General features: G+C 42.9%; 3 protein-coding genes across 3 annotated transcripts in view; 1 reads left to right on the plus strand and 2 right to left on the minus strand.

The window, feature by feature from the left end:
• Positions 1-3,794, minus strand: part of LOC134402959 (lipase member M-like) — a 16,202-nt gene extending 12,408 nt beyond the window's left edge. The window contains exons 1-3 of the mRNA XM_063132924.1: positions 3,614-3,794; positions 1,511-1,628; positions 44-242 (exon numbers count right to left, since the gene is read on the minus strand). Of these exons, the coding sequence (XP_062988994.1) occupies positions 44-242; positions 1,511-1,628; positions 3,614-3,715 (419 nt within the window). The 5' untranslated portion in view covers positions 3,716-3,794. The remainder of the gene's footprint in view (positions 1-43; positions 243-1,510; positions 1,629-3,613) is intronic.
• Positions 3,795-24,182: 20,388 nt separating this feature from the next.
• On the plus strand, positions 24,183-41,967 carry LOC134402257 (lysosomal acid lipase/cholesteryl ester hydrolase-like). Its single transcript, XM_063131624.1, has 10 exons — positions 24,183-24,309; positions 26,145-26,253; positions 29,689-29,803; positions 30,985-31,183; positions 33,065-33,174; positions 35,656-35,792; positions 36,847-36,993; positions 38,955-39,026; positions 40,696-40,761; positions 41,734-41,967. The coding sequence occupies exons 2-10, from the start codon at positions 26,149-26,151 to the stop codon at positions 41,965-41,967; spliced, it is 1,185 nt and encodes a 394-aa protein (XP_062987694.1). The 5' UTR covers positions 24,183-24,309; positions 26,145-26,148.
• Positions 41,968-44,525: 2,558 nt separating this feature from the next.
• On the minus strand, positions 44,526-117,227 carry LOC134403175 (putative lysosomal acid lipase/cholesteryl ester hydrolase). The gene is made up of 15 exons (XM_063133283.1): positions 117,150-117,227; positions 116,590-116,707; positions 90,718-90,916; positions 88,124-88,233; positions 85,653-85,789; positions 82,578-82,724; positions 80,565-80,636; positions 78,936-79,001; positions 77,847-78,071; positions 76,960-77,102; positions 53,109-53,157; positions 51,449-51,595; positions 49,436-49,507; positions 47,308-47,373; positions 44,526-44,895 (listed from the first exon to the last, which is right to left on the minus strand). Exons 1-15 carry the CDS (start codon positions 117,225-117,227, stop codon positions 44,662-44,664), a joined length of 1,863 nt encoding a protein of 620 aa, XP_062989353.1. The 3' UTR covers positions 44,526-44,661.
• Between the last annotated feature and the right edge of the window lie 4,669 nt (positions 117,228-121,896).

Here is a 121,896-nt window from a genome sequence, read left to right on the forward strand (position 1 = left end):
CCCATCTATCCAAGGTACAGGACAAGCTAACCCTTGAATTCACCTGAAATCCCAAAATTCTTCTTGGTCAATTGAAAGGGTCTGGTGTCTTCTTGACCAGGAGGTCCCTCTGTTGTTTATCATCCAGACATCATAGCCTGCATCTGCTAGAACAAATCCCAGGCTATTGTTGGGAAGATTTGCAATCCAGCACCTACCCTCAAAGACCAAACCTGGTACCAGTAACACCACTGGTCTAGCTCCTGGAAAAGAAACAAAATGAACATTATATATTTTTGGGTTTTTTTTGTCATTTTGCCTCTTGACCTTTCACCCCACCGGTTGGAGCATCAAAAAATCCTACTCTGGTGTTGGTAATCCCTAAGTTGGATGCAAGCCTACTTCTACATTTATAGGAGAACTTCATTTTCTCCCTTAAGTCAAGAATGATTGCTTGTTGCAAAGTGATTTTTCAGATCTACTACTTCTCTTTGTACTACTTCACAACATCAAGAAACCAGTGGAGGCTGGTGGCTCTAATGTCAGTGAGGCGATGAATCTGCTCCAGGTTTCAGTCAGAACCAGTCAGAGCCCTGAAGCACTTTGGATAGCTCCTTTAGAGAACTCTGACTGGTTCTGACTGAAATCCAGAGTGGATTCACTAGCCACCAGCATCCACTGCAAGAAACACACTCTGAAATATATTGCCAATGCATATACAATTAAGATTAGGTTTTTCTATGCTCAGGTGATCCCAGCATACCCACACATTGTGCAGTGGTGCAAGAATTAATAATATGCATGTAACTCTAAACTCAGCTATCTTATTTTTCTTGACTTCTCTCTTAATTGTCTAGGAAGAAGGAGCAGAAAATATGGCCACTTCTGGAGAAAAATGTAGCCTTTCTCTAGTTACCTGGCCTCCCCCAGACATTTTCCTTCACCTGCTCATCCCATCTAGTTCTCATTCTCTGTCATAAACATACATCTTCCCTGCACTACCTGCTGGCCAGGAAGAGTATAAGAGCATGCCAGCAGGCCTCTTTACCTTGTCTTAGAAATTAGGGGAGAGATAATACTATCCTCAAAGACAGGAACAGCCCAAGACATTTTACCGCCTGAGGCACAACAGCAAATTATGCCCTCTCCCCTCTTCCCCTGACTCAAGACACGGCCAATAATACCAAAAGCCAGTCCCACCATTTTGGCAGTTGAAGCTAGTCGACAAATGCTTACTATGGTATAATAAATTTGTTTGTCTTCAAAATGTCACTAGTCACTTTGTGGTAGGGCTGTGCATGGTCCCCCTGATTTGCCTCGGAGGCCAGTTCAGAGCCCCCAAAACAGCCCCGATTTGAATCGGCGTGCTTTGAGGGTTGCCTGTCTCGCCTCAGTACCGAAACGAGATTCGGGGGCCCCGAGGTAACTTGGCCTTGCAAGTCCCTGGGTACCGGCTGCGCAGCCGGCACCCAGAAAAGCCAGCTCTACTCAAAGAGTTAAACAAAACACCAGCATTACATCACAAAAATACCTGATTTCTCAGGACTGTGCATTCCATAAGGAATTCTGTTTGCCTGAAGGTAATAGCCATCAGCTGTAAGAATCTCGTATTCTTCATATGGGTATCCCCAATGTTGAATGATTTCATTCTGCAAGAAACAATAATGCATTTGGCCCAAATAAAAATAAGTGGATCAAAAATATTGTTAAGTAAACATTATTAGTCCTAAGCTCCCATAATGTAATAGACAATGCATTTAAATGTTTTTAGCACTCTCTAATATGGCCTTTCTTTCAAAAGCTCTCTTGCATTTCAAGAGCTGGTGTGCTTTGTGTCAAGAAATACGAACTAGGCGTGTTGTGGAAATGGCCAAAGCTTTTGGCGCTACAGATTTAGGGCAATGTGACACTAAATATACAACCCACTGCACATACTCTGACTCAATCTGAATCCAAACCACAGGTGATTAAGTCAACTGAAAGCATTTCAAAAATTTAAGGGTAAGATATATTGTGAAACACAGTGATGTTTGTTTGCTTGTTTTTTAAAAATACATTTTTAAAAATAAAATAAAATTCCAAGACAAAATCAACCGAAAGAATGAAAAATAAAATAAAAGAAGTAAATATAAATAAAAAGAAATACACTGAATTTAAATCAACTTATTGTGAGAGGGTGGTATATTTAACTTCTATTCATATCTTTCGCTTTGCTTTACAGATGAAAATATATGTGGAGTCCTTGGGCTGTTTAGAGGTTTTCTTTATAGTTCTTCTCTATATCAAACTTAAATTTAGTCTCTTTTCCAAAATATGAGGAAAGGCCATCATCCCTCCCCAGACAGTGGCCCCGTTCAGAAGACACCTTAAACCACAGCTTTAACCATGGTGGTTAAACTAGGATGCCAGGTCTTGTTCAGAAGATACCTTAAACCATGGTTTAAAAGCCTTATTCACCATAGTTAAAACCATGGTGGTGTCTTCTGAACATGGCCTGGTATTCTAGCTTAACCACCATGGTTAAAGCCATGGCTTAAGGTGACTTCTGAATGGGGCCTGTATGGCTTCTTTTCTCCTGATGCATGTGGAGAAGAGGGTTGCCCGTGCTCAATGCTGAGCAGCAGACTGTCACTACCATCCAATGCTTGAATGCCATGCTCCAAACCTCCCTCCTGACCTTTTCCATTTTTGCTAACTCATAGCGAGGAGCAAGGCTTGGGCATTCAGTAGTGCTCCTTCACTGTTCAGTTCAAATCCTTGAACTAAAATCAAATCAAATCCCTGGGAGTTAGTATGAAAAGTTTACCAATGTCTGTCCAGATAGAATACATGCTGCTTAAACTCCTACCACAAATCAGGCCCTTTCTACACCATACAGGTGTAGAGGGATGGAGAGGGGGCGATCCCAGACTTATCTCCTTCCAGGATCGTCCCACATGTCCAAATGGCCAGCACAACATCTGGAATGGGAGGAGAGACGTCACGCGAGTCAAGGTAGACATCTTTTTAAAAAGCTACAGGAGCTGGAGTGCGCTCCTGCACTCTAGCAAAAGGTAAGTGAAAAAAACACCACTCCCGCTCCCCCATCCCCCCCATTCCTCCCGGCCCGGCTCCTTCACTCTACTGATCTCCGCTACTTGCAGGGAAGAGGGAAGAAGCTGGGATAGGCGCCCACACACCTCCCACAGTCTCAGGATGATCCTGAGACTGCGGGAAAAATCAGGTTTCCCCAGGGATTATTTCTCCCTGGGAAAACCCATGCTCATCCCCCCCTCTGCCCCTGGGAGTCTCTGTACATCATTTGGACACACAGCTCGGCTGTGACCAGTCCGGATTTTCAGCCTCAGTCTCCTCTAGGCCTTGTTTAACAAGTTGTGGCCTTGCAGCTTTTGCCAAATTAAAACACTGAAAAGTAGAGATGCCCTGTTACTCTGCTGTCCTTGACCATGTATCAAATAGTATAGTGTAGAATATATTGGGGGGAAATACTTGAAGCAGACACACATCTCTCTCACTCTGTTTCCCTCCCTCCGTCCCTTCCATGTCTGCTGAAATCCTTTTGAAATCATGGATCATGGCGGATCCCTCCCCAGCATAATCACCTTTTCCAAATGCATCTGAATGAACAACTTACGATAGTCATGAATCCTTGAGGATTCAAATGTCTCTTGCTTGTGAATTCTTCTGAATGTGTAGTCTGCTGGATTAAGCATGCCACTGCCATAAAAAGCCACATCGTAGACCTTGTAAAAGAAAGCCAGTCATTTCAAACAGTAAGTTTGACCTCTGAAAATGTCAGTCTTTGGTATGGGAGAAAAATATGGAACAGAGAGTAGTATTTGCAGAGAATATATATAGGTAATAAAGGCAGTAACAAAATAATATCAAAAAGTATTAGAAAATAGCAGTTCATGCTCTTGCTTATGGTGCTGCTATTAATTAGGATGCCAGGTTCAGACATTAGGACAGCTAATTTACCTGTCAGAGATGAATGAATAATATAATTTTCCCCAAAGTGTAGGGATATGGATTTCCCAGGTGAAGATTTCCATTTATGCAGCTCTTATACACTGTAATCTTAAGGATCCTATAGAACTGTCCAGTCTCTGTTCTGATACTTGCCTATGTTTTCTTCCACTGGGTGTAGTTTTTTCACTAAAATTCCACCGCTGGGAGGAAGTTAATGAAAGAAGGGAAAACCTCCATTGACTACTTGGGGGGTGGGAGGAATCTTGCAAGAGGAAGATTGAAACCCTTCCTCCATGATGGTCCTGAATCAAATGCATGCTTACACAAAGGTAAAAAAACCCCAAAACTTATGGATAATTAAATTATGAGCAGTTCGCTGTATTATTATTATTGTTATTATTTACATTTGTATACCGCCCCATAGCCAGGCTCTCTAGGTGGTTTACATAGGATAAAAACACTTAAAAACAATACACTAAAAATTTTAAACACAAAAGCATACAATTTAAACCCACAAAAGCATGGCCCAGAGATTGAGTGAGTGTTCTGACTCTATACTGTTAGCTTCACCCTACCCGGTGCCTGTTTACACTTCCCTGTGCCTGTTTGCATTCTCTTTCCCTCCTTATTGTTTACTACAACTTTATTAGATTGTAAGCCTATGCGGCAGGGTCTTGCTATTTACTGTGTGGTCTGTGCAGCACCATGTACATCGATGGTGCTATATAAATAAATAATAATAAAAAAATAACACCAGCTACTTACTGTATGGGCTAAATAAGGGCTCCCTCAGGTTTCCTGGGCCTTGGAGAGCTTGTTACCCACCTCTGTGTCTTCAGGTCCTGCCCCAGATTAAGGTAGGTGGCTGCACTCCAGAATCTCTGCCTGAAGGGCTCACCACCACTGGTGCACTAATTGAACTCACTACCTTCAGAGGCTGGGTGAGTTCTTCAGGGAGAGCTACTCTGCAGTTCATAGCAACATCCTTCCCACTTTTCCTTCTTCCAACTGCCAACTCCTCCCCCACCCATTAAATAAATTGTTCACAACTTTTCATTCAAATTAGTTGAGTTCTGATCCTGTGTTGGCATTTCCTGTCCTACTGCAGCCTCAAGTATTGAGGTCCCAAGCCGTTTAGGGCGTCATTACCAACAGAATCAAATGCATGCTTACACAAAGGTTAAAAAGAAACCCAAAACTTATGGATAATTAAATTATGAGCAGTTCGCATTATTATTATTATTATTATTATTATTATTATTATTATTATTATTATTATTATTTACATTTGCATACCACCCCATAGCCGAGGCTTTCTGGGTGGTTTACATAGGATAAAAACACTTAAAAACAATACACTAAAAATTTTAAACACAAAAGCATACAATTTAAACCCACAAAAACATGGCCCAGAGATTGAGTGAGTGTTTGGAGGGTAGGAAGATATTTATTCCCTTTAAAGTTAAATGAAAGGTATGACCTGTACAAGTAACCATCACAGTAACTAGGATCATTTATGTTGATTAGTCTTCCTTACTACTTTATTTAACTTTACTCATGTCAATTTCAGCTGTGTCAGATTTCCAGTGGAGCCAGCCAGAAGCATTGATAGCTTCTGTGTGGTTCTAGTGTGGTGAGGATGTGCCTGGGAAACCCGGACACAGGGAGGGGACGTCACTATTTCAGTGGCTTGGGGCAGAAGGAGATCTGGCAGGAGGAGGGGGCTGGGACATCAAAGTAAAATGGGGCACAGATGTCCTTACACTGTTTTCCTTCTACCCCCCCCCCCAAGCTCTCATGTACCTGGTAGCTCATCCACTGAGCCCTCCTCTCTCATGGTGCTGTTATTTAACGCCAGGTCAGTCTGCAATAAGACTGCACTTGTTCTCAGCCTTCATGGATGAGAAGTCTGACTTGGCATGTGTTACTGAGGTTCCATGCATTACAGCGACTCCCCCACACACCCTCCAATTTATGTTGGTGCTACACCCAGGTGGGCAGAGCTGAGTCAGATTAACTCCACCCAGCTTACCCACCCAAGTCTCAATAACAACCGCTTCCTCTTTCTTCTCTGTTTAAACAAATGAAACAAGTCTTGGGTTAATCTGAATATTTAGGATACTTCTTTAACAAAATTGCAGTTTTATTTAAACTGTATCTTAAACTACAGTCCGTAGTCTTTTGTCTTTCGTATTTCTTTGCTGACAAATTTAAAATGTGTCTTCAGGCTTACCACTGCCAGTTAAGTACTTTTGTATTATTAATTGATACAAACTCTCTCTCACACACACACACACACCAACTACTTACTGTATGGGCTAAATAAGGGCTCCCTCAGGTTTCCTGGGCCTTGGAGAGCTTGTTACCCACCTCTGTGTCTTCAGGTCCTGCCCCAGATTAAGGTAGGTGGCTGCACTCCAGAATCTCTGCCTGAAGGGCTCACCACCACTGGTGCACTAATTGAACTCACTACCTTCAGAGGCTGGGTGAGTTCTTCAGGGAGAGCTACTCTGCAGTTCATAGCAACATCCTTCCCACTTTTCCTTCTTCCAACTGCCAACTCCTCCCCCACCCATTAAATAAATTGTTCACACCTTTTCATTCAAATTAGTCGAGTTCTGGTCCTGTCTTGGCATTTCCTGTCCTACTGCAGCCTCAAGTATTGAGGTCCCAAGCCGTTTAAGGCTTTAAACGTCATTACCAACACCTTGAATTCCAACCAGAAGCATATAGGCAGCCAGTGCAGTTCCTTTATGTGCAGTGTTATGTGGTCTCTGTAAGATGTACCCACCAGCAGCCTAGCTGCTGCATTTTGCACTAGCTGCAACTTCCGAGTCGTCTTCAAGGGCAGCCCCACGTAAAGTGCATTGCAGTAGTCTAATTGGGAAGTTACCAGTGCATGCACTACTGTGGCTAGGTTGTCCCTGTCCAGAAAAGGCCATAGCTGGTGGATGAGCCAGAGCTGACCCCAAGTACTCCATCCCACAGAGTCTATCTGGGCCTCCAGTGACAATGATGGATCTTGGAGTACTCCCAAGCTATGCACCTGCTCCTTCAGAGGGCGTGCCACCTCATCCAGAACAGGTTGCTTACACAATTCCCAGACTCGGGAACCACCAATTCACAAAGCTTCCGTCTTATCAGGATTCAGCTTCAGTTTACTGGCCCTCATCCAGCCCATTGCAGCCTCCAGGCACAGGTCCAGCACCTTCACAGCCCCAGCTGACTCAGACAACAATAGAGCTGAGTATCATCAGCATACTGATGGCACCCAACCCCCAAATCCCATATAACCTCACCCAATGGCTTCATATAGATGTTGAACAGCATGGGGGATAGAATAGAACCCTGTGACACCCCAGAGCTTAATTGCCATGCGGTGGAACAGGAATCCCCAATACCACTCTCTGGGATCAGTCCTGCAAGTGAGAGCGGAACCATTGTAACACAGTGCCTCCTACTCCCATCTGGCAGAGATGATCCAGTAAGATACCATGATCAATGGTATCAAAAGCCGCCGAGAGACCCAGGAAGATCAACAGGGTAGCACTCCCCCTGTCTTTCACCCTGAGTAGGTCATCAGTCAAAGCCACCAAGGCTGTTTCAGTGCCATGCCCTAGCCTGAAACCAGACTGAAATGGGTCCAGATAATCCATTTCTTCCAAGAATGTCTGAAGTTGCCCGACCACCACATGCTCAAGCACCTTGCCCAAAAAGGGGATATTAGCAAAGGAGCGGTAGTTCTCACATACCTCTGGGTCCAGGGAGGGCCTCTTCGGGAGAGGGCGCACTACAGCCTCTTTCAAGACAGCAGGCACCACTCCCTGACAGAGGGTGGCATTTACCACGCCCTGGACCCACCCAGCCAATCCACCTGTGCTAGATTGAATTAGCCAGGATGGGCAAGGGTCAAGCTTACATGTAGTGGGACGGACTGATTCAAGCATCTTGTCCACATCGTCAGGCAGCAACAACTGAAACTGATCCCAAAAGAACATGATTAGACGGGGCACTGTACACCTCCCCAGGCTCTGTGATAATTGTGGCATCAAATTCTGAGCGAGTACGAACAACTTTCTCCTCGAAGTGCCTAGCAAATTTATCACAGCAGGTTACCGAGGGTTCCAGTTTTGGTTTCCCAGAACTCGAGCCTCCTCCCAACAGGCTCTTTACCACCCAGAATAATTCTGCTGGGCGGCATTTTGAGGATAAAATTGAGGAGGCATAGTAAGATATATTTTTTGCCATCCTCACTGCCACATAATAGGCACAACGAAGAGTCTTTGCTGATCGTCGATCGTACTCACTCCGAGGCCTATGCCACCTGCATTCTAGCTGTCGTTCAGCCTGTTTCATTGCCTTCTGTAAACCAAGGTGAATTACGGGCTCCACAGCACTGGAGTGGGCACTCGGGAGCAATTGTATCAATGGGAAATTGTATCAATGGCCTTTCCTATCTCACCATTCCATAGTGAGACCAAGGCCTCGACCGAATCGCCAGCCCTATCAGCTGGAAAATCCCACAGGGCATTCAGGAATCCTTCAGATTCCATAAGTCTCTGGGGGCGGACCATCTTAATGGGTCCCCCATCCCTGCAGGGAAGATCTGCTACTGGCAAACCAAATTTCACAAGAAAATGATCTGTCCATGACAACGGGGGAAATGTTCTGTCCATGACAACCCCCCCCCAAAAAAAAAACAGATCCTCCCCCATCCGACCAAAGTAAAAAACAGATCAAGGGTATGTCCTGCCACATGTGTCATGTTACAGTTAAATGTAGTTCCCATTGTAGTGTGTGGTAAAGATTATTTGATACAGGCACCAAATATGTCTTAAGTTGTCCCATGCCTTTATTGTTAATGATGCTCAACCCCATCCCCAAGGGATCAGCCATATTTTGCCTTGATGGCTTTACCTTGTTTTTTCAGGGCACGGAGCATTTACTGGAAGTCCTCTGACTCACAAAGTGAGGCAATCGACATTGTTCACAACAAACATCTCTCCTATTTGTTCTCTGTGTTCACATTTCTTTGGTATGACCTGTTAATTTTGCCTTGCTTTGGGTGGCAAAACTACATTTCTAAAAGCTGAGGTTATAAATTACTAACATTATGGTGACCATATGCTCCTGTATCTTTAGCAGTTGTATAGAAAAGGGAATTTCAGCCAGTGCCATCTGTATGCATGAAGCACCTGGTGAAATTCCCTCTTCATCACAACATTTAAAGCTGCAGGAGCCCTGCCCTCTTTTGTATCTGGTTACTCTAGAATCCTCCTTTTCATATAGTCACCCTACTTTTGAAAATGCCTTGTCTTTTGTTTTTTGTGTTGCACCCTGTGTCTTCATGCCACGTTTTGAGCTCTGGTAGTGCAGCAGCAGCTTCTTGAACAGGAGAGAGCTCTATTTGAAGATCTGCCAGAGGACTTTCTTCTTTGAGACTTCTATTTAAAGGTGTGAGAAGTTGTCGGGATTTGGTGTGAAGGCCCCTTGGTTTTCCTGGTTGCCCAGTGACAAAAGCCTGCAACAATTAGGGGTAGTTGAACAGGGCAAAAGGGAATCAGGACTTTGAGAGAAAGGGAGGAAGGAAGACAAAGCAAAGGATAAAAGCCAGAAGACTGAAGGCAAAAGGGAGGGAATCATAGGTGTGTGCAGCACATTTCATTAGGTGTGCAGATTATTTTATTATTTTAAAGATGAACACTTATTTAATATTTTATTTATTTATTTATTTATGTATTGCATTTTTATACCGCCCAATAGCCGAAGCTCTCTGGGCGCTTCACAAAAATTAAAATCATATTAAAACAACCAACAGGTTAAAAACACAAATACAAAACACAGTATAAAAAGCACAACCAGGATAAAACCAGGCAGCAAAAATTGATAAAAGATTAAAATTCAATAAACAAAAAACCTACGGTTTATAAAAGAACGTTAAAGATGTACACTTTTCCACCAAGCACCAAAAAGCAGGGAACTTGGGAGTTAAGGCTCACCAGCCTTAATGCCACATCCTCCCTAAGGAGACAGAAAGTACCAGTGAAATTCTCATTCTCCAAAGCAGATAAACCATGAGGACAGGATGGAGAATAAGATATGCAGAGGTGACTGTGGGGTTGTGGAAAACTGATGACGAACAACTTAGAGCCACCTACTTCTTCTTTGTTTAGAGCAGCGCTTCCCCAACCTGGTGCCCTCCAAAGGTGTTGGACTACAACTCCCATCATTGCAAATCAGTATGTCCCATGGTCAGGAATGCTGGGACAGCAGGATGGGGAACGTAGGGCGGCAGCTCCAGGCAAGCCCCCCCTACCCCCCCCCACTTACCTGCTCTGTCATCGCTGGGCCCGGGCTTGAACTGAGTGCCCTGGTGCACCTGGAAGCAAGGCCACACCTGCAGCCTTGCTTCTGGGTGGACCCAGGGGCTCTATTTAAGCCTGGGCCAGGCGATGACAGAGCAGGTAAGAACACCCACAAACACATGGCCCCTTACCTGGACCTGCCGCCACCGCTGCACAAACTGCAGCAGCTCCAGGCAACCCCTCTCCTGCCTGGCTCCTTATCTGGAGCCACTGCTGCACGAACTGCGGGGGCAGCGGCTCCAGGCAAGCACCCCCGCACCCCACCACTTACCTTCTCCGTCGTGGCCTGGCCCGGGCTTGAAACGGGCCCCCGAGTCCACCCAGAAGCAAGGCTCTAGGTACGGACTTGCTTCCGGGTGGACCAGGGCGCTCAATTCAAGCAGCGGCTCCAGGTGATGTGATGAAGAGGAAATTTCACCAGGTACTGCATGCATACAGATGACACCTGCTAAAATTCCCTTTTCTATACAACTGTTAAAGATATAGGAGTCCTACCCTCCTTTGCATATGGTCACCCTAGCCATATGGAAAGGAGGACAGGGCTCCTGCATCTTTAACAGTTGCATAGAAAAGGGAATTTCAGCAGGTGTCATTTGTATGCATGCAGCACCTGGTGAAATTCCATCTTCATCACAACAGTGAAAGCTGCAGGAGCTATACTAGAGTGAACACATTTAAAAGAGGGAAGGGCTCCTGCAGCTTTAACAGTTGCATAGAAAAGGAAATTTCAACAGGTGTCATTTGTATGCATGCAGCGCCTGGTGAAATTCCATCTTCATCACAACAGTGAAAGCTGCAGGAGCTATACTAGAGTGAACACATTTAAAAGAGGGAAGGGCTCCTGCAGCTTTAACAGTTGCATAGAAAAGGGAATTTCAGCAGGTGTCATTTGTATGCATGCAGCACCTGGTGAAATTCCATCTTCATCACAACAGGGAAAGCTGCAGGACCTGTACTAGAGTGAACACATTTAAAAGAGGGCAGGGCTCCTGATGCTTTATCTGTGGTGATGAAGATGGAATTTCACCAGGTGCTGCATGCATACAAATGACACCTGTTGAAATTCCCTTTTCTATGCAACTGTTAAAGATACAGGAGCCCTGTCCTCCTTTCCATATGGCTAGACTGTATCTTTAACAGTACCCCCCCCCCCGGCGTTTGCACCCGCCCACGCTCATTTGCACCCGCCCACCCACCCCCACTCACTTGCACCCGCCCAACCCCCACTCATATGGGAGGAGGTGTTCCTTCAAATAACCTGGCCCCAAACCATTTGGGGCTTTGAATGTCAATACCAGCACTTTGAATTGGGCCCGGACCTGGATTGGCAGCCAATGAAGTTGTAAAAGGACTGGTGTAATGTGATCTCACCAGCCAGTCCCTGTTAGTAAACGGGCTGCCCTGTTTTGTACCAGCTGAAGCTTCCGGACAGTTTTCAAAGGCAGCGCCACGTATAACACATTGCAGTAATCCAAATGAGAGGTTATCAGAGCATGGATAACTGTAGCTAGGCTATCTCTGTTCAGATAAGGGCATAGTTGATATATCAACTTAAGCTGCTCTTTGCAACTGAGTTCACCTGTGCCTCAAGTGACAGTTCTGGATCCAAGAGCACCCCCAAACGACAGACCTGAACCGTTAGGGAGAGTGCAACTCCGTCCAGGACAGGGCAAACATCACCTTCCCGGACAGATGAACCCCCCACTAACAGTACCTCCGTCTTGTCTGGATTGAGTCTCAGTTTGTTAGCCCTCATCCAGTCCACTACTGTGCCCAGGCACTGGTTCAGAACAGCCATTGCCTCACCTGGGTTTGATGAAAAGGAAAAGTAGAGCTGGGTATTATCCACATATTGATGACACCTCAGTCCACATCTCCGGATAACCTCCCCCAGCGGCTTCATGTATATGTTAAACAGCATAGGGGATAAAATAGAGCCCTGTGGAACCCCATGGCTTAGGAGCCATGGCACAGAGCAATAATCCCCCAGCACCACCTTCTGGAATCAGCCATCCAAGTAGGAGTGGAACCTCTGCAACGCAGTACCTCCAACTCCCAGCTCAGACAACCTATCCAGAAGGATACCATGGTCGAGGGTATCAAAAGCTGCTAAGAAGTCCAGGAGAACCAACAGGGTCACACTCCCCCTATCTCTCTCCTGGCAAAGGTCATCCCACAGGGCGACCAAGGCAGTTTCCATTCCAAAACCAGGCCTGAAACCTGATTGAAATGGATCTAGATAATCCGTTTCATTCAAGAGTCCCTGGAGTTGTCCTGCAACCACTCGCTCAAGCACCTTGCCCAGGAAGGGGATGTTCGCCACCGGCCTATAGTTTTTAACATCTTCCCGGTCCAGGTTTAGCTTTTTCAGGAGTGGTCTAATTACCGCCTCTTTTAAAGAGGCCGGCACCACTCCCTCTCTCAAAGAGGCATTTACAACCTCCTGGACCCAGCCGGTGATCCCCTCCTTAATTGATGTTATAAGCCATGAAGGGCAAGGGTCAAGCACACAGGTGGTTGACCAGACTTGGCCAAGCACTTTGTCCACATCCTCAGGCCTCAATAACTGAAACTCATCCAATACAACTGGCCCAGATGGCGCTCTGAACTGCATTAAGTGTGGTGTCCAACACAAAACGAATCTGAGCGACTTTATCTTCAAAGTGCTGTGCAAACTTGTCACAGCGTGCTACCGAGGGTTCAACCATCTCACGCCCTGGCCCAGAGTGTAACAGGCCACGAACCACTCGGAAAAGCTCCGCCGGACGACACTGAGAAGATGCAACGCTGGTGGAAAAGAACTGGCTCTTTGCCACCCTCACCGCCACAGAGTAGGCTCGATAGTGAGCTCTAACCCGTGTTCGATCAGACCCAGCACGAGTTTTCCTCCACCTGTGTTCTAGCCGTCTCCCCTCTTGCTTCATTGCCCTCAGTTCAGGTGTATACCTCATCTCCATTTTATCCTCACAACAATGACCCTGTGTAGTACACTGGACTGGCCCAGAGTAACCCAGTGAGCTTCATGGCCAAATGGGGACTAGAGCCTGGATCTCCCAACTCCCAGTTTGTTGTTTATTCGTTCAGTTGTTTCCGACTCTTCGTGACTTCATGGACCAGCCCACGCCAGAGCTTTCTGTCGGCTGTCGCCACCCCTAGCTCCCCCAAGGTCACGTCTGTCACCTCCAGAATATCATCCATCCATCTTGCCCTTGGTCGGCCCCTCTTCCTTTTGCCTTCCACTTTCCCTAGCATCAGCCTCTACAACACCTGAACTACTAGACCACACGGGCTCTCAGCATAAGATGAGCATAACCACATACTTATAAAAACATCTTAGCCTTCATTGACACGTTGAAGGAATGTTTGTGACACAAAAATATTTCTTTGATATGAGTTTGTATTCCTTAATGTATCCATTGGATTAACAATCTGGGAGTAGTCTTATCAGATGGCCTCATTAATATGTAGCTATTTGCTTTATGGTACTGCCTTTAACAATGCAAAGTGGGAGAGGTTATTATAAATGTAACATCAGCACCTCCTTATTTGGATTCCTTTCTCATCAGTAAGGATATTGATGATCTATCTTCGGATGCCTAGCATTGCTGCTTCTCAACTGGCAGACCTCCAAGTTGTCAGTTGAGACAACTAAAGACCTCAAACCTTTATTACTCACAGCTCAGGAGGTCAAGCTGTGTAACATTAGCCATTAGAATATCATCTGTAATTTCAGAACTCTTCTGGAGGCATTTGATTATAGAATTTCCTAATTGAGCAGCAGGGAGAAGATGATGCAATTATGAAAGATTTACCTGTTCTGCCACTCATCAAAATTTTGGTGTAAGTTTTGGAAGAATATATATCCCATCCTTTTGTCTAATATCCATAAATGAGAGATTATTTGTGAAGAATACTTAATTGGACAGACATTTTTTCAATTTTTGATAAAATATGATCAGCTATTAATGACATTGCCCTTCCAGGAAGGATAACTGTCAAGACAATGCAGGTTTTTGTTAAGAGATTCAATGATACAATTGAATTGACAGTTGGATTTGCTTTACAGTGCAATTTTATACATGTACCACGGAATTCACTGAGACTTACTCCCAATTTAGGGATGGGCAAATTTCAGTTGCAGTTCCTCCCACATTCAAAAAATGTTAATCTCACAAAACTTTTAATTCCTTAAATCATATCAATTACAATGAGGTTTAAGAATCATAGAATAGCAGAGTTGGAAGGGGCCTACAAGGCCATCGAGTCCAACCCCCTGTTCAATGCAGGAATCCACCCTAAAGCATCCCTGACAGATACTTGTCCAGCTGCCTCTTGAATGCCTCTAGTGTGGGAGAGCCCACAACCTCCCTAGGTAACTGATTCCATTGTCGTACTGCTCTAACAGTCAGGAAGTTTTTCCTAATGTCCAGTGGGAATCTGGCTTAATTTAACTTGAGCCCATTATTCCGTGTCCTGCACTCTGGGAGGATCGAGAAGAGATCCTGGCCCTCCTCTGTGTGACAACCTTTTAAGTATTTGAAGAGTGCTATCATGTCTCCCCTCAATCTTCTCTTCTCCAGGCTAAACATGCCCAGTTCTTTCAGTCTCTCTTCATAGGGCTTTGTTTCCAGAAACCTGATCATCCTGGTTGCCCTCCTCTGAACACGCTCCAGCTTGTTCCATCAGTGGTACAAAGAGGGAGGGATTTGGGGGATCCCCTTTTCCCTAGCAGCCCTTCCACTCCAAGAGGGCAGGAGGACCCTTCAGAATAGCATGGGAGGGGGCTGCAGGGGAAAGAGGGATTGGTAAACATCTCATCCCTCCCAGTTCCACTGACTAAAGCCTGTGCTGAGTGGGACAAAGAGTGTTCTACCAGCAGAGCAACACCAATTGAATACAACCCTAAAGAGCAACACCAATTGAATACAACCCCAGAGAGCCAGTGTGGTGTAGTGTCAAAAGTGTTGGACTAGGAGTCGGGAGATCCAGGTTCTAGTCCCCACTTAGCCATGGAAACCCACTTGGTGACTTTGGGCTAGTCACAAACTCTCAGCCCAACCCACCTCACAGGGTTGTTGTTGTGAGGATAAAATGGAGAGGAGGAGGAGGATGTATGCCACCTTGCATTCCTTGGAGGAAAAAAGGTGGGATATAAATAAAATAAATAAAAATATAAATTCAATTTCAGCATTTATGGTAGGAAACACCGAAAGACAGACATCAATTTGTCATGGAATTAATATGCTATTCTTCTCCATTGATTTTGAATCTGTTGTTATACACATTAATTAGTTTGAAATTACACATTCAAATTGACTATTTCATAAACTTTAAAATGGGATGATGATGATGACAATGTTTTACTTCTTATTGGCCCTGGGAAGGTATTTAGGAACAGAAGAGGAAATGTAAAAAATTTCCAGGGCCAAATGTTACACAGACTATTCTGGCCGGGGGCGGGGGATTATTAAATGTAAACCTGATAACTGAAACTCATTTTTGTATTTCTGATCTTTTCATCAACAGACAACACCTCCATTTTATAAAATAGAAGAAATGCTTGTGCCAACAGCTGTGCGGACTGGCGGGAAAGACATTGCCACTAGGGGTAAGCACAGACCCCCCACTCCGCTTCACTTGCAGATCCGCCATTTTCCGGATCGGGCCGCTCCGCCCCGCCCCCGCTCCGCCCACCTCCGCTCCGCTCCGCCCGGAGCTCCGGATCCGGATCCGGAGCTCCGTTTCCCCCCCATAGGCTTGCATTGAAAGCTAAAAAATTATACAACTTTTTTTCTGTTCAAGTTAGAAACCTCATGTTTGGCACCATGACACCTCATGGGGATATACACACGCATGCCAAGTTTCAAAGCAATCCCATCATCCCCTGATTTTTGGCGAATTTTTGAAAATCGGGCACCCCACACACAACATCCCTGCGAGGTGGGCAGGGGAGGAGGGAGGGAAGGCAGGCAGGCATGCAGCTGGCATTTCTGGGGGCATAAGGAAGTGAGCCAAGGATAAGCCAGTAATGCATATAAAATGGAATAAATCAATCAATAAACAAAGGAGGGGTGGAATTAAAAGCAGCAGTGTTGCTCAATAAACAACAAGAAGAACTTTTTTTAAAAGGCTATATCTGTCTTTTACCAGCAATAGGGGGACGTGCCCGGGGGAGGGGGAAGTAGCTGCCAGTTCAAGACACTGACAGCCACAGCTCTGAGAAGAAGTAAAACGCTCACTTCGACTCAGAACAGGCATTGCTCCACCACTGAAAAGTGACCATTCACTTCAACTCATGATAGGCATTGCTCCACCGTTTTACTCTCTTTGGAAGGCTCTAATGGCCTTCCAGTGCAGGAGAGAGTGGGGGCACGTCCACGATGAGATGCCCTAGGGGAGCTCATCCCCTTGCACCACATCGATTCAGTTGTTCCCCAAGGTTAGGGTGGGGAGCAGTGCTGTGTTTCTATCTCTTATTCTTGGCTTAGTATATGATTTCAGGTTGTGTTTGTGCATTTGGTGGGGCTACTGTGTTAAAAAACACGGGGAAAAGCCCGTTCAGATGAAGAAAGAGAAGTTTCCCAGAATCCCAAGTTACCTGTTTTGCCTATGCCCTCCTCCAACTTTGGGATCATCATGACCGGGAGCTGACTCTGCCCCTCAGCCCTTTGAAAAAGGTATTTTTCCCGCCGATTTTTTAAAAACGTCTAGCCCGCGACCCGTACGATGCAGAAAGTTGAGAGTGGTCTCAAAATGACCCCCATCCACGACTCTCTGTGCACAAGAATTTCCAGAATGATAGCTTAAACCCCCCCCCAGTTATCCCCGATTCTTTCCCTCAATGCAATCCTATGGGCGAAAAGCCGAAAACGCAGTTTGAGCCGCGCGGTTGACCCGATTTTCACAAAAATATAGCCCGCGACCCGTACGATGCAGAAAGTTGAGAGTGGTCTCAAAATGACCCCCATCCACGACTCTCTGTGCACAAGAATTTCCAGAATGATAGCTTAAACCCCCCCCCAGTTATCCCTGATTCTTTCCCTCAATGCAATCCTATGGGCGAAAAGCCAAAAACGCAGTTTGAGCCGCGCGGTTGACCCGATTTTCACAAAAATATAGCCCGCGACCCAGACAACGCAGAAAGTTGAGAGTGGTCTCAAAATGACCCCCATTCACGACTCTCTGTGCACAAGAATTTCCAGAATGATAGCTTAACCCCCCCCCCCAGTTATCCCCGATTCTTTCCCTCAATGCAATCCTATGGGCGAAAAGCCGAAAACGCAGTTTGAGCCGCGCGGTTGACCCGATTTTCACAAAAATATAGCCCGCGACCCAGACAACGCAGAAAGTTGAGAGTGGTCTCAAAATGACCCCCATCCACGACTCTCTGTGCACAAGAATTTCCAGAATGATAGCTTCAAAAACAACGTAGTTATGCGCGATTATTTGCCGCAATGCAATCCTATGGCGAAATGTTTTCAAGATGGCGACCGGAGCGCTCCGCCTGAACTCGGAGCTCCGAAAAATGGCCGCTTCTCTTCGCCTTGCTTCTAGGGGGTCCGCGGTCCGCTCCTACTCCGCCTCTGGGTAAGGCGGAGCAGGCCAATCCGCTACTGCTTCTACGCTCCTAATCGGAGCGGAGCACATCCCTAATTGCCACACCCTTAATTGATACGAAATTATTGATGTCTCGAATCACTCACTTAGTTTTCCATAAGCATATTCCTGACTGGCAACATTTTGACCCCCCATGGGGTCTTGATGCTTCAGAATGCCTGTACCCTGATGTGCTTAACCTGATGAACAAATATAAGACTTCATTACAGAAATAGAATTTAGGGTGGGGTGGAGTAGGGGGCTTGGCCTACCTAGTTGTTTTGATGTATTGATCCTCCATATGTATTATTATTATTATTATTATTATTATTATTATTATTATTATTTATATAGCACCATCAGTGTACATGGTGCTGTACAGAGTAAAACAGTAAATAGCAAGACCCTGCCGCATAGGCTTACAATTATGTTATTAGTTGTTATTATGTTTGGGTCTCAGTATGTAACCATTTAATTGTGTTAATTCAGAAAAAGCAGAAATATTTAGAAAGTAAACATTCAGCTTATCTATTTAATTTCATTTTAATCAAAGAATTGTATATGTATGCACTCCCTCTCTCTCTCTCTCTCTCTCTCTCTCTCACACACACACACACACACACACACATACACCGTTAAATAAAGTGTAGTGGGTTTCAGAATCCTCCAAATTGTCATATGTTTATTTCGCTTGCCTCTTCACCAAGATGCTTAACACGGAATCATAGCTCATGGTGAGCCATAATTTGATGTAAGAGTGCCTCATATAATCTGTGGGGGCATGCCAGCTTCTTAAATTAGAATTTCTGCTATTCTAATTGAGAGGGTATTCAGTGCCCAGGGGAATCCCCTCTGATCACAATTAAGAGTAGGGATGTATGAGAACTTCATTTCATTTTATAAATAATCAGAACTTACCAAGTCATCTTGTCTGCCTCCTGAGGAATCTGTATAACGACCAAGTAGCAAAGGTAAGAACAGACCATGGAAAACATGGAGCCAGTGACAGACTTTGTATTTCTGGGCGCAAAGATTACTGCAGACGCTGACTGCAGCCAGGAAATCAGAAGATGTTTACTTCTCCGGAGGAGAGCAATGACAAATCTTGATTAAATAGTTAAGAGAAGAGACACCACGCTGACAACAAAGGTCCACATAGTTAAAGCAATGGTATTCCCCGTAGTAACCTATGGCTGCGAGAGCTGGACCATAAGGAAGGCTGAGCGAAGGAAGATAGATGCTTTTGAACTGTTGTGTTGGAGGAAAATTCTGAGAGTGCCTTGGACTGCAAGAAGATCAAACCAGTCCATACTCCAGGAAATAAAGCCAGACTGCTCACGTGAGGGAATACTAAAGGTAAAACTGAAGTACTTTGGCCACATAATGAGAAGACAGGACACCCTGGAGAAGATGCTGATGCTAGGGAAAGTGGAAGGCAAAAGGAAGAAGGGCCGACCAAGAGCAAGATGGATGGATGATATTCTGGAGGTGACAGACTTGACCTTGGGGGAGCTAGGGGTGGCGACGGCTGACAGAAAGCTCTGGTGTGGGCTGGTCCATGAAGTCACGAAGAGTCGGAAGTGACTGAACGAATAAACAACAACAACCCAATTCACAAATCTGGACATGAGTTTGCAGATTCCTGAATTTGCAATCACTTTAAAAAATGCATCCTTTTTAAAAATGTGCACCTTTTTTTTTTTAAAAAAAAACGTATTTTCTTACCTTTTGAAAAATGCACCCAGAAATATGCAGTTTTCCTAGCGAGGCAGACCAAGCTTCAAAGTAGACTCCAGAGAACTTTTGCAAGTGCAAACAGTGTTGGTTCCCCTGCATCTGCCCTGTACTCCATGTGCTCTGGCAAGTAGAAAGACCCAGCTAGCAGATTGCCTACTGCCAAGAGAAACAAGGCAATCCCTCCATGGAGAGACAACTGCACTGGCAATGGAGACGCTCAGGGATAAAACCAGAGATTAGCATGGTGGGATATCTGCTGATGGTCCTGCAAATCAGGAGGATGCTGGAGAAATCCTCAATGGATTGAAATGAGGTTGGATTCCTAAGAATCCAACCTCTGAGATTGGCAGTGGGCCACAATTTACACTTAACTGAGCACTTTACAATCATATTTTGCATAAATACATTAATTATGGTCATAATTTGCCCAAGTTACGCAAATTGCTTCCTCGTCTTATCATCTTGCCATTTTTAAAGGAAATGTTTTATACAAAATCTGCAAGCCGGGCCAGGGGCCCTGGAGAAATCCATTGTGCCACAAGACAGCCGGAGTTCCCTGCGATGGAAATCACTGGACCAGACCCCAGTGGATTCTTACATCCCTGCCCTTGCTCCCACCATCTCCATCAAAGCCTCCATATAGGGTACTGCTTGCTTAGGGTGACCATATGAAAAGGAGGGCAGGACTCCTATATCTTTAACAGTTGTACTGCAAAGGGAATTTCAACAGGTGTCATTTGCATCCATGCAGCACCTGGTGAATTTCCCTCTTCATTACAAACGTTAAAGAGCCCTGCCCTCTTTTGTATTTGGTTACTCTAGTATAGCTCCTGATGCTTTAACTGTTGTGATAGAGAGGGAATTTCGCCAGGTGCTGCATGCGCACAAGTGACACCTCCTGAAACCCCCTTTCTACACAATTGTTAAAGATCCAGGAGCCCTGTCCTCCTTTTCATATGGTCACCCTAAGGTTACTGGGGTTTGATATTTGGAATCCAGTTAAATTTGTAACACCCCTGCCCTCTTTTCTATCTGGTCATGCTGGGCAGGGCTCCTGCAGCTTTAACTGTTGTGATGAAAAGGGAATTTCATCAGGTGTTGCATGCATACAAATGACACCTGCTGAAATTCCCTTTTCTATACAACTGTTAAAGACACAGGAACCCTGCCCTCCTTTTCATATGGTCACCCCATGCTTGCTACTGCCATCACTGCCAACCAGTCCCACCCCTCTCCCGATATATGTTTACACAGCAGGCAGTCATCTCCATTTCATTGTGGCTGACCACCATTTCAGATTTCCCCAAATACAATGTCTCACATTGACCTTGGGCACTGTATTTGGGGGAATCAAAAATGATACCCACCAGCCATTGGTTGGAGCCAAGTAGTGGGTCATCACAAGCCAGAAAATTGCATAAGGGGTGAGAGGCTGAGGTGAGTGACAGAGAGCTTTGGCTATTGGGCAAAGAGAAATGTAATAAATGAATGACAGGCAGTGGCAGTAAATGTAGTAGCAACACACCAAAGTTCTAACGACCGCAGGAATGGCTGGGATGGCAATAGAGGGGGCAGCAGAAGCAGTTGGCTGGGGACCAGGTTGATTTTGGGCTGGGGACCGTCATCAGGGGACCATCTCAGAGCCCTCTCAGGTCTGGTGCCAGCCCTGGTGACACATCCCCGGTGACACATCCCTTAGACAATTTGGGGGCATGTAGATGACCTCCAGGCCCAGCTCCAAAAACGATGCAAAAGATTAAAAAAAAAAATCTGGTCCCATGTAAAAAAATATATCCAAGGTTATTTCTTTTTCTCCACTACACTTATCTCTCTTTTTCCTTTCCAGTGTTTTAATTTTTTTCCTTCCTTCCTTCCTACCTTCCTTTCTTCCTTCCAGCTATGTTAGTCAGTTTAGAATGGCTAAGGGCTTGTCTACACCAGCCCTATATCCTGGGATCATCCTGGGATCATTCCTGTGCATCCAAATGCCACACAGGGGATCCCGGGAGCAGGCAGGCATGATCCCTCCATTTTCCTGGGATAAACCTGAGGTGTAGAAAGGCCCTAAGAGACTTTGGGTGGTTTAGGTTGTTGGGGGAGATTCTATTAAGAAAGATGCAGTGTAAGGCATGATAATATAATTATCAAATTGCTTTCGTCAGGCATTTTGTCAATGTCATCATCATACCTTGTATACATGATCACAATAATAGTTCCTCAGTTCCATACGCTGCCTTTTGTTACGGTGTGGAGTCTGGATAGTTATACTGTTCTTGTGTACTAAAAATATTATTTTGCTATTATTCCGGTATTGAGCACTGTAAAACAACAAACCACTTAATTCTTTTCCATTACAATCTTGGGTTTGTGGTCCTTGACACCGGTTATGCTGTTCCAAGTCACATTCTCTTTAGTCTCAGGAGATGCAGATTGGATATTCTCACATGAAAATGCAAGTCCCAAAACTTCCATCTCTCTTTGGGCCTGAATGCATCACATACTTAGAGAGCAATCCAGTGGACTCTGGATGAGCATCCCAGGGACCATAGGTTGGCTTGGAAAACCCTTCCCAAAGTTGTGGGAATTGGAGAGCTGGGGCGGTTCTACACTAGTCTTATAACGTTGCTAGTGTCCCTTTCTAATGTGGTTCTCTGTAGCTGTAACATTACTGCAGGGCACATGGTTCAATCCTTTTGTTGCTGGGTTTGCTCCACCCACTGCCTGCCTCATTCCTAGCAGCAGAGCAGGGCAAGTCATAAGCACACACAAACTGCCTCCCTCCCAAAACATCTTAACCCAAGTCCCAGAGAATTGCCTGAATGCACAAGAGCCAGCCACTTTGCTGAAGTTAAGCAGGGATGGTTCTGGTCAGGATTTGGATGGGAGACCTAATTGAAAAGTTTTAGCAGCAGCCGCATTTAAGCCCAGCTGGTCATGAGTTTTGGACTTTGGACCCTTGTTAATTTTCCTGCACGGAGCTACAGCTCCTTTACAAAGAGGGGGGAAATGTTTTTTAAAAAATTATAAAAAATCAACCGATGACCCAATTTGATTCAAATTTTAAGGCAGGATGCATGGGAGTACTTCACAATAAAAGCAGATTCTAAGGTGGAAAACTTCTGAGTCCTTTGCATACAATTGTCAGTGATTGCACAGTATAAGGCTGGTGTGATTTATCTGCTGTAGCAGATAAGATAGCAAACGGGCGAAGGAAGGAGAACAGGAAGTGGGCGGAGCAAACTCAGCAGCTCTGAGAAAGGCACAGGAGAATTACCGGTATAAGGAGGCACATGAATCTGCAGCCACGCTGGAACTAAGAAACAGAAACTGTAAGTACAACTGATTTACAAAGTTGGAGACCCGGGTCACGTGACACTATGCGTCACAGTAACCCATTCAAAACGTTATAATAACACCAGTGTAGATTCCCACCTGGACTCCACCCCTGACCCCGCCTCCTCATACTTGATGGGGAAATACCCATTTGTCTCTCCAAGGCCAGGAAAGAGGGGTGAAAGGGGGCATTCGAGTGGCCAGAGAGGGGAGGAGACTAGAGAGGCCAGGATACAATTTATCCTAAGTCTCCTCCATCCTCCTTCCCTCCCCATCCCAAGCACCTTTGCTAGATGAGCTGAAAAGCCCCTCCACACAAATAAAGGGATTGGAGGACAGGAAGACAAAGATCACCTCAGTTGCTCCTCCCATCCTGCCAGCTTCAGACCAGCAGGGCATAGGAATCTCAGTAGCCTCCGAGTTCAAGGGCTTCCAAGCAGCAAAGGAACAATAGATATTAGTAAGTTGGGCCTTGAGGGATGGGGATTCAAGAGAGCAGCCATTAAGCTCTGGGCAGAGGGTGGGGAGAAACAATGGGTTGTTCCCAGACAAAGGGCATGTTTAGTTGAGGTGATATCCCGGGGATCACCTCAGAAACATTCCTGAGCGTCCACATGATGCACAGAGCATCCTGGGAGCAGGAAGGGACGATCCCTCCCTTGCCCTGGGATATCGCCCCACCCTTTAATTCTGATTTTTCCCACAGTCTCAGGAGTAACTGCGAGGTGCCAGGATCCGGGCATGGAGCTCCTGAGGAGCTCCGTGCCCATCTGGGGTGGCGTGGGGGAGCGGAACTTTTTTTTTTTAAAAAAAATACTTTTTCAGTGGGGCGCTCCTGCACTCTTTTCCGATTTTAAAAAAATCCAAAATGGCGAGTGCGACATCCTCTTTCTCTTGGGACATCATGTGCTGTGTGTAGACAAGAGGGATGATATCGCAATCATAAAATTGCGAGATCATCCCCCTCCACCACCCCCTCATTTAGCCATGCCCTTAGTCATGGGCTAGGTTTGCCCTTGTTAAGAATCTAGTAGGATCTGCAAAACTGTAACTGTTTGCAGATCTCTTGTTAAATTTATGAAGTTTCACCCATCCTTCACCCATTCCGGGGTTTTCAAAGCTTTGAATTTATGCCACTGTCTCCCAGGCAAATTTCAAGGATTTCTAATTCCTGCTCCTCTTTCATCATTTATAATAGCTTCACAATATTCCTGGCATATAATTAAATACTCTACCTCTAAATTCACCCTTTCATTTGCTATTTATTACAGTCTAGACCTTTTACAGCATCAGTTCAAGAACTAAGCTTTACCAAGCAAACCTAGTAGAGGTAAGCAAAAGTCTTTTATTTAATGGATCTCTTTGAATTCATGATGGTGATGTACCCTTTATGTTGTAATAGTATTTTAAGAATTTGTATTTTAAATTTTTCTCTTACCAAAGACAGTGCTGCTTATTAATAGCATAAGATGCAATCCAGTGAAAGTTAGCTTTGCTTAATACCAACGAATTAAGAAATTTTAACATTGTTTATATGTAAGTGCTTAAATCCTGTTGACCTTTGTAGGATTAATGCACTACGTGGTGCGAGATTGAGGGTGCAATCCTATGAGATTTACAGGGCAATGTGCCCCATGGAAGTCAATGGGACATATATCTGAGTAAATTGGCATAGGTGTGCATTATAAAGCACATTTTATCACTTTTCATAAATTACTGAAAACATTCTTGCAGCATCCAATTTCCACCACAAAAGCCATTATCAGAATTTGAGGGAATCACCCTTGCAATTTTTGTTTTTTATGGCTGTCTTGTTTGCAAAATTGTAGGATCCCCAAGCAATAATTTTGAAATAGCTGAAACAGAGTATCTGGATATGCATTGTAAACAGCAAGTGCTATCATTGGATTTAATTCGACCAGACCTTTGATCAGGCCCATCAACATCTTTAAAAATTGTGGGCTCTATTTTGTATGTAATTCAGCATTTATCAATGCTCTTGTATTTGTGCCTTCTAAAGTTTTTGAAGGCATTTTTTTTTGTTGTTCATAGATTTCAGACTCTTGTGTTCTAATAATTGGTGCAACAATATCACAAAATACTGGTGGAATGAGAGCATTAAGAACAACGATGAGCAGCGCTTGGTAAGCAATCCTTTGAAAAGTTTATAGGAGAAAGTGGATTTTTTAAAAAAAGAAGACAAATTAGTTTTGTATTAAAGCCTTGCATCATGACAAAGATTAATTTGATTTTATCTCCAAACTGCACAGAGCAGCATAAAACTTTGTCTACACTTGACACAGTTCTTATCTGATTGGCGTGTACCATGTACTTTTATATTGTATTTTATATTCTGGTGTTATACTGTTTTATATTCTGGTGTTATACTTTGAATGGTTTTAATTTTTGTGAACTGCCCAGAGAGCTTCAGCTATTGGGCGGTATAGAAATGCAATAAATAAATAAATAAATACTCTGCATGTTTATTTTCAAATATTCTACAAACTTAAAATATAACTAGCTGCTGTAGCTAAATTATTTTCATAACGTGCTCTTTTCTTTTCTTTTTTTTATTTCCTCAATTGGCTGCACAATTCATCTGAGCTCCCGGTTTTGGGATATTAAAAATTGCCACAACAACTAATGATAGATTATTGGCTGGGGAAGCATGCCAAAAAAAGAGAGTTACTGCATGGATAATGTACAGATTTTCCTGATATCATGTTACATACATTCTTCTTCTTCTTCTTCTTCTTCTTCTTCTTCTTCTTCTTCTTCTTCTTCTTCTCCTCCTCCTCCTCCTCCTCCTCCTCCTCGCTGCTGCTGCTGCTGCTGTATTTTCTGCTATATATTCCTATGGACATTTGATGACATTATGGTAAACTAGTGACACACAGTATTTTGCCACAATTGTGGCACGACATGTTTAATTCTAAAACTGGAATTAAGTTTTTAAATTTCAGCATTTGGTTTCAGATTTGATTACCAATTCTGAGAATGGAATTTGCCTGTTGCGAACAAAATAAATGAAAAATGTACATCAGCTATCAAATACTGCCAAATGCTGATTGGCACTGCTGCCAGATCCTGCTGCAAAGTCTTTCTATGCCAAGTCTGGATGAACATATTATCTATCTTTGAAAGAACTGGCATTGTTTTACACAGGGCTATGATGTGGCTGCTTTGGGCAGCAGCAGGCTTAATCCAACAGGCAGTTGCTTCAGAAGAATCCCTGAGCAGAAGACATCTGAATCCTCAAGAATTTATGACTATTGTAAGTTGCATATTCAGCTGCATAATGAAACACCAGGCTGCATGTCTATACCAGGCTGCATTGTTATGATGAAATAATTATTTTCTTTTTTTAAAAAAAAAATGGCTTCCAAGAGCAAAGGCTTTCCACACTGGAATCTCCGCCCAGGTTATCCCAAACAAACCGGTAATAATTTTGAAAGTATTTGAACTCATGCCTGGAGCAGAGTTAAAAGGGCATGTAAATACTAAAATTAGCTGAGCATGCGTTAGCTGAGCTATTTTACAGGAGGCTGATTAGCTGAGCATGCTTAGCTGAGCTGTTTTACAGGCGGCTGACCGACATGATAAGTTTACTCCTGAAAGCAAACAATTCTGAGAAGCCTTAGATTTGGTGTATATATTCTGTTTCTCATGGTGAGCCATTCCAGCTCTGTGGTTTAGCACACAAATTAGGCAGTTTCCCACTGATGGGCAACTGTTTTTTTCTATCTAACTCTTCATTGTAGTCTGGAGAAAATTAGCAATGATAATTGTGATTTGCATAAATTGTGATTTGCCCAAATTGTGTTATTGCTTTTCATTTGGATCTTGAAGTGTGCACAAGTGTTTTAAAAACATTTTTAAAAGTCTTCAAAGTGTTTCACCTGTGATATTTCAGTAAACGCTTTCAGCAACCCTGACAAATTAATAATATGATAACAAGCATCCTGCTGTTGCAAGCCTGATGCTGAGAATTTACCTAAAGGCATGTTCTGCATGTTTGAGGTGAGAGTTGACCTAGAGGCTCTCAGCTTCATACTCTTAGCCACGAAGATACTGAAACTCTCAAAATTAAGGGCATGCCTGTACCAGCCATTTATCCCAGGATCGTCCTGGGATCATCCCTGTGCATCCAAATGACACACAAGGGATCCCTGGAGCAGGCAGGGATGATCCCTCCATTTTCCTGGGATAGGGCCTAAGTTATGAAAAATATATCAAATTGGACAGTGGTGATTTAAAAAAAAATCTGTTCATTGAAAGTAGGAATGAGCACCCTTTTTCCCGTTGAGGACTTCATTCTCCTAGGAGAGGTTAGGTAGGACGCTACATGCTGATGGTGGGGAGCACTAAACCTACCTGACTCTCTGGCCTAATCTACACCAAGCAGGATAGAGCACTCAGCTATACTACAAATGAGAAGGATCTTGGAATTGTTGTAGATCACAAACTGAATATGAGCCAACAGTATCATGTGACTGCAAAAAAAAAAAAGAAAAGAAAGAAAAAAAAGAAAAAAAAGAAAATGCTATTTTGGGATGCATTAATAGAAGTATAGCTTCCAAATCACATGAGGTACTGGTTCCCCTCTATTCAGCACTGGTTAGGCCTCATCTTAAGTATTGTGTCCAGTTCTGGGCACCACACTTCAAGAAGGATGCAGACAAGGTGGAGCATGTTCAGAGGAGGGCAATGAGGATGATCAGGGATCTGGAAACAAAGGCCTATGAGGAAAGGCTGAAGAACTGGGCATGTTTAGCCTGGAGAAGAAAAGATTGAGGAGAGACATAATAGCACTCTTCAAATACTTGAAATGTTGTCAAACAGGAGGGACAGGATCTCTTCTCAATCATCCCAGAGTGCAGGACACAGAATAATGGGCTCAAGTTACATGAAGCCAGATTCCAGCTGGGCATCAGGAAAAACTTTCTGACTGTTAGAGCAGTACGACAATGGAACCAAATCCCTAGGGAGGTAGTGTGCTCTCCCACACAAGAAGCATTCAAGAGGCAGCTGGACACCAAATTGTTAATATCAAGATTAAACAAGATCAGCACCAATTAACAGCCTTGTTTATCATCACCGACTGTGGGAATTTCCTCACAGAGAAGATCTTTGTTACCACATCTTATCCTCATTGACTTTTTTTAAAAAAAACCAACCTCTGTATCAGGTTCAGTTCCCAGTTGGATCAACTTTCTCCACAACTGGTCTCTATCAATAGTGCTCATAGCTGCTGAGAGATCCATAAAGGCTACGTAAGAATTTCAAGAAGATGCAAGGCACTTTTCAATTAGCTTTGAAAAAATAAAGCACCAATCTATAGTAGAATAACCACTCCTAAAACTAATTGGTTCTTCATTAATTATCTGATTAGCAACTATCCAGTCATCTAATGCCTCTAAAATAAATCTTGCATACAATATATTGACAAGATATGTAACAGACTCATAGGGCTGTAGTTTTGAAGGAGGGTATAATCTCCCTTCTTAAAAATCAGGTAGATGATATTCAGATACTACACCGGAGTATCTGTACATACCCTTACCTATCATCGGCCCTGTTCAGAAGACAACAGGGCTGCAGATATCTGCAGGGACCATATCTTTGTTAGGGGCCTTACCAATTTCCAACCTTAACTTACTCTTAATTTGGGAATACTAAAATGGATCCCATTCATTCATTTATACACATAGAACACTTACTGGAATAGATGAGTCTGTCTCTTTTTATTTCTTTTTTTTCCCCATTTTTTTCCAAGCTTAAGTTATGTTTTGTGCCAAACTGAGGTTGTTGTTTTTTAAAAAAAAAGTACGCATAAAAATATATATACATTTCTGTGCATATTTTCTTAATACATGTCTTTTGTATCCAATTTTCCCTAATATAATACATTTTAACCTCATTTTCACTAATATATGCATTTTGGATACATTTCTTTTTATTGGCGATATCCATTGCAAAATTTGGAGAAGTGCACCTTTCAAACAATAGCCAAGTTGCACTTCACATGTTGCCTTGAAAGTGACCTAAACACTCACTTGTAACATTAATTCGCAATGACCTACCTGCTCTCCCAATTTTCATAACACACATACACACACAATGAACGCTTTGGAAATTGCGGAGCTGGAGTGACTTGTGGTGTCCAAACTCTCCTCTTCCCCAGCTCTGCCAGAAATGGTATTCACTCCTTCAGCCCCAGCAGGGAAACTTTTGGAAATCGTGGATACAGTATAATCCAGCTTTCCAAAGCCATTTTCTTTCCATTTAGGGTGTCTCCTATTTGTCTGGAGAGTAAAGGAAAAGTACAACAGATACATTTCCCCCAAGTTGTCTTCCCTCTGTGCTAGGCTACGGAAAGGGGGAACCTTCCCATCTGGACGGAGCTTGTTCCCATTGGGCGGAGCTTGTTAGAGATATCACAGGCTGCATTGAATATGAGAAACAGCCACGTAGTGTCCGTGGTATCCAGGTACCTCTCCTGTTTTCTGTGTTTCGGTTGTCACATTATGATAATATAGGGGCTAGTGAAATTATCAAACAAACCCTGTTGGTTCCTGGGCACTTTTACTTGATAGAACATTGTGCCAGCTTATTCTGGCCCTTGCCATAGAAATCTTATAGTTTCTCTTCCCTCTAAAAAGACAGTATCTAAATCTGACTTTTGTTGGGTATATCTTTTTCTTTTCAGAATGAAATCATCCACTATTGGGGGTACCCTGGTGAAGAGCATAATATCCTGACAACAGATGGATATTTTCTGAAGGCAAACAGAATTCCTTCTGGAATACACTGTCCTAAGACAGGTATTTTTGTAATACAGCAATTTTACAACTTTATATTTATAGAATCTCACTCCCTTAAGGGAGGAAAAAAGCAGTACCCATGACCCCAATTGCCCAACATCTGAAATGGTTTTTCCTCCATCTTCCCCTTATAAATATCCATTGCACATTTGGGAGGGGAAGGAGGAGTTCTCCATGTGTACAGATGTACAGAACTTCTCACAAACAGCTGTTCAATATTTGTTAAGGGAGGCAGCTCGTGGCCATGGGAACCCCACATGGTCACATGACACCTTTCTACAGTCACTGACCACGTGGAAGAGGTTATGTGCATTCCCTAAAAGTGTACTAGTGTTCCTGTTTTCCCTTTTGGCATTTTAGTGTGCAAAAATTACAATACTTCCTCAGATTGGGGTGACTCCGGGGGAATCCGCACGTCGTTCTCAGGGTGCTTCCATCCGCCCCCAGTGCACCCCGAAAACGATCGTGTAACTCGCCTGTAAAAGAGCCGAGGAAGAAGCGGCCTTGCCGCCACCACCACCCAACTCCCTCCTCGCCAGCCGGCTCAGAGAGCTCGGCATAAGAAGGCGGGGTGGAGAGCGGAAGAAGCTCTCCACCTAGCCTTCTTCCCCCGAGTTCTCCGCCTTAGCCGGCGAGGAGGGAGTTGGGTGGCGGCGGCGGCAAGGACGCTTCTTCCCCAGCTCTTTTACAGGCGGGTTACACGATCGTTTTCGGGGTGCACTGGGGGCGGATGGAAGCGCCATGTGGCGTTCCCATGGCCACGAGCTGCCTCCCTCAACAAATATTGAACAGCTGTTTGTGAGAAGTTCTGTACATCTGCACACATGGAGAACTCCTCCTTCACTAAAATGCCAAAAGGGAAAACAGGAATCTGCCCTTGGCCTCAGTGCTGATTGGGAGAGTCACCAACTCTCAGCCTAGCTTACCCACAGGTTTATAGTGAATATAACATGGGTAAAGAGCATTGTACTCCATCATTATCTTCTTGGAAGAGAAGTAGGATATAAGTTTCTATACTGACTATTAGCTGAAGCTCTCTGCACAGTTTTATAACTTTGGATGTTGGCTTTTGTCCAGCCAGGTTCATTACAGAGCACTGCAGTGGGCAGTTTTGATGCTCCTCCCCTTGTAGTGGGGAAAGGGCTCATTCTCAGATTATATTTCCGTTGTTTCTTTCCCAGGGCCTAAACCAGTTGTGTTATTGGTACATGGCTTGCTTGCTGAAGGTAGGTGCTGGATTGCAAATCTTCCCAGCAATAGTCTGGGATTTTTTCTAGCAGATGCTGGTTATGATGTCTGGATAATAAATACTAGAGGTAGCACCTGGTCTAGAAGACATCAAAACCTTTCAATTGACGAACAAGAATTCTGGGAATTCAGGTAAGTCCAGAGTGCAGTTTGCCACTAGAATGACTAGGTGGTTAGTCCTGAGTGCCACTTATGAAGTACTGCTATCACCATCTTATCTTATCCAACCTTGCATCAGAAGTACTTCAAGCTTAGACAGGATTTTGAAGGATGGGACAACATGTGGTGGTGATGGTGGTGATGATGATGATGATGATGATGAGAGAATAGAATTCAACTGGGTCTTCCACTGAGAATTTAGAAATAAATTCCATTTACGCTTCTATAGCTTGGGGACTCTATCATTCAATAGTTCAATAATCTTACTACATGGTTCAAGAATTTTAAATCCTTAGACATTTTGACTGCTACTAGTATTCTCTGCTTTCTTTCTATCACCTGGTCATTGGCGATAGAAGAAATTATTAGAAATGTCTAATTAGCAGATAAATGTAAGTGCAGTTGCCAGTTTGCCTCATAAAGAGACTTTGGATTTTCATTACATGAAATCTGGATTTTAGTGCATGAATTGAGGAGATATGTGTGATCCCAAATGTAAATAATAAATCTGATATTATTATTATTATTATTATTATTATTATTATTATTATTATCATCATTTGCATACAACCCCATAGTTGAAACTCTCTGGGCAGTTTACATAATATTAAAACACTTAAAAACAATGTACAAAAATTAAAAACCACTAAAACATATAATATACACATACATTTAAAACCACATTTAAAACCACTATAACAACTTTAAAAAGTATGAGCCTAAAAAAAACAGACCTAGGCTCATTTCATATTGCTAAATGCCTGGGAGAAGAGAAAAGTCTTGACCTGGCACTGAAAAGATAATAATGTCGGTGCCAAGCAGTCCTTGTCAGGAAGATTGCTCCACAGTTACGGGGGGTGGGGCACCACAAAGAAGGCCCTCTCTCTTGTTGCCATCCTCCAAGCTTCCCTCGGAGTAGGCACCCGGAGGAAGACCTCAGTTGGGTTCATGTCAGAAAAGGCGTTCCGTCAGGTATAGTGGTCCGAAGCCATGTAAGGCCTCCTCACAGTGAATTGCAGGACTTCTTGAATTGAGATTGAGATCACACAATTCCACTGTAAATGACAATATGTTGATGTCAATTAAATAAATGGTATTGCATTGATGAGAAAAGCCATGGAATTTACTTTACTTAGCCTAATATGCTCAAGTCCTCTTCAGATGTTATGCCCCATACATGATGAAGGGAGGAATGGGAACAAGCACATTAGCTTCTCCCCTTCTGTAGCTTCACCATGCCCACCCTGCTGCCCTCCACATGTTATGCAAACTTCTGCAGTAGGAAGCCTTCTGCAGGCTCCATGTGCAGTATAAATCACGTGGGGAGGAACCGCAAGGAGAGAAGTCTCTATGCTGCAGAGGTTCACCTTCCCAACACAGAAGACAGTGAAGATGGTTATGGGGGTGCACTAGAGGTAGTAGAGGGCTGAATGGGATCATCCCCAATCTTCCTCCCATGCTATGGCAGTCTTTGGTGGAGGGGGAGATTCCTAAATAGGGCTTTTGGTGCAAGGGTTGCATAGTAACTCATTTAACCTAGCAAAGCATAAACAACTGCATAATTATATGGCCTTTCGTGTCTGGGAATAACATTAACTTCCTACTTTCCTCCAGATTTCTTCAGGGCCCTGAGGTTTAGATAAGGGCTATAAAAGCCCCAGGGTTTATATAAATAATCTTTTACACTAGCCTTCTAAACTGTGGCAAGGGTTTGACCAGTGGTACTATTTGAATCTTCAATATTTTGTGAACTACCCAGAGAACTTCAGCTATTGGGCAGTATAAAAATGCAATAAATAAATTAATATAAATAATTCTGTATAAAAGTGTTGTCTATATGTGTATGTATTTCAGTTTTCATGAAATAGCGATTTATGATATTCCAGCAACAATAAAATTCATTCTGCATAAAACTAAGCAAGAGAGATTATATTACATTGGCCATTCCCAAGGTGGGACTCTAGGTAAGTTAAGAACAAAACAACAGAGCTGATTCAGCTCTGTAACTTTTCTTTCATTGCATGGGACTGATTGGTGATCAGGATGCAGTCTAGGATGGTCACCTGCACATTTCAAAAAAAGGGGGTAAATGTTAGGGATGGGTGAACTCCTGCTCACACTCTGCTCACACTCTGCTCACCAGACTCCCACCATTTGCCCAACCCTGACCAGATGCACAGGGCAACCTGCCAAATGGTTCACATGTGCCCAGCAATTGCTCACAGTCTTCCACTTTCCTGCAAGCCACCATTTTGTGTAAATTCACAGGTAAGCTAGTTGTGGAACTCATGATTTTGTGCAAAATGGTGGCTGTAAATAGTACAATTTGCGCAAAATTGCAGGTGTAAGTAAGTCTAATTAGACCATTTATGCCTGTAATTTTGCACAAATTATACTATTTATGGCTACCATTGTGCACAAAATCGTGATTTCCGTAAATAGCTTACCCATGATTTTGTGCAAGAAAAAGTGTGAAACCATGAACTTGCCTGACTTGGTACATGCCAAGTCAGGTAAGCTTAGGGATCCATGAGCTGACACCTGGGGGTGGGGGAGCTGGCGAAAACCCACTGATCTGCACCCCCCAAACCAGATTCCTCAAACATCCCTAGGGTGTTGATATCATCAAAAATAAAACTACAACACATCTCACCATAATTGGAAAAATTGTGACTAGGTAACTTGTTTGCCTGCTTCTCAGTCTCCTGTCCAGGTTCCAACTGTTTAGGCCCCTGCTGCTATCCCTTCTGATGGTTCTTTACTGTGAAACTGGATTGGACTGGATAGCCATTCCAATACAGGACACCTTCAAATATTTTATTTATTTATTTATTTATTTATTTATTACATTTCTCTACCGCCCAATAGCCGAAGCTCTCTGGGCGGTTCGCAAAAACTGTCCTCTATATATTACGGTGACAACCAAAGAGCCAATTATACAGTAGAAAGAGCTCAGTGCTTTCTCCAAAGCTCCCCACTCCCTTCTGGGAGATTTCTCGTTCCAGCTCTTTGAAGTCTTCTAAGAATAATATTTTGAAATGCAAACGTGGAATGCAAAGTGTCCTCTAAGGATGTATGAGAAATTTATTTCAGTTCATTTCAGACCAGAATTTATCCAGTTTATTTGAATGTAGACTCGAATGCCTTCTGAATGCATTCTAAAATCCACGTCCATACATCTCCAAGCTTGTGATATGATGTGCAGATAAAAGAAAATTACATTTGCTTTTGAAAAGTATGTAGTAAAAGGTGTGCTCCTTTTTAAAAAGAAAATGCACACAATGCACACAAACACACTTTAATCAATGGGAGAAAAGTGTATACAATTGTGTATATAATGTTTGGAGAAATGTACAACAAAAATGTACAAAAGTTGTGCGATCAACAACCAAACATCTCGCAACCTGATACGGGCATGAATCAGGATGAGCTTTGAGTTGGAAATAGAATTCAAGAATCTGGAGTTTTACACATTTTCATATCCCTAGAACCTCACTTCACCCAGGCAGGATCTACACTACTGCTTTAAAACAGTTTAATACAGTAATGACAACTGTTGGGGCCCAGGACACATTCCAGATGCAGTTTTCAAACCGTTTTCAAAGTGTCACATCCTGCTTGGTGTAGATCTGGCCTTTGATGCTTCCTATCAATGCTGGGGCTGGGCTGTGTGCTGGATCTTTCTCTTCTTTATTGCTGCCTCCTCTGCCCTATGTCTGAATGTGGTAGATGCAAGAATGCTCCATCAAAGAGTATTATTTACTTAGATATTTCATACTCTACACTTCTGCTGCCAAGGTGACTGTGAAATTAGGGCTGTGCACCACTTTGGGTCCAAATTAGCATCCGAAGTAGATTGGGGGGTCCCTGCACAGCGCTATTAGAAATATTTAAATATATTTAATGAGACAATACCAATTTAAAAAAGTAAACCCATAAAGTTTTATGGCACTTCTACCAGCTGAGCCACATTAACACATCCCAAAGGCATTTCTAAAAGTCCATGTTTCCACTCCCGAACAAAACGTGGACTGTAATTGGGGCAGGATCTACACTACTGCTTATAACAGTTTATAATGCTTTTGACAACTGTTCAAGCCCAGGACACATTACATATATAGTTTTCAAAATGTTTTTAAAGTGTTGTATCCTGCTTAGTGTAGATTGGGCCCTAGTTAAAGAGAGCTTGACACACAACACTTGAAGACCAAATTCATAGGAACAAGTGCAACGGGGGGGAAAGATTTAGGCTGTAACGCTATACTGGCTTACCTGGGAAGTAAATCAGTATAGTAAGTCAGCTGAGGAGCAAGATGCAGGAGCAGCAATGCTGTGATTGATACTTGTTTTGAGGTATCTGGAAATGCAAGTGAAAGGTCCGTGCGCACTCCTAATATACATAGTTGCCATTCTTTGAAATACTGAGCTTTTTTTGTCTTTTGTAGGCTTTGTTACCTTTTCACTCTTGCCAGAAGTGGCTCAGAAAATCAGTCTCTATCTGTCCTTTGCTCCTGGCTACACATTGGTGAAGAGCAAAGGACTTTTCTATACACTTTTGGCAATTCCTGATGGACTCAGAAGAGTAGGTATTTCTTGTGTGTGTTTTACTTACTTATGACTCTATTATTATTATTATTATTATTATTATTATTATTATTATTAGTGTTTAGTGATGGGCAATACCCCTTTATCCAGTTTGTAACTGATCAGAAAAAAGAATGGATCCCAAAAAGAAAACTTTTTTCAGATTAATTAAGAATTGGTGTGTCTGCATCTTCTACTTTCATATACTTGTAATTATTGTTATGCATTGACATAAACCGACCAGAAAGCCTCAGCTATTGGGCAGTATAAAAAATGATGATGATGATGATGATACACTTGACAATGTCATCAAGCACAAACATGACCTTGCATGCATAGATCATAGTGGACAATAGAGGGCACCAATTTATATAACATCTGTATATGTTAATTTATATGTATAAATGTAAATTTAGAGAGAACTATACCATACATTTCACCCTAATAAGGAAGATCAGGGAATCTGTGTTCCTGCTCAGTCCTCTCTCCAAATGTTAACTGTTGATGGGCAACATCAAGGCCCTTGGGAGCTCTCTCTTTATGGTTCTTTGACTTAAAACTTCTTTCCGTGTCTGGAAGAAAAATCATTCCCTTCCCTCTCATTGCCAGCAATGGGTGGGGAACATTTAGATGCACTCTTGAGCTTGTCTAAATGTTCCCTGGGGAAAGGCATGAACAGTGACTGAGAGATCTTTGGGTCCCCCAGATTCTTAATCTGCTCACTAGTATGAGAGTGAAGCTTAGAAGGAGGCTCTGCCATTAAAAAACAGTAACAATCCTGAGCTTTGTCCATGGCCTCAGAGTTTTTTTCTAAAGAATCCTATGGCCCCTGGGATGTTCTCTAGGGACTGTAGGATTGCTCTCTTAAGGCACAATCCTATGCATCCTATGCATGTTTAAGACAGAAAAGGCCCTACAGTTCCCAACATTCCCCAGCCAGCTGGTACCTGTGAGAAGAGGAGGCTATAGCCTTAACATTGCTTTGTGAGTGGGAGTTAAGGATTGTTATTTCAACATGCTCCTCAACAACCTTTTATTTTTTTTGTTTACAGCTTATCTGGGGCAATAAAGAATACTGCCTTCTTAGTAACAGACTGAAAGCCATCATTGCCAAGGCATGCAGCTACCCAGTAATAGACAGGCTTTGTCTCCAAGGCCTTTTCATTGGTGTAGGATTCAATGAGAAAAATACAAACGTGGTAAGTGCACATTTAGATTTTTTTTGCAAAAAGAGAAAAAGCTGGTATGCATACACACAAACACAAAATAATAATAATAATAATAACAACAACAACAACAACAACAACAATAATAATATCATCAGGTTAAGACTCTTTGTTCATGCTTTGGTCATTTTGCATCTTGACGATCGTAATCTCCTCTTGACTGGTCTTCCTTCATCTCACATTAGTTCCCGGGTTTCTATTCATCATTCTGCTACTAAGGGCTCATCTACACCAAGCGGGATATTCCACTATGAAAGCAGTATGGAAGTGGTATATAAAAGGCAGGAGCCACACTACTGCTTTGTAGCGGTATTGAAGTGCACTGACAACTGTTGGGGCCCGTTGACACATACCATATACTTTCATATTGTTATATCCTGCTTGGTGTAGATGTGTCATGGGTCCAAACAGTTGTCAGTGCACTTCAATACCACTATAAAGCAGTAGTGTGGCACCTACCTTTTATATTCTGCTTTCATACCGCTTTCATAGTGGAATATTCTGCTTGGTGTAGATGAGCCCTAAGACCGTTTCCTTGGCTTGTTGCTTTGACCATGTTACTCCTCTCCTGAAATCCTTTCACTGGCTTCCAGTTGACTTTAGAATTCAATATATTCTTCTTCTGTGACTTTCAAAATCTCTCATCTTTTAGCTCCTTCTTGCATTTCTTCTCTTGTTTCATATTATAGCCCTGTTTGTGCTCTTCGTTCATCGAATGTTAGGTTTCTTACCTGCCCTAGTGTTTTGATTTCCCTGGCTTGGCTCCGTCCATTCTCTCTTGCTGCTCTCAATGCCTGGAATTCTCTTCCAGAGCATTTATGGACCATGAGTTCAATCACAGTTTTTAAAGCTCAGCTAAAAAATGTTTCTTTTCTCCAAAGCTTTTGGAATTTTAGCCTGATTTTACTGATTTATGATGTTGGTTAGTTTTATTACCTCCTGTGCCTATTTGATGCATTCCCTTCCATTTTTTGTTCATTTGGTTGTGAACTTACTAGATTGTATGTCTTTATGGCAGGAAGTTGCCATTTTATTGTTTTATCCTGTACAGTACCATGTGCATGGCTCAGGGATTTCAGGTAATTAATGTTGCATAAATGGTGGTTGTAAAGGGGCCATTTCCACAACATTACATAATGTTGCATTAATGGCTCCTTATAAGCAAAATTAAATTTCCAGAAATCCCGTGCTGCCTTTTTTATGCAAAATGGTGGCTTACTGTGGGCATGGGTGGCTCACAGTGCTCTCAGGTCACACAGCATTCAGTGAGCATTTCCTCAAGCACCTGGGGGCTCAAAGGGCAAAGTCCAGGGGACCGAGTAGGGTTGGAGTCTGCTGGACTCCGAACCCCTGCTCAGACTCTCATGACATCCCTAGCTGGGGCATGCTGGGAGTTGTAGGCATTTTTTCTATCTAAACTTGCAGAGGATTGCACCCTTAGATGAGCATCACAATGTGGAGAGTAAATCCTCAACTGGATATACATCTGCATCCACATATCTATTTCAGAAGCCTGCTTCCACGTTAAAATTGAGGTATGTGTATGGTGGTGCATTGCCATTGCTTTGATTGTCACAACAATCAAGCCAGTGTGGTGTAGTGGTTAGAGTGTTGGACTGGAAGTCAGGAGATCCGGGTTCTAGTCCCCACTCAGCCATGGAAACCCTCTGGGTGACTTTGGACCAATCACAGACTCTCAGCCCAGCCTACCTCACAGGGTTGTTGTTGTTTGGATAAAATGGAGAGGAAGACGATTATGTACTTGGGTTCCTTGGAGGGAAAAAAGGTGGGATATAAATGCAATAGTAATAATAATAATAATAATAATAATAATAATAATAATAATAATAGTGTTCATGTGTGTTCATTATCTCCTTGGGAACTTACAGAAAATCATGTTCTAAATAGACTCCCATTCCCATTGTTTTTTGCAGAGTCGAGCAGATGTGTATATTGGAATCTTTCCTGACTTTTCTTCTGTAAAAGCCGTAAATCATTGGAGCCAGGTAGAGTTTAGTTAATGTATTATCTCTGCAGTGCCAAACTCAGAAATCAAACTTGATATTGTGAATGAATGTTCTTTTTTCCAAGGTATGTATGTATGATTTGGTGACCAGAATTCTAGTTAAGAAGTAGTTTTCAAAATTACTGGCAATTGTTTTTGAAATTATTTCCTAGGTACTTCCATATTCCAACAAAAACATTGGAACAAATTTTATAGAAAGTATTTATAATTTAAATTTGTGTATTTTTATCTTACACACTGCAATTCCTGACCGCGTGAGGCATTTCTGTACCTAACATACATTTATCACTTGTCTTCTCCTCTTATCTTCTATAAAGAGAGTGAATATGTTGAAAGGTTAAGGACTACACTAGTTATTAGAGAGTAGCTGGGCACTGGATTACAATATATGAGGTGCGTGTGCGTTCAACACACTCAGGAATGTCAAGACACATGTTGCAATGGAGCTGCCAACTGTGGGCTGGTGGTGGACATGTGAAAAGGAAGTTTATTTATTTATTTATTTATTTTTATTTATTTAAGTATTTTTATGCCGCCATTCAGCCAAAAAAGGCTCTCATGGCGGCTTACAAAAGTATTTCTTGACAGTCCCTGCCCACAGGCTTACAATCTAAAAGACATGACACAAAAGGAAAGGGGATTGGGAGGGAGGAGGAGGAGGGGGGAAAGGAAAGCAAACTCAGGCACTACAATCTTAGTTGGAAAGTTCAGCAGTTGCAGTTGACAGCAGGAGGGAGGGGGCTCTCAGCTGGAGCTGTCTGTGCTAGGGGTGGGCAAACTCCGCCCTGTTCACAGTGTGCTTCTCACCAGACCCCCACCAGCCACCCAACCCTGTTTGCCATGCCCGGTGAGCTGCTGGATGGTTTGTGGGTGTATAGTGAGTGGTATGCAGCGTCCCACTGCTCCACCAAGCTGCCATTTTGTGCAGAATGGTAGTTTGGCATTTTCCATAAGTCACCATTTCCCATAAATGTACCTTATGGGCGCCATTTACACAAAATGGTGATTTATGGAAAAGGCCAAGCTGCCATTCTGCACAAAATGGCAACTTGGTGGGGCAGTAGGCACCACTGCACTTCCTGACTTGGTGTGTGCTGGGTTGGGCAAGCATGGGAAACTACAGAGTCCAGTATGAAGGACCTAGCTGGTGGGAATCTGCCAAGCTCAAGTCCCCAACTTGATGCTTGTGACATCCCTAATGGGTGTTCACATGGATGTAGAAGTATTGTGTTTATAGTTTTTGAAACTGAGGTATCTATATTTCTACAAATAAACAGTGGTCACATTCAGGTGTCACGTTAAACCATAGTTTAGCATGACAAGAATGAATTGCAACTAGTCTTGGGTTCTGGTTGTCTCCTCTCACTGCTCTCCCAGGTATGCCATGAATTTCAAAGCTTTTACTTCTGTTTTTACTTCAGTCGCTTGTTGAATCTTCCAAACTCACAAACTGTAGTTAATGTTAACTGTGGCTTGTTTGGAATGAGTCAATTTGAAATCATGATTTTTGAAATTAATTTCTAGGAACTCCAATAGTTTAACAAGTTTTCATTAATTTTATAATAATTCAATACTTCAGATTTTTAATTTGCATGTGACTATATTTTAAAATGAAAATTTCACCTGTATATTTCCCCCCTTCCTTTTAGATCACTATTTCACACAAATTTAGATATTATGACTATGGCTCCAAGAACAAATTTATATACAACATGGTAAGGAAAAGGATGGGGGGAGGGATTTGACAAATATTTTGAAACATTAAAAGACTGATTTTGACTTCTACTGTAACATTTAGTAAAAACAATGCTGTTGTATAATGCTGTACTTCTACATTTGCTATTATGTATTTATGGAATCAGCACTAAGCATGTTCCTTTCAGACAAGATCTGAAAGATATATTATCCCATGGTAGAATAATCAGCACATCCACCAAACTCAGGATCTACAAAAAGGTACTTCATATGAGCAAATCTTTAATATAGAAGTTTTTGCTATTTATTACTGGCACAGGGAAGAGATTCAAGTTCTGAAGAGGAAAAGATGGACAAATAATATTTTTTTTCAGGGCCAAATATCACACACAGAACCAGCCCTACCATTAGGCCAAGTGAGGCAATTGCTTTCAGGCAGTAAATGCTGAAAGGCAGCAGTGGCTTTTCCTCCCCCATGTCTTGGGTCACCTAAACTGGTCTGCTCCCCCTGATGTAGTAATGACACTATCTCATTGCCAGTGGTCAACATGCCAGTTCAGTCAGCTTCTGTACATGGTCTGGGGAGGGGGGTACCATCTTATCCCTCACTTCAGGCAGCAAAATATCTTAGGCCAATCCTGTACCTACATCCACAGCCTGTCGGAGGAGACTTGTCAACTTAACAGTCTACTAGCATTCAAGAAAGCTATATAGACTGATTTCTTCCGGCAGGCCTATCCAGTGTAATTTTAAGACATTTTAAGAATGTTTTAGGATGTTTTTAACAATGTATATTATGTTTTAACTCAGTTTTATGTATTTTATCATTTATTGTTGTTCCCCGCCTCGATCAAAATGGAGAGGTGGGTAAGAAATATTATTATTATTATTATTATTATTATTATTATGAAGGTACTGAAAAGAAATATCAGAATAATACAAAAATGCATAAACTTGATCACTGAACCTGTTTTTGATCTTTTTATGAATAGACCACACCTCCATTTTATAGAATAGAAGACATGACTGTGCCAACAGCTGTGTGGAGTGGAGGAAATGACATTATGGAAGATGAAAAAGATATTCAACTCTTGCTTCCTCGAATCTCTTGTTTAGCTTTTTATAAGAATATTCCTGACTGGCAACATTTGGATTTTATATTTGGCCTTGATGCTCCTAAGCGTCTATATCCTGATGTGCTTAATCTGATGAAGAAGTACAAATAAATTCTAATAGAATGGTTACATTGCATATACTCCAAATTTATGTAAAATGGTTTTATCCTGGTTGTGCTTTTTATACTGCATTTTGTATTTGTGTTTTTAACCTGTTGGTTGTTTTATGATGGTTTTAATTTTTGTGAACCGCCCAGAGAGCTTCGGCTATTGGGCGGTATAATAATGTAATAAATAAATAAATAAAACCTAAGAACACGAAGTTCAGCACCCTATTTCTCACAGTGGCCAGTAGGATGCACAACAAGATCACAAGGAGGGCATGTAAGGAACAGCTTTTTCTCACTGATGCTTTTTTGTGTGTTTTTATAAAATATTGTATGAATCTGTAAACTTTGCAGCCATGCATCTTTCAGCATCACATATTTCATATTATATATTCAAACGTATGCATCAATTGTGTCATTACGTGTTTCCAAACCCTTCTACCTCAAATACTGATTTTCCAAGTGCAGTTTAAAACACTGCATATGTGTTAAGTTGGGAGAGCCATCGTGGGGGAATCTGGTCCTTTCTGAGCTTGCACGATTTCCCCGGAGCCCCCTTCTCAGCTGGTATTTGCCAGCTGAGCTGTTGGCTTTTTCTCAAAATCTGGGAACTTTCTCGGGGGGGGGGTGTCCCCTCTTCATTTGCTATTTATGTAAATTGCAGCTATTTATATAATTTGCAAAAATAAGCAAATTATGGCTGGAAATTTTGCAAATAATATAACATAGGGATTTGCAAATCAGCAAAACTCTGAATTCATGGACCTCATTCTCACGCAAGTCTGTAACAGATTGCGAACTGGGTCTTTTTTCTTTCTTTTTCTTTTTCTTTTACATGATTAAAATGTATGCATCAAGTGTATGCATCTATGAAATCTACACATTCTTCTCCCATTGCTATTTGTGTGCATTTTTCAAAAGTCTGCATTTTTTATGTATATTTTTGAAATGCATGCCTGCTGTCAAACACTTTTTGAAGGCCCGCAAATCACATTGCAAGCTCAGGGATGTACAGACTTTGACCACAGATTGTGAGTCCATGTCCCATCTAGAGGGTGCGAACTGATAAATCCTTGCATTGGCTGCCTGTACATTTCTGATCCCAATTCAAGGTGCCAGTTTTAACCTATAAAGCCTTACATGACTTGGTACCACAATAGCTGATGAAACACCTCTCCCGACATGAACCTACCTGTACACTACACTCAACACCTAAGGCCCTCCTCCGTGTGCCTACTCCAAGGGAAACTCAGAGGATGGCAACAAGGGAGAGGGGCTTTTCAGTGGTGCCCCCCCCCAATTATGGAATGATCTCCCCAATGAGGCTCATCTGGTGCCAACATTATTATCTTTTCGGCGCCAGGTCACAATTTTTCTCTTCTCCCAGGCATTTAACAGCATACGTTGTGTGTGTTTTCCACAACTGACCCCAGAATAGTTGTTTTTAAATGGATATTGTCTGTTTTTATGGTTTTTAATTTTGTATAATGTTCACTGTTTTTAATCTTTGTAAACTGCCCAGAGAGCTTCAGCTATAGGGAGGTATATAAATGTAAGAAATAATAATAATTAGAATGAATCTACACTTTTTGTTGTTTTGTCAGATTATGTCCCACAATCATCTGCTGCATTTCACAGCACCACCCAAGTGGCCCTCTTGATTAGGGACTTATTTCAAGTTCCATTGCTAGTAAGGACTACTTCATGAAAGAACCCACTATTTCTGTATTGTACCTTGCAAGGCCTACACAGTTATCAGATGGAACAATTTAAGTTCCCCCGCCCCCCAAGAATAGTCAGCCTAAGCTTAACTCATGAATATGCCACCTTTTAGGTAGGGTCCCAAATTCCTGATTTAAACTGCCCAGACATTCACATGTAAGTTCTCCAACCTGCTGTTTCAAGGGGCAAACCAATGAACCTACCCTTGAAAAGGAGGACTCTAACCCAATGGCTTAAGCAGCAGCCTGGATATCTCATTCTCAAAAGTTGACCACTGATAAGGAAGGCTTTGAAAGTGCTGTTTCAATTAAGAGCTACAGTCCAGTCATCTCTGGAAGAAATTTAGCTGTTGTGAAAGGCTGAGGCTCCATTACCTCCAAATAATTCTACTTATCCAGGAAGGGTCTGTAGCTTTCCATGTGAAGCTACAAGCTTGATTCTTCCCTGCTGATGGATTTATTTTTGAGATGTGCCTCCAATGTGCCACTTCAAGTGGCAAATATCAGCCCTTACCGTCCAGTGGAACTACTCATAAGTCATTCTGTGACTGCTTGATTCATTAAGCCCAGCAGGAGCAAAACATGAGGGCAAAAGGAGGAATGAGGTTTTCCAGCTGCCGAACGCCTTTCCCCTTGTACATGGCTTAGGACTGTACATTGATGGTGCTATATAAATAAATAAATAATAATAATAATAATATAAATCACACGAGTGAACTCAGTAGATGGAAAACATGCTACAGGTAGTTACAAAACCACCCTTGCTTTGTAACTAGTGATGTAATGTATTTCAATGAATTTATGATATAAACAGACAGGACATACTATGAAATGCCGTGCTTATATTAATTTCTGTCTTGCGTCCCACTGCAAATATACAAAGTTTTCAAAGAAAAAAAGGAGGACGAACTGCAAGATCAGCAATTTGAAACAAACCCATATAAGAATTAAAAGAGAATTCTCAATCCCATATAGTTTCACAGTTTTTTCTCCATCAGGCCAAGGACTTTGGCATACATCCGGAGATCAGCGTTAAGGCCCCAAATGTAGTCCCAGTGGTTCCAGTCTGGAAATTCCTTGTAATGAATGAGATTTGTGATTCGAGACCATAACTGCGCAACTTCCTTTGGCTGGCAAATCCAGTCCTGTCCCCTGCTCCACATAGCAATTGGCACAGTGATCTCTTCTATCCTGTAGAAGGGTGGAGTCATCTGTGAAAAAGAATATAACATGTGAAAAAGCTAGAGATATCACTGAAATGTAACCTAAAGCACATTTGGAGATTCTTCCTCATGTAAAGCAACCAAGGAATTTCAAAGAATATCCACTGTGTTTTTATAGAATATTTTACATACAATGGCAAGGGATATAACTCAGAGATGTGTATTTATGTGTGTCGAATTGCCTGTATGCAGCATGGTCAGTTTACTTTGTAGCTGGGACAGCTTCACCTTCTCCCTCTTTTTCTTCCATCTAAACAGCATACTTTTTTTTCAATTCAGAGCAATTCTCTTGCATTGTTATTAGCGATTTGTAGAATTTCTAATGCAGCAATCAAACACCTGCTTTGCATGGGTGTAACTCCTCTACTGTCTAGGACTGCACTATAAATGCGCAATCCGATCCATGGTTAGACAGGGGGGAAATGCTACAACTCCCAACATCCCCAGCCAGCCACACAGGATGTTTTTCTGTCTAACCATGCATAGGGTTGCACCCTAAATTGCTTTTCTATTAAGCAATTCCATGAATCATATTTGCTGCCATTTGTGCAGCGAAAAGACTGCGAAAGGATCTACACTACTGCTTTTAAAATGGTTAATAACAGTAGTGACAACTGTTGGGGCCCAGGACACACTCCAGATACAGTTTTCAAAATGTTTTCAAAGTGTCGTATCCTGTTTGGTGTAGATCTGCATTGCAAACATAGCACTGTGCTGAGAGAGCTCTAGAACCCTTGAACTTATATCACTGTTAGGTTGCTACTGCATCTTATGAGCCTGGCTGAGTTATTTCTTCATCTGAAACAAGTAGATAATTTCCTAAGGATCATGTGACAGTAATAGTACTGTCTGATATGATTGATTGATTGATTGATTGATTTAACAGATTTCTAGCCCACTTTTCAGAGCAAAACCATCATGAGATGGATTACAAAAAATACAAATCGTTAATCAAAGCATAAGAGCAACAGTATTTAATAGACAGATCAAAATGCCCCAGGTTCAATCCCTGGCATCTCCAGGTAGGGCAGGAAAAACTTTTGCCTGAAACGCTAGGTAACCTCTGCCAGTCAGTATTGACAATACTGGGCTAGATGGACTAGTGGTCTGACTCAATATAAGGCACAGCTCTCTAAAATTAACCAAATGCAGAGAGAAATAAATAAGTCTTTATACTCCTCCTAAAGGCAACCAAGAGGAGGCCCTATGTATTTCCTGGGATAGGGCATTCCAAACGTGTGAGGCTACCACAGAAAAGATGTGGGAGGCATCACCACCTAGGTAATTATGCTCACTGCACTGATATTATCCTTAACCAAACTGTCTTTTCTCTTCCTCAGCTCTTAATACGGCTGCATAGACGGAGGGCTCTACAGATGCTGAAGGAAAGACAAAGAGAAAACAAAGACTAGCATAGGGAGAGGTGGCTAGTTTGAGTAAACTCTCAACTAAGTAAGTGAAATGATTTTCTGGGGGAAAGTGCTCTACAATCTGGGGGACAATCCTAACAAAGTCAGCAAAATTACATCTCTGGATTCCAAACACCCAAAGGTGTAAAAAGCACAAGGACTCTCCAAGTTGGGCATGCTTTAATATTTGATGGGTTAGATTGCTTTCTTTAAGATATATCTCTTGCCAAAGTTAATATCGTTCTTCCAAAATATGGGTTGGATTCATAGTTGTGTGGAATGGAACTCTCAGCAGAGGTAATCTTCACTGATTCCCCTCACATTGCAGCCTTCAATGCCCCTAAAAAAAACCTGCTTTGGAGGGGTGTGTGGGTGTGTGTGGGTGTGTGTGGGTGTGTGTCAGAACAATGTGTCAGGTGATGTTGGGGACTGCAGAAGAAACAAGACATTGGTGGAAATTGCTGCTCCACCCCTTCCTCCAGTGGATTTCTCCACCAACAGAAGCAGCCCTTTACTTCACGGAGGGTTAATTCTGGAGCCATTCCTATGACTTGTTATATTCCGTCATCTAATCTTAAAAGACTAAGGAAATACTGTTTTGAAGTATCTTTGACTGGACAAGCATCCTAGAATAGCTGACGAGACTTTAATGAACGCTTCTAAGGTAGAAGTTATTTATTTATTTATTTATTGAAGGCAAGTTTTATGATGCAAGTTTCAGAGGAAAGAAAGTCCCACTGTAAAGAATTGGAGCAATATTTGAAGTCTGCCTTGCACATACATTGTCACCTAAAGACACAAATTGAAGTTAGAACAGTAAAGTACCATGAGATATTTCTAAGCTTTGGTCATTCATGTCTTCCGAGTCAGATAAACTTCAGCTACATTTGCAGAAGGGCTTAAATCACAAACTGGAATCTGGAAACCAGACACTTACTATTCCTTCTCATCCAAAAAAACCAAACAAACCTAAAAATCCAGTGCATCTTACCTGATTGTATTTATCTATGTTCTTTGAGCCGTAATCAAAGTAACTGAATTTCCCTGTTTTAATTGACTGGAAAATGAAACAAAATATAATAGATGTGTGAATATATTTGCCTTCTCTCTCTCTCTCTCTCTCTCTCTCTCTCTCTCTCTCTCTCTCACACACACACACACACACACACACACACACACACACACACACAGAGGGAGAGAGAGAGAGAGAGAGAGAGAGAAAGTATTTGGAAAGGGGAAATGTTTAGAGTATTTCCTAATTATTCTGCATCATTCGAAGAAGATTTTCCTACAAAGAGGAAGCACTGAACAATTGACAAGTATCCAGGTTGTAGAAATGGCACTTCTGGAAGATTCAAGCCAGCCTTCCCCTTCAGATGTTTTGGACCGACTCCCATCAGCTCCAGCCAGTATGACCACTGGTCAGCAGTGCTGGGAGTCTAAAACATCTGGAGATCATTAGGTTAGAGAAGGTTGATGTGAGTACTGCTGACTCCATGCTGGATTCATCTTCTGCTCCTTCATCCTTACAAATGTATAGTGTTGTAACAGAAGTCAGGGTCCATCTGACGTTCCTGCAAGGTAGGCTCCTGGACCAAGTGTCCTAAACTCCCAGGCAACCTGCCTTCCTAGCCCTGTCCGCAACTGGGACGAGCCAGATGTTCTGAGAATAAAGCACAAACACACATTAGGGACCAAAGCAGGTTTATTAACACCACTAAGACTAACATGTAAGGCCTTGGTCAGTAAAAGCTAAGCAGAGGGGAAAGGGACGGTTAGGGGAAGGAGGTGAGGGGAAAGGAGTGAGGAAAGAGATTAAGGGGGAAAGGCTAGCAGTTACCCCAATAAAACCATCAGTCATTCCACCACCCAGCCGCAGCGGCAGCTAACCTTGTCCACAACACCCCAACACATTAAAACATAAGAAAAACCTACCTAACCCCGAGCAGCCCCCTTTGACTGCTCGGACCTGACCTTCCCCTTGACACACGTGTCATCCAGCAAAGGAAGATGGAGACTTCCCGATACTGGACTTTTTATCCCTTTTTCGGCCACCTGGCCCCATGACCCACAGTAACCAAACGATGCCCTTCCCGGGCTTCTGGCGACCCCTCCCAACAGGAGCGAGACCCACATCTTGACAACATTTTTCCCCACAGCTGAAATTATTTGACTTCTAAGCACCCCTGATAACCCCCAGGTGCTACAGTGGGAGTTGGAAGTACCAGGCGAAGACAATCTAATTTATTATTTATTTATTTATTTATTTATTACATTTTTATACCGCCCAATAGCTGAAGCTCTCCGGGCGGTTCACAAAAATTAAAACCACAGTAAAACACCCAACAGTTTAAAACACAATTACGAAATACAGTATAAAAAGCGCAACCAGGATAAAACCACACAGCAAAGTTGATATAGGATTAAAATACAGAGTTAAAACAGTAAAATTTAAATTTAAGTTAAAATTATGTGTTAAAATACTGAGTGAATAAAAAGGCAGGCGCTCCCAGCTCTCTCCCTCCCACCCGAGCCTGGGACAGCGAAACTTGAAGCACAATGAAATACACATTCTGGTAGACACAAAAAGCAACATTAAATCAGAACAGAACTGAAATTCTTTCAGGCCCCTTGTCTTTCACATATAGTACCTAAAGTTTATAGTTTAGTCTACTTAACATACCCCAGCATACATATCAACCACCCCATCTTTTGATTACTATTCCAGAAAAAAAAATATCCCAGTGTATTGTATTTTCATTGTAATAAGAAAGATTTCTCTCCCTTCCCTTTTGTTTAACCTTTGATCCTATGTGTCGTGATTACAACTTAACAATTTATTTGTGAATGCAATATTCTGAATAGGCAGATGGTTGGTGATTAGAAGCCTGATGCTGACTTTTTGGGTGAGCCATTCCCATGGCTGAATTGGGCCATTTTGTACTGGAGACCCAGCACCTACAGCTACAGGTTGATTTTGCCTCCTTCTAATTAAGATTTTAAAAGATTGTCTAGCCCTGACCTAGAGCTTGCTTCCTTTTAATTAAATCAGGGTCATTATACTCCGTCACTGAAGGCAGAAAACATTCAACAGATATATTTCATTTGGCTGACTCTACCTGGCCCCAGTGGATGATATTTTTCACAGAAGTATAATCTGGGAATCGTGCTAGATACACATCAGACCGGCTCTGCAAGAAAAAATAATATTTTAAAGTCATTTTATTCATTTTGAAGGAGAATTTCATGCTGGGGTTGGTGTGAAATATAGTGGTTCAGTGATGTTCATCTCAAAACTATCCATGAGCTGCTATTGTAGTTGCTGAAGTGTGAAATTCACTGCTGAGGAAACACAGACTGGCAATACCTAGTAAGTGGTATACTGTTAATCAGTCAAGAGTTAGTCCTTCTTAAACAGCTACCTGACTCACACATTTGGCATGGCTAGACAAGAGGGGGTGGAGGGGGATGAACTTGCTATATCATGACCATGAGATCGTCTCCCTCGTCTACACGCAGCGGGTGTGTCCCAGGAGGAAGAGGATGTCACACCCACTTTTATTTTTAAACAAACAGAAGCTGGAGCGCTGGTGTGTAAGTGGTTTTAGCCCTGACCCCGCACCCACCCACCCCCATGGGCACGAAGCACTTGCAGAGATCCGTGCCCGGTTCCCAGCTTCTTGCATTTACTCGTGAGAAGTCGGGACTATATCAGGAAGGTAGCTCACATATCCCTCGGTCTTGGGATCATCCCATGGGAAAAACTGTGAAAACTGTATAGGGCCATAACCTGGGCAATGCAAGGATCATCCCTCCCTGCTCCTGGGATCCCCTGTGCATCATGTGGACACACAGGGACGATCCCGGGACGATCCCAGGGCATTTAACAAGGCTAAGTTTGTTTTCTAACGAACCCCAGAACTGTTGTTTTTTAAATGGATACTGATGTTTTTATACTGTTGTTTTTATGTTTCTGATGGTTTTTAAATTTTGTATACTTTTTAGTGTTTACTGTTTTAACCTTTGTGAACTGCCCAGAGAGCTTCGGCTGTGGGGTGGTATATAAATGTAATGAATAAATAAATAAATCGCCCCATCTAGCCATGCCCATTGATTTAGGCCATAGCTAGACCTAAGATTTATCCCTGGATCGTCCAGGGGTCAAACCTGTTCATCTAGGTGACGCACAGGGGATCCAGTACTCAGGCAGGGGCGAACCCTGGATGATCCCAGGATAAACCTTAGGTCTAGCTGTGGTCTCAGATTCCTAGGCTACAGTATTAGCCAGGCCAGCTCCATAGAGTTGTGCATTTTCTGGGACCTCAAATTGACGAGTAGCCCACCACTGAAACGATGTTCCATTCTCCCTTATCAGGGAGCATCCAAGAAGGCCAGAAGCAGCATAAGGTAATTTTGACTTTGCACACTGCACTTCTTCCGGTGCAATAGTATGCAAACTGGGAATTATCAGATGCCGCTTCTGGACCCAATCCAGGGGTTGGGGGACATTAGGGATCACAGCTCCTCCCCAAACCCCTCCCCCTCCACTAATGCCATGCCCCCAAGTTCATTTTGCATTTCTCCATACTGAGAGAGGCACAAAGCTCTATGCCTCTCTCTGCATGGAGAAAGGGGTTCAGCTGCCCCCTGGAAGAATGGCTCATCAAGGCAATGGCTGAACTGAGCCCTACTTAGGATGCCTTTCCCCAGCTCAATTGGGATGGTGAGTGGAGGACAAAAAGAATCTTCCTGGTTATCCCCAATCAGTGATCAAAAATAACAGCAGGGATCCCTCTGTACCTGGAGAGAGAGCAGAGTCTGAGGAGGGGTTTGAGAGGGGAAACCTTTACAGGCCAGATGCTCTGCAAGCTCCATTTGGCCCATGGGCTGGAAGTTCCGCACCATTGTTTAGCATTACAAGGATGAACTTGTGCACACATTTTCCCTTCCCTTTTCACCTGCTGTGTTGCCATAAGGAGATTTTAAAAAATAATTCATAACTTGTTAAATGGCTTTATTGTTTGATGTTGTGGTTATGGACATTTGAAATAATGTAAGCCTATTGGAGCATTGTTCTTAGAAAAGCAGAATGAATTTTAAGTAATTAAGGTTTTCCTAACACACATGAATACCTCGTTTAGATTGTCCTCATTAAATACACTGACAAGCAAAAGAGCTTGTTTGCATAACCAGTCTAGCAGCTCAGAGCTGCACTTCTGAGCCACAAAGGCTCTCAGCTTTGGGCTTAGCAGGCAAAATTCTTTCTTGCCAAATATAACCTGTAAAAATTAAGGGATTCTTTACACTGTGAATCACTGGTGTGCATGTCTTAATTCAGCAGGAGATGTGTTCTTAATTCTTATAGCTTATACATATAGAAATAACATCCATTGTTTACAATGTTTACAGCTTTTGTTGCTCTGGCTTTATTTACTTACTATGTTTATATCAAATCCCTTCCAATAAAATACAATTATAAGTCAGACACTTCATAGCCTTATGGGGAGGATATATATTGAGGAGGCTATTACCCCTATCTTCCCTGGAGAGGGGTTCAAGTATCATGAACTGTACCACTTAATATTATGTTCTCTTTGGCAGATGCTGGCTGCAGCCATTCCATTCTCTCTCGCTTCACATGAAGGTGAGCAGGTCCAGTGAGCTGGTCAGTTGGTCCAAAAGTGAAATATGCTTTGGAATTAAATGCTGCCCAGTTTGTTTCAGCAAATGGTGAATCATATTTGTCCTGAGATACTACTTCTGCATCTGACCAAAAATGATCTTGGTAGAGGATGGGCTTGTCCCCAAGCCAAGAGATGCAGTAGACCCTGAGTTGGTATGAAATTTCTCATACAGAATGGTAGTTACTTGGTCCAAAATATTACAATTTAATGTCTGGAATGGAGCAAGGTACAGTTGACAGGCCAACTGAGAACTGAAGAAACCACTGCTGTCTGGTAATGATGCATACGTTCCTCATATGGAGATTATTTCTATAGGAATGATGGCATACATCCATTAATCAGAGGGTGTGACCTGTTTCTCTGGAATCTTCAATAACCTGTGTGATTTTTTTTAGTTGGAAGTTGGGATGAGGAACAACAAAGGCAAGCTAGATCCCTCTAGTGACAGGTTCAATGTAGGCAGAGAAGGATTTAGGCCAAGGCTACTCAGGAGAGCACCATGAAGCATCTCAATGGTGAAAACTCCAACCAACCTCACAAAATACTCAAGGGAATATAGGAGGAGAGGGGAACTACCCAGGTGGCTGAGATGAAGCAGTCAGGTGCTTCCTCAGCACCTTTTTAAGATAACAGGCAAGGAAAAGCACAGATTAGTTACTTGAAGCCTGAGTGGAGTCACCCATGTCAGCTAGGTTGTGGGAGTTATGGATCTCAGGTCTCATCTTGAATCTTAGATCTTGCACTGCAATGTGCCTGTACCTGCTTCTCTTGGCACCCACCAGGTTCCTTGCCCCTCCTGGTTATGTTATTTCTTAAGGTTTTATTTTTTTAATTAAAAAATGTTTGTTTTTATTCCAGTGCCATCTTCATTAGGTTCAAAAGAATGGTTTTGTGTTTTGGAGATCAGCCTGTCTTGTATTTAGATTCTTGAGAAAATTACTTTTCTTTTAGTCTCAACAGTAAGCTTGGAAAATTAGTGTTTCTGGCCTACCATTTACTATTTTAGTTAGAAACACCAGGAGAAATCCTTTGTATTTGACATCACTGACTTTGTCATAATGTTAAATAGACCACATGAAAATGGAGAAAATACTCATTGCAAACACACCTTAAACAATGTTTCTGGCAAACATGCCAGTGATACAATGGGACTTATGCTGTAGTGCAATGTATGTGTGGGCCCCAAGGTAAAAAAAAGAAAAATATCTTAATTTTTTCAGCCAGTTTGGGGATTGTGGAAAATGCAACAAACCCTGCAAAAACAAGAGATTTTAGCATCCTGGGGGAGGAGTAATTCAATACCTGAAGGCAAAAACTTTAAAATGGATTAAAATTTATGCAAAATACAATGCTACTTAGTATGCAGATTCTCCATCTGTTGGCTGAAACCACTAGTTATCTAGTAGAAAGGAAAGAAGGAAACAGGTAATACAAGAAAAAAAATCAATGAGGATATTAGTTAGTATAGGTAGTAGGGATAGGCATTTAATAACGTAATTCCTAAAATAACAATGTTCCAAAGTTGAAACAGAAATACTGTGTTCCTCAATAGATCCAGTTTAAACTGTGTGGTAGAGTGGTGAGTGTTGTTTTTCCTCCCTCCCCATCCCATCCCATGACTCTGATGTCAACATGAAATGCACCAAACTGCTGACTTACCAGAATATCTGCAACTGACTTCAGTTACTTCATTTTCCTATGTTGTGTCAGTTTCAAACATTCCAAAGAGTTACTGCTCCTAGTGGAGTTCCTATCTGTTAAGTTTCTTTTATAGTTTCTCCATTATAACCATTCCACATTCTGACTAGTTCCACATTCCACATAGTGTATTCTTTCAAAGGGAGGTTCATGGCCAATCTAACTGGTGGGATGCAAAGGGGGTCACTGGAGGCAGAGCTGGGGGTGGGTGGGGTGTCACCAGAGGCAGAACCAAGAACACCTATAGGAGTAAGGATTGTAACCGGAAGTTCTATTATAATGGATGACCTTTATAGGGAGAACTGACGGTCTTTAGAGGAAGAAGTGATTTGAAAAGTTGTCCTTGGGTATTGGTATAGATAACCCCAGGCTTTTTAAAGAGGAAGAATTTAGCCAGGAATGTGTGTTCTAGATAGAGCAATACGGGGGGGGGGGGGGAAGCAATTTTTAGCAGAGGACACTTAAAGGCTCATTTTTTAAAAAAAGCAGTCATGGCCAGGTGAGGCGGGGGGTATAAATGAATTAAACAAGATGAGAACAAAAAATTGTTTTGCATTTTACAAACCAGCACCATGAATTTCTCCAGGCACCCAAAATAGAGAATGGAAAGATTTTTTCATAATGTATCAAAACTTAGAGTTCCATTTCCTGCTAGTTAAAAGTCCTTCCAAGAACAATGTTATTTTGAAACTGGCATATGTTATGGTTATGCAGTTGGAACTGGAATGGTTGGAACAGTTCCACAAATATAAAATTTTGGCACATCTCTAATAGGTAGTATAGAACAGACTACTGTGCGAGTGGGGGCCACTGCTGATTCCGTACCGCAAGCAGCACCCACTCAGCGGGGATTTAGTGCTTCCTTTAGAAACTGGAAACAAGTGGAAACAGCCACCAACCTGTCCTGATCCACAAACGGGCCTTTCCACTCATTTCAGAGCTTCCAAAAGGAAGTACTCAATCCCTGTTGTGCAAATGGTGGGTTCCACTTGCGGAATGGAATCAGCATGGGCTGATTGCTGAGCAGCTTGCTTGGATACTGGCCCCAGTGTAAAACTGGATGTTTTCACAACAAGTCGTTTTGATTCTCTGAGTATCTCCCTGCAGGCAAATCACTGCAGCCGGTGTATATTGTGAAACAATTAATGCAGTTCTTTTGCAAGTATCAGCATTCTGCAAGCAGCATTCTGGAGGATGAAGCCACCATTTGGCTTTTCATAAAGCTGCACTTTATGAGGGATTTTCCCCAACTTTTCCCCCCAAAGTGAGGTCACCACAGCCGGGGGAATTCCAAGGCAGATGGTGACCCCTGTTTGGTCACTAGAAGCTGGGCAGGGGGCAGGCCCTGAGAGCCAAACGCCACCAGAAAGCCTATGCTGCCACCTGCCATCGGGATTACCTGCCACCACCCCATATCAGTGAAACTGTGGGGTTTAGTGGCAATGTGGTGGTAACACTGTGCCATGAAGGCAGGGCCTGGGTATTTTTATACTGTACTAATGCTGATTTTGGATTATAATGCACTGGCAAGCCTTCCTCTGTATTTCTTGGAGATGTGGCAGTAGAAAGTGTACAGATATCGCCAAGAGAAAGCAAAAAAAAACCCCACCCTTCCTCTTCTGCATAAGATAATAATATCAGACTTCATTCTTGACATACCTATAGTGCTTCCCAGAGCATGGCCACCATAATAGATTTTCTCATGCCCAGTTTTCTGTAGAATGAAATTTATCATGGAAGGAAGGTCATAGAAGCCCATTTCATGAAAACTGAAAAGCAGAACACATCATTTAGAATTAAGTGAATTCATAGTATGGTTCATGCGCTGTGGCTTGTTGCCTCTAGAAAGCAATCCACTTCAGCTAACAGAAAAGGACAAGGTCAGGTGGTCTTCAAATACCTAATTTTTTCCCTTTAGGGAAAAAACAGAACATATTTCCCAGGGACACCTCGTTTCAGACTATAACAAAACAGATAAAGGTTATACAATCCTAAAGCATATTCACAAGGAAGCGTATTTACTAGGGGTGTGCACGGACCCCCCGCTCCGCTTCACTTGCAGATCCGCCATTTTTCGGAGCGGGTCGCTCCGCCCCGCCCCCGCTCCGCCCACTTCCGCTCCGCTCCGCTCGGAGCTCCGGATCCGGATCCGGAGCTCCGTTTTTGCCCCCCCATAGGGTTGCATTGAAAGCTAAAAAAGTAAACAACTTTTTTTCCGTTGAAGTTAGAAACCTCACGTTTGGCACCATGACACCTCATGGGCGTATACACACACACGCCAAGTTTCAAGGCAATCCCATCATCCCCTGATTTTTGGCGAATTTTTGAAAATCGGGCACCCCACACACAACATCCCTGCGAGGTGGGCAGGGGAGGAGGGAGGGAAGGCAGGCAGGCATGCAGCTGGCATTTCTGGGGGCATAAGGAAGGGAGCCAAGGATAAGCCAGTAATGCATAGAAAATGGAATAAATCAATCAATAAACAAAGGAGGGGTGGAATTAAAAGCAGCAGTGTTGCTCAATAAACAGCAAGAAGAATTAAAAAAAAAAGGCTATATCTGTCTTTTACCAGCAATAGGGGGACGTGCCCGGGGGAGGGGGAAGTAGCTGCCAGTTCAAGACAGCCACCAACAGCTCTGAGAAGAAGTAAAACGCTCACTTCAACTCATAACAGGCATTGCTCCACCACTGAAAAGTGACCATTCACTTCAACTCATGATAGGCATTGCTCCACCGTTTTACTCTCTTTGGAAGGCTCTATGGCCTTCCAGTGCAGGAGAGAGTGGGGGCACGTCCACGATGAGATGCCCTAGGGGAGCTCATCCCCTTGCACCACATCGATTCAGTTGTTCACCAAGGTTAGGGTGGGGAGCAGTGCTGTGTTTTCTATCTCTTATTCTTGGCTTAGTATATGATTTCAGGTTGTGTTTGTGCATTTGGTGGGGCTACTGTGTTAAAAAACACGGGGAAAAGCCCGTTCAGATGAAGAAAGAGAAGTTTCCCAGAATCCCAAGTTACCTGTTTTGCCTATGCCCTCCTCCAACTTTGGGATCATCATGACCGGGAGCTGACTCTGCCCCTCAGCCCTTTGAAAAAGGTATTTTTCCCGCCGATTTTTAAAAAACTTCTAGCCCGCGACCCGTACGATGCAGAAAGTTGAGAGTGGTCTCAAAATGACCCCCATCCACGACTCTCTGTGCACAAGAATTTTCAGAACGATAGCTTAAAACCCCCCCCAGTTATCCCCGATTCTTTCCCTCAATGCAATCCTATGGGCGAAAAGCCGAAACGGAGCCCCGCGGTTGACCCTATTTTTAAAAAACTTCTAGCCCGCGACCCGTACGATGCAGAAAGTTGAGAGTGGTCTCAAAATGACCCCCATCCACGACTCTCTGTGCACAAGAATTTTCAGAACGATAGCTTAAACCCCCCCCCAGTTATCCCCGATTCTTTCCCTCAATGCAATCCTATGGGCGAAAAGCCGAAACGGAGCCCCGCGGTTGACCCTATTTTTAAAAAACTTCTAGCCCGCGACCCGTACGATGCAGAAAGTTGAGAGTGGTCTCAAAATGACCCCCATCCACGACTCTCTGTGCACAAGAATTTTCAGAACGATAGCTTAAACCCCCCCCCAGTTATCCCCGATTCTTTCCCTCAATGCAATCCTATGGGCGAAAAGCCGAAACGCAGTTTGAGCCCCGCGGTTGACCCGATTTTTAAAAAAATATTGCACGTGAACCACAGCACGCAGAGAGGTGAGAGTGGTCTCAAAATGACCCCCATCCACGACTCTCTGTGCACAAGAATTTCCAGAACGATAGCTTCAAAAACAACGTAGTTATGCGCGATTATTTGCCGCAATGCAATCCTATGGCGAAATGTTTTCAAGATGGCGACCGGAGCGCTCCGACTGAACTCGGAGCTCCGAAAAATGGTCGCTTCTCTTCGCCTTGCTTCTAGGGGGTCCGCGGTCCGCTCCTACTCCGCCTCTGGGTAAGGCGGAGCAGGCCAATCCGCTACTGCTTCTACGCTCCTAATCGGAGCGGAGCACATCCCTAGTATTTACTAGAAGCAGTTTATAGAAAGAGCTGTGTGCTGTTCAGACTAAATCAACAGCATCATCGAGAGCATGACAGGTTTCCAAATTTAGATCTAAGCTCTCAGCAACCTCCAACCCCAGGTTTTGCTGAACCTAATTCTGAATCGAGACAAGAGGAGTTTGCCTGCTTCACTGCTTCTGAGTAAAAACACATAAAGGGCAAGCTACACAGTAGAAAGATTTTTTTCCTTTAAAAATCACTAGTGGGGGATCTAATTTAGATTGGGATATAGGGTACTAGCCCTATCACACCACCACCCAAAAGAATTGTGTCAGTACGTTTTCTCCTCTGACGGTAATAGCAGCTTTAGTGGATCGGGTGATTGGCAACCATCACCCAATTGGGGGGGGGGGGAACAGAACTCATAGTTCCACTCATAGAATTAAAGTTGCATGGGAAGTGTCCCTTTAGTTAAGATGAGCCACACACATAAAAAAAGTTCCACCATTATAAGCTCCAAAATTCTACTGCTTATAAAAATGACACCTGTTGTACCAATAACTTGAGCATTGGCATCTATGATCTACCTAATGAGGTCTACAATTATGAAAAATTTCCAAACAATCTGCTAAAAATTGTCACAAGTACAGCAGGATAAAAATCAACACGTTTGTAGTTTTTACTCCAAGCTGCTGTGTGGTGTAGGAGAGCCAGTGTGGTGTAGTGGCTAAAGTGTTGGACTGGGAGTCGGGTGATCTGGGCTCTAGTCCCCACTCAGCCATGGAAACCCACTGTGTGACTTTGGGCCAGTCACAGACTCTCAGCCCAGCCTACCTCACAGGGTTGTTGTGAGGACAAACAGAGAGGAGGAGGATTATGTATGCCACCTTGGGTTCCTCAGAGGAAAAAAGTGCAATGATAAATAAAGAAATAGTTCTTTCAAATGTCAGTGAAAACTGCTTATTAAGGATATTAGAGGAATCTGTCCAGGGGATGGAGCTCACTGAGCTTTCATCAGCTTGCCCCTGTCATAAATCACAGGAGTTGCAAAATAAGTGGCAGCTAGAATTGTCAATAAAAAGTCCAAGATTGGTATGCCAAAAAGTATCCATTGGGAGCCAAAGTAAACAATACTGGTCTCAGGAACAGTCAGAAGAATAGTTGAGGTCTTTCCAGGGTCAGATATAGTCCAAACAAGATCAAGGAGCTGGCAGGTATGCGACTGGAACAGAATACCAAAAACTGCAATTGCTTCTAGCAAACCCCCAGCACCTAAGGCTTTCCTTATATTGTGCTGCTGATGCCTGAGTGAGGCCAGGTGTGTTGCACTGCAGCTAGCTCCTGTGATGGGCCCCTCCCCAAACTCTCTCAGGCTCAGCTGTTCAGCCTTCCTCTGTTCAGCTGGGCTGACCCTATGAAAAGAAGGACAGGGCTCCTGTATCTTTAAAAGTTGTGTTGAAAAGGAAATTTCAGCAGGTGTTATTTGTATGGGGAACCTGGTGAAATTTCCTCTTTATCACAACAGTTGAAGTTGCAGGTGCCCTGCCCTCTTTTAAATCTGCTCACTCTAATATAGCTCCTGCAGCTTTAACTGTTGTGATGAAGAGGGAATTTCACCAGGTTCTCCATATAAACAAATGACACCTGCTGAAATTCCCTTTTCAATAGAACAGTTAAAGATACAGGAGCCCTCTTCTCCTTTTCATATGGTCACCCTAGTTCAGCACAACAGCCCCCCTCCCCCCGGCTCAACTTTGGCTTGATTTCCAATGAGCAGGCCCAACTCGATCAGCTTGCAGATTTTTACAGGTTTTTTAATTTATGTAAACAGAAATGTGTGCAAGTTATGACCAAAATTTGCCTAAATTAAAATTTGCCGAAATTGCTCACTGTAATTTGTGCACATTTCTATTTAAGTACATTTTCTTAAAAACAGGAAAAGTTCCATTTTGTGGGGAAAGCCCTGAGGCTTGGCCCATAAAGGTGAGCCAAGTCAGGTACTTGACTTGAGCTTGGTCAAGGAAGCCCCAAAGTGTCAGATATCCCTACTACTGGTGTGCTTTTTTCAGAATTGTCAAGTAGTTATACCTTGACAAACCTACCCTCATTTGGGACTGGGAGGGTGGAAGGGGTCAGTTTTGGATTGCCTTAGAAATGAGCAAAGCTGTGGTTCAATTCCTTTCTAAAGGACATTGCTGGGAAACTGTACCTCCATCACTGGTGGGCATGATAATTGGTCAACTCTTTTGGGTTAAGATTGAAAATGAAATTAACAAAATTACCAGTCAATCAATTAGTCTCGATCCAAGTCTTGCCCTTCTTAATTTATATAATGAATTCAATAATATTAATTATTTGCAAAAAGACCTGATCTCATTCTCTCTGCTGGTTGCTAAACAAGTTTTTGCCCAAAACTGAAAGTGTGACAGCTCCCTGATTTGAGTGATTGGTATGGGAGACTGTGGAACTTGGCATTATTGAAGAAACTGACTCGGCAAGTTAGACATTTAAGAGACTTGGCCAAAGTTTGCAATGCAGTTCACAAATGCATCTATTTCGGGAAACGTGCATGAGAATTCCAAAAAGCACATTTCCGAAAAGCACACAATAATGTCCATTTTTAAAAAAAAAGTCTGCTAAAAATGCACATAAAAATCCATTTAAAGGTTCACTCGGATGGAGAAGAAAATTGCAATCTGCTGCGGAAATGAGATGGAATGAATGTGAAAGTGAAAAAGTGAGAACCCAAGTGAAATTGAGTTTGACAGATTTGCCCAAATCTACCCCTCAGCACAGAATTCCAGTAATTTTCACACCAGTTGAACTTACCTGAAACCCCCAAATTCCTCTTGTTCAATTGTAAAACTTTACACGACAGGTCTCTGCAGTTTATTATTCCTGTTTGCGGAGACCTGTCACGCAAAGTTTTATAACGGATATAAGAACAAGAAAATAACAAAAATAACCTTCTATTATAAATATATATGTTTAAAAGGGTATTTATCTGATGTCATTATTAGCACTGTGTCATGTTAAAAAACCGTGACTGTGATTTTGTATATTATATATGGAAATAATATTTATTGTAAAGTGACTACTATTTGGGAGCACTTTTCTTACACAGTTTTGTTGGACAAATGGTAGTTGGCCATTAAGGACTGTGCAGCTGATATGCATCAGTTATATATTGTAAATAAATAAGGTTATTTGTTACTATTCATCACTGTATGTATATTGTGTAGTGTGTGCTTTGGGCACTTTGTATATATTGAATCATTCACACTACTGCCGCCTTCTTTTTGAATCCATGAAATCCAGGCAGAATAGGTTTTACAAAATCAGTGCATCCCTGTGTATCCATACAACAAAATAGTTACTTCACAAAAGAGTTGTGGGGGACACCTGGCAAGACACTCATATCATTGGAAGCTGGAATAACTGTCTGGAGCTGTTTGGTAATTTGTACTTTCTACAGAATATTTAGACTTGATGTTATCCATGGAATGTTTCTTATTATGTAAACATTCCTTGGATTCAGAGGGGATTTTACACTCTGCCAAATTAATGCAGAACCTAAACTCCACAAAGAAGGGGGGGGAGGTATTGTGTCTTAACTAACTATAAACATACATTCTTAAAAAAATATGAAATTTTGTAGTGAGAAAGCAATTTTCTTGTGCTACAAATTACATATAAAACTGGCATTTAAATGCATGATGCCTCCCTCAGATTCTTCTGAGGATGAAGAGGCAGGTGGCAGATCTGGGTGAGAGTCCTAGTGCAAAAGTAGCTCCAGAGTCCTCACTCCCGGATAATGACCAATGCCCTCAGGGCCGGCGCTGCCATAGAGGCAGCTCAGGCGGCGGCCTAGAGCGCCAAGCAAAGGAGGGTGCCTAGAGCGGCTTCCGGGCACGCTGTTCCAAAGCCACCTCCCTGGCCGCCCCCCAACCCCAGCGTCCTGGCTTCGAAGCCACTTCTGGCTTCGAAACCAGGACGTTGGGGTTGGGGGGCGGCAGCTTCAGAATGGCACGCCCGGAAGCCACTTGCCAGGACGCTGGGCGGGGCAGCAGCTTCAGAACGGCGTGCCCGGAAGCCACTTCTGGGCGCACCACTTCGAAGCCTCCGTCCCGCCCCCCAACCCCAGCGTTGGGGGGCAGGGTGGCAGCTTCAGAACGGAGTGCCCGGGTGCACCATTCTGAAGCCACCACCCCAACCCCCAACCCCAGAGTCCCGGCTTTGAAGCCAGGAGCAGGCGCGGGGGGCTGGGGGGGGTTCAGTATGGCGCTCCTGCCTAGGGTGCAAAATAGTCTGGCGCCAGCCCTGAATGCCCTGCCACACCACAGGCCCTCTGTCAGATTCGGAGGACCAAGTTCCACTGACCCCTGCAGAGTAAAGGAGGCTTAATGTGAAAGAGTAATGGAGGCGAGTGTTGTCCCATTTAAAACAAAAGGCCTGCCAGAAGACTGGGGACTAAGTACAAGCAGCTGCTCCCCTACCAATCTACCCAGTCACTGAGGGCATCCGAGGGCAAGCTCCTGGTGGTTCCACATAGACCCATCCTCCGATTGGAGTCCACCAGGGGAAGAGCCTTCAGCATGGTAGCCCCCCTCCTGTGGAATTCCCTGCCTTTGGACGTCAGGCAAGTTTGTATTCCTTTCGGTGCCTCCTGAAAATGTCATTATTCCAGGAAGCTTTCCTTAATGACTAGCCATAGTTCACTGTACATTTTGCTTCTTTTAACATCTATTTTAACGTGTTTTATTCTGTTTTTATTTTATTTTATCTTGTACACTGCTCTGAAATTTTGAATGGGAAGCAGTATATAAATATTGTAAATAAGTAAATCAGCTTTTCCCTGGTAAAGGGAACTGGAGCATGTGCAGAAAGCTTGTTTCCCCAAATTGAAATTCTAGCCAACCACAGCTTTCCTGTAGCAGGCTGGTTATTTGGAGCAACTAAAGAAAGGGAAGTCTGGCTCAACCGCAGTAGCTAAGTGTGGGATGAAGGGTGTCTTGTGATACAGTTTTAAAAGTTACTACTCATCTATAAGACAAAGTCAATGTCTGATGTCTGACCTTTCTATTCAGATTGATCCAACATGGCTTTCCTTATGTTACGTGATGTGCTCTCATTAGACCCGTGTACAAACTTGCACACATTCTAATGAGACTTACACCCACTTATAAGGAATCTTTTGACATTGGCAATAGAGCATCTGTGGCTAAGTAAGGCGATTCTTACTTAAGAAACTTACAGCATTGAAGGGGATAACGCCACAATGGCACATTTATTGAGGTTGAAACAAATACAAAGGTACAAGCTAGTTTTGGGGAAATTAGCTAAGCAAGTAGAGGCTTAGAAGCAGTTTCAAGACTGAAAAATAGACTTTTGGAGACTTAAGAGCATACACACAGAGACAGCAGGGGAAAGAGTAGAGGGAATCTTTAAAGGCAATATACCTTTTCCTGGGCTGCAGCCCTTTCCTGTAGACCAGAACTGGAGAGCAACTCCTGGTCTTAGGTGTCACGCTTACTCCGGTCAAGGAAGCTCGTAGTCTTGGCTTTATATTTGACATCGAGGCAGTAGCTAAATCCTGTCGTTTCTTCCTGTATAATATTGCCAGGATTCGACCATTTTTGTCTGTCTCTTCTGCCAAGACTCTCGTTCACGCACTGGTTATCTCTCGGTTGGACTACTGCAACCTTCTTCTCTCTGGCCTTCCTTCGTCTCACATCAGTCCGCTGGTCTCTGTCCACCACTCTGCCGCTAAGATCATCTTCTTGGCCCGCCGCTCTGACCAGGTCACTCCACTTCTGAAATCTCTTCATTGGCTTCTAATTCACTCCAGAATCTAATATAAACTTCTCCTGCTGACCTTCAAAGCTCTTCACGGTCTAGCTCCTGCCTATCTCTCCTCTCTCATCTCACACTATCGCCCCGCTCGTGCTCTCCGCTCCTCTGATGCCATGCTTCTCGCCTGCCCAAGGACCTCCACTTCCCTTACTCGGCTCCGTCCTTTTTCTTCTGCTGCCCCTTACGCCTGGAACGCTCTTCCAGATCACTTGAGAACTACAAACTCAATCACTGCTTTTAAAACTCAGCTAAAAACTTTTCTTTTCCCTATAGCCTTCAAATATTGAGTTTGTTCTGACTCTATACTGTTAGCTTCACCCTACCCGGTGCCTGTTTACACTTCCCTGTGCCTGTTTGCATTCTCCTTCCCTCTTTATTGTTTACTACAACTTATTAGATTGTAAGCCTATGTGGCAGGGTCTTGCTATTTACTGTGTTATCTGTACAGCACCATGTACATTGATGGTGCTATATAAATAATAATAATAATAATAATAATAATAATAATAATAATAATAAGGTGAAGAGGAAAAGAATACAGCCAGGCAAAGCACTCACCCATGGCAGCTTGCTCGTGCAAGCTGGAATATGTAGTATGCTCTGTATTTCTGGTTCAAGAGAGAGACAGAGCTAGCCTCCTTCTTCCTTCCCCCAAACCTGAGGGTTTTTGTATGATCTTATCTAAAGATCTTATCTAAGGATCTCCTTGCTATGGAAACAAAAGAGGGTGATTTGGGATGATGACTGTACTTGATGCAACCTGGAGTTCAGCAACAGGGCTGTATTAGCATGCGTATGACCAGGTATGACTCTTGCCATCCAGCATTCATATTCTGCTTAGTTTTACCCCTACCTTTGTCAATGGGGAATGCATTTGAAGAAGTCTATCAGGAAATGGTTACTTGACAAAGGCCTTTTGTGAATGCTCTCAGTCTGTAGGTGAGGTTTTGGGTTGCTTCAAAATGGAGTCAGAACTGCTCACAGAAGCTACCTTGTAACACTTATGTCAAGATGTGCCTATTGCTGCAACACCTCCAAGCTATGGACTTAGAAATGGGTATTTGATCAGCTGCATACCAGACTTGGATAAATACCATGAAATGGTGGCTTCATGGGCATTTTCTGCAGCACCTGCTAGTTATATTCATTTATAACTTTCTGACTCTTTTTTTTTATTGGTGGATGAAGGATACGGAGAAGAGGATTTTTAAGTTGGGTTTTTTTACTGAGGTTTGGGGAAATTATGGTTTAAAAGAAAGAAGCGCAACTCTCTTTTATGCAGAGATTAGTAGATCTCCAGTGTCTGAGGGCCACAGGTGATAAATCCTGTTCCCCTTTACATCTAAGTAATCCTCTAAAATATGGAATTGTTAGAGCTTTGTATCTATACACCCTGATTGTTTCTAAATACAGGAGGGCCTTCATGCTTGCTCATTTCAGCCCTCTGCCCTGTTAAGTGGATGAGTCATTTTATTGTTTTACTCTGTACAGCACCATGTACATTGATGGCGCTATATAAATAAATAATAATAAAACCCCAAGTAAGTAACGAAAGTCTGTGTCTGTACAGAATCGGTGCAGTAGAGTCTGTTGATCAAGTACTCCTATACTGTAATCTGTATAGAGACTGCAGGGAGAACCTGATCCTTCCCTTCTTAAGAACTCTTCCAGGATGATCTTCTGAAGAGCTGGTAATGTTCTATTTGAAGGATGACTCATCCTATACCACTGAGAAGATTGCAAGGTGTTTTTTTTAATTATTTCAACAAAAATTAGGGGGGAATTATGTTGACCCCATTTTAAAATTCATTGGTTTTATTTAATTATTCTTAAACACTTATACCTGCCTTTTGCATACAAACTTGTATTGGTCTGTGAATGCAATAAACCCTTCATCATCATCATCAACCATGCATTTTCAGAGCTAGCCAGAGGGCAAACAGTGGTGAAGGCAATGGCAGCTGGGTGAGGACAGGAGTAGGGATGCCTGGCAGCAGCAACAATAACAATGCCACAGTGGCAACATCAGCAACCACAGCAGCAATGTGGTGGTGGCAGTGGTGATGGCTCAGTCACATGTGTGCTCTCTGAATTCAGGCAGTGGGAGAGTTCATGCTGGTGCTGACAGGAAAGCAAAAGGATTAAAATAATAATTACCCAAGTCCCAAAGTTTTAGAGTCACAAAGGTAGGCTGTACAAAGGTTGGCGATGACACAATATCCCCAAATATACCAGCCTGAGGATTGCCCTTAGGTTAGTCTGATGGATGTCTCCCAGGGCTTCCTGGAATTCTGCTTTATATTCCATAGAACCATATAATGATTAACTATGTAATATTTCTCAAATTGGGGGACAAGGGTTGTGTTAAAGTTAGGCTGATTAAGGCCAATCCTGTTTTAGGGAAAGGGTTTATGATGACGTGGTAGACCAATCAAGCGTTCTGTGGTTAGGAGGTTTTTCATTGGCCTGTCACTCTTCCTTTGGACTGAACTATAGGGGAAAGACAGACAAATTGCACACAGGCCTGCTGGTGAATTGGTAACACAAAGACAAACAAGCTAGATGTCTTCCATCATGTCATACTATGTATAGAATCAGAGTACGAATAGACTGTTTGTTTTACTTAGGAACCTTTGCTTCTGCAAATAGTTCTCAGGGCTGGGAGTTGGGATTCCAGGGTTCTAAATAGCCAGCTGTGCTCACTAGGATTTCAAACAGACCAGTGATAAGAGTGCAAAAGAAAAAGAAAAGAAAAAACTGCAAATTCATATTTCACTAGTAACACTGCTGAGAAAATGGTTTCATACATATCTTCAAGGCATTTGTCGCCAACTCTTTATTCTTGAAATAAGCTCTTACAAATTATGGTGTCCTTATTAAAATAAATAGATTGAGTAAACTATTTTACACAGTGTAATTCTTTTTTTAAAAAATAAGAATAATTATCCTCATAGGGAAATATAGGATTGACAATGAGAAACAGCCATTTGCTAAAGCCATTTTGCAAGCTTGTGGATAGTGTGAGAATGGAAACCAGAACTTCCTGCTTGTAGTTTGCTCCCCAGACACTAGGCTACTCTAGTTCTTGTGTTTTATTGCTCAGAATTTAATTTTGCTACCAATGTGCATTACTTCCAGCATTCCAGCATTCCCCAGCCAGCTAGGGATGTATGAGAATTTCATTTCAGTTTGCACATCATTCAAAAATGCCTCATTTGCAACCTCAAATACAAACAGGAGCATATGTTCTCCAAAAATGTCTGCAAACATTTGAAAAATGAATACTTGCCCTGTTTGAATTATCCAAAAAGCAGGTCACAAAATGAGAGTGAGAGTGGGCCAAACCAAGCTTTGGAGTAAAGTTCAGAGAATTTCAATGAGCTGGAGCATCCCTGGCTTTCCCTGACAAGAAAACAACATTCATTTTGTTTCGTCATTTGTTTTTATTCAAGTGGCATTTGTTTTCTTCAAGCTTTATCACACCAGCCTTATAGTCTGCTCTCGTGGCAAATTCAAAGTACTGTGATTACGCTAACATGATAGTCTGCTGTTGGGGTGAATTGCATGCAAATGACTCCGATGATGCCAGCCATGTCCTGCTGTGATTGTGGTTCTTCCCCCGCTCTTAGCAAAGTATTTTGGTCTGTGGAAAGACTGGTTCTTCCAGTAATGTGAAAGCACACCGCTCAAACTTCAACATGTACTTTGATCCATCCGATGTTCTGTGGGTGTGTTTTAAAGGGGCGTTATTGTTAGCAGAACCACCTCCATTTTTAACAGGAAACTGTAAAATCTCCATTGCACACCAAGCGAGATGTCACGTATCAAGAATGTCTTCAAGGGTGTTTCCTGTGTGACTATCTTATCTATCCAGAACAATAGCTTTATGTTCCCAGGCGGAATGTACTGTTACAGAGGAAATGTTTTGCAAAAGATAAGGGGGGGGCTCTGGTGTTACATTCTGATTGGTTAATGCTGCTACTGGGCCCTGCCCCTTGAAAGCTTTAATACTGTACCATATTCCCTATGTCTTTTGTCTGATTGCTCCCTTTGAAGAGACCAGGCCTTGATTACTAATCAATAAAGCGCTTTTGAACCCTCTGTCGCTGGAATGGTGGAGTCGTGCTTAAGGGCTGTTTGGATCTCGTCCTTGGGTGAAAAGAACATTGATCTAACAAATGGCGCCTGACTCGGATCTACCCCAAGACAGATTCATGCCTGCCAGTGGAGCCTAGATTGAGGAGCGATCGCCAAGAGAGATTTCTCTTGCCTCTAGTAGGTTGACATGCACTGTGCAGACATGGAGACCGAATTGACGGGACCATTCGAGCCAAGGTTACAAAATCGACTCCACCCGACAGATGGAAGGGAACAGGCAACAACAATTTGCAATCAGACGTGATTAGAAAGGGCGAAGACGGGAGACGGCTATTTGGTGAGTGAAACCTTTAATCCCATGGACCCTGACGGGAAATGGAGGGAGTGGGTGTTCACAATTGACCTCAGAAATGGGAAGCTTATAGTTCGTATTGGAAAAGAGTCCCCGAGCCCATTGGTTAAAGTTGTTGTCTTTGGGAAGCTTTCATTGAAATTGAAAAAGAGGAGTTTGAAACTGTAACAGTGTAACAATGAGTTAAAAATGTTTGTGACTGTGAATGGATGCCTTTTTTATGTTAGATTGCCCCTTGTGGATTTTTTGAACTTGATCCAAAGTTAATTTCAGCTGTGTCATTGGAATCAATTTGCAAACATAGAAATGTAATTGAGTAAATGTACCTCTCAAAGGATCGCCCTTTAGTGTTGGAATGTGAATTACAGAAAAGTTGGTGTTGTGTTAAAGTGAAAGGAAAAAAATTGTCAGTTTGTGTTTTCCACCCGGCCCAAGTGAAAGAAATTTGAAGTTTTTGTTTTCCTTCTCCTCCCTAGTGTTTTTTTTTTTTTTTTGCTTCTCCTATGCTTAGCAGCTAGAGATAAGCAGTTTTATTTTCAGTGAAAGTTTTTGTTTTAGATTTTGAAGACTTTGTGTATTTTGTCTTTCATAAACCTCAGATAATTAGAAAATGTAGAACCCCATTTTCACGAAAGAAATGTCTTCCATAGCTTTGAAGATTCACTGCCTGAGTTGAAAAGCTCAAGTCCTTGTACAAATAGTTTTGCCAACCGTTTTGCCAAAATGAGAGAAAGAAAAAGTATGTTGTTAAAAGTGGATAAGAGAAATGTCTGAAAAAAGAGAGAGAGAGAGAGAAGGCTGTGCAGAAGAGATAGTTTGAAAGACTTTTAAAAAAGGTTGTTTTGGTTGTTTTGAAAAGATGTTGATTTGAAGTGAAGTTGATTTGAAGAAGAGTAAAGTGTATGTGAATAGAAGAGAAGAGGTGAAGAAGTTGAAACGTAGAAAAAAAGGAAAGTGTTTGAAGGTTAGTGTACGTGGCATGGTTTTTGACCAGAAGGAAAAGGGGGGTAAAAAAGCCCTGCCTTGAAAAAGTTAGTGAATGGACAATCTTGCATCCTCTGCTGATGAAGATTGGAAATACTGAATTGCTATATTTTTGTGTGTGTTTTGAACGTTGTGTTCTGAAAATTGCCCAGTGGTTCTTTTTTGGGGGGCAGAGATATTCTAACTTTGGCCTAATAGAACTTTTGAAATGCTTTGAGCCCTGAGCCTGAGCCCTAAATGCAACTACAATTGAAGTCTAAAAGCACCCCTGTGTTCTTGCATCAGTATCCTTTGAAATTAGAAGCCAGAAGAAGAATACAGCTATTACTTTTTAAAAATGGACTTGTGAAATGATTAAAGCAATTAAAAACTCCAGCTTGCATTACTGTGTTTGCACTACCAGCCTCAAGTGTGCTGTGCCAAAAACGTGGCACAGACCAGTGGAGTACAGTGGAAGAAGCCAACACCTGAACCCTGCCTGCCAGTCCAGATATGAGATCAACCTCCTTGTGGACCCAAGGCTTGCCTCATTGAATCCTGCCACATTGATACCTGAACTACAAAGAAGAAGTTCCAGAGCATGAATGCCTTGAAGTCTTGCAACTTGGCACCAAACCTCGCCCAGACCTATATGATGACCTCGAGTTGTTTACTGATGGATCCAGCTACAATTGTACAACAAGTAGCTGAACTCGTAGTATGCACAGAAGCCCTGATGCTTGTTTCAGGAAAAAGACTATATTTACTGATTCAAAATATCACATGGACAGATTTGGAAAGAAGGAAGATTTGTGACTGCCCATGGAGCAGTGACCCATGGAGAATTAACAGTTGATCTGTTAAAAGCCCTGATGTTGCCAAAAGAATTGGCTAATTTGTCTACAAGCGAGCTGCCATAATTGGAGCTAGCCCATTTCTCAGTATTTGAATCCACCTTATGAAAAAGAAGACTTGGAATTAGCACAATAACTCAAAGTTTTCGAGAACCCAGAAAGATGGGATTTGTTACCCCTGATGTGCCAAGAATCATCATGACCTCCCTGTTTAAAGACCAGGTGTTTAAAGACCTCACAAGATGGACATTGATCAGACTCTTCAATGACTGAAAGACTTTTTTTGAGAACCATGATCAGCCAAGGAATATAAATGCTCAGTGAATTGTTTTTACTGGCCTCATTTGTAAATGCATCAAAAGAGAAGCCTCTGCAGACATGGACTTGTTATCTTTTTTTAAGAATCCAGATTGACTTTGTTGAAATGTAAAAGTTTTTTGAACACCTATTTGTTTTTGTTCAGGTTTTCTTGCCTGAAACCATAGAATCAGATCTAGAAAACTATTTTACTTCTTAGGTAGTGTAGAATATGGCACTTTTGTCCTAAAAATAGGCTGGCATCTCATGAAGATTCCAGTCTGGTAGGCAGATAGAGTTAATAGGACCCTGAAAAGAGACCCTAGCAAAAATTAAAATTAGAAATTTCCTTGAAATGGGTGGATGTATTCCCAATTGCATTGTTAAAGTCAGAAAAAGTCTTAAATTGTTTTCTTTTGAACTAATGTTTGGCTTTTCCTCTCAGGTTTTAGTGGGGGAACAAGAAAATAAATAAATAGGAATTGAGGAATGTTTTATTCCAAGAATATGTAATTGCCCTGCAGTTTTCTCTTTTCCAGCTCCATCGTTACCTGCACCTTTCCAGATTGTCGTTAGAAGAACCCTGCTTGTTCCAGCCTACCTGCTTAAAAGTAGGACCCCAGGATTGAGAAAGCCCTTGCTGCTTTGTACTTGTAAGTGAAATTATTATAGACACATAAATGGACACATTGTTCTAGAATAAAACATTTTCATCAACCTCTGCCTCCTCTGAGTAGCCGGAGCTCAGAGGACACAGGCAACGATCATCTGCCTTCTGGTGCACCAGAAGCCACCAGCAACATAGGCGAAGAAACCAACACGGAGCAACCTAGGTACTCAACCCAACATTTAAAGGACACTAAAGTTATCTTACATGTGTGTGAAGCTTGTGTAGCTGCAATTTTGATAATTGTTACTTTAGTAGTTCCAAGTGTTTCTTTAATTGCCATAGCAAATGTTTTTAAGAAAGGATTTGTGCCTTTTACCACTCATAAGTGACTTGGCTTCGTTCCACAATTGCCAAATGTTCTTTGCAAACGCTTATCTTCCTTGCAAAAGCTTGTGATCACCACACAAGCCAAAATATAAGATAATTAAAGGTTCAGAATTGTGTACACATATTATGATTCTACTAGGGGTGTGATCCGCTCCGATTAGGAGCGTAGAAGCAGTAGCGGATTGGCCTGCTCCGCCTTACCCAGAGGCGGAGTAGGAGCGGACCACGGACCCCTAGAAGCAAGGCGAAGAGAAGCGACCATTTTTCAGAGCTCCTAGTTCAGGCGGAGCACTCCGGTCGCCATCTTGAAAACATTTCGCCATAGGATTGCATTGCGGCAAATAATCACGCATAACTAGGTTGTTTTTGAAGCTATCGTTCTGGAAATTCTTGTGCTCAGAAAGTCGTGGATGGGGGTCATTTTGAGACCACTCTCACCTCTCTGCGTCATGTGGGTCGCGTGCTATATTTGTTTGAAAATCGGGTCAACCGCGCGGCTCAAACGGCGTTTTCGGCTTTTCGCCCATAGGATTGCATTGAGGGAAAGAATCGGGGATAACTGGGGGGGGGTTAAGCTATCGTTCTGAAAATTCTTGTGCACAGAGAGTCGTGGATGGGGGTCATTTTGAGACTACTCTCAACTTTCTGCGTCGTACGGGTCGCGCGCTAGAAGTTTTTTAAAAATCGGCGGGAAAAATACCTTTTTCAAAGGGCTGAGGGGCAGAGTCAGCTCCCGGTCATGATGATCCCAAAGTTAGAGGAGGGCATAGGCAAAACAGGTAACTTGGGATTCTGGGAAACTTCTCTTTCTTCATCTGAACGGGCTTTTCCCCGTGTTTTTTAACACAGTAGCCCCACCAAATGCACAAACACAACCTGAAATCATATACTAAGCCAAGAATAAGAGATAGAAACACAGCACTGCTCCCCACCCTAACTTTGGGGAACAACTGAAAAGATGTGGTGCAAGGGGATGAGCTCCCCTAGGGCATCTCATTGTGGATGTGCTCCCACTCTCTCCTGCACTGGAAGGCCATTAGAGCCTTCCAAAGAGAGTAAAACGGTGGAGCAATGCCTATCATGAGTTGAAGTGAATGTTCACTTTTTAGTGGTGGAGCGATGCCTGTTATGAGTTGAAGTGAGCGTTTACTTCTTAATCTCAGAGCTGTTGGTGGCTGTCTTGAGTTGAACTGGCAGCTGCTTCCCCCTCCCCCGAGCACGTCCCCCTATTGCTGGTAAAAGACAGATATAGCCTTTTTTTAAAAAATCTTCTTGCTGTTTATTCAGCAACACTGCTGCTTTTAATTCCACCCCTCCTTTGTTTATTTATTGATTTATTCCATTTTATATGCATTACTGGCTTATCCTTGGCTCACTTCCTTATGCCCCCAGAAATGCCAGCTGCATGCCTGCCTGCCTTCCCTCCCTCCTCCCCTGCCCACCTCGCAGGGATGTTGTGTGTGTGTGGCTTTGACTCAGGGGAGAAGTCCTTCCTGCGCTCACTTGGAGTTTTGGAAGTTCCAAATTTTGCAGGTTTAAGCCCCGCCAAAAAACAGGGGATGATGGGACTGCCTTGAGTCTCGGCGTGCTGCGTATGTATCCCTGGATAAGCTGTCATGGTGGTGAGTTTGAGGGTTTTTTTTAACGTGCAAAATTGACGGAGCTATGGAAAGGGGTGTTGGATTTTCATAAATTCCCCAAAAATCAGGGGATGATGGGACTGCCTTGAGTCTCGGCATGCGTATGTATCCCTGGATAAGCTTTCATGGTGGCGAGTTTGAGGTTTCTAACGTGCAAATTGACGGAGCTATGGAAAGGGGTGTGAATGGGGTGCCCGATTTTCAAAAATTCCCCAAAAATCAGGGGATGATGGGATTGCTTTGAAACTTGGCGTGCGTGTGTATACCCCCATGAGGTGTCATGGTGCCAAACGTGAGGTTTCTAACTTGAACAGAAAAAAAGTTGTATAATTTTTTAGCTTTCAATGCAAGCCTATGGGGGGGGGGGAAACGGAGCTCCGGATCCGGATCCGGAGCTCCGAGCGGAGCGGAGCGGAAGTGGGCGGAGCGGGGGCGGGGCGGAGCAGCCCGATCCGGAAAATGGCGGATCTGCAAGTGAAGCGGAGCGGGGGGTCCGTGCACACCCCTAGATTCTACCCAAGGACTTTTAGAGCCCTACGTTAGTTGTAAAAGAAAGTTAACAAAGAATCATAGAATAGCAGAGTTGGAAGGGGCCTACAAGACCATCAAGTCCAACCCCCTGCTCAATGCAGGAATCCACCCTAAAGCATCCCTGACAGTTAGTTGTCCAGCTGCCTCTTGAATGCCTCTAGTGTGGGAGAGCCCACAACCTCCCTAGGTAACTGATTTCACTGTCGCACTGCTCTAACAGTTAGGAAGTTTTTCCTGATGTCCAGCCGGAATCTGGCTTCTTTTAACTTGAGCCTGTTATTCCGTGTCTTGCATTCTGAGAAGAGATCTTGGCCCTCCTCTGTGTGACAACCTTTTAAGTATTTGAAGAGTGCTATCATGTCTCCCCTCAATCTTCTCTTCTCCAGGCTAAACATGCCCAGTTCTTTCAGTCTCTCTTCATAGGGCTTTGTTTCTAGCACTCTGGACCTCTGTCTGCGTCCTTCTTGAATTGTGTAGCCCAGAACTGGACACAATACTGTAGGTGAGGCCTAACCAGGGCTGAATAGAGAGGAACCAGTACCTCACGTGATTTGGAAGCTATACTTCTCTTAATGCAGCCCAAAATAGCATTTGCCTTTCTTGCAGCCATATTGCGCTATTGGCTCATATTCAGCTTGTGATCTACAATAATTCTCGTTTGTAGTATTGCTGAGCCAAGTGTCCCCCATCTTGTAACTGTGCATTTAGTTTCTATTCCCTAAATGTAGAACTTGGCATTTATCCCTATTAAGTTTCATTCTGTTGTTCTCAGCCCAGCACTTCAGCCTTTCCTTTGTTGTCTGTTATCAATTTGCCTTCCTCATTAAGCAGTTGAACCACCACTGATGATCTATTTAGATGGCTCACTAGTTAGTTATCCAATATGGAGTAGTTAAAAGAGGGATTTCTTGCATTGTATTTTGTTCCATTGTAATGATTTTTGTTTATCCTTGCTTTTTGCCTTCCCTGTATTTTGTCTTTTATGAAAAGTCTTGCAAAGTCTGTAATCCACCAGCAAATGTATTTGTATTGTGAAGCCTTAGCCACAGATGATCTAAAAGACGCTAGCAAGCTTGAGTTTTGTATTGCTTTAAAGGGGGGAAATGTTAGCAGAACCACCTCCATTTTTAACAGGAAACTGTAAAATCTCCATTGCACACCAAGCGAGATGTCACGTATCAAGAATGTCTTCAAGGGTGTTTCCTGTGTGACTATCTTATCTATCCAGAACAATAGCTTTATGTTCCCAGGCGGAATGTACTGTTACAGAGGAAATGTTTTGCAAAAGATAAGGGGGGGGCTCTGGTGTTACATTCTGATTGGTTAATGCTGCTACTGGGCCCTGCCCCTTGAAAACTTTAATACTGTACCATATTCCCTATGTCTTTTGTCTGATTGCTCCCTTTGAAGAGACCAGGCCTTGATTACTAATCAATAAAGCGCTTTTGAACCCTCTGTCGCTGGAATGGTGGAGTCGTGCTTAAGGGCTGTTTGGATCTCGTCCTTGGGTGAAAAGAACATTGATCTAACATTATGGCTGATGAAAGTGTTCAAGGGGTGGCATTAATTTGTTTTTAGCTGTGTATATTTATTGTTTTATACTGTATGCTTTTCTCTATATGCTGCCCTGAGAACCTAATGATATAGGGCGGGATACAAATATTTTAAATAATAATAATAATGCTGATGAAAGAGAGGGGGTGCTTTTACTCCAGCAGGTGTTTTTAAATGGCAAATCCTTTCCTCCTCCTGCTTCCTCCTGAGTAGGCATTTTCATCTTAAAAATAATGTTGAAAATGCACCCTCCTTGCCAGCAGTAGCCTCATTTTTAAAGATAGAGATCAAAATCTGCTTACTGATAGATCTTAAGGAGGGTTTTCAGCATGGTGAATTTGAATCAGATTGGATAATCCATTGATTTTTTATGATTTCTTAATAGGAAATAAAACAAATGCTTATAACTCTGTGAGTTTTTAAAATAAAGAGATCCAAATTGGCACAGTGGTAGGTCTTAAGGAGGGCTTTCAGCATACCAAATTTGTGTCAGATTGAGTCATCCATTGATTTTTTTATTAATTTAAAAGAATATATTAATGAACTCTTCCCCTTTGCAGGAAGGAGGACAGGGCTCCTGTATCTTTAAGAGTTGCATAGAAAAGAGAATTACAGCAGATAAGTAATAGTGATCAATGCCCATACACATGCAGTTCATGGATGGGGGAAGGAGGCTTTCTGACTTCCAACAACCAATAAACTGTATGGGGAGGTACAAAGGAGATCAATGGGTGGAGGTGATGGCATGTGAGAGTGAACATCATTGGGATAACAGCAATGCGCTACAGGTCATGTGTAAAGAGGCTTTGGACTTACAAGCACACAGGTGTAAGTTTGCAAGATTTCAAACGCTATGGAAATGAAGTGGGATAATTCAAGGGGAAACCAGGACATAAGTGTAGGTGGGATGAAGCTTTTACTCATTCATTCATTATTTCATTAAGTTTCATTAATCCCATTCATTTTTGTTTCCCACTTATTTCTACAGCCTGTAACTCTCGTGTTTTGCTTCTAAGTGGCATGAATAATGGCACCTGAGTTTAATTACTCCACCTTGTTCACCTCATAATCATACATGCCTGTAGCCAGATAAGGCTGCTCCCATTTTTCTTTGCCTATAACAGCTGCATAATTTCTTTTTGCTGCTCTACTTGAAAACTCAGAAGACCTTTTGACACATTCCACAGCTTCTAAATTGCTTGTCTCCTTTTTATATTCTCCCTTTGTACATTAAGAATGAACATACGCATCAACTAAGGAACAATTATTGTCATAAGACTTAAGTGTTAACCAACTGTCCACTTCAACTTCATTAAAACCCCATTCCCATTATTTTCTCCACCACCAAGATTTTCTTCATTATTTCCAAAATATTACAAACACTGATAAAAGAATTTCAGTAATTTCCTGCTCAAGAAGAGGGATCTTTTTGGACTTGTGGGTACATTTAGGAATTTGAGAAGCTGCTGTGGGTACCATGCACACCCACCCGAGCACTCACAAGGACAGTCCGGGAGCGCCTGGGAGCAACCGTGCCCCCTCTTCTCTGGTTAGTGGAGTTTTTAAGGGGGAAATGGGGGTGACGTGTTTTTGTTCATTTGTTTGTCTAGCTGTAAATGTAAAGGATCGCATTTACAGCTAACTGAGGGGAAATAAGGGGGAGGAATGGGGTGCTCCCTCCCTGGTGGGATTTCCAACCCCTCCTTTAAATTTTATTTATTTTTTCTAAACAAGGCTCCTCAGAGGCGCGGAGACTTGCTCCAATCTAAAAAAAGTGGGGGTAAGTCCACTTTAAAAATGGTATGAAAACGGTATATGTAATGTGGCATGGGCCTTAACAGTTGTCATAACTATTATAAACCATTATAAGCAGTAGTGTAGATCCCGCCCCTGACTCCTTTAGTGTGGAGCTTTGGGGCTTTGCCCCTGGATTGATTTAGAGTGGCGGCTGTGTCATGTAGATCACTTGCCACCACTCCGAAGCAATCCAGGGGCAAAGTGTCCCTGGCCAGAAGTAGACCCAGTTGTGGTGGCGGCAGCAGCAGCTGGACATTGGGTGTTCCCACACCAGCATTTACTCACCAAGCAGGGCAAGTGGGAGCAGCGGCAGAAGCAGTAGCAGCAAAGGTAGCAAAAGCAGCCAAAATGGTAGGGTTGGTGGCAACGTTGAGCAAGGAGAGCAGTGAGGAGATGGATGGCGTTGTCCAGGAGGAACTGCCCATCATCTGTATGCACCAAGGGACCAGAAAGGATCTAAGAGATCCTGGACCTTTGGGAACCAGTGGTGAACCAAACTGGGAAGGAACATAGCAGCAGCAGCAACAGCAACAGCAACAACAGGTGGTATTCCAAAAAGGAGGAGAGACAAAGGAAAATAGTAAAAGTAGGGGAAAGGAAAGGTTGGAATTAAGGGAGAGACTAGTTAAAATTGCTGCAGGAATAATCCCATGGATGAGCTCAACTGTTTAACTTTACTGGAAGTGTGAGAATAACCCACATACTTTCTCTCTGAGTCAAGAGTGAGAAGTGGACTCTGAAGGCTTTTCCCTTGACCTTTATTATTATTTATTTATTTATATAGCACCATCAGTGTACATGGTGCTGTACAGAGTAAAACAATAAAATAGCAAAACCCTGCCGCATAGGTTTATATTCTAATACATTGAATTAAAACCTCCTCTACCCACCTGGAGTAGAGTGAAAACCTGATATATTGCAGGGGGAAATTGACATTGACGTGTTGTGTGCATATTATAGAGTCGCAGATTAATTTCACTGAAGGTGACAGTAAGAGGTTGGCACGCCCATGGAACACCACACAGACTCAGCATGGTATTTACTTAGAGATTCCTTAGCAAACTAGTCAGACTGGAAAATATTCCCTGAAGGTAGAAACCTTGAAAACCACTGAAATAAAATGTCGACTGCCACTCTTCCACTAATGTGGCACCCTAAGGTTCTATTGGGTTTCTCTTCATCATATCAATTACGTCTGTATAAAGACGTTGAGGTGCATCAAGGCCCCAGAGGAAATCCCAGTGATTCCAGTCAGGAAAGCTTTGGAAATTAATGAGATTAGTAATTCGAGGGACTAATTCTGCATTGTCCTTCGGGCGAGACAACCAGTCGTGATCTCCAGTCCACACTGCAGTTGGAACAGTCATATCTTCTATTTTATAAAATGGCGGAGTGGTCTGCAAGAGAACATGATCAAATGAGGAGTTATGTAAAACATCTTCCAAGCACGATAAACTTTAGTTTTAAAGAAACTGGGGAAAAACAAGTTACAAGGAACCTGAAAAATATACATATACTGTAAAAAAAACCAAAAACTAAAATTGCAAAACACGAAAGAAACCATAGGAGGTTACTTAGATTCTCCCATAGGTGAAAGAAATAGAAGAGAAAATCAATATGGAGAAGTAGATCTTGGTTGGACCTATGGACATACCTAGGTCCTTCCTCTGTCCCTAGATCCTCCATATAGTCAAGAAATTTCCAAAAATCTATACATGTAAACCAAATATAGCAAATGAAGGTTGTGATAATTAATTACTTGAATTACACCAGAGAAACTCTATGTGATTCTTGAAATCATGAATAGTGAACTCAGATGCAGTGTATTAATGAATATGCAGTCCAGATAGGGCTCCTGATAGACATCAGAGTTTTTAGGTGCAAAAATACACCCCCCAAAAATCCCCCAAAAATCTCGAGGGGAGGATCCTTAAGGAGCAAAAACAAAAACAACAACAACCAACCTGTTAGAACTAACCCTGCTCAGTTTTGATTAATGCTCAGTGAGGGGAAACTGGGTGGGTGAATGGAATGGAGTATCCTGGAAAAAGGCTGCAGCAGGCTCACTGGACCCCTAGGAAGCTCTCCACACTGCAACAACTTGCTGTCTCTATTCATTTTTAACCATTATAATACAGGCTGGAAGGGCTGTGCACTGTGCAGCCCTATTCATATGATTGGAATATTGTAATACCATGAAACAGGACTCTAGTAGCATGTATTTTCTAGCACCAATATAGCACAAAAAATCACTTCCTTACCTGGTTATATATTTCTTTGTTTCTACGACCATAGTCAAAGTATTTAAATTCCCCTGTTTTTGCTGCCTAAAAATAAAATTAAAAAAGAGTGGACATTGTATATATTAATCAACCAGATGTAAGGTTCTGTAAACAGCCATCAGGCTAATTTGCAAATGGCTCTGTCCAAGGGGAAGGACTTAGAAGGCAGAATTTTCAAGCTGGAAGACAACTGAAGTGAGTTGAACACTTTTTTTCCCCCTGAAGGGTGATATTGGAGGGGATTTTACCTGGTTACTCTAAAAGGTACATTTGGCTTGGCTGGTGTGGATACAGACATTTTTCAAGCGAGAAAAAAGAGTTAGCTCTGGAGCAATGGGCCCATCTTTACACATCGAATAATTCTCAGGGGAAAGCTCAAAAACGTGTAGAAGCTTTTAGTTGTGTAAATGTGGCCTACAGTTGCTTTAGTCCCATGATCACATGTTTGCTGTATACATTAGCGTGGCGCTAAAGAAACACAAATGTTGTTACATAAGAACATAGGAAGAACCATGCTGGATCAGACCACAGGTCCAACCAGTTCAGAATTCTATTCACGCTATGGCCAACCAGCTGCACACAGGAAACCCACAAGCAAGGTATGAATGCAACAATGTGGTTGCACCGTGGATTTGTATATGGGAAGTATGACATGGGCAGTTTTATTTTCAATTCCTTTCCTAATTTGTCTTTCTCACAGCAGTGGGCATTTTCTTTGAGCTGCCCACCACAATTTCAAGATCTCTTTCTTGGTCAGACGGCTAGCACAAATCCTATCAGTTTATATTTGAAGTTGGGATTTTTTTGCCCCAACATTCACCACTTTACACTTGCTTACATGTTTTGCTCACGCACATGGCTTCCCTGCCTCCTCCTCCTACTGCAGCATTGAGGACCATCTGGAATAGTGTAGGATACAGTGCAGGAAATGCATAGCCTCCAGTTGTGTGTCTTTCCAGTTGTGGTAGATGCCTTTGGGTCTAAACCATGATCGTCAATCTTGTCCACAGGTACCCAGTCTGACAAACCACCTCTGTTAAGTGTTTGAGGATCAGATTAGAGATCCTGTTGGTAGATCGCCTATTCTGCTGCCTAATAGTCTCCCTAGCTGAGCTGAAGCTGCCATGTTGGGGTAGCTCAGGCATTCATAACAACCCAGGGATAACCATTCCAATGCATTCAGTAGCTCATACACTAGATTTGTTGTGGCGGTTGTTCTGGAAGACTTGGAAGTAATCAATGGGAGCCTGTAATGTCATGAACGTTACAGGCTCCCATTGTGAACATTTGTGAACTTCTTATTGAAATATTATAAGTAAATAAGAAATAGATACTTTCATTTGGCGAAGGAGGGGGCAGACAGAATGTCTGAGGTGAGCAACACATTCCATCATGTGAGTCTTATCTCAGTCAGTCTCTATTTAATGAACAGGGCCAACAATCGAAAATGCTAGATTGCTTGCATTATAGAACGTTGCTGACAATTTCTAAGTTTCCCTGTAGCTATTCAGAGCACCAATAGAATTCATGAGTTCAGACCTTAAAGTAATTTTTGAAAATCACAATCAAAGGTTAGAAAAGATGCATGTGCCACTTGAAAGACATTACCTGACCAAAGTGTAAAGCATTTTTTACAGATGTGAAGTCCGGAAAATGAGCCATGTATACATCTACTCGGCTCTGAAAAGAACAATTGTGAGAGGGGGGAGATTATTATGCTATATATAATGAAGAAGGGCCAACAAGTGCAAAAACAAGGCATGTGTTTAAAAGAGACCTTTACCTTTATCTAAGGCAACCTTCATAGCTAGAACTGTTGTCAGAAAAGCCACTAAATGAGAACCAAAAATAATAGACCACTTGGTCTGAAGTCCCAAAAGTTCCAGCTAGAGCCATAGAGCCACTCCATGAGGAACAATGTGCTCAAAGAGGTGCTACACATACTTTTTCTAGGTCTTAAAAGACTGCAACAAGGACAGGAAATGAACCCCTCTTCCAGGAAGTGTGCGGTGAGGTAACACCAGGAGCTACACCTTTCACTGTGGAGTGGGGCTTCTCCTCACACAGCCAAATAGAATGAGGCTAGGAAGGAATCCTGCCTGAAACCTTGGGGAATTGCCGCCAGTCAGCCTTGACAATACTGGGCTACATGGACCAATGGTCTGATGCAGCATAAGGCACCTCCCTCTGTTCCTATGGGCCTGAGACAAGAGAACAGATGATGTTTTCCCCATTGCATATACAGAAGCAGACTGGGCTGGCAGCTGAATCGTGCAACACTGGTGATGGGATAGCGTCTTCCATGATGTCTCAGGGAACCAAGCTGGTTTAGGCCTCAGGGCACAGGACATGCCACGTAGCACACACAGCTCTGTCTATCTGCAAAGTGGAACCACCCAGGTGGGGTCTCAGGAGGAATGGCCAGGAGGTCTGCAGCCAGTCTACCTGTACCCTTCCTAGCATCCACATTTCCTTATGGTAGGGCTACTCCTGCTCCTAACTCATCTTTCAGTGGTGGGGCATGGGGAAGGTGGTGTTAAAGGCCCAGCGATTGGGATCTTTCACATGAGTTCCTGCTGTCACTGTTACCATACTGTAGGGATGGGAGAACAAGCGATGCTCACGTTCACCAGCATTCTCCAAATCATCTCGTCTCGTGCCTGCTTCCCATTTGTGGTTGGGATTGCTGCTCGCTCTGCGCAAATGGGAAACGTGTGCCAATCGAGCAGCGACTGAATGGGACATTTGCACAAAACGCATTAAATGTGCGCAAATTTCTTCCTACAGACTAAAGTGGGGCTAATTTAGTGTACTGAGGAAATCCGTGCAAATTGGGAAATTTGCACAAATCAAACTGAGAATTGGGAAGGGGATAAATGTGAGGACAAGTGTGACAATTTTTGAATATTTTCAGCAGACAGATGCTTGCCCTCGGGTTCAGAGGTTTGAACAGGGCATCCTCACATGTTTTGCGGGCAAAAGCAAAATGATCATACAGCCCTATCATACTATTATGCCTTCAGGAGCGTCAGTCCAACAATAGCAACTACTGCGAATCTGGCCATCTTCCCTTGAGAGATAGAAAGCAAGTAATGAAGCTGGTTGGCCTCAGAGCATTGCTGATTGTCCTCAGAGTTGGAGGGAGAGGAAGGAAGAGTTGTACATTGATTTTCCCTAAGATTCAGCGTTTCTGCCAAAGGGCATGCGTGCGTCTATTCTCCTGAACTAATGTAAAATGTTCTGTTTGGCTCCTTAATATGAAATCAGGGCTAGACATTAGAAGTTTGCTGTGCATTACTCAGACAAATTGCATATTACTACCCAAAAACCTCAGAACTAAATCACATTCATGATAATGGGAACTAACTTCCAAATAAGTCTTATGAAGACCTCAGCTGAGCTCTCAAAAGATAATAACAACAACAACAACAACAACAACAACAACAACAACACATTCTAGAATTATTACATTCTTCCAATAAAACAGAAAATGAGTAACTAACAGTGCAATGGTATGCATGTCTACTCAGAATTACTATATTCAGTTGAATTTACTCAAAGGTAAGCATGCATAATTAGGATTGCAGCCTAAAAATAACAAAATTAAAAAGCCATACATACCACATTTAAGCTGTTTTTATCAAAGCCACTTATAAGGAAAAGGCCTTGGGCACAAAGTTTTTGTAGTGGTCGATAACTACAAAGCTTAGCAAGAAGTGCTCTCAAATGTGTACTTAATAAGCGGAATTCTTTTGTGCCAAATATAATCTGTAAGAATCAAAGGAAATATATTACTTTCTGTCTTTCCTCTCTTACTACATTCATAATATTTCTAATCACATTGAGATATCAAAAAGAAGCTGTCTAAACTTTTTGCAGGGTGCCACTTTCCCATGCCTCCAACACATTCAATTTCTCTTTGCTTCCTTGCTCTTGGGCTCAACCAGTAGTCCCACTGCACTGGACCAGGAGGCACTGGAGGCTGGTGGCTCCAATTTCGGTGGGGCTATGAGTTTGCTCTGGGTTTCAGTCAGAACCAGCCAGAACTATAGAGGAACTATCTAAAGTGCTGAACCCTATCCCCAAAATGGGCACAGCACCGGGAAAACAAACATCAACCTGACTCTCTATCCTTTTGGGTAACTGAAAAAAATAGGAGTAATGAGGCAGGTCTAAACACAAGGGAAATGTTTTGGATTCTCCACCCAAAATCTGTAGTCCCAGAGGGACTTAACGATTCTTTGGATTTGAACACATACAAACCTTAAAATATCATATTCCATTGGTGAACACTCTTCAACTAGCTCTAGCCACCAGACGCAGGTAAGTGGGGAAGGGTGAGGGGGGCTTACCTGCTGCCTCTGTCGCCGCCACCATCTTTCTTCTGGCGGCTTCTGGTGCCGCCGGAAATGAAAGGGTTTAGGCCGCGTGATAACTTAAAAATGCATGGCCTACTTCCTTTCATTTCTGGTGGTGGCACCAGAAGCCACCAGAAGAAAGATGGTGGTGGCGACGGAGGCAGCAGGTAAGGAGATGGATGGGGTTGGGGGGCGGGGGCAGCTCCGAAGCGCCGAGGCAGTGTGAAGCTTTGGAGCCAATTGGCTTCAGCTTTGGACCGCCTCGGCCTTCGCCCAAACCGCCTCAGATCCGGTTCGGAAGGGTCCAAACCACCCCGATCTACTTCGGATTCATGGCTCGGATCTGAGGTGGTGCACAGCCCTACTTGTTATAACGAGCTAATTTTGTCATGTTGTGCAAAACAGAGGAAAATATACAAGCCTGAGAAGTTCCTTGTTCAGTCCACCACAGGGTTCAGTAGTATTAACGGTTAAAGTGTAGATTTAACAACTAATTAGAAGTAACATATGTAGCAGCTTGCTGTAAACAAATTTGTGTTTTGTGTTTTACAATTTTGTATTATCAATGAGATTTGGGGCCTTGTGCTCTTCTTCTTTTAATCTGCTCCTTATGAAGTCCATCACAGGGTTTAATGCTAATATACGTAGGTTAAATTGCAGGTTCACAACTAATTAAAAGTAATATATGTGGTGGATTACTGTATACAAATCTGTGTCTAACAAACTTGTATCGTTAATGTTCTTTTCTTCATTTTAATAGCATTTGCTTTTAAACTGTTCTAGCTCCTGATGAAGGATTCATTAATCTGAAATGTTGAGCTTCTTTGGACATCAATAAACGTTTTTTGCAAATCTCACAGCACCAGAGCTTGTCTCCTATCCACACCTGTTACTTGGTGCTTTTTCCTGCCCATTCATTTTCATATACAGATACGATTAAGCCAGAAAGCCAGGCTGTATTCAGAAGACACCTTAAACCATGGCTTTAACCATGGTGAATAAGGCTTTTTGCTTTATTCGCCATGGTTAAAGCTGTGGTTTAAGATTTCTTCTGAACACAGCCTGGCTTAACCACCGTCGTTAAAGCTGTGGTTTAAGGTGTCTTCTGAACCTTAAACCACCATTGAGTTCCAATCTGCATTTGGCAGTTGCCTTATTTTCTCTCCCACAGCAGTGTGGGAGATAACAGGGATCATCAGACAAGCGTTTTATGGCACGCTCGTTACTGGGCACTCATGGATTTTCATGGGTCCTTTTCATGACGACATCAACCTTATGTGCAACTTCCGCTCCTTCAGCTCATTTTCCCATTAAAAAAAAAAAAAGACCTAGAAAATCCGTGTTTTTTTCTCCTACAGCAAAATGTGCCCCCACTTCCTGCTATGTGTAGGAAAAGCAATGTGATGAAAACGCCCACTGAATGGGCCATGTGGTCTTTGTTTACATCCTCTTTCTTCAGCGTGTGAAGAAGGAGGAAGCTGTATGTCCCTACTGTGGGACAGTAGCATGAGGCAAAGAGATAGGAGGGAAACGCAATTCCCCACCCCCACCCCATCTGAACAAGCTCAACATCAGCTATCAGGTGTCAATTAGAAGGAATTTGCTGTTTAGTTCCTGGGCTATTACAGTGCCACCACTGGCTAAGTCCATGAGCAAGCAAGCATAAAGGAGAGGGCAGCCAAGGTAACACTATTGGGGGAGGCCAAGGAAGGTGTGCACCTGGGGCACATGGACCAAAGCATGCTGACTTTGGTCTTGCTGCCATGTTCTTTGGTGGGACAGAAAAATCACTTGATCAAACACTGAAATTGATTGCCTAAGTGGACAGTTATTATATCATAAGTAGAAAGAAAAATAAGAGGTCAAATACTGAGCAAATGCAAGAGATAGCAGTACAGGTCCGACATCCAAGAGATGTCGGACCTGGCCACAATGACGCATGCCTTAGTTACATCCTGATTGGATTACTGTAATGCACTCTGCATGGGGCTGCCTTTTGTAAACCGGCCAGAGAGCTTCGGCTATGGGGCGGAATATAAATGCAATAAATAATAATAATAAATATGAGTGTTCGGAAACTTCAGCTGGTTCAAAGAGCTGCAGCTAGATTGCTGACTGGGGCTGGTTACTAGATGCTTTCATGCCTAGTTCGCACACTAGTTCAATGCCAGAGTAGACTTTCCCACCTGGCATCTTCCAGCTGTTTTTGACTAAAACTCCCATCATCACTGATAATTGGAAATAGATGTTATGGCTGATGGGATTTGTAGTCCCAGACTTTGGGTGGATACCAGGTTGGGGGAGGCTGCCATTGAGTAATAAAGAATGACATGTATACCTTTAATAGCATATCTGGAAGGAAAAACAGCTGGATTACCGGGCCTATGCTGTTATGGAATGTGTACGCAGGAGCAAAAACGAAGAATAACTTGGTTTTTGCTGCTACCTCTGGCAGCATAGAAAAGGCAATGAAACCTGTAAAAAGAATATGAACTTATTTACAACAGTCAACAACAACAAAACTTAAAAAGAAAGAACTCATCATTCAGAAAGGGAAATATACATAACTTTGATTTGTTCAGTTCTGTATAGCATGGGAGCACAACGTTTCATCCTTTGAGGGCCAGATCTGGGATATGCTGGGAACTGCACATGCATGTGCATACACACAAATGAATTTTTACCAGTTCAGACATTTTCCTACCAACTATACAAAGCACAGGTCTACTGAGATGTAAGCCCCAGTGCAACAGCATTCAGGCTTGCAAAGCATGGCTTAATTCTAAGGATGTGAACTCAGAAGTGAACAATGGTTTCTTTGCTGCATCCCGAACTGGACACAAAAATTGGGTGCAGATGTACATCCAGATGTACATCATCACAAGGAGAGCTGCTTCCAGACATGATGTATCCAATGTGATCCCTATTCACACTACAGGGTGTTGATGAAGATGCACATCAGTTTGGATTGGGGCCTTAAACTTATTTACAACCTCATCATCCCAATAAATGGGTAAATAGAGATATCATGTCACTAAGACCCATATAACTGGTTCCATGGGTACCCATCATGTGAAGGGGTTATTGAGAACACTCAGGGCAGCATGGCCCACTAGGTGCCAATGGGCAGGCCAGCCACACTCCTGGCCGATTGCTTGCACAGCTGTGCAGTTCCTTCCATGGCAATAGAAACACTTGATTGAGCAGAGTTTTTATTCCCTGGAGGGAGCCCTTTGCACAGACATCTCTAGTTGCATTTGCCCTTTTCATATGTTGCAAGGGGGCAAGGGGGCACACACACACTGGCATCTAGGGTTAGGGCTTGCCCATGGGTACTGAGCACTTGAATAAGGCTACTCACATACAGACAGATAGAGTCTGCACAGATAAATACACGTGTGCAGATGCATAAACATGCACACCCTAAAGACCCTCAGAACATGAAGGCCAGGGAAGGGATGGGGCATTCCAGTTCTTCCGACAACCTCTCTCACATCCATCATTATGGCTGTTACCCTCAGCCAAACCTGCCCCTGCCCATGTTCTCAGAAACAGACAGTGGAAGCTGCTGGTGAATCTGTTCTAGGTTTCAGTCAGAACCAGTCAGAACTCTAAAGGAGCAATCCAAGGTGTTGACTAGAACCCAGAGCATATTCTCCACCCCACTGACATTGGAGCTACCAGCCTCCACTGGAAAGAGAACACAACTTCCATGTCTTCAGGATAGGGGAGGAGGGATATAGCCCCCTCCCCCACAAGGTCTCCCTCTCTGTATCCGCCATGCCATGGAACTCAGTGTCAGCTATTAAGAACTATTTCTTCTGAGTTTTCTATATAGCACAGTCTTGTGATTGATAGCTGTGAGTGTAGGCCCCCATCTTGACAGCAGTACGTTGGCACTGCAAGGCCGCCAGTTCCCACATTTGTGCTCCTTCCCAGAGTTGCCACCACCACTGCTGCCGCACTGAGCACTGGGAAAAATGGGGGAGGAATGAGGCAGCCAGAGGGAGACAAAGAGAGGGACACGCAGCACCCAAACCACCTCTCCTCCTTCTGACCTCCTTCTGGCAGCCCATTCCTCCCTCCCCCCATTTTTTGTTTTGTTTTTACATGTATCTGCACAGCTTCACAGATAGATAAAAAATAAATTTAAAAACCCTGGCCCCATTCCTCTCCCCTCCCCGCCCCCGGTTTTTATTTTTTTATTTACAGGGATGTTGCATGGGGCTCTGCTGAGCTCCCAGAGGTCTGCCCCCTTCCCTGTCTAGCCGATGGCGACCAATCAGGGGCGCCATTGGCTGTGACATGCCTCTGCAGCCAAAAAAGTCAGGGTAAGTAACCAACTTTTTTTCAGCAGAGTTTCTGGGGTTTGCCTCTGAATGGCTTCGCAATGGCGGCTGCGTCATGTAGATTACCTGCTGCTACTCCGAATCCACCCCCAGGGTAAACGCTTCGTCAAGACAAGCCTAGGACAGGCTATTGAAAACTGGCCTTTATAAAGTGGGGAATTAGAAGATGATGAAGGCATCTACTCTAAATTGCAAGGGGTCCTCCATGCCCACTTCATTTCATTTTCATTTCACTATCAAATTTGTCCCTAGCCAATCATAAATTAAGGAATTGTTGAAAGAACTTTCTGCAAGCATATGGATCATATGAACCTCCAAGTTATACATGTTTTCCTTTGTCTTGACAGGACAATATTGAGAAAAAGGCTATTACTAAGAAAGAATGCTGTTCCTTTGGTTTGCATTATTAGTGATAAGCCCATACAAGAAGTTGGCAACCCTTCTATATTTTTAAACTTACCTAGAGTAGCTCCTTGAGAGTGGCCAACATAATAGATCTGCTTTTGCCCAGTCTTCTTTAGAATGAAGTCTATCATGGCTGGTAGGTCATAGAGGCCCATTTCATGGAAACTGAAAGGCAAAAGTATTAAGTTGGGCATATAGCACTATTTCACATTCTGTCACAAAGTTGCTTAAAGCAGCCCTTTCTATTTTGCTAAAAGGAGTGTTTCATTCATGTCAACAATGAAAAGTTCCTATGGATGATCTTTCACGGATCTCAGACACAGGAATATTGTATGTTCTCTGAAGCTCTATAAAATATTCCATAGACCATGAATATTTTTTATCGCTGAAAAATCTAACACACAAGCTCCAGTACCACACTGCTTCACGGTAGTGGACAATTCTTATAAGTAGAAAAGGTAGACAGAGTAACAATGGAATCAGCCCATAGGTTATGGCCTTCACCTTGAACACCAAAAAGTATCCTTACAAAATCTGTTACAGATCATCTAAGTAGGTACCTCACTGCCCTTCATGCATTTAATTTTGATCTTGTATCATGTAAGATAAAACTGATTTGCATTTATTTATTTGATAAAAACTTAACACCTAAATTTTAACTTTGCTGTTTTAATTCTGTATTTTAATCCTATATCAATTTCTGCTGTGTGGTTTTATCCTGGTTGTGCTTTTTATATTGTATTTTGTATTTGGGTTTTTAGATTGTTGGATGTTTTATTATGTTCTTAATGGTTTTAATTTTTGTGAACCGCCCGGAGAGCTTCGGCTATTGGGCGGTATAAAAATGTAATAAATTAAATAAATAAATAAATAAATAAATAATGGCACTCAAGACGGCATTCAGGTTACAATAATTAGATTACAGTAGCTTGGCCTTGGGGAAGGGATGTTAGAGTTCAAATTATGAGCCTTTTGTTGCCCATGAACTATAACAGGACTTATTCACAAAAGGTGGTCCTCTATAAAGTTCCCTATATAGTTTTTAAACCAAATACTTGTTTAATTGTGCAATCCCATTTTATTATATATCTGCTTCTAAGGCAGGGGTGGCAGGACCAGCCCACCATGGAGCAGGGTGAGGTGCCCACATGAGGCAGCAGAGCCAGAGGACTGGAAAATTACGCTTCTCCCACTGCCCCAGCCGAGAGAGCCCACTGCCATTTCCAGTTGGGGCTCTGGAGAGCCCCACCAGCTGCTGTACAGTGAGAGAGTGATGGCAGGTTATCTGTAGCAGCCACCAGCCCTCTGTTGCTGCAGGGCTCTGGATCAAGGTTTGGGGGAGCACGTTCCAGCAGGGGGAGGGCCTAAGAACAAAGAGGGCAGGGCCAACGGTAGAGTAGGTGGGGCCCAATTCATTCCACTTGGATATTTTCCCACCAGCACAGCTCAATTCTATGCATGTCTACTCAGGAGTAAGGGACATAAGGCTACCATTCTATGCTTATTCCCTTGGGAGTAAACTTCCAGTAAGGGACTCACTTCTGAGTCCCTAACTTGTCTCATGGATTTTAATGGGAACTACTTTCAAGTCGCTTAGCCTGGTTCTATAACCAAAAGTTTGCTTATTCGTTCATTTTCCCCTCAGTCTCAATTGCATCATCATCATCATCATCATCATCACCATCATCATCATTTCTCTACCTCCCCCATAGCCGAAGCTCTCTTGCCTTCAGTGATGCAATCATGTAGCTACATAGTGTTGTATGGGTAACCTTTCTAGTCTTTGAGTCATAATTGTTCTTGGCTTACTAAGGCCCTTTCTACAACTAAGGATTATCCCAGGAAAATGGAGGGATCATCCAAGCCTTCTCCTGGGATCGCCTGTGTGTCATTTGGATGCACAGGGATGATCCCAGAAGAAAAGGCAGGTGTAGAAATGGCCTAAGTTCTTTACAACAAGAAAAACCAGAAGTTAGAAAAGAATTCAATTATTTCTGAACCCATTCTAACATCACCTTTCAGACCCTAGTGTTCTCTCAATAACATCACTGAGAATACAAAAGGCTCTGCATTCTCTTCCTTCTCACCTATATACCTCCTTACCTGGCTACTCCACAGTAGTAGTAGTCCCCTCCCTTTACCTGGCTACAGCCAGTAGGTGCCTCCATCCCTTCCTTTCTCCTTGCTGTGTGAGTCACTGCTACGCAAGTGTAGCTAGGATGGCAGCAAGGGAGAACTTATGTTCTCCCTTGCAAGGGTCAACATTATGTTTCATTTTCCATGCAAAAGAATTATGAACTTCGGCAACATCACTGTGTCATCCAGTTCACTGTGTGACCCCTGGTTGGGAAAGATCACTTTTATGACTCTTCCAGGAAGGAGGAGGAAGAAAGACTCAGAGGACAGATAAGGGCACCAAAGCAGCATCAGGCAGGAGGAATTGCCCTGAACAAGATTGAAAAAGAAGAATATTCTAATAAACTTAATTTTTTTTCAGGAAATATTCTACTTGACTGAACAGCTATGGGGGAAGAGGGAAGGATGACCCTCCACCCACTTTTTTGCTTTGGCCCTACTCACCACTGCTATGTGCCCCTTGGAAAGGTCGCCACACAAAAATTCCCCAGCCCTGCTATGAATTAGGATTACCTAAAATTCCAAAATTCCTGCTGGGATATTGAAAGGTTCTGATGTCTCCTAGACCAGGTCGTTCCTCTCACGTTTCCTAGCCAAACATCATAACCAGCATCTGCTAAAATGAAGCCCAAACTGTTATTGGGTAGATTGGAGACCCAGGGGCTGCTTTCCATAATTAATCCAGGAATCAGCAACACAGCGGGCCTTGGACCTGAAACAGAGAAGCAAGGATTCACTTTCATAACAAGGACTGTTGCCCATTCAGAATGCCTCCCTGGCAGACCTGCAGCTAATTTGTTTAATAAACTGTACATGGGAATTTCTTTAGTTTCTAGTAGAACCGTAGGACATATTTGTTGCAGTTTTCAGAAAGTCATGCTGTTTATATCCTTCCAATGTTTTTTAGAAAAATACAGTCAAGGGAGGCCAGTGCAATTTGTAACCTAGCCCTGTATGGAAGGACTCAATAAACCTATTTTTACTGCCTGTCGGGGACTAGCATGCCTTAGCTGCATGGAACTGGTGGGCTGCATTCAGCTTTGCGATTCACAACATTTTTCAAAAACTCTTCAAGTACTCAACAAAAATAACCCTAAAACAATGTTCACAGATATATGCCACTAGAGGCACTGAGAAGAAGCAATGACACTACAGCTGTGATCCTATGCTCGCTTACGAGGGAGTTGATTTTATTACATATTGGTTTATATCCCAACTTTCTTCAATCATGGAACTCGACAGCCTACATAGGATTCCCAGGGAGTCTCCCAATCAAAACCAACAAAATCCAGACTTGTTTAGCCTCAGCAATAAGGTGACCACATAGAAAGGAGGACAGGGCTCCTGTGCCTTTAACAGTTGTATAGAAAAGGGAATTTCAGCAAGTGTCATTTGTATGCATGCAGCACCTGGTGAAATTTCCTCTTATTCACAACAGTTAAAGCTACAGGAGCCCTGCCCTCTTTTATATCAGGTAGTGTGACCATATGGAAAGGAGGAATGCAGCACCTGGTGAAATTTCCTTTTCATCACAATAGTTAAAGCTGTAGGAGCCCTGCCCTCTTTTGTATCTGGTCACTGTAGTATAGATCCTGCAGCTTTAACTGTTATATACTTTTTTAAAAAAACCCACTTTCTTTTTAGTTAGCGAAGTGTTAAACTCTGGGTTGAGAAGGACCCATCTAGTCTTTATATAGGAGAAAGAAATGGCAGGTAAAACCAATCTTCTCTTCTCTCCAAATGGAAACATATGGGAATTAGCCACGTTAACCTACACAAATATAAAATATCTCTTGGTTTGCTCTGGGACTAAGGCAGGATCTACACCACTGCTTTAAAATGGTTTATAACAGTATTGACAACTGTTGGGACCCAGGACACGCTCCATATACTGTTTTCAAACAATTTTCAAAGTCCCATATGCTGCTTGGTGTAGAACTAGCCTGAGTGAAGGAAAACTCCAGTCAGGAAAAACACACACCAACAAATTGGCTGTAAAATTATATTTAAGAGCAGGGGCCCAGAGTAGCCAGTGAATTTCACCAAGACAACAGAAGAAATACTGATGAGATGTTTTTTAAAAATGCTTCTTGAAGATCTCTACTAAGGGAGAATCACTTCATAACCCACTAAGCACCTAATATTTCTGAAGAAATTTTATTGTAGAATTTTTCTATACTAGGGATGGGGAACCTCTGGTTTGAAGGCCAAATCCAGCCTATCAGGCCACCCCAACTGGCCTGCTGGGCCTCAAGAAAACCTTTCTCCAACACCCCCCTTCCCAGAAGGTATAGGGGCAGGACCAACATTGCCGCAAGCTCAGGGAGCCCTCCTCCACTTGCTGGAGAAGGCAAGGGAGGAGTCTTGGAGGAGTCTCGCTTGCCTCTGGCTGAGTCCTGGAACTAACTCCACTTCCCCTCCCCTTCCCCAAACTTCTTTGCTTATGTTCCTTTATTTATTTTATTTTTGCCCTACCATGGCTGCCTCCTCTGCCATAAGGAATTCTGTTCACGGTTAAGAAATAACCATCTGCGGTCAGGACGTCATCATAAACCTCACTTGGGTAGCCCCAGTGGAGGATGATTCCACTCTGCAATTAGAAGACAGAAAACACTTTTAAAAAATGCTGTCCACATCCCTTTGTTCACTGTGGTTTGAGGGACTTAACCAATTATAAGGAAACAAGAATTCCACTGGAATTCATTTCCACATTGACACTCTTTTACTTTTGGACAGGACAGGGAACAAGGATGGAATCTTATATAAGAATATGGTAGTATAAGGCTTTTTACTCGAGATCTACCAGACTGATTTTGCTCTTTTTTCTTTTAAACTGAAGCTTGAACAGTGTAGATGTGCAGAAAATTTTAAGAAGTTTAAAGCCTGAGCTTTAACAGCCAAACAGTATGTTCCCACACCCTGGCCAGGAGCCTAAGGAAGTTGGGGAACTAGCTCCACACTACACAGGTGCGCAGGGAGAAAAATGCAAAGTCTGGGACAGAGGGAGGGCCTTGTACTTTGTAAGTCGAGCCCATGCTTGGAAAGGCCACATTCGCAGCAGTGGCAGTGACAGGGGGCAGGGGGGAAGCACCTCCCCAAAGAAGGAGCTTGCCACCCCAGTTGTCACCCCAGTTGCTGGCAGAACTGGGTTTACCAGGAGGGCTCACCCAGACAAGGCAGCCTCAGCAAGACATGGCAAGGGTTAACAGCCTTGTGGAAGCCAAGCACCTGCACTGCTGCCTTTGTTGTCATTCTCCTCCTCTAGTTTCAGAGAAGGGGAGAGAAGGAACCATGTGGGCTGAGCTTGGCGGCTGCCTTCTCAAAGGTAAAGCTGAGCTGTTTTAGAGGATCGAGGCTATAGCACAGTGTCCTGGGCAGCCTCTTCTCTTCAGTTCCTTGGAGCCCTTTCCCCTCACTCAGGATTAGGGAGAAAGGCCTTCGCCTGCCAGTACCTTCACCGGCTTTGCCTGCCAGTACCTTTGCCTGCCAGTACCTTCACCGGCTTTGCCTGCCAGTACCTTTGCCTGCCAGTACCTTCACCGGCTTCGCCTGCCTGTTCCTTCACTGGCTTCACCTGCCAGTACCTTCACCGGCTTTGCCTGCCAGTACCTTCACCGGCTTCGCCTGCCTGTTCCTTCACTGGCTTCACCTGCCAGTACCTCCACTGGCTTTGCCTGCCAGTACCTTCACCGGCTTTGCCTGCCAGTACCTTTGCCTGCCAGTACCTTCACCGGCTTCGCCTGCCTGTTCCTTCACTGGCTTCACCTGCCAGTACCTTCACCGGCTTTGCCTGCCAGTACCTTCACCGGCTTCGCCTGCCTGTTCCTTCACTGGCTTCACCTGCCAGTACCTCCACTGGCTTTGCCTGCCAGTACCTTTGCCTGCCAGTACCTTCACCGGCTTCGCCTGCCTGTTCCTTCACTGGCTTCACCTGCTAGTACCTCCACTGGCTTTGCTTGCCAGTACCTTTGCCTGCCAGTACCTTCACCGGCTTCGCCTGCCTGTTCCTTCACTGGCTTCACCTGCCAGTACCTCCACTGGCTTTGTTTGTATGCTTTTGCTTGTATATGTATTTTGAAAATGAATAAAAAAATAAAATATATAAAAATAAAAAGAACAGTATGTTTTGCCCTCAGACTACTAGCGCCTATAACAACATGTAGCATAAAAATTCCTAATGTAAATGATGTAAATCCATTCAACGCACTGCCTTCTTTTCTTTTCTTTTTGACAATCATCAGAGAGACATAACAGTGGAGGCTGGTGGCTCCCATTTCAGTGGAGCTGTGAATTGATTCTGGGTTTTAGTCAGAAACAGCCAGAACTCTGAAGGAGCTACCCAAGGTGCTGAAACTAGTTTGAGTGTAGAGTTTAGCACCTTTAAATTTCAATCTGGTTCTGAATGAAATCCAGAATGGATTCACAGTCCCACTGAAATTGGAGCCACCAGCCTCCACTGGTACATAAGCATTTAAATATTAGCTTTTCTCAGCAAAATAAATAGAAGCAATTAGGGGTGTGCACGGACCCCCCGCTCCGCTTCACTTGCAGATCCGTGATTTTCGGAGTGGGCCGCTTCGCCCCACCCCCGCTCCACCCACTTCTGCTCCGCTCCACTCGGAGCTCCAGATCCAGATCGGAGCTCCGTTTTCCCCCCCCCCCCATAGGCTTGCATTGAAAGCTAAAAAATTATACAACTTTTTTTCTGTTCAAGTTAGAAACCTCACGTTTGGCACCATGACACCTCATGGGGGTATATACACGCACGCCAAGTTTCAAAGCAATCCCATCATCCCCTGATTTTTGGGGAATTTTTGAAAATCGGGCACCCCATTCACACCCCTTTCGATAGCTCCATCAATTTGCACGTTAGAAACCTCAAACTCGGCACCATGATAGCTTATCCATGTGTCCCCATGGATGCCAAGTTTCAAGGCAATCCCATCATCCCCTGATTTTTGGGGAATTTTTGAAAATCGGGCACCCCATTCACACCCCTTTCCATAGCTCTGTCAATTTGCACATTAGAAACCTCAAACTCGCCACCAGGACAGCTTATCCATGTGGCCACACGCACGCCAAGTTTCAAGTAAATCCCATCATCCCCTGATTTTTGGGGAATTTATGAAAATCCAACACCCCTTTCCATAGCTCCGTCAATTTTGCACGTTAAAAAAAACCCCTCAAACTCACCACCATGAAAGCTTATCCAGGGATACATATGCACGCCGAGACTCAAGGCAGTCCCATCATCCCCTGTTTTTTGGTGGGGCTTAAACCTGCAAAATTTGGAACTTCCAAAACTCCAAGTGAGCGCAGGAAGGACTTCTCCCCTGAGTCAAAGCCACACACTCACAACATCCCTGTGAGGTGGGCATCGGAGGAGGGAGGGAAGGCAGGCAGGCATGCAGCTGGCATTTCTGGGGGCATAAGGAAGTGAGCCAAGGATAAGCCAGTAATGCATATAAAATGGAATAAATAAACAAATAAATAAACGAAGGAGGGGTGGAATTAAAAGCAGCAGTGTTGCTGAATAAACAGCAAGAAGAACTTTTTTAAAAAGGCTATATCTGTCTTTTACCAGCAATAGGGGGACGTGCCCGGGAGAGAGGGAAGCAGCTGCCAGTTCAGCTCAAGAAAGCCATTGCTTCACCATGAGAGCTCTAAGAAGTAAACGCTCACTTCAACTCATAATAGGCATCGCTCCACCACTAAGAAGTAAAACGCTCACTTCGACTCATGATAGGCATTGCTCCACCGGGTTACTCTCTTTGGAAGGCTCTGATGGCCTTCCAGTGCAGGAGAGAGTGGGGGCACGTCCACGATGAGATGCCCTAGGGGAGCTCATCCCCTTGCACCACATCTTTTCAGTTGTTCCCCAAAGTTAGGGTGGGTAGCAGTGCTGTGTTTCTATCTCTTATTCTTGGCTTAGTATATGATTTCAGGTTGTGTTTGTGCATTTGGTGGGGCTACTGTGTTAAAAAACACTGGGAAAAGTCCGTTCAGATTAAGAAAGAGAAGTTTCCCAGAATCCCAAGTTACCCGTTTTGCCTATGCCCTCCTCTAACTTTGGGATCATGTGATCATGACCGGGAGCTGACTCTGCCCCTCAGCCCTTTGAAAAAGGTATTTTTCCCGCCGATTTTTTTTTAAATTCTAGCGCACGACCCACACCACGCAGAGAGGTGAGAGTAGTCTCAAAATGACCCCCATCCACGACTCCCTGTGCACAAAAATTTTCAGAACGATAGCTTAAAAATCAACCCAGTTATCCCTGATTGTTTTCCTCAATGCAATCCTATGGGCGAAAACCGACGTTTGAGCCGCGCTGTCCGTTTGTTGACCCGATTTTTAAAAAATTCTAGCACACGACCCGCACGACACAGAGAGGTGAGAGTAGTCTCAAAATGACCCCCATCCACGACTCTCTGTGCACAAGAATTTTCAGAACGATAGCTTAAAAATCAACCCAGTTATACCCGATTGTTTTCCGCAATGCAATCCTATGGGCGAAATGTTTCAAGATGGCGAACAGAGTGCTCCGCCTGAACTAGGAGCTCCGAAAAATGGCTGCTTCTCTTCGCCTTGCTTCTAGGGGTCCGCGGTCTGCTTCTACTCCGCCTCTGGGTAAGGCGGAGCAGGCCAATCCACTACTGTTTCTCCGCTCCTAATCGGAGCAGAGCACATGCCTAGAAGCAATCATCAAGCAGACATTTTGTTGCCTGGGGTAGAACCCAAATGGTCTAGCATCAAAACTCTAGGATTAAAAGGTAGATTGCCTCACTGTCTGGCATGGCAGGACCAGCCCTATCATCAGACTCCTATTTCTGTACATATTAGCAAGAAAATCACCAATTTAGGCAGGTGTTCCCCTTTCAGGAGTGTGACCAGACAGGTGTATTCTCTGTCAGAGCAGCTGTACTTGAGTACAAAATGCCAAATGCTCTAAGGCTTCAGATCAAACTGTAAAACATCTTGAAAATTCCACATTTAGAGATGAACGAAACTTACAGTATTCAAAAACTGTTCTGGATTGGCATTTTGTGTTTGGAATTCTACTGAAGCCGCAATCCCTGCTATAATGCACACCAACACAACCAGCCACCTCATCTTGGGTCTCTGTAAAACATAAATAAATGAGTTGTTTAAATTGTGCAACCCACCAGCACGGCTTTCTATGGCAGGAGTTGGCATGTCATTCACTTTTTAAAATCATTTCTCATTCATTTCAAAATAAGCAACTGGATAGGGATGTATCTCTGGAGCTGCTCATGGCACTGACAAGTTGCACCTACAAACCTTCCAGTGTTATCAGAGGTCCAAATGCTGAACTGGGACATTTATTTATTTATTTATTTATTTATTTATTTATTTATTTATTTATTATTTGTATCCCGCTTTTTGTCCAATGCTGGGCCTCAAGATGGCATTACAAAATTTACAACATATACATTTAAAACCATTGAATACAAATATACAAAAGTTAAAAATATATTAAATATGTTCCAAAACATTGAGTTGTTCTCAAAATACTTCTGGGGGGCACCAGTACTCATGGACTAGAATACAGAAAAGGACTCACTCTGGAATGCATGTCTCTTGCGATATCACACTCTATCTAGCTCCCTTCGACAGATTTGCTAGCCTGAGAGCACCACAGGAATTTCTCTGGTAACTTGCACAAGAGGTTCCAGCCTTGCCAAGTCTGGTACCTTCCAGATCCATTGGACTACAACTCCCATTGTTCTTGATGATTTGTCATGCTAGCTGGGGCTGATGGGCATTAAAGTCCAAAACATCAGGAGGCCACCAAGATGGTGAGGACTGCAATGGTCTCCTGTAATCTTTGCAAACCCCGAAATAGGTTCACCTGAAGCTCCTTTTCTGCAGCCCAGCTCCTGCTTAAAGTCTTCAGGATAACATTATAATAGCACCATTCAGAATTGGGGCACTGAAAATGGTAAGTTCCCTCCTGAACCCATTGAGTAGTCCTAGCTGCTGGAAGGTGCAGCAACTCTCCTGCTCTTTTACATGTAAGCTCACATTTTTATGATTCTTCATAATATAAACAACAGGTCTTCTGACAGATAGTGAGATAAACCCAACAACCCTAGTATTCAACTTTAAATCCTTATCTGTTCCATTTTGTTTTTCTCAAAAACCTTCTAATAAATACAGACCTTATGTGCTGCAATAAATTCATGCCTTCTTCCACACTTCTTGAGAAGAATGATGCTGAGACCAGGGAGTTTTCAATCACAAAACCAAACGAGTCTAATCACGGCACTATATGTCTGTTTCACAAGCCAGGTGATGAAACAGATCAATGGCAGATCTTTGCCAATGTGCATTTTTAATGTGACCCGATGTTAAAGCAAAAGGATATTAAGAAATGCATAATCATAGAGCATGGAATTATAGAACATACAATTACAGAACATGCATTCCACCCAAGAAGTGCCTTGAAGTCTCTTTTCATTAACTCTGCCTTCATTTTTTTTGCTACCGTCCCTCCAAGCCCTTATATTGTAAAAATGCACATAAATAATGTCTCAATTGTTGTCTTGCTTTAATAAAAGGAGAGGCAACATTATTGTTGAAAGAACATCTCTGTAACCTTAGGAGAAGCTCAGATATGGAGAACAAGCCATTCTTGGTTATCCCTATTTTGGAGCAATTAGTATAGTTTGGGAATTCTCAGAATACAACAGAGATTAGGGAAAGCCTTTGAGTACATCAATTTTCAATTAAGAGGCAAACGTGGAACAACAAATTGCATTGTACCACGACCAGGAAAAGCCACATTCAGTCATGTTGAGGCATTTTATTTATTTATTTATTTACAATATTTCCATACCATTCCCCATTGAAAATTTCAGAGTGGTGTACAAGATAAGATAAAATAAAAACAGAGTAAAACATTTTAAAATAGATGTTAAAAGACACAAAATGTACAGTAAATTGTGGCTGGTCATTAAGGAAAGGCTTCCTGGAATAATGACGTTTTCAGGAGGTGCCAAAAGGAATACAAAGTTGGTGCCTGCCTGACCTCCAGAGGAAGGCAATTCTATAGGAGGGGGGCTACCACGTTGAAGGCTCTTCCCCTGGTGGACTCAAATCGGAGGATGGGTCTATGTGGAACCACCAGGAGCAGGCCCTCAGATGACCTTAGTGACCGGGCAGGTTGGTAGGGCAGAAGGCACTCTCTCAGGTATCTGGGTCCCAACTTGTTTAGGGCTTTGTACACAAGTACAAGAACCTTAAACCTGGCCTGGTAGCAAATTGGCAGCCAGTGCAGTTCCCTCAGCAGAGGACTTACATGCTGGGAAGGGGCAGCTCTAGACAACAGCCAAGCTGCAGCATTCTGCACTAGCTACAGCTTCCGGAGCAGCTTTAAGGGCAGCCCCACATAGAGCATGTTACAGTAATCCAATCTTCACTTCTCTGCAGTGTAGATCTGACCTGCAAGTAGCAGCAGTACAGCATGCTGGAAAACTTACCAGTTCAAAGATGGAGAGCATTTTCCACTTTCTGAGGGGGTCTTTTACACATGGGTTGCTTCTCTGTGGTTGCTTCCCATGCTCTTCCAATAAGCAAGCATGTCAGTGGTCAATTGACCTGGTTCCTTCTCATGACTCCATTGCCAGTCTAAATGCAGATCTCCTGCTACTCAAACAACATAAGATTCAGCCCTTGATTTGTGCACAGTGGCATGCTAGCTTTGTCAATTGACATTTAACAAATGGGTTGTGAAGCCAATTTCCAATAGGGAAAATAATGATTTTAAAGAGGAGGTCTGAAATCCCATTATCTTATGCAATCTGACTGAGCAAATTCTTTGCCTTTTATTCATTGAAATTATCACCTAGCAGATATTATTGTTTGGAAAAGACACAAGCATGTATGTGCACATTTTATATTCTAGGGCCATTGTATTATATTGATTGAGGATCTTGTGCAGAAAAGCTACTATGTAGCAATGTACTTGAACTGTTATTTGGGTATGATTCAAATAAAAAAATCATCTAATACAAGTAAAATTATCAATATTGAGATTAGACAGAATTAGACAGAAAAAAGTCCTACAGCTCCTTGCATTATACAACCAGCATGTCTGGCTGGGGGATGCTGGGAATTGAGGGATTTTTTCTGGGGATGCTGGGAATTGTAGGACTGTTTTCAGTACCTTATTGAGATGATGTGCTGTATAACTGTGTGCATGTTTACACAGAAGTAAGCCCTATTTTGTTCAATAGGGATTACTCTCAGGAAACTGTTTGTAGGGTTGCAGTCTAATCAAGCATAGCAGAAGATTATAAATGGGAGAGATACTGGGATAATTTTGCAAATTCTGAAATCTGAATTTGTGCAATTATCTATATAGTGCTGCGAAATCTAATGTAATGTAATGGTGTGGGAGATATAACTCTATAACCTACCATATAATGTGTGAATTGCTTTGTATGAAGCCAAGACTATAACCTTTATTTATTACAATTTTTATTCAGTTTTGCCCCAATACACAAATGAAGAAATTTAAAGTTCTTATGGTCAGGCTGGAGAAATTTCAATGTGGATGTTGTTGTTTTTCCTTTTAAAATAAATAGCAAGGTATAAGAGGAAAGTATATAATATTTGAGATACAGAACAGATAGAAGAAGTCATCAAGATGCTTAACAGACAGCATTACAACAGGAAACAGCATACCATTGCTGGGAAAAGTTAATATCCTCCCAACCACTTTGAGTTGTGAATGAGGTGGCAGATAATGAGCTTCATCACTCCAGCTGTCGTGGCAAATTTTATGCAAAGGACTAAGATGACATTAACCTTATAGTCTGCTGTTGGGGTGAATTGCATGTAAATGACTCCAATGACGCCAACCATGCCCTGCTGTGATTGTGGTTCTCATCCCCACCCCCACCCCCACCCCTCTTAGTGATGTATTTTGGTACGTGGAAAGTCTGGTTCTTCCAGTAATACAAAAACTCCATGAAGGGGGGGAGGGATGTTTTCCAGCTACTCATTATTACTTTTAAAGCTGTAGTCCTATGAGACACATTTACAGTCGAACCTCTAACCCAGGTCTTGGGGTTGGGGGAGGGCAGTTCATGCCTATAGAAAAATGTAGAGACTACACAGTCTCTCCAGGGTTGCCACAAATTGCCACAATATTTGGCCTCACCACATCACCTAGTAGTGGGAGAATGATTGTGTAAATATAAATGGTCAGTTTTGTGATATGCCAAAGGAAGTGAGGCAGGTGGCTACTAGGAGGAGGGCTTTCTCCGCTGTGGCACCCCGGTTGTGGAATGAGCTCCCCAGAGAGGTCCGCCTGGCGCCTACACTGTACTCCTTTCGTCGCCAGCTGAAGACCTTTTTATTCTCCCAGTATTTTAACACTTAATTTTAACTTAAATTTAAATTTGACTGTTTTAACTCTGTATTTTAACCTTATATAAATTTTGCTGCGTGGTTTTATCCTAGTTGTGCTTTTTATATTGTATTTTGTATTTGTGTTTTTAACTTGTTGATTGTTTTATGATGGTTTTAATTTTTGTGAACTGCCCAGAGAGCTTCGGCTATTGGGCGGTATAAAAATGTAATAAATAATAAATAAATAAATAAATAAATAAATAAGTTCTAACTGCCCGGGAGAAGAAAATAAAAGCGAGCACAAGCTTGCACACACAAAAAAAGCAAAACATTTTGAAGAGCATATCGCTAACAATATCAAGGCCAACAATAAAGAATTCTTTATATATATTACAAACAGGAAACCAGCTAGCGAAGCAGTTGGGTGACTGGATGTCAATGTAGTTAAGGGAATACAAAAGGAAGAGATAGAGATTGCAGACAAGCTAGATTAATTCTTCACATCGGTGTTCACTTTGTGTATTCTTAATGGCAATTAGGGGTCCAGATCTACACCTTGTGTCAAATCATTATGAATTTGGAATAAAAAAAACAGGAAATAACACTATGAAAGTGGTATATGTACATGGATTGTTCCCCAACAGTTATCAGTGCACTTCAATACCACTATAAAGCAGTAAAGTAGATCTAGCTAGGAATGTTGTGGGCACCCGACTGGGTGTGTGTATCCAACAGACTCCTCCATGTCCGCCATCCCCGGACCCATCTGGGCACCCCCAGTGCATTCGTGAGCCTGTGCTTGGAGCGCCCATGCAGTGCTGTAGTCCGATGCCTCCATTGTGCACAACAGTGAAGGCTCCAGAAATTATGTCTTTTCCCCATTGTATAAATTGTGGGTGTAAAGGCCCCATTTACACAAGAGTAAAGGCATGAATGGGGGGAGTAAAGGCATGAACTGGGGAAATACGTAATGCCCACAGCCTCCATTGTTGTGCACAGTGGAGGCTCCAGACAAGTGTGGACAGGCTTCCAGCAGCATCAGGAGCTTGCCAAGCCTCGAAAGAAGCTTGTGCAGTGCCATGAGCAGGGGTGGACAGCAGCAGCAGTAGCAGGGTAAGCAACAGATGAATCGGATGCGAGTGTGTCTGTCCATCCCTATGGCAATGGTGGCTTTGGGCCTACTCAGAACTAAGGGAAAGCTCAGGCCTTCACCAACCTTCTTGGTTATCACTCTCCTTCTGTATCTTCTTAGCTTACAGTCTTCTAGGATTGTGTCAGTAGTCACTATTGTGTCACTATTCCCTAGAAGTATTGCCACAAAATTAATTTTCTCTCTGTGTGTGTGTGTGTGTGTGTGTGTGTGTTCACCACTCAGGTCTATGCAAATAAAATACACTTTTAAAAGAAAAGGATATGGAATTGGAAATTTATGTTTCGAAGCCAATAGATATACAACAACAAATAATCACCAGATGATATCATGGGTATTTCTCCATTAAGCCAATAATTTCCCTGTACATGCGCTGATGAGTATCAATGCCCCAAATAAAATCCAAGTGTGTCCAGTCAGGCAATTCCTTGTAATGAATGAGGTTAGTGATTCGAGACAGTAACTGTGCGTTTTCCTTTGGCTGACAAACCCAGTCCTGTCCTCCGGTCCACATAGCAATTGGCACTGTGATCTCTTCTATCCTGTAGAAGGGTGGAGTTGTCTGGGAAAAGGCAGACATTGTGAGAAAGGAGATACTTCTGAGATTTCAGCTAAAGCAAAATTCAAAGCATTGCTGGAGATTCCACCCAAGTATTTCTTCCATCTGAGGAGTTTTGAGGGAAGCCAAAAGAATTTTAAAATGGCTAGAAAGAGGTCTCAGGTTCATTCGTTGTTTGTCAGTGGAATCCACCTAAAGTAAAATCTCAAGCAACTTTTAAAGGAAGTAAACAACATTTCCTTCACAACATCTTGAATCCTATAGTGTTGTAAAGTATTGCACATCCCAAACCTAGGCAGAGAATTTCTGGATGTGCTCCTTTTTCCTTTCCTCCCTTCCTAGGTTTCTCTATATCATGGAAGGAGCTGAGACATTCTAATTTCATAAACACACTTAACTCATGTTTCATGTTTATAGAGATCCTCTATGGATCTTAAAACTGCAGTCCTATTAATAAGACCGGCATTCCCCAAATCAACCCATCCTGCAATACCAACTAACATTCCCAAGTATACAAGACCTCAAAGAAAACTGATTTGTGCACATTTCTAGATTTGTCCCTGGATTTGACTTACTCCTATTTTTTCTCATTAGTTTCTTGATGTGGATTTATAGTTGGGTTTTTTCAAAACCACGAGCAACTTTTGGTCAAAGTCTACATGCAAGAAACACAGGCGGGGGAAATAGAGTCCAAATACTGATCTCGATGGGGATTATCTTGGGGATTCTGTTATGGATAGAAAGGCAGGATAAAAGCATTTTAATAAATAAATGAATCCATCTTGGGCATAATATGTAGACTAGGCAGGGCAGAAACATTTGGTACTAAAGTTTTGCAAAAGAACTCAAAGCACAAGTGACATTCACTGTTCAACACCTTCCAAAATGCATACAAACCTAAAAATTCAGCATACCCTACCTGGTTGTATTTATCTATGTTCTTAGAGCCATAATCAAAGTATCTGAACTGTCCTGTTTTAGTTGACTGGAAAATGAAAGAGAACACAATGGATAAATGACTAGTATTAAACTCTCACAAAAAGAAAGAAAGAAATGAGTTCAAAGAAGTTATCTTCTGAGAGTAGGGATGTCCGGGAAATTAACAGTGGAATCAAATGAGTTCTGATTTCTATTGATCTGACTCAAGGATCCCATGGCAGACTGCCCTATTCTGAGTCACACAGATACTGTGGACTGTTTTTTGTTTTAGTTTTACTTTCGGGAACTGATGTAACTTTAGTCATAGAAAAATACATAATAGTTTAACCCCAGCCAAATATGTGCATTTCCCCCATAAGATAAAGTGGGAAAGTTTGCATTGGAGGAAGGGGCATTTTCACAATGGGGGATTTGTGCATTTCACAAGTGCAAATTTCCGCAAATGTGAATTTGCACAACTTTAAGAATTTGAGAGAAAGTGACAGGAGGAAAGGCACCTGGCAGTCTGCAAAACACAGACGGAACAGATTTTACAAACTCTGTACATCCCTAATTGGAAGTATCTCTAGAATATGGATAGTATCCAGTTGTGTCCCAACAAAAGTTGTAATGATGTTGCAGTAGTATAAATGAACACTTGCACAACATAAGTAGTGTTTGCCAAAGCAATGGGAAAAAGTGGAGATTTGCAGCCAAATTTTAGCATCGCCACTTTCCCCCATTTTGCTGGCAAACACTGGTTACTTCACACAAGCATTGGTTTACTCTAGAAGTATCATTAGTGCTAGCACTTGGACACAGTTGGATACTATTCTATAGCTGTCCATCATTCCAAGGGAATTTGCCTAAAATGAGAAAGCACTGAGACCAACAATTTCATGGGCTTGGTGATCCAGAGTGAGCAGCTCTGTGTCACCTTTCCAAGTTCATCCTCCTTGCAATTGTGTGTTATCTAAATGTCTCCCCCTGTATCTAGCATCTAAACGATGTATCTAGCACACATCAGTGTACTCACCTGCCAGGACCTTTTGAATGCTACTGCCTGTCAGCCTTAGAGAGTGCAGTGGGCAAATGTCATTATACTATTGAGAATTAAAGTCTGCTCATAGTACTTTTAGCATTGCAGGACGTTTGATGAAAGAAGTCCACTTGCCATTTTGCTTATGGTAAAGTAACCAGCTTCATGTTTTGCCATGAATACAGAACTGCAGCAAGCTCATAATTTTCTGCTGTCTTTATCATAAAGTGGCCAACTGTGGTCATGGTGAGGAACTTAGGGGAACCCCTCACTACATGGTGGCACTCTGGGTTTCTTTCACAGATAGATCTCCTTTACTATTGATATAAATATTAATTTTCATTGCACGAATGAATTTTCCTCACTTCTGAAGAGGTATTTATCTCCTTTTGATTTATAATCTTCCATTCCTTTGATCCTGCATGCCTTCATTACAGCTCAGCCGTTTATGCAGCCACACAATGTTCTGAATAGTCAGCTGCTTTCTAATTACAGACGTGATACTGACTTCTTGGGACAGGAGTTCCCACAGCTAAATGAGGTCATTTTTGCATCTAGAGCTGCAGGGTCAGCTCACTCTTTCTAATGAAACAAAATGTAAGTTATTACATTGCAGTGTTGTCATTAAGTTGTCGAGCGTATTTGAATGGTAATCTCCAATGTAAAATGATCTGTGTACTTCTGCATCTTGCATTTTAATAAGGTCAAACCCTCACAGAGGGATGCTGCTGCTTTCTGTTCTTGTTTCAGGCCTGGGACAAACTTGTCAGGACTCTGAGCAGGACCAAGGGCAGCCCACTGTGGAGTGGAGTGCAGTCAAGCTGGGAGCAGGGCATGAAATGGCAAACCAGAATATTGCTCCAGCAAACTGATGGATTACCTACACCAGGAGGTGGACAGGGGGATGGTAACCATGCTAATTCTCTAGAACCCCTGTAGGTTGACCTGTCTGGGAGAAGGACACAGGGAGTGTGATCCTTTTGGTTCACTTAGAACCTCTCAGTGGCTTTCAATTAGGGCTGTACACAGACCCCCTGATCTGCTCCAAATCCTGATCCGCAACTTCCAGATTGGGTCCGCTGCACTGCGGAGCTCCAGATCTGGATCGGAGCTCCGTGTTTTCCCCCATAGACTTGCATTGAAATTCAAAAGCCTATAACTTTTTTTCTGTTAATGTTAGAAACCTCAATATCAGCACCATGAGATCTTATCCATATATCCACCTTCACACCCATTTTGAATCAAATCTGAGCCTCCACTGATTTTTGGGGAATTTTTGAAAATCCTACACCCCATTTTCAGAAATGGGATTTACTCCGACATTTTTACAGATACAAATTTGCAAATGTGCACCTTCACAGATGCCACCTAGATCTATGTTCATGGCATGTTTCAAGCAAATCCAAGCATGCCCTGATTTTTGGTGATTTTTTTTCCATTTTACGCATCACCCCCTAACCCCCATTCACACCCCTTTCTAGAACTCCGTCAGTTTTCATGTTACAAACCTCAAAATTGGCACCATGAGAGCTTATCCATGTATCCACCTTCACACCCTGTTTGAATCACATCAGAGCCTCCACTGATTTTTGGGGAATTTTTGAAAATCCTACATCCCATTTTCAGAAATGGGATTTACTCCAACATTTTTACAGATACAAACTTGCAAATGTGTACTTTCACAGATACCATCTAGATCTACATTCATGGCATGTTTCAAGCAAATCCGAGCATGCTCTGATTTTTGACGATTTCCCCCCTCCCCCGTTTTAAACATCACCTCCTAACCCCAATTCACACCCCTTTCGAGAACTCTGTCAGTTTTCATGTTACAAACCTCAAAATCACCAGCCTGAGAGCTTATCCATGTATCCACATTCTTGCCCAGTTTGAAGCAAATCCGAGACTCCAGTGATTTGGGGGGGGATTTTGAAAATCCACCACTCCATTTTCAGAAATGCATTAGAAAGCAAAGGGAAAACAAACTTGCCCATAGGGATCCATTGCAAAGCGCTTGCCCATTGCAATCTATAGGACAATATGTCCATCATTTTTCTACATACAGATGTATTTATTATTTGGGGAAATGGGAAAAGTGTGTATTGTGCTTTACCCATACTTTATTTGAATGCTCAAACTTTATTTGCTTTCTGCACTTAACAAGCAGTGCACAGCAAACCCAATCACAGCCACAACAAACACACAGAGAGAGAGTGTGTGTGTGAGAGAGAGAAAGAGAGGATAGATTGGGAAGGGAAGGGGTTGTGGGTGGGAAACAACAAACAAACACTCCAAATGAAGAATTATATAAAGCAATAAGTCAAAACAGAACAAAGGAAAGCTAAGCAAAAAGTCAGAAACAAACAAACGAACACACACCCCAAGCCAACCCAGCTACAACTAACCCTCCAGAGAAAGGAAACTGTCTCTGGCTCCCTCTGGCTTAGGCCCACCCCCCTCCAGCATTGGGATTGGAGGGTGCTTCACATTATCATCATGATAGGGACTTGAGTCTGTCAATCAAGGGAGAAAACAAGAGCTTCCCTTCTCCCGCTTTTAGCCATTCTAAAGAAAATTAATAGCAAGCAAACACCACGATGAAAAATTCTGAAAATCGACACAAATGACCCCCAATCATCACTCTCTAAGCACAGTAAGTTGTTTTTTAAGTAGTTTAAAAATAAAGAAGTTATAGGCGTGTTTTTGCCCAATGCAATCCTATGGGAAAAATCCAAGATGGCGGACGGAGCGCCGAAAAGACACGGAACTCCACGTAATGGTCGATCCGCTCCGTGATGCTCTGCTGCCCCCCGATCCAATCCGCCTCTGCCTTAAACAGAAGCGAAGCACCCCAATCCACTACCACTTCTCCAACCTGAAACGGAGAGGAGAACAGCCCTACTTTCAACACCATCTACCATGATATTCTTCTGGATAAGCTACATGAGTTGAGACATGGAGAGACTATGGCCTTAGTTAGATCTAAAGATTATCCCAGGCAAATGGAGGGGTCGTCCTTGACTGCTCCCGGTATCCCCTGTATGTCATTTGGATGTACAGGGATGATCTCAGGACAATCCCGGGATATAGGCCTGGTCTAGCCATGGCCTTTATTGCAGTGGTTCTTTTTCCTACTTGGATGGCTAATTCCAGCAAGTGGTGCTGGAGGATTATTGCACTGCCCTGTGGCAATTGTGCTATAGGGCTCTCAGAGCTCTATTTTATCTAGCGGTAAAACAGCAGTTTCTGCAGCTGAAACTCTCCCCACGGCCTGAGTTCGATCCCAGGGGAAGATGATTTCAGGCAGCTGGCTTTGGTCGACTCAGCCTTCCATCCTCCCGATGTCAGTAAAATGAGTACCCAGTTAGCTGGGGGAAAGGTAATAATGGCCAGGGAAGGCAACGGTAAACCACCCCGCTATAAGGCCTGCCGTCAGTGAAAGCTGGCATATCTCCAAGAATCAATAATGACTCAGTGCTTGCACATGAGGTTCCTTTCCTTCTCTTTCCTTCTCATAACCTCTCTTCTGCACTACCCCACTGCATCATAGGGGGGATGCCTTTGAAACTGGTCCAGAAACTTCAACTGGTCCAAAACAGGGCAATGAGGTTGTTAATGGGGATTGGCCAATGTGATCATAATATGGCAATATCTTTTCCATCTGCACTGGCTGTCAGTTTATTTCTGAGCCCAATTCAAAATGTTGCTTTTAACACTCAAAGCCCTAAATTGTTTGTGGCCTGGTTATCTGGAGGATCATCTCCTCCCATATGTATCTTCAGTGGTTCCTCTCTAGGAGCTCCTGCCAAAGAAAATGAGGTGGGAAAGTAAGGTACTAAGAACACCTTTTACATTGTGGCACCCCACTTGTGGAATGAGTTTTCCAGAGACGCTTGCCTGATGCCCACTTTGTACTATTTTCACCACCAGGTGAAGACCTATTTATTCTCCAAAGCATTTTAAGAACTGCTTTTATACTTTTTTTTTTACTGCTTTTAATCTGGTTTTCTGGTGCGGTAATGTTTTTATTCTTTGCTGCTGTTTTATCTTGGTTTTATTCTGTGCTGTTATTTTTTATTGTAATATTTGTACTGCATGTAATATTTGTACTGCATGTATGTTGCCCAGTGAACTTTGGCTACTGGGCAGTTTAAAAGTACAGTAAATAAATTTGGTAACCCTACCTGACTCCAGTGGATGATATTTTTCACCGAAGTATAATCTGGGAATTGCGATACATACACATCAGACCGGCTCTGTGAGGAAAGATTTTGTTTAGAAATTGTTTCACTTCAAATGAGCTATTGAACTAGGACAGGTGATAATCAGGGATGTAGTTTTTCGTGTACATATTTTGGCTTGGCTTCACAAAAGAAGTCAGTCAGGTATTGGTACTCCACAATCCAAAGCAGGGCCAGTAACTATAGGGGGTGCATATGCCACGTCCACACACTGAAAGACTGCACAGTGGTGGGGGATTTGGTCCCCTCCCCACGCTGTGGCAGGGAGGCCGGACCTGGAGCAATGAAGCAGCAGCTACTGCTGCAATGGCGCTTGCAGCTCAGCTAGGGCTAAGCTCACCACCACAGTGACAGAGCCCATGGGAAGCAACCCAAATGTGGTGTGTCTCCCAGTGCCACTGCTTGTCTCTGTCCCTTCATACTGTAGGAGGAAGTAGCCCAGGCCAAGCACAGAGCATCTATGAGCCAGCCAGATGCCCAGGGATTGTGCATGGCAGCCTTGCAAGACATTAAGGTGTGCCTGGGCACCCGCAGCACACACCATGCGCATGCCTGTGGTTTGAATAATAGAGGTCTGCTGTAACTGGTTGCAAACTTTTCTTCTTCTTGCCTCCTCTCAGCATCTGACTCATATAATCTTTGTGTAGGAGCCGGGTCTGAGAACAATTTGAAAAGGGCTTCATTTTCCAAAAACTTATACATCCCCCCAGTTCAAACCCAGCCTTGCCATTTTTGTTCATTTTGACTCAGCACTAAAAATTAACATTGTTTTTCAAACACACATAAATACCTCATTAATATTTTTTTCATTGAATCCACCGACAAGTAAAAGAGCTTGTTTGCAGATTATATCTACTAGTTCACAGCTGCACTTTGAAGCCAGAATTGTTTTCAGTCGCGGACTCAGCAAGCAGAATTCTTTTGTGCCAAATATAAGCTGGAAAACCCAGAAATTCTTTACACTGTGAGCATTCTTGTAGGTGATTTTATTTAAGGATTCTAGGTTTTAAAATACTTAAGAAAAGAATTATCTTAAGAAAAGAAATTAATGTCTTAAGAAAAGAAATTAATGTCTTAAAAAAAGAAATTAATGGCTTAAGAGTATTATTTTTTACTAGAGATGGTTATGAAATTCTTCTCGCGATTAATTCTAGTGCTCAAGAAATATGCATATGTCTTGCACGATGGAATTGTTTAGATCACAAAACTCCTCTGGTTGGCTATGTTGAAAACATCAAGAAAATAACTTTCTTTCTCCCACAAGAGAGAAACCGCCCAGAGAGCTTCGGCTATGGGGAGGTATACAACTGCAATAAATAATAATAATAATAATAATAATAATAATAATAATAATAATAATAATAACCACCCCCCATGTTTTCCAAGCTGTTTGGTTAAAAAATCTGGGTGCTGGATCCACAAAAGTTGATGTCATTAGTTTAGTCATAATATTTTAAAACCATGAGGAAAATGAGAAAATAATATGATTGTGCACTTACCTTCAGCAGTGCAACTGGTAAACGTACCACTTGAATAAGAGGACTTATACTATAATGGAACGTATATGCAGGTCCCAAGGCAAAAAATACCTTGATTTTTTCAGCCAGTTGAGGGATGATAGAAAACCCAATAAAAGCTGTAGGGCGGGGGAGAGAAAATCTATTTGTGCTCAGTAATAAATGGCTATTCTCTAACTATTTAGAAAAATTTCTTGGTTACTCACAGTGAATTACAAATCACACTCAGGGTAGTTCCCAATCACTAGTTATCTGGAAAAAGCAAAGGAAAAACCGGGGCTTTTCTACATGAGAAGTTTAACCTGCCACTGTATGAAGGCTTCTTCTGGATTCTTTGTGAAATTAACATTTTATTTATTTATTATTACATTTTTATACTGCCCAGTAGCTGAAGCTCTCTAGGTGGTTCACAAAAATTAGTTCCTTTACACGTCTTTTTCCCCCTCAGGGGTTTTCTTTCTCTGCCTTTCTATATGTTATATTATAGAACCACTAGGTGGCACAGTGGTATAGTGGAATTATGCAAATTCACCAGCATTTCACAGAAATTCCAGATGTTTCTTATTAGAAAAAAATTGCTATAATAGTTTCAAAGAATGGGAGAGGTCCTGAAAGATGACCATGTCATGTAAAGCACCAGCAAAATACTGTGAGTGAGGAATCACCAACACAATAAATGTGTTGTGTAGAAAAGCTCAAAGTAAAGACAAATATGAAACATATAAACCAACAAAGTTTGGACTGAAGAATTTCCCAGCAAATCATTTTGAGGTGTAAGTAGCAAATAAATGCATCAGCAATGTATTGTTCAACAACTGAATACTATGCCGCCAGGAGTAATTTCATGCCACACAGACCCTAATTTTGGGACACAACATACTTTTCTCTTTATTTCTAGTTTGAATTGTGGCCGTTGATTTTGCGGACATCCTCAAGATCAGACAAAGACTTCTGCACAATGAATCCAGAGCTTTATTATATATTTATTTTATTTGCTGTTAAGATTTATATACTGGCTGATCTGTTAAAAAGCCATTAAGGTTGCGTACAACTTTAAACAATAAAATCTTTTTTTAAAATAAAAATAAAAAGCTGTAAAAAAAATGCATTAATGGTGCAATCCTCTTCATGTTTGGATAGAAAAAAGTCCTACAACTCCCACATCCCCTAGCCAGCATGGCTGGCAGAGAAACACTGGAACTTGTAGTACTTTTTTGTGTCTAAACATGCATAGGATTGTGCCCTAAACCAGGGGTCCCCAACCCCCAGGCCATGGACCAGTCTGTGGCCTGTTAGGAACCGGGCTGCATTCTCACCAGCAGGCCTGGCGCTATAGCGCCAACATAAGAGGGGTGCCATGCTGGTTAGCAGCAGCCAGCAGCCAGCATGGGGCTGAGCCGTTCGACTCTAGGATTCAGCTGGGCGGGCGAGATGGAGCTTGCCCAGCCTACAGAGGTGCAGGGGGGGGGCCTCCACGGCCTACTCTTTGCACTGAGGCTTTGGCACAATCACGATGAGTAGTACTAGGCAGCAGGTCAGGCGCCCTTAGGGGGAAGCGTGCGTGCGTGCAGGCAGTGTTCCGGCTGGCTGGCTTGACTGCGCAGCACAGCCGCAGTCCAGCCAGCGCGAAGAGCAGCAGCAGCAGACTGTGCGTGCAGGGGGCTCCGCGCAAGGAGAAAGAAGATGATGATGATGACGTTAAGCAAGCACCAGGTATTTGGGAGCCCTGGCGAAGCGGACCTTGGCTTCCGACTATGGCTATCTGAACCTGGGTGAGGCGCAAAACTTTCCTTTCTTTTCTTTGGCCATCTCAGAAGCCCAGGTTGGGGGGGGGGGTGGCATGTCCCTCTCCTTGTGGGGCGAGGGCGTTGGGCGTTTTCCTTTTCCTTTTCCTTGAATTGAACAACTTTATCGCCAGTTCTTGGCAGTGAGTGTGGCCTCCCCCCACCACCACCCATTCCTCACTGAGGGCAACCCGGTAAAGGGGAAGGAGCAGGGTGAGGCTGATCTGGTTTAAGGTTTTCTGTTGGATCAAACAGGGGTCAAAGGGGTTAGGTTGCTCCTGGGGGAATTGGGAAGCCCTGGCGCCCCCAGTGAAGCCCTCAGGAGCCCACCTATGGCCATCTCGTGCTGCGCATTCAACTCAGAAGCAAGCCATTGGAGGCTGGTGACTCCGATTTTGGTGGGGCTGTGAACCCACCCTGGGTTTCAGTCAGAACTCTAGGAGCCATCCTCCAAGGCGCTCAAATTGAGAGATCCAGGTTCTAGTCCCCACTTGGCCATTGAAACCCACTGGGTGACTTTGGGCCAGTCACAGACTCTCAGCCTAACCCACCTCTCAGGGTTGTTGTGAAGATAAAGTGGAGAGGAGGAGAATTATGTATGCCACCTTGGGTTACTTGCAGGAAAAATGGTGGGATATAAATGCAATAATAATAATGCCTTCAGCATTCTGGCTGGTTCTAATTGAAACCCAGGATGGGTTCACAGCCCCACCGAAATTAGAGCCACCAGCCTCCATGGTTTGTGGTGGGCTGTTGTTTTTGTGTGGATGCTCTGCCTCTCGATTCCTCCACACCTCCGGGGAAGTGTCGGGGCGGGGGTGAGGGGAAAGGAACGAAGGCAAGGGGGGCCCCAGCTTCCCTTTTCAAAGGTAATAATAATAGAAATAAAGAGCACAATAAATGTAATGTGCTTGAATCATCCCAAAACCATCCCCTCAACCCCCACCCCCACCCCGGTCCGTGGAAAAATTGTCTTCCACAAAACCGGTCACTGGTGCCAAAAAGGTTGGGGACCGCTGCCTTAAACCATTAAAACTATACATTTTAAAACTCTAAATGGAAAGAATACACTTTCATGCTGTTCTAAAGACCAAGGGCAGTTCTTGAGGGAACACACTCCATCATTTGGCAGTGACACAGGAGAGAGCCCTTTCGCATGTACCTGACAGATGGGCCTCTGCAAGTAATGGCATCATCAAAAGGGCATCATCCTGCAGATCGTAATACCCAGGAAAGTTCATAACAAGACAGCCAGTCCCTTAGATATTCTTTATTCTCATCATACCTACAGTGGATCCCTGGGCATGGCCAGCATAATAAATTTTCTCCTGTCCAGTTTTCTGCAGAATAAAGTTTACCATAGCGGAAAGGTCAAAAATGCCCATTTCGTGAATACTGCAAACCAAAACACAATGTGTGGGTTATAAAATGCATCGGGGGTAGGGTGCAGGGAGCGGGGAAAGTAATTATTTTTTAAAAAAAAGCACTTACCTTTTGCGCATGAGCATTAGTGCGCAACTTCCCCTTTAAGTAAATTTTAAAAATGGCGGGCACAATGCCTCTCCATCTGAGGTCGTCATGCGCCGCGTGTAAACAGAGCAGGGATCTCACAATAAAACCATCGCAAGATCTTTACCCCTCCATCGCGGACTAACAGGTCGGTCTAGCTAAGGCCAAACTCAGGTCAGGAAACAGAGAATATGCTTTGAATTGCAAAATAATAAAACTGCAGTAGCTTTGAGAAAGCCAAAATGTAATCATCTCTGGTCAAATGAACTTACCTGAAATCCCAAAATTCTTCTTGTTCAATAGTAAGGTGTTGGTGTCTTCTAGACCAAGAGTTTCCTCGGACGTTTCCAATCCACACATCATATCCAGCATCTGCTAGCAAGAAGCCCAGGCTCTGATGTGGTGGATTTGCTAGCCAGACCCTGCCCTCCATAATTAAAGCATGCATTAGCAATATAGCTGACTTTGAACCTGAAACATAAGAAACTTCTGAAGTTAAATCTTCTATAATGCAATATATAACATTAGAAGTGCCAGAACTAGGAGCTTTCGTTTGTCTGGCACTGTTGTGCTTCCTCTTTGTTTGACAAGATACAAGGGAGAGGGCCTTTTCATTGGTGGCCCCCCAATCATGGAATGATCTCCCCGATGAGGCTCGCCTGGCACCAACATGGTTATCTTTTCGGCGCCAGATCAAGACCTTTCTCTTCCCCCAGGCATTTAACAGCATTTAACAACATATGCTAAGTTTGTTTGTTTTTTAATGGACCCCAGAACGGTTGTTGTTTAAATGGATACTGTTGTTTTATACTGTTGTTTTTATATTTTTGATGGTTTTAAATTTTGTATACTTTTTAATGTTCACTGTTTTTAACTTTTGTAAACTGCCCAGAGAGCTTTGGCTGTGGGGCAGTATATAATAAATAAATATTGATACAAATTGATATGAATTCAGTTACATGGGAGGAGAGGGGCAAAGGAAAGTCCTGATGCTGTTTCCTGGGACTCTTTTAAAAGGCAGACACAGAGCTGCATCACATCAGCATTTTATTGCACTTTCATTCTGCCTTGTTTACCGTTTTGCCACATGATCTTTACATGACGTCATGCCTGTACTGCAGTTATCTCCCCTCTTCCCCTCCATTTTCCATGTATTTTTAGGGTGGGAAAAGTACGGTATCTTTCTCCACAAGGGATAAAACCATTCTTTCGTCCCTGTGTATTGCCATCCTTACGCTATGTCACGGAACAGCCCGCTTTTGTTGGGGGGAGTGCGTTGAAGCGCAGTGTTGCTGACAAAAGAGGAGGGTGGGGTCACTTCCTTCCCCCCCTCCCTGGCATGTGTGCAAAGGAGGGGGTTCTTGCCTTGTTGTCTGTTTCCTCACAGCCTACAGGAAAGCCAAGACTTACTTCTGAGTAGAAGTAAGATTTTGCTGTAAGTTCACAACCCTCGTCACACTTTCTTGGGCCTAAGCCCCATTGAACACAATGGGACCTACTTCTAAGTAGACACATGGGATCAGATCGTCCTCCCTTTGTTTCAGGGAGGCATTTTACCCCCTTTCCCCCCATTCAAGTTCATTTCCCCCTTCCTCTGCAGGTTCATAGCACAATGCCAGCTTCACACAATACAGACGTCATACCCTTAGGGGTTTCTTCCAGTTTATCTGCCTTGTATTTTAAAATGGAATAAGGGGGAGAGGAGCTACAGGAGACCTCCTGCTTGAGCCCAGCATTGTCAATTTGTCCCAGAAACTTCCGTGAGTAGCCAGAAACAAGTGTGCTATAAATAGCTCATTTAGAGAACACGTTTGTTGTTTGCTGACTAGGATGTGCTGATGTGTGGTGCATAAAATATTCAGTTTCGATAGCTCCCTTCATTTGTTAACTGTGGGAAGGGTTTCCATGTGAGTAAAGGAAAGCAGGGATGCACCACTGGTGAGGTGTTTATTTCTATTTAAATTATAGTGATTTTTCTAAACTTTCCTATTGCAAATTGGCAAATGCAAATATTGTGCATATTTGTGATCTGTTTTGTCCTCTCCTTTGGGTGATGGGTTTCCTCTTTTTTCACAATGCGCAGGAGACCACCTTACAGTATGTCTAATCTGGCCCTGGGTTGTGTGTAAAGGATAGTGATTCTCAAAGGGCTAATTACTCAAGCATCCCTAATTTATTTATTTAATTATTTCATTTCATTTCTATACCGCCCAATAGCCAAAGCTCCATTCAGCTTATGTATTTAATTGGGGTCAAATAAGGTGCTTTATATCTATTTTTTTGACAAGTGACTCATCACCCCAGATTTTCCTTCACCTCCTGGAATTCTGTTCAAACTCAGGTAATAGCCATCCTCTGTAAGGACTTCGTATTCTTTAGAAGGATATCCCCTGTACCGGATTATCTCACTCTGCAAAGATACAAAGACAAATGTTAGGCCCATTTTTCCCCCTGCAGATGTTAAAAGGCAGTTGCTGGAAGCTGCAGAGTTGACCCTAAAGGGTCAGTTCTCAGCATGGCAAGAAGATGAATACAAAATGCATACATTATGGAAAATATAACATAAAAAAACATATATTCAAGAAAATTATGTGCAAATAAGTCTATAAATTTTTGTATAAACTTTTTTTAAAAAACAAACTTGGTGCCATCACCAAGAAGGAGCTATACTAGAGTGACCAGATATAAAAGAGGGCAGGGCTCCTGCAGCCTTAACTGTTGTGACGAAGAGGGAATTTCTCCAGGTGCTGTATGCATTCAAATGACACCTACTGAAATTCCCTTTTCTATACAACTATTAAAGATACAGGAGCCCTGTCCTCCTTTTCATATGGTCACCCTACTCAACTTACAATATTCATAAATTGTTCAGGATTCTTTTCTGTTTTACTCCTCATCTCTTCTGGATGCACAATTCCTTGTAGAACCATCATGATATACAGTATCCACATCCTGGAGCACCTATAAAACAACTGGATAGTTTAGACATGGAAAAGAAATGCCCTTTCTTCTTTCTTTCTTTTTTTGCTGAAATGAGTGCTTGAGTTCATGGAGGGACACATTTCAATCTGGCACAATCAAAAGAACCACATAGAACAGGGGTGCAGAATCCCAAACCCATGACACTGATCTTGCCCACTAAATTCCCCAATCTGACCCATAGACCTTTTCGCTGAGGAATGCTGGGAGCTGTAGTACCTTTTTTGTCTAGGTTTGCGCCCTTTTAAAATTTAACCATAGAGGCCATATTCAAAACTTTCATGCACCAATCGTCAATGATTGGAGGGTTAACACTCTTTCACCTACAGCTGATTGCCATATAGGCAGCCGTCAGTAAACAAATAGTCATTTCCACATCACCAGTTCATTTTTTAAAAAACAACAACACAATGTGTATAAAGAGAGCTGAACACCTACAATTTCCATAATTTTATCCTTTACCAACCTTCAAAACTTTACTATTTGGAGGGGGGGCAAAAATCATGAAATGTATTTGATCCACTGGAACCAAAATGAGGAAAGGGGTCTTTAACGAAGCTAAACTTATGTATTTATTTATATGGACTCCAACATATATGCCACTTTTCACAATAAAAAAATCTTCCCAAGTGGCTTATGCAATAAATATTTAAAAACCCATAATAGCAGCATAAAAACGTAACTTAAAAAAACAAAAAACAAAAAACAAGTAAGTTCAATTGCATCATGCCTGTTTTGGCCCAAAGAAAAAGGAACGACAACCTTACAAATTTGTGCAGAACCGAAACTTCACAGAGAGGTGAGGAGAGAGGCATTGTGGCCGTACCAATCATAAACTAATATCTTATGAAAAACTAAGTTAAGGTGTAACCTTCTCATTTCTTGATAAAGAATCTTTTTCTGTAAGACCTATTACTCACTTATTCATTTATTTGATTTATGCTACCAAAACCTGTGTTCACATGTCTTCATTGAGAAAGCTCTCTGTTTGTTCCCACATTTCCTTTTTAAACCTGAGAAAGCCTCTGACTTAAGCTTAAAAAACCCCTGCTTCGTCTTTTTTAACAAGCCCATGACAAAATGCTGCTTTGTTTTGTGCATATTACAGAAACAACATTGTTCACCTCTCAACTTTGGGGAAATGTTAGGTTTTCAACACAAAACAACTTTTTGGTAATTGAAGAATACGTTCAAATATTTTTCAAAGAGTACTTTGTTTTTTTATATTTCCATACACAAAAAATAATATTTGGAAGTATGCTTCCCACTGTAGATTAATATAAACATTTTCAACTAATATGAATATATTTAATCTTTATGTTCTCCTTCTTCAGCATTCTGAAAACCTTTATACAAATGCTTTTGGTTTTATAGGTTGGTTGTACGGAAAAGATGAATCCTGTTTTGTAAAAATGAGACACCATGAACTAGAATGATAAGAGGTGTGTCTTGTTTTTAAACAAGTAAATAAAATCCCACCAACTAAACTGCTTTAGCAGCACCATAGCCAGTAACTGTTTGAATATGTATATTCTGATGAGGCTGTATTTTAAATAATCCTTGAACTTGGGTTCCATCAGTATACCATTTCGATTAATACAATGAAAGGCAGAACTCACATAACTGATCCTTTAATTTCTTCAGTTCTTCTCATTTGAGACACGTTGCACAATATCCTCTCCTGAGACAAGCCAAAGACAAGCCTTGATGTGCCTTGTTCTGATGGTGCGAGGGGCGGGAAAGGCGTTACTGGCAAATGAAAAATGAAATCTGAAAAATTCCTCCATAAATACTACATACCCTCTGGCTCTAGTCACGTGCTGGGTGTAGTACTTGATTTTGCATTATGTATACCATTTGCTGGTGTCTACTCAGTTAAATTTAATAGAGGAAGTCATGTATATCTTTAATCTTGCATACTAGACACACAACCCAATCCTGTCCATGAAATAATTCCCACAGAATTCAACAGGGGTTGTTCTCAAGTAAGTAAGCAGAGGATTGCACCCTTAGGAAGCATCCAATTATGATTTTTATTATTCTTTTTCTCAGATTAGTTCCCACAATCATCTGGTGCACTCCACACCACCACCCTACCGGGACTCCTGATTATGTTCAGTTGCTAGCAAGTGAGTATTTCTTTAAACAACTCACTTCTTCTGCTATGCTTTTGTTGTGAACCGCCTAGAGAGCTTCAGCTCACAAACATACAGAAATGTTAAGAGTAAACAAAAATGAATAAAGAAATGCTCCTTGCAATACCTTGACAGATGTCAGGTGGACTAACTGACCACATGTAGGATTATTACTAGAGATAATGGGAATGTAATAATTAAAGTCCTTCTAAACCCATGCATAGTGCAGCTCCCAGACCTCTTAGTTTCCCTTTGAAGAAGCTCAAAATCTTTAGGGCACAATCCTTACAAGTGTCCAGTGCAGAGTGGAAGGCCGCACATTTAAGGAGGCAGGTGTGCAGGCAGGAGGCTTGGAAGCAGGTTGGTGGTGAAGAGGGAAGCAATCTTATCCAGATCAGATTGAAATCTACACCAGAGATGAACTCTTGGAGCTGGTAATGCTCACCAAGAGTTACATCTATTGAGATTTGTGTTTGCCAGCCAGGTATGACGAAACCTGGCTCCATTGCAAATAATTAACCAGAACAGTTTGTTCATATCCATATCGAAGAAACAACGAAGCCCAACTGCAACTGTGCATGAATTCTTGCTGCCTCTAACTATAATGAAAGAAGACAAATGGGGTTTCCTTCTCTCTAAAGTGATGGAATATGGTGTGTCTGTTTTTTTAAAAAAATTACATTAGCATGGTTATGTTACTATTATGGCTCTAACCATAATGAAAACCCATTTGTCTTCATTAGGTACATCAGGCCTGATTTTAACTTGATGCTGAGCAGGCATAAAACCTTTCCCCATGCACCATTCCACATGCATTCACTTGTGCTTGCAGCATCAGCACGCCATAAAGAGGTGCAGGAGTGTTATTCTAAGCATGTAGCGCTGGGTGGGATTTACTGCATCACAGAAACATTCCATAATCTACAAAAGATCAGGATAGGCTCAAGCATATGTGACTGTAACATCCCAAAGCACTATGTATGTGTGGACAGGAGCTGTTTCTCAGGTAAAATAATTGGTCTTCCACACATGAATTGTGAACTTTCTCCACTTCTGACTGTACAGAACTAGTAGTCACCAAGTTAAAAAAAATATTTTCATAGACTTCCTTTAGGGCGACTTGGGTGGTTTGTACTGTACATTTTTTTACAGGCCTTTGACTAAAAGCAGTAAATCTGACTGACTGGCTTTAGTGTTGGGGATAGTCTGCCTAAATTTCTAGTTTGCTTGTTTATTTTTAAATGGAAGTCAAGAGGGGTTGTTGTTGTTTAAATGAAAGTCAATTCTTCAACATTATATAGTCACCAGGGCTTTTCCAGAATTCTTAGGAGCAGCAGAGCAGGCTCTGTTGAGCTTAAAGCTGGGTTGGATGTCACCAGATCCTGCAACTCAGCTGCCAAAGCTTGCCCTGTTCCCTTTGAGGCGTGTGGATAGTTCTAGGGATGTGCTCCGCTTCTCCTCAAACCGGAGAAGCAGGAGTGGAGCGGGGGGCTTCGCCTGCCCTTAAGGTGGAGGCGAAGAGGATTGGGGAGCCAGCGGAGCATGGCGAAGAGGATCAAGGTGAAGAGGATCGAGGTGAAGGTAAGTGGGGTTTACCGTGCCCTGCCGCTGTCGCTCATGCGGCGGCAGCGGCAGGGTCCGGTAAACCACCCCTCCTCTCTCTTCCCTGCGTCCGTCCGTGGTTCCTCGGCTTCTTCAATTGAGCCCCCGGCTCAACCAGGAAGTCTAGGCCGCACTTGCGGCCCAGACTTCCTGGTTGAGCCACGGGCTCAATTGAAGAAGCCGAGGGACCGCGGATGGACTCACGTAAGGGCCCCTCCCCCTAGGTCCCTTACCGGGCTCTGCCGCTGTCGCCGCACATGGACGACGGCAGCAGGGCCCGGTAACACCCCCCCACCCTCCTCTCCCTTACCTCCCTCCATCCACGGTCCCTTACCGGGCTCCGCCGCCATCGCCGCACGGGTGGCGATGGCGGCAGGGCCCGGTAACCCCCCCCCGCCCTCCTCTCCCTTACCTGCCACCGCCCACGGTCCCTCGGCTTCTTCAATTGAGCCCGTGGCTCAACCAGGAAGTCTAGGCCGCACGGCCCAGACTTCCTGGTTGAGCCACGGGCTCAATTGAAGAAGGCGAGGGACCGCGGACGGAAGCAGGTAAGGCCCCCCTCCCCCTTGGTCCCTTTCCGGGCTCTGTAACCGTCGCCGCACGGGCGGCGATGGCGGCAGGGCCCGGTAACCACCCCCGCCCTCCTCTCCAGGCCTTACCTGGCACCACTCCCCTCCACTGCGGAGGTCCGATTCAGAGCCGGAGCTCCGCGGCGAAGAGGAGCGAAGTATGGGCAGGCAGCGCGAAGCGGAGCGGGCCGATCCGAAATTTTTGGATCGGCCCGCGGAGTGGATCGGGGGGTCCGTGTACACCCCTAGATAGTTCCTGTCAGGATTTGTGACCTTATATAGGCTCTGTTTGTTTTGTAGTTTCATTAGCCCCT

Source organism: Elgaria multicarinata, chromosome 8 (genome assembly GCF_023053635.1).
Source record: "Elgaria multicarinata webbii isolate HBS135686 ecotype San Diego chromosome 8, rElgMul1.1.pri, whole genome shotgun sequence".
NCBI lineage: Eukaryota > Metazoa > Chordata > Lepidosauria > Squamata > Anguidae > Elgaria > Elgaria multicarinata.

Excerpts from the sequence above, each read along its gene's own strand:
- LOC134402257 (XM_063131624.1), top strand. The coding sequence starts at position 26,149 with ATGATGTGGCTGCTTTGGGCAGCAGCAGGCTTAATCCAACAGGCAGTT. Across the intron at positions 31,184-33,064 it reads CAAGAATTCTGGGAATTCAG|TTTTCATGAAATAGCGATTT; the intron begins GTAAGTCCAGAG and ends TATGTATTTCAG. Across the intron at positions 40,762-41,733 it reads ACAAATTTATATACAACATG|ACCACACCTCCATTTTATAG; the intron begins GTAAGGAAAAGG and ends TTTTATGAATAG.
- LOC134403175 (XM_063133283.1), bottom strand. The coding sequence starts at position 117,227 with ATGGTTCTACAAGGAATTGTGCATCCAGAAGAGATGAGGAGTAAAACA. Across the intron at positions 90,917-116,589 it reads AGGAAAATCTGGGGTGATGA|GTCCAAGGCCCGCTGTGTTG; the intron begins GTCACTTGTCAA and ends TCTCTGTTTCAG. Across the intron at positions 47,374-49,435 it reads ATATCATCCACTGGGGCCAG|TCAATTAAAACAGGGAAATT; the intron begins GTAGAGTCAGCC and ends TTCATTTTCCAG.